The 113,474-nt window shown below is 39.8% G+C and overlaps 2 protein-coding genes across 2 annotated transcripts; both read left to right on the forward strand.

Moving 5' to 3' along the window:
• Window positions 1-33,155: 33,155 nt before the first annotated feature.
• Window positions 33,156-85,806, forward strand: PROM1 (prominin 1; the record flags this gene model as incomplete). Its single annotated transcript, XM_082281762.1, has 26 exons — window positions 33,156-33,375; window positions 49,771-49,829; window positions 52,720-52,746; window positions 54,277-54,488; window positions 60,865-60,985; window positions 63,815-63,878; window positions 66,243-66,332; window positions 66,994-67,017; window positions 67,660-67,877; window positions 68,984-69,058; window positions 70,293-70,356; window positions 72,137-72,296; window positions 74,279-74,431; window positions 75,273-75,396; window positions 75,801-75,904; window positions 76,341-76,425; window positions 77,647-77,793; window positions 78,064-78,135; window positions 80,492-80,584; window positions 81,292-81,309; window positions 81,643-81,696; window positions 83,175-83,255; window positions 83,343-83,411; window positions 83,947-84,039; window positions 85,231-85,346; window positions 85,770-85,806. The coding sequence occupies 26 exons, from the start codon at window positions 33,156-33,158 to the stop codon at window positions 85,804-85,806; spliced, it is 2,580 nt and encodes an 859-aa protein (XP_082137888.1).
• Window positions 85,807-92,722: 6,916 nt separating this feature from the next.
• On the forward strand, window positions 92,723-93,313 carry FGFBP2 (fibroblast growth factor binding protein 2; the record flags this gene model as incomplete). The annotated part of the gene is made up of 1 exon (XM_082282708.1): window positions 92,723-93,313. The coding sequence occupies one exon, from the start codon at window positions 92,723-92,725 to the stop codon at window positions 93,311-93,313; it is 591 nt and encodes a 196-aa protein (XP_082138834.1).
• Window positions 93,314-113,474: the final 20,161 nt, after the last annotated feature.

Raw genomic sequence — 113,474 nt, forward strand, 5'->3', positions numbered from 1 at the left:
CCTGGTATGGAATTTACCTCTTAAAAACAGGATGCCACTTCTGACCCAGGAGAGTTTGAATGTGCTGCAGGAACTATATGCTTTCAATGGAACTACCTGATTACTCCCAAGCCTGCACTTGTGCTGTAGTATACTGCTGCTAAAATAGAAAATCCTGTATTAGAGCTGCTTCGGTTCAATTTTTTGCCATCTGTTTCTGTGCTTAGTCAAGTTCGTTTTAAACTCCTGTTGTGTAGTGTGTCCACAGCCTGCACTTCACCTTTCTCTGGCACCTGACCAATATTACTGATTGAAAACACTGAGTGGCAATGGAGCATGAAGAGACCCCTGCCGAATCTTACTGCTGTGTGATGATTAAATAGTGATTCCCCAAGCAGGATTTCCCAAGAAGCTTTGTCAACTGCTCCAAGCAATTTTAATCTCTACTGTTTCCTTAGTTTGAGAATATCACATAGAAGAGTATCAAAGGCCTCATATAAGTGAACATATGTGATTATCTGCTGCTTCTCCCCTTACAGTGTACTGCACTGTTGAAGGGAAATGCACTGGTTTGAAATGATCTTACAAATTTATGCTGGCTTTCATTCATCATCACATTACTCTTCAAATGCTGAAAGGAACAAAACCCAAATCTGATTATGTGCCCAGAAAAACTGTGGAAGACTGCAGTTGGTTTGCTCTGTCATTTCCTTTTTCCCTTTTCCAAAGATTGCTCTTTTAAATCACAAGAAATCTGCTAACAACTTTGTTAACCACTTTTCAGAGTTTTCTGTTTTGGTGCCAAGGAGAAGACCTAAGATAAGTGAAAAATCTCACAAACCTCTGTACTTATGTGCCAAGATCCTCATGAGATCCCATGAAATTGCTGGTGGTATATTTGGTAGGGAGAATGGTGGGATTGTGCTGCTGTGTTTTGTCTTAGTGTGGTGTTTCCACAAAGAAGGGTGATATGAATAAAGTAAGAAACTCTCATGATGAGCAAAGTCCTATCAATGTGCTTTCGATTACCTCTGGGGTAAAAGGAGAAAAGTGCTAAGCTGTCACCAGAAGTGATGTTTCGAAAGGCCCTCAAGCAGAAATAGAGAAGATATGAGATAAATCTCTGAAGCATTTTATGATGTCCTAAATGTCCAGTGATGAGAAACAAGAAAGAGAAGTCTTTTCAAAGTCAGCCACCATGACCCTCCAACACAGGGTAAAGGCTGTGGCTCTCCCTCTGTCCCTGTCCTTTGCTGTCCCAGGGAGATGGAGTGGTGTGCAGCTCAGGCAGTATCCACAAGCATCTGAAATGTTCTGTGCAGGCATATTCCCACCTGTCCTTCCCTTCAATTTACAGTCACTACCTGATTTTTTCTGGTCCTTCGCTTTTAGTTGAGATTTAACTGTTACTGCTTACAAATGGACTCCTGTTATTCTTTTCCTCCCACATCTGACTTAAAGCCTCCCCATCCTGGAAATCTGACAGGCAAAGAAGCTTCTCTTGTCAAGAAGATTCCCATCTTCCTCAACAGCTCATGCAATATCATCCCATGGCTGAGGCTGACAAAGCCATCTTGGAAACATCACCTGTGTGCTTCCCTCCAGGAAGCTTTTGGCTTCACCTGATCCTGGAGCAGAAGGCTTAGGATTTTCAAGTCTAGAGTAGCATCACTACTATTTTCTCTCCTGCTCTTTGTAAGTACCGTAGTTGATCAGCCAGGGTCCCTCCCTGTGTGACTCTTGGCTATCTTAGTGCTCCTTGGGTGCAGAGAACACATCTCCTGGGCAGGAGCCCTTCTATCTCACCCATCTGAAAGTTTCACCAGTCCCTGCTGCTTTTTCATTGCAGTGATGACTGTAATTTGGATTTTTGGTGAGACACTTTTTTCTTTTCTACAACACAGAGTGAATCCTTACTTGCTGGCAGGATACTGGAGCAGCATAATAAACCATCTTTATTCTGGTGCTACCTACTAAAAGCAGAAGAAGAGGAAGCCTGTGATACTTTCATTTCCTGTCTCCTTACCCTAGCAGGTAGAGTGAGCAACAAATCACTTCCTTCCTAACTATATTTTTAATGGAAGACTGTTACCATATGTCTTCTTGATCACCTCTTTTCCTAGACTAAAGTAGCTTAAGGTTCTTTCCTCTAGGCTCTCCATATTTTGTCAGATTGATCCCAAGACTGGAGGCCATCCTCCTGTCAAGGCTTCACAAAAACCTTCTGTTGGAACAAAACCAAGAGTGATTCTTCCTTTCCATGTTATGCTCCTAATGAAGTACCTTATAGTCAATAAAGCAAATCTATCATTAGGTTGTCTCTGTCAGCATAAAGTTTGGATGTTTCTCATGTAGCAGCATGGCCAAATTGCATCAAGTCTGGGCTAGACTTCAAAAAGATTTAGATGTTAATTAATTTTATTTAAGCACATGAATACTTTTATGAAACTGATCTCTTGCATACTCTGTTGAGATTGGCACTTCTCATTATTAAGGTGTAATAGCCATAAATATGGATCAATGGTTTGGCTTCTGACCCTGACACCTTGATTACAGATAATCAAATACCACTTTCTTTCAAGACCTGAAGGAGGCAATTAAGATGCAGTATCAGCTCCACTTACGATGTCACTATCTTGACATGAAATCCTCGATGTAGTGTTGTGAAGAGGAGATGAAAGCTGCAAGATTTGCCTGATTTCCTTTGCACTTCAATAATCTTTACATTTACACTTCCAGCAAAGTGTCAAAGATTTGGATGTTGTATTTTTGGATAAGAATTGAAAAAAAAAAACTTCAGGCATGAAGTTAAGTCCTTGAGCCTGTATTCTTAGTGCAATACCAGCACACCACAAAGAATCATAGACATACTTCACCCTGACAGGTTTTCTGTGCAATGAATGCATTTTTATACAATGCTAGTTTAGTGTAAAGACCCCAATCTTCTCTATAACATCTAATGAAAAAAACCTGAAGTCAAATACTTGTTAAAATAGAAACAACAACCAACAAAAAAATTCCACAAAAACAAACAAACAAGGCAATGAAAACAAACAAGCAAACAAAACCCCACAAACAGCAAAAGCCCAAAACAAACCCAAAACCCCACAAAACCCACCCCACACTATTGCTATCAGGGAAATGGTAGCAATTTCCAGGGCATTGCAATTTACAAAAATCTTCAAAATTATGCTCCTCAATTTTAGCTGACTTTCCCTAATTAAAACAAATTCAATTAGTAATTTTTGGGTTGTAAGTTAAAAGCACAACTATAGCTTGCCCTTCAATGCAGTAACAGTTAAAGATACCTTTAATCTGAAGCAATTAATTAGTAAATATACTATAGATCCTTCTGGGCCACTCCCCTAGCAAACAACTGGCACTACTTAAAAAGCCTGTGTCTGCTTGAAAGTGATACACTTATGAAAATGTATACCCCAAATTCTGTAACAGCTTTCATCTAAACCACAGTCCTTTCTGCTTTTTGAAACATGCAGTAAATCCCTGTGCAAATGTAATATCATGCTTTCACATTTCAGCCAATAATCTCAAAAACAACAAATCTCAATTAAGCCTCACAGCAGCACATTCTCTCACAGTGGGACATAGAAGACTATTTCTGCTTAAGAAATCCATGAAATGAAGAACAGGGAATCTAGTTCACTGACCCAAAATCTGAGAGTAAGGAACAAGGCCAGAAGGACCTATAGCGCTGGTCCATCCTAAAGAACAGCACTTGCCTGAAGCAAAGAAACTCTTTGATTGGCTTTTGATTTACTCATTATGTTGGGCTTCATCAAAGAAATGTGCAAGGCAATTTTCAGAGCAGGTTTCAGGATTATCTATTCTCTGCGGATAAAATGCAGGGCAGGTTCACCCCTGTCTGAAGCACCATGACTGATACACACCATGAGATTCAAAAAACAAAAAGCTTCTAATGCCACTTTCTTTTGACCTCCAGGACATCTTTTTTATTAGTGGTAGTTACTTGGAGGCTTTTTCTGTAACCCTAAGAACTGGAGTTTTTCTCTAAAATAAATACATAAATTGCAGATTGTTGTACAATCAGATGGCCCCAGGAGTCCCAGCCTTAGGAAATACAGCAAGCACAAGTGTTGTGAGAGTGGCAGGACTGCAGTGCAAAAATGAGGCTTGCCACCTTAGCATTAACTAAGCATTTTCTCCCCGGGTGAAATGCTCTTTTAGTGCAGAGAACCCATAGAAGAAATTGTGCATCATATTATCATATAATTATATGGGCTTATTAAGAGCAATCATGGTAAGAACTGAACAACCCCTAATTCCCATGTCTGTAATGAGCATGTTACCGAGTTGCCTCGGCTGTGCACAGCTTCTTTTCAAGGCAGCAATTAGAGCAGACCCAATTGTCAGCAGGGTTAGCTGACATACCGTGTGGAGGGCTGTGAGCCCTTGGCACAAGAGCCCTCTGCACTCCCTTGGAGAACAGAGGCCTGAAGGCAAAAAGACTTTTCCCAAAGATAAGCAACCTTCCTCTGGGTCATGGTGACAAAGTGAAGCACCCCCAGCATGTGTTGTTTCTATATGGTAATAGCCTGTACCCAGTTAGCTAGTTGGTTTCTACCCCACTCCCTGCCTTTCCCATAAAAAGCCCCTGTTTCTGCCCCTAACTCAGGGAGCCTTTGTCCCTGGCCTTTCCTTCACAGGGGCTGCTGGACAATAAAAGCCACCTCTGTGGGACAGCCAAACGAGGTTCCTGTCTCTCTGCCCCCGAGCTCGCCTTGGGTGATTTCACAAAGAGCTGAATCAGGAGAGCTGGTATCACTTGTAGCAGAGAAGTTGCTACACTTGCTGAATACCCCTGCTGCCCAGGGAGGCCGGCCACCACCCTTGGAAGAGTTGCTCCTTGCAGGATGCTCTCCCTAGGAAGGTCGTGGCACACCGGTGCTGACCAGCATCGGACCCCCTGCAAATATACAGCTTACAAAACGATTTACTTTGGCTGAACTGCTGTAACAAGTCGTTGAGTTTACACTCACATACAGTCCTCTAGAGTGAATAATAATCTGATAACACAGAGAACACTTTTTCTCTTTCCTTCCTTAATCCATATCTGAGAATTCAGAAATCTAAGTTTAAAGAATATGTCCTCCTCTGTCCTGACCTTATGATTTATCTGTGTCTTTGAACGGTACAATTAGAAGTGAGAAGGCAGGTCTCTCCAGACCTGATGTACCATTGGACCAAATTAGTGTGGCAATATTAAAATGATTGTACCACTTTGGTGAGGTAAAGTATGCATTAATCATATTTACCAGTTAAGTTCTGACTGGCAGCCATGCTCTACTGCAGCTCCTCTGTTTGTCTGAAAGGTGCTGTTGGCTGTAGTAGAAAGCAAACAGTAGAATTCAGGTTGGGTAACTACTGAAAAAGCATATTTTTCTCTATTTTCATTTCATTTGAGCAACATTCTCCAAAACACATCAATGTGTATGTCTATGCCCAGCCCCAACCTAGAAATGGTTCTTTAAAATGAATGAAATTCAGCACAGGTCACATGCTGGGGGATGTGCTCTGAAGGCACTTCCCTCTCTAGCAGGAGCATTTGTTATCTGGTGACTACAATTGTACTGAGTGGAGGCCAGCCCCTATGCTACAGTTTCAGGGGAGCTGCTGTTGGGAACGACCACAGCTGTGTGAACACCTGAGGGCAGTAACTGATGATCTGAAAACTTGACCATTTCCTTCTAGTAGTATTCATCTGCAGAAGTTGAATGGGAGCATGAAAATATAATAGCACAGGAATTCTCTTGAGCTGAAGAAGGCAGTTTTTGTCTGTTCAGGCATTTTGATAGACCAATTCTCTTCAACAAACACTTTGAGTAAGCTGTAGTTCAAATTTATTTGTTTTCAAGAAAATTAAAAAATGCAAATCAAACACTTCTGTCTCAAAATCCAAATATAATACACCTCTAGCTTATAGTGATGCCTTTTTCTGGTCTTAAAATCAAGAGTCAAACACGGTTAGAAGGGTAAAAGGGATTTTACCTTGGTATTTATTTTAAGGATCCCTAGGTGCACACGTCCAGGTCAAATGCACCGAAATGCACACCGCCTCTCCCCCAGAAGATCTGGTATCACATTATAGGTCTTACTAATTAGCAGATCTATCAAAAATTCCCCAATGAGAGGGTCGAATGAGCCCCCCTCCCCAAGGAGCCTTCCCCTGGATGGTTCTATCTTAGTTTACAGAATGTGTTCTGGAGAGGACCTTGGGGTCTGAGGCACACTGATCCCTAGCTATGAAGCTTCTGGAATGTTTAGTCTCTCAGCATGACAAACAAGACAAGAATGTAGGCAAAAAGCACTGAGAATACAGAAGTTGTAAAAAGGTATAACAGGGGTATAAAAGAAAAGGCAAAAAATGTTCATGGCATCAATAGAACTGATCAAAGATGTACTAACACCGTTGGAAACAAATGCTCTTTTTCACACAGTCCTTAATGCAAACACTAAATATTCCCTTAATTTCAGACAGCTTTATTGGAAGTCTTTTTTACAAGAGTCTGAAAAAAATACAACACTCATCTTCATTTTCTTGTTCATGGTAACACAAGGACAACCTCTAAAGCAGATCGTAGTGCAGATTTAATTTGTAACTCAAGGAATTTCTTAACATCTTCATAGGTTTCACTTTGAATTGCTGCACAACTGAACCAAGACAGTGAAAGATAAGAAAGGTCTTTCAGACTGTTTTAACTGCAGGAAGAAACTGAACATGGATGCATCTTTAACAGGATGCTGCTTGTTGGCAAAGACTCTGGCATTGTTTAGCAGAGCCTGAAAAAGACCAAACAGGATTTCTAACATCTCATCAGCCTTACAGCCAGTACCCAGAGTCCTGTCTTTACAGGCTTTCTTTTAGGGTCCTGCTACGTGTGCATTTGCAACTGTACCCACGGCAGTCCCCACTGGCTCCCTCCTTCTTCTTTCTTCCCTTGTGCTCATACCTGCACCTACTTAAGCAACGCCCAAGTGAGCTTTGTGGCTTAGCCTTGTACTTACCAAGATTCATAGCCTTCCTCTTGAAATCAGTACCACTCCTGGAAACACAATGTCGTGAGTGAGGAACGGCGCTCCCTAAGTTAGTGACCTCCCCCTCCACTGAGAGTCTCCCAAGCCAGATGGTGTTCCCCTTCCCCCCTCATCTGGTGGGAGAGAGAAGGCAGAGATTACAGAGCGAGATAAGAACAATTTACTGGAAAGGACAATGAGATAAGAAAACGAAAGTAACAGCAACAATATTAATAATAAAAGGTATAAGACAAAGAAACTATTTACACAGAAAAAACACAACAAAGTATCAGCCAGCTCTTCCCCACCACACCATTGTTCCCTGCCCTGGAAAAGTGAGCGAGTCCCTCACTCCTGTACCTTTCAGCGATGTGAGATGGTACCGAATTGGCTACTGTAAAAAATTAACCCTGCCCTGGCTGAAACTGGCACACACATCCACTTTACTACAGCAGTCCTCTTCCTTTGCTGGGCACGGTTTCAATGCGGTAAATCCTGGAAACTGCGGGAATTAGACTGCCAACACTTGCTGTGGGGCCTCACACACATTCTCCTCCCTAAACTGTGACCCTCTTTTTAACATCCAGCCCCTCCTCTCAGTTTGTTTATTTCCTGCTACAAGGCCCGTCTAACAACTGAATAACCTCATTTAACCTAATGGTATCTTATTTAACCTGGTGGCTTCCACTGTGGGTTAACAGGAGAACCCACGTGGAAGAGGGAGGTCATCAGAGACAAGGACAGTGCCCTGGCACACCAAAGAGCAGCTGCTTTTCCAAAGAAGACCCTGTTTCACTGGCAGAAGTGAAGAGATGGAGATAAATGCAACTGTGAATTAGTGTACACACTGGGTTGTCAACAATTTCTGATTTCCAGTCAGGACCACTTTTTCCAGAACATCTGGCATTGATACTAATCAGCTCTCCATCTTTGATCTTCCAAATTTTTTGCTGCTTATTTATCTCTTGTGCAATTAATGCAAGTTGTTTGTGCCCTTTTATGGCCACCATATGTTGGAAACCTGAGCTCTGAAGGGAGACTCAGTCAGTGCTGCACAAGCTGTTGCAGTGTTTGAGTGGAGCTGCTGGAGTTCTGCCAGAAGAAGTTCCTCTGGACCCATCCTGCTGGACTTGCCTCTGTCTGTTTCCCAGACTCAGTAATATTCCTCATAGCTCTAATGATCAGGGAAGATACTTGCACAACACACAAGGAAGAGTAGTTCGTATAATCCCCACGGATTATCAACAATTGAGAAACTGAGCTAGAATTTGATATCTGTAAAGGACTCCAGTGAGAAATTTTCCAGGTTTATGTGCTGCTCTGTCCAGTAGTTGTCCGATGTCCAACTCAGAAATAAAAACCACCATTGTCACCAGAAATTCTTTTGATGAATATCTGAAAAATACTTCTAGTAGGATCACTATTTCCTCTGAGGTCTCTACTAAAAAAAAAAAAACAACAAACCAAACCAACCAAATAAAATAAGGCAAGTTACTCAGAAAACAAATTAAACTTCTTGTATGTTATTTTGACAGGAAGCCCAGTCAATTCCCAGTGTTTATGTAAGTATTCTGTCCTGAAAAAATTGAGTCTTTGCATCTGGGATATATCATTTTCTGGCAGGTAACTTGTCTGTTTTCAAGCTACAGTTCCTGTACAGGTGATTTCAGTGTAACTCTGCACAGCCACAAGTGTCTGAATTAGAGTCTTGGATTCCTTCATGTAACAGAGACTGTAATCCTGCACAAGTGAAGGCAGCACTAGCTCTGGCTGTCTCTTAGATGCTTGACAAAGGTACAGGTGGAGCACTGGGCTTGCAGTTTTTGGATATCAGTCAACCCTTCTTCCTGTGGATCTTCTTTATGATGCATGCTGGCAAATAAAGGATAGACCCAGATTCATTCTTGCTTAGAGGTGTCCACACTTTTGCTTTAGCTATTAGCATCAGTAGGCTTGGAGTTCTTGTCCCATTGTATGAAAAAAACCATTATCTAGAACATAATGGTGTAAATAGAAATAGTTTATTTGATTTTGACAGCATGGAGATCTCCCAGATCAATGAATGCCATACTGGAGGCAATATTCCCCCCATAGGGGTAATAGAGGGATGCTGAGTGAGGAGGGCCAGGTATGATACGGACTATGACATCGAGTGGAAATATCACATGAGTGCAAATAAAACTCAAATTTCCCCAGTCAACCAAACTGCACGTAGTGAGAAAGAAGTGGCCATACAGCATGAAACACCAAATTGCTAAAAACCTGTTTTTCATGGCATAACTGGGTGCATCCAGAAAATACTGAGAGAAGGCTCCAGGTTGAACAAAAATATCTTTGTTTCTTTTCAACTGGAAATTAAAACAATTGTTTGGTCGGGTGGGGGGGAGGGAGGGGCGTTTTATGACTTCAGAGTGCTTGTTACTCCAAAACAGACGAGGGAGGGTCTTCTGCCTTTAACCTGGCTGCCTCAATGGCGAACATCATGAACACTGAAAAGCATGACTGTTGCAGCATGAACCAGTTCTCAGCTTGAGGATGGACTTTTCCTTTTTTTAATCTTCTTGCAAACGGGTAATGGCAGAGGTTTCAGCACTGTCATTTCCTTGGGGAAGAAACAGTGTTTCCTGCTCAGGAAGAAATCTTGAGAAATTGCATGAGTGACACTTATTATCTCTCTCTCTCTTTTTTTTTTTTCTTTTAAGCATTGTTATTTCTGTGTCTTTAAGCAGCTTTGCACTGTGGATCACATCTATTTTGAAACCTAGAGACTAAGTTTTGTATGAATACCAGTTAGGAAATCTGAATCCTTATCAGAAAGACTCAAATCCCATTAGTCTTTCATTTTGCATAAAATATTCAGAATTAATTACTTATATTTGTAGGGCAAAGGAGGCGTAAATTAGTAAACAGGAAAAAAAAAAGGTAGAAAAGCATGGCCTGAAGTGTGTATCTGAGACTTGGGAAGTTATGCATAATGAATAGGCAAGTGTGCTGTTGAATTTGGATGGTTCTGTAGGTGGGTGATGGAAATTGCACAGCACTGATGTGTAAATAATGCACAATCACTTAGTAACTCTGACCTGCTACTTATGAAACAGAGAACGTGCCAGGAAGAGCCTGACAATAATGCTCAAAGTAAGTTTCTACATGAACATGTACAGCTCCCAGCAGCCATTACAAAGGCAGTATGACAATTTGGGAATGGTTTTTTGATGATTCCTTCACCTCTCCTGTCCTCACTTATCACAAGGGGTTTTTTGCAAAAAAAAAAAATTGGATGAGAGCTTCCATTGCAGGATGTTCAAATACTGAACTTTTCAGTTGCTGGAGGGAAAATTCACATAAAATGTGAGTCCTCTTTGCATGCAACTGAAAACAAGTACATACACAGTCTAATTTATTTATAAAATCTCAGAAATGGGCATGTGCTGCTGTAGATGAATCTAAAAGAACAGCTGGCTCAAGCTACATGTTGTGGATTGAAATACTAATTAATGTTTTTCTAAAGGCTATATCTCATACTGAAATTCACCCCAGGACTAGGGAAAAAAGATATTCACAGCAAGAGGTTGAGCATTGCCAGTGTTTATATGCTACTGAAACTTCACTCAAAAGCAGCACAAATTTACCCCAAGCTCTTCCTCTGCTTCCACACCCCTAAATGGCTCTTTGCAATAGACTACAGTGTTCGTATTTGGGGCAAAACAATTGTAAATACAGAAGCCAGTAGGCAAATAGTGTTTTCTATATCCTGATATTTTATCTATTGCCTCTCTGCTCTGGTAATTGCCATGGTGTTGGCAGTGGAAGGACCCCCAGGTAATTCTGCCTAGCAGGAGCATGAAAAATTGTGTTGTCTCCAAGAGGGGCCACATACTGGGGAGTTCTTCTTCAGACCCTCTTGCTTTGGTAAGCAAAATTAACCAGATCTTGTGAAATCTGGATAAAATAAATCCTCTACATATTTTTCCAATTACAGAGGACATGAAAATTCCTTTACTTTCTCTTTGATTTCCACGGGTTAACTGGGGGGGACTTAGTTGAAGGCCTAGGTCTTTCTCCAGCTGAGAGCAGTGTTTTGGTCTCTATTTCAGCCCCTGGCCTCTGAGGCACCAGGACTCCTGCCGTCCTGGCAAGTTGCTCCAAAATAAAATAATGCTGTGGCTTTGGTAGCCTCCCATTTAGCATTTTATTGCCTCACTGGTGAAGTGTCCCTTCCTTGCCATTTGTGGAGGGAGCTTTGACAGCCTCTCTCTCACAGTGTGTTAATAAGACCAAAGGAAGATCTTTCCACAGTACAGAACCCAGAGTTTTGTCCCTGTCTGACATTCTCTCTAAAGAAATTGATGAAGGAATTAAATCTTTCAGGAAGCATCTGAAATATATGTGATATTTGTGTTTGAAGGTGATGTATGTTCATCTCTGAATAGGGAAAACTAGTTCCCGTCCAGTGCATTCAGAATGGATAAACAAGTTGTCATGCATAATTTTAATGGTGAAAATAACTTTCTATGGGTGACAGAATGAAGATAAATGCATTTAATATGAAATCCTGGTTTATATATATGGACGTATAGGCTATATTTCTCATACATGATAGTGTAATTTCTAAAGCATTTTTAAGGTTTTTATAGCTCCAAAAAAGAATTCACCAGACCATGTGGAAACTCTCCCCTTCCTTTAAGTGAAGCCTTAAGGCTTAGTACATGGGCAAAAGAGGCAGCTGCTGAAGGCAGGAACCTGACAGGGACAGCTAAAACCCCACAAGAGGCAGCCACTGCCACCTTTGCCTTCAAGAAGAGGAATTGGTAAGGGTTTGGGCTGTGTGGGGCAAGGCTGCTCTGGTGGGGGGCAGAGGCAGCTCTGCCCCATTCTTCAGTGGGAGCTGTATCAGGAAATGTTTGCTGCAAGGAAACAGAAGTTCAGCTCTTTCTGGTCTGTCAAGAAGACTTGGTCCAGTCTTGTCCTGTCCTGACTCGTGTGAAGTTGAACCTCTGTGGAGGATGTGAGTCTGTGTTTCTAACATGACACTCAGCTCTCAGCTGTGCTCCTCTGGTGTGGTGGGGGCAGCAAATAAAAGCACAAAAAAGGGGCTAAAATATATTTGGAATCTGCTGCCTGATTTCAGTGGCCATGATAGCTGCACGGTGCCATGCTGGAGGCAGCCTTTTTCTCAATCAAAACACAACAAAAGGGACCAACTCTCAATATTAGCACTGTAATTTCATTTCTTATGGGTATTCTACTATCTGAAGCAAAAGCCCAGCTCTGCCAGGGGGCTCTTGCATGGTTTTGACTAATATAAACAAGAATTCAGATGTGATTCTTTGCAAGCTGATCCCAAAGTGTATTTACCTAAGCCATTCTCTTCTGGGGGTAGCTTGATGACACACTTCAAGCACAAGAATCACTAAACTAGATTTAGTCATGCATACTTGAGTCACAGTCTTGTGTTACTTAATTTAGTACAGGCCATTAAATATTTTTACCTCTGTACTAGGGTCAGGGTAGGAAAACTAATCAAGAGAGATTCATGGAGGCTTTATGTGTCATATGAAGTACTCAAGCTAATCTTCCACACTCAAACTTACTCCTCAGCACATGTGACTGAGAGAAAAATGCACAGAGGTCATGCATTTAATGTATGTACACATGTATTTACATGTGAGTTTGCTGAGACAAGTGTGCATGTGTACAAGGGAAATATTAAACATTAAAACCATCTTCATTTCAAAGCAAAGCCTTTCAAGGTGAGAACAAAGATGTTCAAGGTGACAGCCAGAGCAGAGGCACAGAATCCCCAGCCTGGTCTGACCTGAAGATGTTTTGTTGATACACCATAGAAGTATTGCAGTGGCACAAAATACTGCTTAGTTCAGCATGGCTACCTTGGAGCAGGATATGCTTGTTGGGGTTTCAAAGCACATGGTTTTTTAATATATTAAGAGATAGTTACACTGGTGGAAACATCCTTGCTACACAGAGGGTTGAAGTAAAAAGACACATTTGGCACAATCATTTTGGAAATCTTAATCTATTTATCCTCTTTAGTATTCATCTTGTTAAACATGTACAGCACTAGATAAATTGGTGCTACTTAAATATTTATCAAATGTCTCCCTGTATGTTTAAATAGCAAGCAGGCAGCCAGTTATAAACATCAAGGTTTTTTTATCATTCCTCCAGGATCATCTACATTTCTTCTTTGCCCCTCGAAGGCTCAGCATCACAGTCAGCCCAGTGCCACAGAGCAGGGAGAAGCCAGGCAGGGTCTGACAGGCTGTGCTGAAGAGGTGTGGGAGCAGAGCCCGGAACCCCTCGGGGCTGAGCCCCAGGTCCCTGGCACAGCAGTGCATCCCCTGCGTGAGGCTGCAGGGCTGCTGCTGTGCTCGGCCTCCTCGCATGGTTACCCGGTGCTGTGTGGGGCACCATGCAAGCATTTCAGCACATTTTTATTCGGAACAAGTTTTGTTTACCCCCATGATTCCAAATCTCACGGCGGCTTCAAGCTGTTGTATTATCACAACCTTTTTCTGCAAATAAGCTTTAAAAGCCTGGTTTGCATCACTCTCAGGAAGTTTAAAAGCAGAATGAAAAGAAGACAACTATTTTAATACGAATTACAAAATCATAGCAACAACCGTGAACACAATCTTGTCCCACCCCCCTTTTTTACTAGTGACTGCTACATGTTAGCAGTGCTGAAATTTGTGCCAGGTGCACACAAGGAATTGCAATTAGAATTTGCTTCCAGCCACGTTTCACACAGCGCCAGTGCCAGCCAAGCACAAACATGCATTCCACTGCCAGGCACTAGAAGGGGAAATCGAAGCAAAAGAGTCCTGAGCAGACCAGGGCACAGTACAGACCTGGCTTCTGACACCAACACTGGATGTCCTACAGGTTCACTGGGCCCAGCACTGTTTGTTTCAACCGCGTGAGTGATTCCAGGGCCAGAGGCCAACCACTGACATCCTGCGCTGCAATAGCGTCTTCCCCTGAGGAGGCACGCACTTCACAAGCATCTTTGATTCGCTTTTACGGACAAGGAAATCAGTGAAAAGAGAGGTTATAAGAACTGTCTGACATATGTATTAAAAGTTGGGGACAAACGAACCAACAAAATCAAACCTCTCTTACTCCTAGTTTTGGGCTATTCCCAAAAAACAATGTTTAACCCTGCTCCATGTGCAACCAAGAATATTGATGGTGTGTGATTCTTTTCATTGTACTCAACAGGACGTTTAGAATCAATGGTTCAGTGACAATATTTGAAGTTGTTTCAAGTAGAGTTTTTGGGGGCCCAATTCTGTGCCTTCCAAAACTTTCCTCAATCCTACAGATAAAGAAGTGGAGGTTGTCCTTATAAAATATGCAACTGATGCCAATTTCAGAGACAACAGCAAGCATTTTAGAGAGAGAATTATTCAAAATAGTCTTTAGAAACTGGGAAAGTTCTAAATCAAATATATGAAATCAAATAAAGCAAAGTGAAAAGGAGGGGAAAAAAAATCAAACGCGTACCCAAAAAAACCCCAACCCTGAAAATACAGGCCTTACCAGCAGTATTGCATAAGAGATTCTGGATATTGCAGGGACCAATACACACACTGAGTAAGTGCCTACCAAGAGGCAGATTCATCCGTGCATGAAGAAGAGGCTCTTTATGATGTGGGATGTTGTTAGGTTGCTTTCGTCAGGAAAGGAGCTCTCAACTGGAGTAGCATGTTTACACAGGGAAACTATGTTTTAAAGGACACATGCAAATTGGAGAGAGGCCACAAGACAGAAATGACAACATGACTCTTAGGATAGCTTTGAAGAACTGGGCTTTGATCCAGAAACCAGAAGACCAGGCAAAGGACATGATAACATGTTTCAGTGCATGTTCCAGTATTTCAAACACTGTAACAAAAATGACAATCAATTATTCCCCATGTCCACTGAGGGAAGAATGAACAGAAATTAACCTAATTTTCAGCAAAGAATATTTAGGTTAAATATTACAAAAATTTTCTTATTATGAGCATAATTAAGTGTTGGACCAGACTGCCTGAGGGATGCAGTCTGAGGCACTGGCTTCAAGGGAGGTGCTGGAATGCAGTTTGGACAAGTGTCTTAGGATGTTCTGGGAAGACTTTGCAGCTGGGAGAGGGAACTGGGGCCTTCCCACTCTGTTTCTCTACACCTGTGGTATTTCTCCTGTTGTGAGATCCACTGTTCCAATGAAATGTAATATTCTTGACACTACTATCTGTCTTATTAGCCATCTGGTCTTCATAGCAGCTTCTGGAGTGAAAGAGAGAGGCTACAAGTTTGCTCCAGCTGATTAAACAATTCAATTGATAAGACTGAATAAAAGTGCTGTAGAGAAATTATTTTGGTCACAAATAAGTTCAAAATTACTTCATACTATGATCAAAGCACTGCTAAATCTGTGCTAAACCTCTTCCTGCCCACCAAGAAGAGCTGACATTCTGCAGATTTGAAATACAGCAACTGAGGCAGCCTGGATACAAAGGTTAACCTAGACAGATTAATATGAGCTTGTATAAAGCTCTTAATGCTATTGCAAATGCTAATAGTGACTGACATTATAGGGTTTCCTGGAACTGATTAAGAAAGACAGAACTATTTGCAATAAAAGTCAGTTTATCTAACAAGAAGAGCAGGAATTCCTTAACTATCCAGCAGTTTAACCAGTTGTGATCTCATTTAACAGGAAAATCGTTTCTAAACATGGCATTTATCTGTGTGATTTCCCAAGACACTGTACTGTACCATACAGTGCTCTTCAAAAAAGGGCTGCAGAAGCACTGCTGAAATATATGTTAGCAGAAAGCTGTGAAAAAAGACAAGTTTTATTTTAACCATTTTGTCAGCCAGTAAAGTGAACTGCAGCAAGTACAGTGTTCTCCTCAAGGTGAGAAAGAGTGGGACAGACAGACTCATAGTGAGGGGCTTTAGATTCTCAATGTCCATCCCCATGTCTGTTGTTCCAAGCCCTGGGATGGACAGCTCCTGGTTAAGCAGTAAATGATCCTCAGCAGTCTTCAGCACACAGGTGCTCTATGGAAATGCTTTTGAAGCTTTTCAGCCATGCACATTTCTCCTTTTTATTTTGGCCAAACACATAATTTTCCCTTTTCTGTTTTTTTTTTTTTTTTCTTTTTAGTGAAGTAACAAATGCGAGACTATTGTGAATCTGGCAAAGGCATAACAGGAATTCTGAGAACCTCAGGGAGCTGAGCCATTTCACTGAGAGATATCTTAGCTCACAAATAGAACAGCAGCCCCTGATAGTATTGCAAATCCTTGCTTCAGCAGCAAAAATATCTTGGGGTTTTTTTCCCCTCTTAAAGAAAGGGAGAAAATAATATACTTTAAATCTTTAAGTGCCTCTGCCAAGAATTTTAGATGAGATGATCCTTGAGGTTCCTTCCAACCTGGTATTCTATGATTCTGTGATTTAAGCTTCCAATTATAGAATACTATCTCCCCTCCTCCATCACAGAAGAACCTCAATGTTAAAAAAAAACATTAAGCATCTCAGTAAAAAACAAAATACAAGATACTTACAGAAAAGAAATATCAAAATGACTATAATATAAACAAAATTAGACTGGAAATTCAACTGGAAGAATTTTTCAAGTTTATGTGGTATTCTGTGTCATTAAGTATAAACTAATAACATTTGATATATACCAGAATTAAAATTTGGCCGACAGCTAAACACACATATATCTCCTCTTGTTGAGTTCAGTGTAAACTGTATTCATTCCCATCCCAGGGAATGCTTCCTAGTATTTCTGGGAATTTTTGTAGATTCATATAAGCAGGAAATATTTTTGATGTGATCTGTCTGCTCTTTCTTTGGCAACTCTTGGTCAGAATTACTATGCACAAGTTTTTATAACATTTTGCTGGGTTTTGCTCTGTGTATTGAGATATTCTGCAAACTACTTAAATCCAATTACAAAACCACTGCACTGTGCATGTTTCATAATATGAAACAGCTGCTGAGGAAAGCTCAAAATACATCTCATGTGCACTTTTTCATTACATGCTTTTATTGTACCAACTCTCAGCTCATACAGAATGTATAAACTAATACATTTTACTGCAGTGAATTGTGGATTACTTTTTATAGGATGATTGCTTCTACAACTACAGCACAAATTGGGAATTTATTTATTTCCTTTCTACAAATAGCAGAGGGTAACAACTACAAATCTGCAAAAGCAAATATTCAAGCCTGTACAGAGGCAAATGCTCGGGTGAGCAAGGTGCAACAGAAACAGAGAAAGCTTAACCAAAACATGGTGAAAATTAGTATCACTTGGACTATGCCCCTAATTCCCTTTTAAGGCCTTTCTGTGACTGCGTCATCAAATGGGCAGAATGAAATGCAGAGGAATTTAATGAAGTATCCATTTAGTGAGAGAAATGGCAACAGGAGTTTGCAATCCAAGCTCTAAGCTATTAGACCTCAGACCTTCAAATATCTGTAACTCAATGTCCAGGGAATTAAAGAGCAGAAAGACTGCCACAATATGAGTGAGGCTCAGATTTATAGATAAAGCATTAGAATAAGAAATAATGGCTTCCAGATTTGTCAAAAGGCCTTTTCTACCTTAGCAGCTGTGGAGGATTTGCAGGCTTCATATGTTGAAGAGAATACTGCTGATTTCTAGTTGGAATTGGCACCAAAATCCGTATCTTTTATCTGTCATGTCCACTTTGGACCACTGCCTGTCCCAAGTACAGACCCTCTTTTTTAAAACTTCTTTTATTATTTAACATGTTTTTTTCTAATACATAATTCAGAAAAAAGAGAAAAACATAGAAGTCCTACCTGGCAAGATTCAAGAATGGTGCTACACTATCATAATATCTTCAGTTTGTCAAAGGAAAAAGACTAAATAATCTCATAAAGGTCAAATGGCACCAAACAGTGTTGGGCCAAGATATAGAGGTTAGACTTGAAGACTTAATATCACCACTGAGTTGTACCACACCTTATTCTTTGGTATTGCCTGGTACTGTGGAGCCACTACACTGGTCATCACTATTGTGAGGCTGTTTGAAAGAGTGAAAAATAAACTGGAAAATTAAACTAGACTACCGAGGTCAAGGCTAAAATTTTAGTCTTTAATAATGAGAGAAGATGTTCAGACATTTCAGAGTACACCAAAGTCTACTCTAATCTGAAACCCAGGTACATCTTCCCAGGAGTCTGCCATACCTGCTAGCTTAGTACTGAAACTAGAATGAGTCTTCAGGGATTTGTGTATGTTGTGAATATGAATCACATGCAAGGGAATCAGAACAGTCCTCTCAGTCTTAAAAGAAAAAAACCTATAAATCAAGGAGCTTATTAAACAACACCTGACCACAGAATGCAGTGCAGACCGAAGAGTGCAGGATTTGACGCAGTCCCTTTTATGAAAGCAGGTGATGAGCAAACTTGATGAAAGTTAGTCTTTGTTTTGCTCAGATTATGTGTGCAATGTCTGTTTTCTGTGTATATGCAGGCCTCTAATCCCAGGCCAAAGGGTGCAGACTGCAGGATGTACTCAGGTGAACAAACTGCACCCCCAGACTTCACTATTCCTCAAACTGTACCAGTCTGGAGACTCATGTGGACTCATACTTATGGAACCAGAGACTGGGCACTTGAGTAAAGAGCAAACAAGCATAACAACATGGATGCACCCCTGCTGTACTCATCAGCTCAACTGTGAACTCAAGCAGAGAAGGATGGAAGCTGTAGCCTGCAGCAGGGCAGAACCAAGAGGCACTCTCTGGCTCTTGGAGCATGAGGCTGATTCTTGCTCTGCTGCCTGCACAAATGCAGCTGTGTTACCTCTTAACTCAGGCTCATTTTAAGATTACAGATTAACTTTAAAGCGACAAACCTCAGGTGTCCTCCAACATATATGTTCATATATTCAATACTTATGATATGAAAATCATTTGATATTCTAACATGCAGAAAGATGAAGGAACAGGGTTAAAGCTTTTCTTTTTTATATCTTACATGCTTCAACAGTAGAAATACTTCACAATTTCTTGGTCTCTTATAGCTTATCAACAGGAAGGTAAAATACAGGAAATAATAAATTAATGAGAACATCAGGAAAAGAAAGACCCAAGCTTCACAAAATTCTGAAAATACCTTCCTTGAAAAAAAATTAATTACATTATAGGGAAAAAATGTCAATTTGCTTGGATCATGTTATCATCAGGCCTGTAGTCTTTTGCTCAGCCATAATGAACGGTTTTATATCAAACTGGAGAAGACCAAGGAGGGAGCTGGAGCTGTGAGGCAGCAAATGGGAGAAGCTGCACTTCTGTGTTGTGTGGTAACAGCTTGTGGGTAGCAGGCTGCTATCCCAACTGTTCAGTGGAAATTGGAAGCTTGGCATGGGGAAGGACAGAAATGTTGGGGGGATTTTTAAGTGTGGAGGTGAACCTGAGGAGAAGGAGGGAAAAGTTCATCACCTAAACCATAAAACCTCAACAATGATAAAAATTGCTCTCTACTCACACTGTAAGAACCTTAGGGATGAGGTACTCAGCACATGTCTGTGAAGGGCTTATAAAACCCAGGCCTGTGCTACCCTGCTAATAAATTTACAGCTAAGGTATATTCTGTATTAGATAAACTGTTACACCTCATATAGTTCATTTGAGGAGACTTGCACTAGGTGTAAAGTTAATAATAGAAACTAGAGCAAAGGGGTCCTGTCAGGTTAATCCTGCGATGTATGTTGTTTATGAGCTCAATACAAGATGTTGTAGGTGGTGGTGTCATTCTCCCTGAAAACATAATGAACGGATGCCTCCCTTTCTAGTGTTTTGTTGTGTTACAGATTATTTTATACTGATATTAAAAATAACCTTCTACCAATCTTCTTTACTAACGTCAGACAGAATTTACTACAGAGCAAGCAGACAAAAGAAGGTCACTGCAGCAGTTAAGCTCCTGAGGTAGGATTATGTTTTGTGGAAAGCATGGGATAGTCACCCTGTGCTGAGGGGGCTTCTGCTTGTCAGAGGGTCACAGAGATGAAAACTGATCTCTTTTTTTCCTGACAAGTGACTATCCAGATCAATGACTTTGCTTCTGTGATAGCTTTCATGTGTGTACTTGGTTTGGCTGATTAAATATTTCTGTAGTGTTCTTTTCTTACTGACATACAAATACTTTTATTGGATTCAAAGTTTGTGGAAACCATGTATTACAGCACCTCTCACCTCTTCCCAAGCAGTCCATCTCACGTCCTGGCTTTCAGAAGAAATTTACAAATGCATTCATTAAAAAAAAAACAAAATAAGCAAGCCACAAGATTGGAGAAGAATCTATCAGTTCTCATCTCTGGCTGTCCATGACAGTAGCCTGAGGTGAGGCCACTGTCTAGGCTTGTGCTGTCCCACATACAGCTGCTGGCCGCTAGCACCATCTGCTCTGATGACTTCATTAGCCAGGACTCAACTTTGTGACTGTGCCTGTGCCTGTGGGACCCAGCCCATCTGAAGCCTGTATGTCCCCCACAAGATACCAGTATATCAGAAGAAACAGCTGTACTGGTAGACAGTGCTTAACTGGTCACAAGCAAGGGATTACCCGTATTGAGAACAGATGTCTCCCATGGCAGTACCCTCCTTTCTGAAGGGGAAGGCACCAAACCATGTGTTCAAGTTTGGTAAACAGGAGCATCCTGATTTAAAGCCTCTTTTTCTATCAGGTGCAATTACACATGTACAGGAGATTTTCAGGACTTCATCTGAAAGTGTTTATTTAAAGCCATAAGTTGCATTCTAACAAACTGAAATGCCCTTGGTGATACGGCCATGACAGCTATCAGACAACTCAGTACATACAGTTCCCACAGAAAGAACCTTGGAGATGCTGACCAGGACCTTTCGTCACCTGAGCAGTGTGAGGTGCTGAAGCTGGAACCAAAATCTGGAGTGATAGTTGGCCATTGCTCCCCAACCTATTACCAAACTCAGAAGCAAGCCAGGCACTTGAAAAGAATGTGGAAATGTGGGGAACAGCATGGAATGAAGTTGCAGAAAATCTTGACTTGCTGGAGCCAAAGACATTTTGATTTTCTTTTGGGTTACTAATTTTGTTCTAGTGTCAAAAAGACATGTACCTTTCCCATTTTTGTTTCAAGCATTCCTGACTTTGTAGTTTATCACGATGCCAAAAGTCAAAGCTTGCAAGTAGAAATAAAACACAGAAATGATGGAAAAACAGAGTGAGTCTGGGGGGCGGGGGGACGGGGGGGGGGGTGGGAGCAGAGCTCATAGAAGAAGCTACAAGCTCCAAGTACATGCATCATATAATCCCTGTCATTTTGTATCTTTGCTTAGCTGTGAAATCTGTTATAGCAACTACTACTGGTTTGTTTCCTCAGATGAAAAACAGCGACTATAATTTTTAAGTTCCCTGACGAGTTGACATGCAGATCTATCACAGTCACAAGAAAGGGGCACAACAGAGTGTAATGGCAAGACACGTGTAGCTGACGAAACATCAACTCTCTGAAGGCATCCTAAAGTGATATAAATCTTCCATTTAAATGAAGGCAATCCTTACTGAAATCATATCCTAAACTGACATGAATCAAAGGTCTACAATGAAAAGTCACATTGTTTTCTAAGCTTGAGAATTAATGTGAGTAACATTGTCCATTTCATTATTTTATTTTTCCTTGGGAGTAAGAAATTAAGCAAATACATGTCAAGAGTATAGCACACAGCAGTCGTACTGTTTCCCACCATTTTTATGGATTCCAATAATTCTTTCAAATTTTACATGTTTTGTGTCTAATACAGCAACATGTTCTTCCTGCTTGCTCTAACCCCAGTTCTCTACTCTCACAGAGCCTGCAGAGCCTGGGTGAGCCTGTCTCCAGCCTCAAGGAGTTCACAGCTTGGAGTTCAGGTTGTGAACTCACACAGCCTGTAATCCTTTAAGCCTCGCATCCCACAGAAGAATTAAGGATGAGGAAGGCTGCAGCTGTGGATGCCAGAGAGGGGAGAAACAGTGACGATGGGGAGCTGAGCAGGAGGTCATGGGCTATGCGGTAGCTGGTGAGTGCTGCTGGGCAGTATTCACTAATTGGGAGGGCTGGCAGAATTCAAAGGGCTAAGCCAGCCCAGAAGGGAAGGGTGGTATTGAGTGGCAGGAGGGAGGGCAGAGCTAGGCAGGGTGCACCATGGCAGAGGAGAAGGAAGGACTCAGGGGTTGTAACCCACAGAAAGCAGAGCAAAGTGGGCAGGCATCAGGCTAATGGGTAGAGATGGTAAGAGGGATAGATACATAGAGACTGGTTCAATTTTGGGATGCTGGCAGAATGCTGGATGCTGGCACTCTGAGATGTTCTTGGCTAAGGGTATGTAAATCACTTTCCTCCATAGGCCTAGTGCATGGAAGGCATGCTGCTCCTCTCCCACACTTCCGTGCACCCTTCTCTCCCTAAACAAACATCCAGAAGAAGACTAAACACAATGTAAGAGGTTTAAGAGGTTTTATACCCTGTGCTTTTTCTTTTTGGGAGGTGGAAAGTTTGGAGTTATGATTTAAAACCTCTTCAGGCGATACTACACGTAGCTTGTCTCCAACTAACAAAAAAGGCTATTTATCTAATAGACCTTTAATCACAAGCTCTACTTAAAAATCAATAACATGATACAACCATTATAGTTAAGCTCTAAATCTCATGTATCTTTCTGTTATCTGAGGATTTTCCTCTGAGATAACAGAGACAATTGATAAGCAGCCAGATTTTCAAATTCTCACCACAGAGTATGGGCCACATTTTTTCATTCAGCTGTTCCTGTTTTGGATGTTTATAGCAGGTTTTTGGAGGCCTTATCACCTACTGTCCTGTGATTTGAAAGACTGCTTCCTCATTTATGTGAGAAATTCAGCTGCCTTGGGAACCTGACCACAGCTCTGAGTGCTGCAATCATTTAAAAGTTTTGGCCATAAAGAACAGAACTAGAAGACATCCTGATTAAATTTAGCCCGATCGCCCTAGTAAGGCACAAAGGACCACAGAGAGAAGATGATGCATTCCCTCAAGGACAAGTTTTCTTGGTGCTCTCTGAGCTTGCTAAGACTCCACACTGTTTTTGCACATTGTGCCTCTCTAATGTGACTGTTCCACATGCAGGCAAACCACAGACCAGCACATCCTTCGCCATGCCCACAGGAGTGGGCAGCTAAGTAAGCCCAGGCACAGCTGTGATTTGGACGCAGGGACACAAGGAGAGAGGGAAAGGGCAGCAAACTGGTGCAGTATTTCCCACTTTACAGTTGTCTGCCTCTACCTGATGTGCAGATAGCAGAGAATAAACATCAAGGAAAGGTCACCAGGTGCTTGGAGTGGTTTCAGGTCAGACACATGCTTGGGGTTGCTAGCAATGTATCTGGAGGCAGCTGAAGAGGTCATGCTTCCATTTACCATCTCACAGCGACAAGCTCTTAACTAGGTGCTACTCAGACGACACATTTTCAGTACCTAATACAACATAAATTATCTTAATTCAGTCACTTCCAGACACCTTAGGCACCTTTATTTCAGGCTAGATCCAACAGTAGAGAGAAACTCAGATATGACTGGAAAGCTTTCTTATACTGATAGCAACATCCATGAAAATAAACAGGAGATCTGTCATCCATGGATAATACTAATCATAAAATAGGTATTAGCTTAGTCTGCTGAAGAAATACCTCCATTAGCAGTGTTGGTCTTAACTCAGGTTCAATTTTTCTCTGAAAGCTAGTATCTTTTTCCTGTAATTCTAGTTTCATGTCCTTGTTTATGCAAATTACAGGCATTTCTCATCCAGAAGTACTGTGGTAGCCTACCATAAATGGTAGAAAACCTATAACTTGCATAAATTAGTAACTCAAGAGAATAATCTAAACGTCTTTGGCTCCAGCAAGTCAAGATTTTCTGCAGCTTCGTTCCACGCTCTTCTCCTCTGCATTCCCACATTTTCTTCAAGTCCCTACAGACTATTCCACCCTTGCAGATATCTATCACTGTAGCCATATGCCTTCTCTCTGCATTTTAAAGTCAGTCAGTTAGTCACTGAGGTCAGAAGGACTTGGCCTTTCTGGTTTAACCCTGAATGGAAGCAAGGGAATCAAATCACCATATTGTCTCATTAACAATTAACTCATTAGTGTTGCACACTCATGACCCATTATTTGGAAGGAATATTCGCATGTATTTAGAACAAGTTTCATCTGAACCTTAAGACAGGAACTGTAATTCTCTTTTTCAGACTATCTGACTAACTTAACACATTGGTCCATCTGTCAAGGTGCTCTGTTTTCCCCAAGGCTACTGTGTTGTCCCTCTCTGACATATGGCTTAGGGTGCCTATGACAACTATAACAAGAACTTGGACAAGAGCCTTTCTCTGAGCTCTGTACCACTCCATTTTGGGTTGTGCCTTTACATATCCTCCTGCTGAACAAGCCAAGATTAGCTCTGGTCAGGATAACTGTTCTATGTGCAGCCAGAGTGGCAGCTTGTTCTTTGATGTACATTGCTGGCAAATGCCCTGAGCTGAAATACGGGTAGACTTCAGCAACACCAAATACCACCTTGTGGGAAAACTGTTCGATGTTTGGCCAGGCTTAAATTAGCAGTGCAGAGTGCTGCCATAGCTCTAGTCTTGATATGTTTCTGCCTGCAAAAAGGAGACTAACTGCTTTCTCCATCAGTTTTTTTACAGATTTCCAAGGAACCAGCATAACCTTGGATATTCAGCAAAAATTCTTGCTTTATCTTGCAATGCATTTGTGATGCTGAATAACAGAGGGTGTAGTAACAGAGGCAAGAATTATGTTTGTATTTTAATATTGCAATAGAGGAACTACATTAATACCCCAAAGTTGCAAATAAAAATCAAAAGCACAAAAAATCTGCACAACGCAGAAGGAAAGCACAGCAGCCTTTGAAAGTGTATGTTACTGTACTGCAACCTGCAAGAAAAACACTTCTCATTTTACTAATAAATCCCTGGCCTTCGGGAACAGGGAACACTTAGGAATGTAGATAACAGCCCTAAAGAACATGCCAAACCCATCAGGAAATAAGGACACCCCTCGAGACGAGTAAAACAGGATTTTTTCTTTCAAAAGCTAATGGGGTAAGTCATCCTGATGGGAAAAGCAAACCCGCCTGACCTCGAACCAACCCCCAGAGGAAGTGACCAAGGGAAGATGGCACGGCCACGTCTGGGACGGCGAGGAGGGATGTGCCTCGGCGGAGCCCAGCCACGGGTCCCGGCGTGGCGGAGGCCCCTCCCGGCCGGAAACAGGGCAGGAGCCAGCCCGGGATGCAACAAGTCGCCGATCGCCGCTCACTCGCAGGGGTGCGGGTTCAGCCCGAGCCGCTCGGCCGTGTTGGACCAGCCACGGCACAGAGCATCTCCCCATCTCCAGCTCCTCTCGCCCAGCACATCCCGCCGGGGTTAAATCCCCTCACGCTCCTCCTCTTCCTCCCCCCTCCATCCCGGCCTGTCGGGGTGGTCCTGCAGCCCCGGCCCGGGGCAGAGCCCGCCCTCCGTAATCCATGCGCGGGCGGCACCGCCACCACAGCAGCCGCGGCGCTCTGAGGCGGAGCGGGCGGTGCTGTGCTGGCCTCCTGCTCGCTGTCCCCGCTCGACCGGTGAGTGCTGCGGGCGGGGGGGTACGTGAGGAGGGGTCCCGGGGCAGCTTCGCCGGGGCCGTGGGGGGCAGCAGGCGGGGATAAGGCTCCTCCGCCTTCTCCTGCTGCGGGGGGAAGAAGGTCCTGGCCGGGAGAGCGCGGCCCCTTCCCTCGCGGGAGGAGAGGGTCGGCGGAGCTCCGTGGGAAGCTGGGTGAGGGGGGCGGGTGGCCGTCGAGGGACGCGGGTGCCCGGGGGAATGGGGCTGCCCGCGGAAGAGATCCCGGTGTGCTCAGTAGGCGCTGGGGAGAGCGACCTGTGGGAGCGGCGGGATGGAGGCGCCCTGAGAGCGCGGGATGAGGCGGGGGCAGAGGGGCGGCCGGAGGGCAGATCAGTGCTGAGGAAAGCCGGGGAGCGGGATGGCGGGAGGGGCGGGTTTGGCCGCGGAAAGGGGGCTGCGGCACGGGGGGAGGATGCGGCTGGTCCGCGGGGAGCCAGGGCGGGCCCGCCCGCCGAGCAGAGCGGGGCGGCGGGCACGGGGTGCGCGTTCTCTCCCCGGGGGCCGTGTGTGGCAGCGGCGGCTGGGGAGAGGTCGGGGACGGACAGCTGTGAGCCACCGGCAGATGAACAGAGAGCAGCGGTGGGAGCTGCGCGGGGGGAGCCCCGGAGATCTCCGGGGAGAGGGGAAGCCGCTCCACGGGGAGGAGGAGAAGGAGGAGGGCGGGCGCTGAGGGCACCTGCCCGGGGCGAGGATGGGGGAGGCGGGCGGTGGGGCCTGAGCAGTCTCGGGTAGGCGGACGGGGACGGGGCTGGGGCTGTGCTGTCCTCGAAATCGGCTCGTCAGGGGCGGTGGGGGTAGGGAGGCAAACCCCAGCCCGGGCTCTGCGGTGGATGTGAGCGGGGAGAGGGCCCGTGCGCTCCTGCCGGCTCCCCGCTCGGCACGGCAGCGCTGCGGCGGATGCCGCCCGCCTCGGAGGAGTTCCCTGAGGCGGTGCTGCCCGTGGCTGCTCGCTGTGCACCTGGGCAGACCGCGCCGGCCCACAGGGGCTGACCAAAGGTTTTGCTCAGCAGAGGGGAGCTGTGGAGTGAGCTGCGGACCTCATCCGAGAGCTGGGGAGAAGGGGCAGTTGTGGTAGTAAACATGGGCTGTGTCTTCCGCACACACATGAAGAGGAGCCGCTGAAGAAACTACCACATCGGTCGGTATTCCCGCAGAGGCAGAGCTGCGGTACCCGCGCTCCTCTGCAGTTTGCAGATAAGGACTAGGCAGCGTGTTAGAGGAAGAGGTCTCTACAGTTCAAGTAATTGGAAAGAAGGTGAAGGAAAGGCTTGGTCTCAGCTGCTAGTGGGAAACGTGCGTCGTGTTGCAGTACCTAGGTGTTGGGATATGTACAGACTGCTTAGCGGTATACATTTGCCAAAAGCTGCCTGTTTATGGGCTGGACTTACTGTGTCTTAAAATGTTCTGTGTGATGCTGAAAAGTAATTTAACAAGGAATGCTCTATGAATACTGGGGTAAATGCACCACTTAAAATCAAGTTAAATAAATTATTTTGTTTGGTTAGTGAAAATGTACTTTAAATATTTAGGCAGTCAGCTGAAAATCAGACCTGCTTATGCTTGGGGGAAGGTGTCTCACCTGGAATTTTTACAGGTGTGTTTTTGCTTGCAAATGGCTGTGACTTGTAAAACAGAAGGATTTTTTGATGTTGCTTTTTAAGTTTATTAATTTTGAAATTAGTAAGAAGCTGCTCAAAGCAAACTGGATTCTGAATATCCAGTTTTTCCTGACCTGAGCACATACTTGTTTTGAATATATAGCAGGCAAGTCAGATGGGTACCAGGGCTGCCTTATGTGGAAGATGCTATTTGTTTAGTTTTTCTCAGTGCTGCCAAGCTCTATTCTGCAGCCCCTAGTGCTTATTAGGTTTATTTGCTTCTTAATCCTCCTGTGGCAACAGGTTGTAATTGTTGGTACGCTTAGGGCAGATTTTGTAACAGAAAACAGTTCCTTTTTAACCTACCGGTATCTAACTTGGCTTGCTGTATGGGGTCTCTGGAATGGGAAGGTGGTGGTGTGAGTTTGGTTTTTTATGCATGCTTAGGAGTTTCAGTCTGCCTGTAAATGTGTTTTTGTGGCTGTTCTAATTTCTCTTCTGGTGATTGCTGGCACTGGTGCAAGGGGATTATGGACTTGGATTTTCAAATGTGTAATTGAAAAAATGTAACAAATGTACTCAGAACCTTTGTGTGGGCTTCCTATGGACAACTGCGTCTACCACCATCCCAGCCCATCCTGGTTCACTGCCAGCAGGCTCCCCCATTGAGCTGTAGCAGTCTAGCCTCTGGTTGATTGAATTTCAGTTCACGGGGTTAATCATCGTTGCATCGCTGCACTGCAGTGTTGTATTTGCATGGGTTGCAGTGTTTAAACAGAAGGAGGCCAGTCCCATTGGAACAAAGAGCTGGACATCATGCTGCCTCTGAGTTCTGTTATTCAGAGCTGATGTATCATGGAAGCTGCTGAACTAAAGCATCTATCTCTCGTTTCCTCTTCCCTTGTTAAACTTAAAGCAGAGGTTGGTTTTGGAAAGTATTTTTAATAACAGATAGGATAAGGTATATCTGAGATGATAGTGCTGCTGCAGGTTTGGGTGATGGTGTTCTCCACAGGTAGTGTTTAAAAGGAGTTATGCTTAGTGACTTGTATGTATAGAATATTAGTGTCAACCACAGAATAAAATGCAAAGCTTGAGTCTTAAAAATGGACATTTGCAAACCACACACATAGAATAATGAAAATCTTTAATTCATTTTAACTTGTTAAGTACTTCACAGGGTGTGTAGTAATGAAATTGGTAGCTTATTTGATAATTACTGTAAGCATTTCAAAGTTTCACACAGCTTCTTTTCATTCACTGTTTACTTGAACTTGGGGAGAGTTGTACTGGCAGTTCCTGTAACTCATTGACTGCAGTGATGCCACACTGTGTCTGAGGAAATGAGATGGCCACATGCTGCAATAAAGATTAGCATAAACTGCTATTCAGTTCTCTTTATTTGTGTCACTCCTGTGTATGTCATTCTTGCAGTTCTCAGAATTACAGATTTCATGGATAGATTTTTCCTCTTTAATGCTGTTTGTCTAGCATATTTAACTACAAATATGCTCCCAGCTAAGTTTCTTTTAGATATTAAGAAAAGGAGAACTGCTTGGAGCTTTTTACATCTGAGTTATTTTTAGGTAGGTTGAATACATATTAGACGCTAAGAGGCATGTTAAGTTATAGGTTTAATAGTGTTTCTGCAAGTTCCTGATTATTATTATTAATGTAACCCTGAAAATATTAGTGTTTTATGTAGTATAGAGAAGAACTGGTGTCAGTCTGGAGGAATTGTCCAGTAAGATTGTATATACCATGTTTACTATGATATATTTGCCAGCAAAGAGAGAGGAAGAATGTGTGGTCATAATTCTGCAGATCCTTTGATTTGCAGGAAACTCACCTGAATTTTATAAAAGCTTGACTGGAAACTATGTCGAGTTGGAGACTTACATTTCTCCACTTAGCAGAATATTGGGTTTTTTTGCAGTACACGGAGTGTCCTTGCAATTTCAGTAGTGTCCTTGTCTTAAAACTGCCCACTTTGTCTTGGTTAATACACGACTACTTATTTATGGCAGGTGTAGTGATTGTTTTCCTATATTGGGAGAACATTTTAACAGTGTTTTATTTGCCTGTTTGTGCAATAAGATAGACTTTAAATTGTCTTAAACTTTACCAAAAAAAGTTGCGTGTACTTTTGTACTAGTTTGAAAACAAACCAGTGGGAGGCACCAAGTCAGAATAACAATTTAATGGGGAAATTAAAGAAAAGGAAAAAAAAAAAAAAAAGAGAACACTGGTTCAGACTGACAAAGTCAAGATACATCCTGACTCCCTGTTGTAGCAGTCTGGTAGAATGGTGGCTGCAGTCCTCTGAAGCAGTGATCCTGTAGAAAAGGGTCTGCTCTTCCTCAGGAGTTCCAGTGGTGGCTATGTAGCTCCTGTCCTCTGGAAATCCAGTGGAAGGGTTGTTTCTGGTGTTCAGCATCTCAGATTATATCCCCGATGGGATGCTTGGTTCCTCCCTCTGGGTGGAGCATCTCACAATGGGGTAATGAGTCATGAGGCCAAGTGTTGATGAGGCTCATTAACAGATGATAGTCCGGAGGGAGTTATCTATGAGTCATGTGGCAGGACAATGATGGGCCATTAACAGAAGATAGTCTGGGGGGAGAAGGCAAGGGAACACTGCCCCACCTGATCTCAACAGCTCATGAGGATGGTAATAGAATACACTGCAACCCAGGACAACTTTATACTAGACTAGAGAGAGGGCAGAAATAGATAACGGAGCACACTACAGAGAGCTTTGCCTTAAGACACCAGTTAGAGAAGTCATCATCTTCTCAGTTTCATCTTTCACAACCACACCTAACATTTCCCTGAAATGGATGCTTTTGTATCAGTTTCCTTAACTTTTGGAATCAAGGCTCAGTTAGCATGTGTGAGCTTTTTCTCCTGACTCACTGAAATGTTGCAACTGTACTTCAGAAATCTCTAGAAAGCTAAACCTGACTTAGAAAATTGTTCAAATCTCTTTTTAAGGAGAACAAATTGAACTGTTGCCTTTGAGCCCCTAAAATCAAGAGCCAAACAAGGTTAAGGTGATAAAAAGTGGTTACTGTTTAATCAACATCCCTCCAGGTGCACAACACACCAACATGCACGCTGAAAATGTGTCAAAAATGCACACGTGATAGAGGGCTTTTACACTTTTATAAGTTTAGCAAATTAGCATAGTTGACAAGAATCTCCAATTAGAAGAACAGTTAATGAAGTCATTTCCCCTCTTGGTTTGACCCCCTCTGGAGCCCCCCTTCCTTGCTACTAGCTCTACCTTTTTTTTGTCTAAAACATGAGAAAATGTCTTGGGAAGGTGGCTCAGTCTTGCTTCCCAGAAGAAGCAAGATTAGAACAGGCCTTCAGGAATTTGTCTAATAGGAAAAGTACTGGATTTAGCTAGGAAACTATATAACTATACAATAAAAGTCCACAGAGTTATGAATATATATGAAGAATATACATAAAAGCAAAAAGTATTTTGGTATCAGAGCAGTAGTGTATCAAACTTGCACAATTTTCACTGTTGTGTCAAAAAGGCAAAATAATTTTTTTTTCACCTAGTTGTGGTCTTGTCATATTTTATGCTGTAGAGTTTCTGGAGATTTGATAATAAAATGCAGCCTGAGCAGTTTTCACTCTCTGACCATTTCTGTTCAGCCTCAGAGCAAGATGTGCATATGATAAAATTTCACTTAAAAGTATGTTTTAGGCTGAAGAAAACTAGTCTTAGTAAAAAATTAAAGGAGGAAAATTAATATTTTGGATCTGAACTTTGTTTTTCTTTCATTAATCTTTAACAGAACATTCTTTTCCAGATAGGGAAATAATCACGGTATTATGTGTTCTAAATTACTGTGTGCTTGTGTTAAGCATATTTCAGAGTGGTTGCTAACATCACCTTTTTGAATAAGGGTTGGATAATTGTGCTAATCACAGCATTATTACTGTTCCTTCTTCTTGGTTTTCACAAGCCATGAGGAGGAAAGACAGGTTCGAGTGTTCCCTCTTAACTCATTTGAACAGTGGAGAAACAAAACTGTCTCTAGGTCTTTGATCTGATCTGGTATTCCTTTGTTCCATATTTTTCTTGATCTTGATCTATCTTTTGAGTGCAGCACAGACTACTAAACAAGCTTGCAATGTGATTTTGACTTCTTGCAAAGTACTGGTTTTCAGAAGGGTAGCTAGTGTTTTACCAGAGACTGTAAAGCATGGGAGAGATTTAAGTCTCACTATAGGTTTTAAGTCTTCTGTCTTCAGCATCTCTTTGACCTGGAAATACCTTGGAAGTCAAGGTATTGGTGTAGCATTGGACTGACTGAAGCCATGAGGTGTTTGTGTTATTTTGCTGTCGTTCCTTGCCAGTGAATGGTCTGAGCACCAAGGTGGAGACGGAAAGTATTTCTCTTGAGTAGTGCTGCTGAAAAGGGCAGCAGAGGCCCAGCTGTGCTTGGGAAAGGCAGTTGGTGCTTGGTGCTCCCCAGCTGGAAGTGGTGTCTTGTCATGAGCAGTGAGTTCCCGCATGGCCCAGTCAGTGGCTCTCTGGGGGATCACCAAAGGCATCCCAAAGAGAAGCTGGCCTGGTGGCTGGGAAAGTCAGTGTGGTGTTCACTGGCACGCTCATCAAATGTGTGCAGCTTCCAAAATCAGAGAAGGGCAGCAGCTTTTCTGTTGCCTTCTATTTGGTTGGTGTCAGTCTGTTTCCTCAGAGGCTGCTGCTGCACGCTGAAGTGGAGGAGTCTTACCTGGGTTCTTGTAGATCAAGATGTGGTCGCTTGATTTGTTGGAAACCCAGGGATGTCTCTGTTGACATTTCTTAAGTAGTGGTAGATCAGGCTCCTGTGATTTTGTAGATTCAGAATGTTCTTAAACATGTATAACCATCCAAAGTTATCTTAATGACAGTCAGCTTTAGCAAGCTGTAAATAAAAATTGTTGACTTCTCCAATTCCTAAGGAGAGCCTTGAGATAGCTTGAATTAATAGAAAGTAATTGCTGACACCCATTGTCATCTGTCAAGAGGGTGATGTTTTGTTGGTTTGGGTTTTTTTGGTGTTTTTTTGTTTTGTTTTGGTAACTTCAACGATACATTATTTTTTCCTCAATCTTGGAAGACAGTTAAGAGTATCTAGGATTGCAGGTTTTGCTAAAAGGTGTAGATTAAAGAATACAGAGTATGACTTGTAATAATTGTCATCAACTACAGAACCATCAGGTGGTAATTAAAAGCATTGTGTAATTGTTGTGACATGACATATTGTACTTAGTCAGAAGTGCAGTTCATACACTGCTTCTTTAGTTTTGTTTCCCTTGGAGCTGTACCAAAGTTCTGCTTTGTTTTTGAAAACTCACTGACCTGGAACTGTGCATAATTGTTTTTTCCACCTCTTTCAAGTACAGTGTATGCAGTATAACATATTCTTCGCAAACCTCAGCAATTTTTTCTTTCCTGTCCTATCTGGCTCACTTTTGCAACTGTTGATATGTTCAATTTCCAGAGAAGATTGCAGGTTATCTTGCACTTTGCTATTTGCTTGCACGCACCTTAATGAGCTGTTTCTTTTTTTTTGCCAGAGATGGTGCGCTGAGTCATTTCCACAAGAGGCTGCTGTACCACTTGGAAGTAAAAATACATTTAAGAATTGAAGGTGTGAGAGTGTACCAGCATTCTCCTGGTTAGAAAGCTACCCCCCAAGTGAATGTTTGGAAGATTTCTAGACTTGGTCAGACAAATATCTCTACCTCCAGTTTTATGAATACTGCTCGCTATGGCTGTGGAACTCTGTTTGCTGCTGCTGCTGTTTTGTGGAAGTACTATTTCAGAGGTACAGCCTATATACAAACCACCTCCTGGAACTTTGGATTTTGGATTTGTACCAGCCAAGACGTATGATACAGGTGCATACCATGAACCTGGGGCAATAGGAATTTTGTTTAAAATAGTACATGCATTCCTGTACTTAGTGCAGCCAAATTCTTTTCCTCAAGGTAAGCAGATAAACTACTTTTGTTTAAAATACAGATTTGCTATTGATGTGTTCACCCTATTGTAGATACCAAGGCCATAATTAGGAAGTAAATTATATGAAGGACTTTGTAAGTAGCATGTGTTACGGCTAGGAAATGTGTACCGTTCTGTGTAAAAGAATATTTTTCTGCTAAGCATAATGGGGAGGAGGTTGTTAATGAAAATGAAATGTTGGTGAAATTTCACAGAACTTTGCTTACATATCTCAAAGTTGTCACTGATGCATTTGAGGCTTGTCTTCTTAACTGAAACAGCATGAGATAGAAGTAGGGGATAAGCTGCTTTGTATTTAACATTAAATCCATAAGGGACAGCTCTCTGAGTTTTGCATATTGTGATAAACAGGTGGTTACAATATTATAAGATTTAGCACAGGAAATTTGAAATAAATTTCATTTGTTTCCACATATGTGCATCCATGGTCAAGTTTTATGTAAGGGCAGTTCCATTACCTAGCCTTGTGTAGCTTCTTGTTCCTCTAAAAGCTGTCAGGTTAAGACTTGAAACTGCACTTGTTTTAATGAGACTTTTTTTTTTTTTCCATTCATTTCCTACTAAGCTGTTCCTTCTAAAAGAAAACTTAAGATGTTGGAGAAGTGTGTGCAACCTTATTGAGGTTTCATTGATTAAAAGGTGCTTTCAGAAATCGTGTTTTTGTGGATGTGGTAGTTTTATCAACTTAACTTTTCAACATGCTTTTTGTTTCATTTAGCTCTTAAAAGTGCTAATGTGTTGATATAATACTGGCATTTAAGTTATATCAAGGTGAACCTTTAATTAAATCTAAGAAGGACTTTGGTTTTTCACTGATTCCTTTTGGAATATAACAACATATAAACACCTGTATAAAAGGTGTTTATATTATTTTGTAATACAGCTTTCAATTTATTCGCTTAAACTTTTAGGAATACAAAGCCTTAAATTCTTTAGTCTGGTTGGTCACATGCATGTATATCTGTGAACTGCTGTTTGCTTGGATTTTTGAAATTTCTTTGTGCATCTCTGACATAACTGTAGAAGAATGAGCTCAACTGAACTTGAATGAATGAATTCTATTTAGACAAGTGCTCAGTGTCCCAGGGGTTAACCAGCAGAATATCCTGGCCTGTTTTCCTGCAGGATCTGTCTTCTGAGCAAGTCTTACACAAGGTGTAATGAGGGCAGCTGCATGAAGGTGACAGTAATCTCACCTTTGGGAAGCACTGTTTCCGGATACCTCTGCTTCTTTTGCCTCTTTCCTTCTGTTAAACATGCGGGTGAACTATTTGCATCTCTGTGAGACCTGATGGTGAGGATTGCCATCTGCATGCAGCTCCTAAAAGCAGGCCTCCACTCTGCCTGAAGCCCTGCTTGAATATTTTGTTCTCTTATGATTGTGGAAAGTTGATTTCACTGAGATGGTTACTGTGTTTGTATATTACCAAGAATTTGGTCTGTAATCTAGTATGTCAGAATTAATGTCCTGTGTCCTAAGCATGTGAATAATTAGTGAGTATAGACTTTATGATCAAGGTTATTGTCCTGTGGGACTGCTCTTAATAAATTCTACGTCAAGTAGGTATTGTGAACTCCAGCATTAAAGAAGACATCCAAAAGTAAATATCTGTTCTTAGCTTGTAAGCTTTGAACATCTCATACTTCTTACTTCCTTGAAGATACTTTTTGCCAAATCGGTTATTTTCAGAACTTTGGCTTTGTTATTTGCATTAGGTGAAGTCGTGTTCCCATGGCCCCTCATACTTCACTGTGAAATACAGATTTGATGGATCATGTCGGTTTGAGTCATACTGTTTAATTGGCTAATCCCCATAATCTCTTTTGCCATATGCTGTTCTATTTTCACATTCAGCGTATTAATGGTGTATTTACATATTTAAAATGGTTGTTTTGTTTGGTTTGGTTTTTTAAATTCCGGCTTGAAATAGAGTTAATTCTGATTCAGAGATGAAAATAAGCATAATGACAAATGGGCACAGAAAGCAAGCCTTTTGATGTTTCTATTTCAAACTTCATCATTCTAATGGGACTGGTGCTCCAGAAGAGTTAGCTCCAGGTTGATGCCCCAGTGTATTGCATATAACCACAACATAGAAAAGTATCATTTGTGTGCAAGCCTTGGCAGCAATCACTTAGACCTTTGATCTTAGTAGTCTTGTATTTTTTCTAATACTTGGAAGTACTCAATGTTCAGTTTTCTAATCTATTAGTACTCTTAGCTGGGAGGAAAAGAAGTCATAGGATTGTCTAATTGCATATAGATATTCCTGCCTTTGCAAGTCATCTTGCAATAGTGCTCTGATGGTGCTGAATATGTTACAAGATAACATTCATACTCCTTCAGTCTAAAGTATGCCTTTTAGGAAGAAAGCCAGTGTGAGCTTTATACTGCTACAATAAAACAAAATAGGAAGTACATGAGAGTCTTTGGGAAACGTTATTCTTAATTTCATGCTGCTAAGTCTCAACAGTTGAAAGGGATCACTTCATTTAATGAAAAAAATCAGTCAAGAAACATTTTGTAAGATGGTTTGCTTTTAGTTACATCTAGATAAGTAATTATTTATTCCCTTCTAAATTTTTTCATGCCATCAAGTTTGTGGAAGTACAACTTTAAGTTTCGATTTAATATGTAAGTTATTAATTGGATTAAATACAGTTCTTACGTAAAGTACTGTAACAGAACCAGGGCAAGGAACTGTAACACCTGAAGTTTTTTTAAATTGCTGAATCTTTAAGACCAGCACTGTGCTCCTTGGATATGGCAAGAACCTAGCTCAGAAGAAATGAATTAGGATATCTGATTGCAGTGCTTCAGTGAGTGTAAATAGATTCTGCTTTCAATGCCACCAGTCAAATATGTACTGCTGGAAATGGGAGTGAGTTTACTTAAGTGTAAACTTATTCAGGGAAGCAGCCTCCACTTCGAGTTAATGATAACACTGGAGAGGAAAAGACTGGTCACTGGTCTGCTACCTGAGGCTCAGCAGGTCACTTCAATCTCAGTGTGCCTTTGTTCCTCCATGGTAATGATTGCGCTGCTACTCCTTTTGTTGAGGACTGTTTAAGACAGAGGCATTGTTTTCTTTCTTGTTAATAATACCACTTAAAATAAAGAGATGATAATAGGAAAATTATAGTTGCTTCTATTACTTATCTAAGAAAGAGGACATCTAACAAAATAAATAATCAGTTTTTCTTATGCAGAAATTGTCATAAGCTGCAGCATTGATTTATTTATAAAGTTGTCACTTCATGGTTGTGAGGTGGTGCTTGTCATCTTTTGTGTTGGAAACCTTCAGATGTGAACTTGGTATGGACAGGACACGGTCAGTATGATGCTGTGGCTGCTATGAATTATCATAGTTTTGTCTTTGTTCCCATGGGAACAGTTGTTAGTTGCAGTAAGAGGATGTTAATCTGAGATTCCAGTTGCCAGCAGGATGTGCCCAACAAGTCTTCGGCTTCACAGCTAGTGTCTTGTAACAGAAATATGAAGAGTTCACAAAGGAAAGAAGCTGGGAATAATAAAGCTCCTGCTCCTATTTTTAGGTGAAATGAGACAAAAACTTACAAGCCTGTTTACCTTACCCTACTGTACCTGAACATACTGCAGAACAACTTAACTAGTAAAGTTACAACTGGTTTTCTCCAGCTTCTGACTTACATTGTAGGTAAGCGTTTCTGCTGAAGTGGGAGTACAACTTTTACATAAAAATCAACTGTTGAATGCAGGTACTTTCTGGGCAAAAGATAGTATGAAGAGTTTAATGTACTGTTTGCTATGGGGAACACAAATGAGCTGATTTTTAGACCTGAACTACATCTTTCAAATCTTTCTGACTGTGGAATCTTGCTTGCTGAACAGTTTAATCAGACTGAAGGTCAGAACTTGAATATTTTAATATCACATCCTGTGTCTGACCCGTTTTGGTCTTTCTTTCTCCTTATCTAGTCAGCCTTTAAAGCAGCTGCAGATTGTGAAGTTCAGCAAGTTAGTCTTGTGTTATCTCAGTAATAAAGCACGTGAGTGTATTCAGCAATTAAATTATTTCCAGATATTTCAAAGAAGAAACTTGTAACTTGATCTGAAAATAAACTGTATCTGTAGTTAGTATAGCTGTAATAGAAAATGCACAGCAAAACCCTGTTGTTTTGGGTAGGTTTGATGAGCTCCTAGGATACTGACTTTTGAAATTTACTGGCTGTGTTGAGTGTGAGGTTCTAAAGCAAGTAATCAAAACACTTTATCACCCCCTCACTTAAACTCAGTAAGGCAGAATTACTTTTTGTGTGTGTGTGTGAAGCTAGATTCTCTGCCTATTAGTCTTCCACAGCTCCCCTACAAAAACAAATGCATGTGTCTGGATCTTAGAAATAAGCTCAGTTATATATAGTTAGTAGTGCCCTTTTATTTTTAAACTTAAGATTTTCCCAGGAAGGTTAGGCATGTCTGCATGAGGTTAAAGGACGGTGCTGTGGCTCTGACTCTGCAGGTGCTGCAGTCCAGCACCATAAAATTTTGCACAGGTACCTGTAGCCATTATGATGTTTCATAAAAACATAAATTAGGATATCCTTTTTTCCAGTTGTGTGAAGTTTCAGTTTTTGTTTGGATGTGTTATACTGCTTTTTTGAGCTAGTGTTTGATAGCTACCCCTCATGCATGTGGGTTAGTTTTCTTGAAGCTTACATCCTGGAGCTGGGTTGGGAGCCCAAATAGAACTGTGCAGGAACTGAGAAGAGGGAAAGAGCAGTATCAGCCCATTAGTAAGTTAGCTGTTAGATTGGCTAATTTCTGTTGTCAAGTGACAGTCAGTGCCTTCACCACATCCCTCTGGTGTTTTTCCACAGCTGTGAGTAGAGCTGTAGTGTGAATTTAGAATAGTGGCTGAAGTGTGTATATCAAAAATGCAGGTGTGACAGGTACACTGCAAAATGCAGTGACAGGTGTTATACACAGTGGTGGTGGGGAACTGGGATAGCAGTGCTCCTTTGCTTGGTAATACGGTGTATACACTGAAAGAAATTTCTTCTGTGTAATGTTGGAAATACAGGGGAAGATGGAGCAGCAGGAAGATATGAGATAATTTAGCCTCTTCTTTTCTCTGCCCACTCATATACATTTAAGGAAATAGTGTTTAAAAAAATCACTGCTCATTTCATGTTGGGAACTTAAGAGCTGCTCTGCTTGGTGACATGCCCGTGTAAATGAGGAACAGCCTGAGAACATTTCTGAAGCAGATTTAAGTCTGGCTTTTTAATTTTCTTAGGCACCAGAAAAGTAATTCTTTTTCCCCTGATTTATTCAAAATGGCAGGCTAACAGATTGCTTGTCAAAAGGACTTTCTGCTCGCAGGGAGGAGATAGGTTTTAGGGAGGGGAGGCTTACATAGATTATCTGCTAGAGGCTATCACAGAAAACTACAGTTGCAAATGTTAAGGCTTCTCTGATGTCTTCCTGCCCACTTCTTTGGGATTACATCAACAAAGAATCTCTTTTGCAGACAGGTATTATATGGAAAATACAGAAGTAATTTTTAAATCAGTGTTGCTTAGCTGATCATCTGCAATTCTTGGTCTTTATGCCCATCTGGAATCCTTTCTCTAGAGTATCCTCAGTGCTTGCCCTGATCTGGTATAATACTGCCTGCCAGCTGTGCCTAGGTGAAAAAACATACTTTGACAGCAATTGGAAAACATCAGTTCAACTTTACAATTTTAACACTGTTAGGACAGAAGGGAGAAACTGACAAAAACAAACCTCAGGTAGAATTTGAGGGCATTGGGTTACTTTCCATGGAAAGGGCACTTCAAAGTGGCGTTAGCACAGATGGCTGTGGTAATTCCTGCAGGGTACTTCAGACAGCCATGCCTCTTGGAGTTTCATAATAATCATAAATTAAATAGGCTTACATTTGTGCGGTATTAAGACAGCTCATATCTGCCAACTCTAAACTGCCTTCTCCCCCTTCCAAATGAGATGACTACATGCTGTCTGTGGGAACATCTCTGGCAAGTGAGTTGAGCATATTTGGTATGGAGTACTGAGGAACTCAGGAAACCTGCTGATAGTTACAGCATGGACAGTCCTTACAACTGTCCTGACCAGTTCTGTTTGTCTGGGGATGTTAGAGGGAGTCAAAAGGTATAACCAGAGAGCTGATCAGCAGCATTCCCTGCTTCAGGGCACAGGGGATAAGTTCTGGATGCAACTAAATCCAGAGGTGCTGACTACGAGGAAGGGAAGGGTGTGAGTACCGTATGGTATTGTGAGTGAACATGGCCTTGTTTGTCATTCTAAGTAAAGAGTCTTCATTGGTGGGGTTTGCATCCTTTTAAAGAAAAAAAGCAAAAGTACCGTGTTCTAGAAATGTATATATTTAGATAATTACCATTATTGTACTTCTAGTACCACTAAAAGCATGATAGCTTGTTTGAGACTTGCAGAGCATACCTGCACCATCTTCTATAGTGAGAGGTGGGACAAAACAGCTTTTGGATCAGCCATATTGTCTGGTAATGTGCACCTTGGGTGAACCTCTTCAAAAATTACCAGCAACTGCAAACATCTTATGGGTTTTCAGGCAACTCTGCTGAGGCACCATCCTTTTCTCAGCTTAGCAGTAGTTACTACTTTGCTGTCCATCCTGCCTCTTCATTTAATTTTTACAGGCTATCCACATAGTGCTGAACCTCATTCTCATTTCTAACTTGTAGCTCTGGAACTGATGGGGAGAGAGACAGGGGGAGATGTCACTGAACTTACTGGAATTATGTTTTCACAACCTTCTAAGGGACTTCTCAGGTCTTTCATCATCTTGGCTGTTATGGAGCATTTTGAGTTAATTATGTGAAATACTGTACAGAGACTGCTTTTCCAATAGCAGGCAGTCATTTGAGCCTCTCTTTTCTTTGTTACAGACCATCATAATAAGATAGCACAGCCTAACCCTCTTATGTTTGTCTGATAATTTGCTTAGGTGTTGTTCACAGAAAAACAAACTCCTAAGTCTTGTTCAGTGATGGCTTTTTCTTGAATGATGTCAGCTGAAGTAAGGACAGCTTGATAGATCTTTGCAACAGATCTTTCCACAGTCCTTGTAGTCAATGCTTCATTACATTGAAAATGATGAAGTCAGTATTTTTTCCTCTCCTTTTTCTCACTATTGTTTTTGCCTCTCAAGATGGTCTGTGTAACTTTCAGATTTTAACCGAAGTGGTGTCTTTTCCAAGTGAATACGCAATATTAAAAAATTGCTGGAACAAAATAAATGTGTAAGTATTAATTTCAGTGGATTTTGTAATCCTTTTAACAATATTAAATTTTTCCATACATGTATTAAAGCTTTTGAGTATACTTCTTCCTTTTTCCAAATTGAGTTACCTACATGTTAGAAGAGAAACCAGGTACCACAAATGTCAGCCAGTGTACTGCACCCACCAGACTGCGTTAAGTGGCCTCCCAAACTTGGACTTTGGCTACAAAGTTCCTGACAATATCCCTGGCAAAGGGATCGTTCCGGTGGGTGCAGTATAGCACTGCAGCAAGCTTACTCCTTTCACCCGCGCAGCTGTAAGGCACGGATTCACACACACACATTCAAGCTGGATAGCTCACGCAAAGAGTCAGGAGGGCTCTCCCGTATGGTATTTCACGGATGATGGTTTATTGCATCCTGCTGCCAAGGGAGACCAGAGGCGAAAGAGACCGGCCCTTGCAGGGTCCAGGGTTTTTGTACTGGAGCGGGCGAGCATCAGGAACCAGTGATCTGAGGGCACAGGGGCGGTACAAAGGCGGGACTAGGGAGAGTGCGCCAATGGGGAAGCTCTGGAGGCGTGGAGGGTAACAAGCCATTCAAACAGACCAAGTATATACATTTTAGTGTAAGCCTGCTGGTTATAAAAAAAAGCCCCACAAACCTACTTTGATACCATTTTTCAATAATCACATAGATTTCTTACCTAAGAACACTTGTGTGATTAAATTATGAGTTGTATTGCATCATAACGTAGTTAGGATCTTTCTTTTGACTGAAAATATACCAAATTATTTTATTTAGGTGAACTTTAAAATGTGATTACAGTTGTGAATGTGAATATTGTTACTACTATTAAGTATTGCTTTGGCTGTTTAACTCAGCTGAAAGATGCCTGGCTGTACCTGTACTGAATAAATCCAAGCATCAGGCGTAATTAGCTGTCTTCAGGGTAGCAACCATTACTTTTGCTTTGATTTTTGAGTGAGCCAGTGGTCCCTGTAGTACTTTGAACCAATGTGTATGCCCCAGTTATCAAACATACATGGAAAGTTGTGGCCCTTATAAAAATGGGGAAGCAGAGGAAGGGAATTCTGAGGAGTCTCAGGGAAGCTGCCAGAATCACAGTCACTGAGGTAATCTGGTCAGCAGGGCTCCAGCATGTCATTCCCAATTAGTTATCTGTGTTCATATTTCCAATAATCCAAGTTATGCAAGAGAGGATTTTCTGTGCTTTCCTCAGTTTATAGCAACTCCTGAGGAGATAAAGGAAGAGGAAAAATGGTGCTCATACGGTCTATTTACTGCTTTGATCAAAGTTACAAGTCCAGTATGTCTACACAACCCAATCTATCAAGAAGCTGCTCAGCCTGTGCAGTGTGCTAAACCAGACAAACGTACAGCGCAGCAAGTTAAATCTTTGCTTGTAATCTGTTGTAAATCCTTACCAGATGGTGGCCTAGGGAGAACTTGAGGTAGCTACTGCCAACAAAGCAAGTGGCAAAAAATAGCTGTCGTGGCACAAACAGTGTGCTACAGAAGTTCTGTTGCCTTCAGAAAAAGACAGAATGCAGTTTTCTGTGTGGAATACCTCTTCAAAGCTTTCAACTTCATTTTGTGTCTGCATGATGCATGCAAATTCATTGCAGCCTCCTAAGGAAGGATTTTTCTAAAGGCTTCTCTGTCTTTTTTCTTCTTCCAAAACTTCAGCAAGAACAGAACTTTCTTTGTACTAAGGAACAACTAGAAAGCCCCTGCAAAGCTTATTTTCAAAGAAGTTTTTCTTTCCATGCATCCTGTAACGGTCGATATTGTGGCTATTTCTTTTTTTCTTCAAACATTTTCCTTGGCCAGGCTCTTTAATGTTGTCTGTGCATGTCAGTGGAAAGCAGAATGTGCCTAAAGAGAAAATGTGACTGCACTAAAGAGTAACCTCAAGGTAAAAACCTCAAGTTTGGGGCAGCTCTAAGGTGTGAAGATTTCCTGTGGAAGACTTCAATTACCTGTTTGGTCTTCCTGACTAATAGCTTCCATTTTTGGAAAGTGGGGAACATTTTTGTGTTCAGAACGAAGTTCATTGACTGTTAGTCTTATCTGATCCACTGCTGTATAATTTATTTCTTCAGTGGGCCAATGTTATTTTCTGTGAGGAAGAGTGGGACTCTCCTTAATTTCACATTCTAGTTACCTTGGAAGCTGTTGCTGCTGTGCAATTCCTTGTCTTCAGCAGTTCCCACCATGCTTAGTCCTACCTGTGCTCTGGCTAAAGCTCTCCCTGTTAGGCCACTCCTGCAGTTTCAACGCTGCTTATGGCTGTTCATCTCTTCATTATCTGCTTCATATTGCATCTCTGCTGCCTGCTCTCTCTCACGTTGTCCCGCACTGCATGCAGTATAATCTAAGGTGCATTTCTAGGTGGTCTGGTAGCTTGTCCTTTCAATTATAAATAAAGCAGCATATGCTTTACCAGACTGCTGAGACCTTAAAAATGTATTTACTGTGTTTTTGCTTGTGTCATATTGTGTGTTGTTGGATTTTGTGACAGCCAGAGTGTTGTAGGATAACAACATGTAATTAAAGAATGCAGTCAAAGAATGGGAATGGGCAGTGATCCTGCTGATGAGAGGACACTGTATACAGAAGGCAGAAGAGGGTGACAAGACAGATTGCCAAAGCAGATGAGAAGTTAAAATACTTAAGCAGTTTAGTATGTATTTGTTGGGTTTTGACCTCCATTCAATCAAGTTGTTCTGGGTATTGTGGAATAATACTTTCTACGGCTTTGTTTTGCAGGTCAGTGGTGAGGTACAGCAGCAAAATTCCTTTCTTATTTGCCTTTTTTTCTTGTCCAGAAGGCATGGTGATTTTTTGCTCATCATTTCTTTAATGCACGTGAATAGACAGGTGGTTGAACAGAGAATTTCCTTCCACCACATCTGTAATGGAAATAGGTGATCTTGTGTGTGGGCTACAGAAGCAAGGGAAGATCAGTGTGTTGTTCAGGAGCTGTGCTCAAAGGCAAGAGGGTCAGAATGGCCTCTTGCAAGGAACAGGAGGGTGGAAGCTGAATCAACCTGATGTTCCCAGTAACTCAATGGGGAAAAAAAAAAAGTTAATTGTATAGAGAGAGACCTTGCCTAAAAAGAGGGGGGAGAAATTATCTAAGGAGGCTGGGTGTTTCTTAGTTAAGGACAAGGGCTGTGTCCCAGGTCTGTCTGAGGAAAATATTGTGAAGAGGAGAGTGAAGCTTTGCAATCTGAAGTTGGAAAGGAATAGTCTAGACTATATGAGTGAATGCCTGGATAAGATTCCTTTTCTGTGGACCAAAGTGATCTCTTATTGTGTGGGAATTGGGAAGATCTCCTTGTCTATGAGACTTCCCACTTGTCCTGCAGAGTGAGTTTTCTTCCTGCTCTGCACAGAGAGGACAGAGCGCATGGGGTGAGCAGTGTGTCAGGGCCCTCCCTCTCTGCAGTCACCAACTGTGCATGATGGATTCTTCAGCCATCAGCATTCCTGAGCTCTCACCTTGCTCTGCAGTGGAGCCAGAGAGAAGCGATGCTGTGGGATTTAGAACAGCAAGAGTGAGCAGAGCCATAATGGAGGTAGGGACAGTAAAGGGGACCAAAGGTATCCTTGGGTTACCTTATGAAGGAGACCTCTTCAGTGGGAGCCAAATCTGACCCTGGTAGAGGCTATTGGCTTGAGGCTTTGGGGAAACAACCAAAGCTCCACTCAAGTCAAAGCAAGTATTCTAAAATGTCAATAAACTGAACTTGCCATAAAACTTGCTTTAAGATACCTGGAAGGTTTTTGTCTCTGTTGAGTCTGAAAGGCTTTCCTGATTTTCTTGGCTTTGTGGGATATACTCATTAGTGTGACTCATAATTAGGAAAACAAACAAGTTTGAAGTCATTTTAATTCATTAATTTCAGACTAATTGACCTATATTCAGAGAAGTTCTGAACTGTTCAGTGTGGATGTAGTCCATTGACTCTATTTATTATAGATGAACAGGAATGGACCGAAATACTGTTTTATACATGAGAATGAGATAGCAATAAGGTAGTTACTAATTGATCATTGGTATTATCTATGTAATTCTCCCCTGTTGTTCAGAAAAAATCTCCTTTTAGTGCAGTATGAGTGCTTCAGTCATGGTTCTTATTGACTTGTTTGAAGACCTTTCAGAATAGAAGCCTAATATATTATATTATGCATAAAAAGACATTAATTTCTGGCATAATTTGATTAATGCTGGAGTTGCACTACAGCTGAACTGGCTCAATAGAATTTTTTGAGTGAAGTGGAAGCATAGCATTCCCAAAGGTTTTACTCCAACTATTTTCCTGTCAGCTAGATTTGAAAAGCTTCCTTGGCAGAAGAATTTGTAATTAATTTATGTTGGTACTTAATAGCCAGACAGCTTATTTTCAAATCTCTATTATTTTTGCTACCCCTTTCTGTAGACCACTTCTAAGAAGCACACTTAGTGATAACCTCATTTTCTTGCCAGAGTAATGAGATATTGAGCATATATACACAGTACTCTTGCAATTCAGGAGTTAGTGATTATGTTTTCTTAACTGGAGATCCTCAGAGGTACTTAATATTTCTTCACAAATTGCATTGGTAAATTAACAGTTCATCTGGCTAGTTAGATTTACTAGGGCAGATGGCACTTCGCATGTGTGATGAGAGCAGGAAGGAGTCAGCAAAGCAGTGGTGTGATTAGCCGTGTGAATGAGCCTCACAAGGTAAATCTCTTTAACCCCAATGATAAAATGTGTTCTGTGCTAAAGCCGAGGATTACTGGTTCTGTGAAACAACGTGTACTGGTCAAGCCAAGATTTCAGAAGTAATCCAGTTAATTTGAAAATAAAGGACACCACTTTTTATGACACTTTCCTAACACCTTTATATTTGAAACAGAAAACAGCCTCAAGATGGTACTTTGCCAATAATGCAAGAGAGAGTTGTGTGGTGTTACCTGAATTCAGTTGTAAAAAAAAGCTTATTTGAATGCTAGAGATGAGATGTTCTAGCTAGGGAGGAAAGATGCTTCATAGAAGCAGACCAGAATCCCAGGCTGAATAAAATGTGAGCTGAGCTGTCTTTTCATTGTGCTACAGTGAGCAGTGTTGCCACATGTAGCTCCTGTTTACACAGCACCAGGCACAAGATGTTCCCCCATTTAACCCTTAAGCTCTGCAGTAGTAACTGTGGTTACCATCAACGTGCAGTAAAACCTGTAGAATCGCAATGGTTTGGGTTGGAAGTGACCTTCAAAGATCATCTAGTCCAACCCTCCTGCAATGAGCAGGGAGGTTTTTGGTGCTGTGAATTCACCAAGGCCTGTTTGTACCTACAGATATGTGAGTAACTGCAGGTACTCTCACTTCAGTTCTAACCAAATTCGGTTTTTTTAAATGGGAATATATACAACTTCCACATTTCATTTGAAATTAATCAACTGGGGATGCATCTAATCATGTTGGTATTGAAAGCTATTGAAATAATAAATTTGTGGTAAAGACTGGTCAATCACTGTGTGCTTCTTGGTTAATAAAACACCCTGAAGCATCATGTTACTTCTGAAAAATCATTGCAAAGTAATTTTAGTGAATCTTTATTCAGCAGGGCAGTCTCACATTCTGGAAAATTAAGGGAAAAAAATGGATCATGTAGCAGCCATTGTGTTGTGCGTGAAACCTGTATTGTTCTTACTATTAAACTTAATCAGTCCATGTGGGAACCTTTTGTACCTATTTTCAGGCTTTCTTGTTTATTGTTAAACCTAAAGGTGTTTTACCTTTTGATAAACCAGCTTTAAAGTCTAAATTTCAAAAAAAGTTATGAAGTGCTATTTTCTGCATAAGTGTGTCATAGTATATTTAGATTGACTTCTGTAATATTTTTTTTGCTCACAGGCTATAAAATATGGAAACAGTATAAATAAAACTGTGAATCAGCAACACTGAGCAATTTAAGCCTATCACAAGCAATCAGAGCAAGTTTTGGGTTGTTTTGGTTTGATTGTTTTAGTATTGTCTCTTCTACTTGGAGATACTCAAAATCTGACTGGCTGTGGCCCTGGGTAGCCTGTGGGGGGTCGGTCACTCTGGCCTGAGCTGGAAGGTTGGACTGGATGATCTCAAGGGGAACCTTCTGATCTCAACCATTCTGTTTCTCTTGAGTAGTTACTTTTATATGCATAATTTATGCCTACAGAGGGCCATAAATATTTGTGTGTGTGTGTTTATTCAGGTATGTAAAACTTAATGTAACATGTTAGCAAATTTTTTTTTTTTAATGTTTAACTTATTATGGGACCAGATGCTCAACTAGGAGAATGGGTAAAAGCATTCAATTTTTATTTAACAGGAAAAGCTAATGCTTTTAAGATTTTTCTTGTACCAATTCCCAACAGTAGGAAATGTATCAAAGGACATTTTTGTCAATAATAAAATCTTGCTTTCTTAAATGCTTCCTGGCAGTGTTTTCACTACTGCACTAAATAATTTACAACAGAAAGTCATTATGATTGTAGGATAACTTTAGAATAATTCACATTGGAGGCGACCTTCAGACATCATCAAGTCCAACTGTTTTCTAAAGCAAAATGAACCTCGAAGTTAGGAGCAGCCTGGAAATGAGAGGGGGTTGCTGGGGGCTCTTCTGGTTCCCTTCAGAGCAGCATCAAGGAGAGTGATGCCACAGCATCCTGGGTGGTTGGCTCCTGCATCTGATCACCTGCACACAGTCTGTGCTGCTTCATGCATTGAGGATCACAAAAGCTTTTCTTTATTATTCCATCGTATCACATTCTGATTGAAGCTGGTCAAAGTTTCTCATCAGTGGCTGCTACACAATGCTAAATAGCTGAATCAATATGTAAACAAGAGAGTTGTTTTCGCTCTTTTCCTATATGCTGAAAGCCATCTAGCTGTAAAAAAAAATATTGCATTTATTATTTCATGCAGCCATATTTCTTAAATTTACTTATGTAGTATAGATGTCAACAGGAAGAAGAAAATGTCACCTCTGCTGAAGAAGAAAAAATTGTCCAACAACCAGTGTGAATTACACTGCTGGGGTTTGTGCAGTTTTGCCTCACCTGGCTTTGTATCTCCTTGTTGCTGAAACTTCGGAGAAACACAGGTGCTGCCTGGGATGGTCAATGCAGGGAGGACTTGGCTGGTGCCAGCGTGCGAGATGTTTTAGAGTTGCAGCAGTGGATCAGTTGTGTGTTGCTCGTACAGTGGTGTGTGCCCTTTCTTTCAGCAGTCTCATGACTCCCAAGATGCAGAGCGTGAAAGGAATTGCAGGGATCATAGCTCTTTTGAGCTTCCCAGGTGCTTATTCTGCATATGTTTTGGTTTTATTTCTCTTATTGTGGGATTCAGCCTTATCTTGTACTTTATATATGGTCTTTCCAAATTGAGGTTGCCTCAGCATAGAGTCCTTGCTCACTTACTATCAGCACTCTGTGAGTGTTTTGGAATGTACTCCCCAACCAAGGCATGATTTGTGGCTTGGCACTTCAGTGATGCGTTAACAGATTTTGATTTTTTAATTGGCAGTCTTGCTAGCTGCAGCTCCCTTGCAGGGACTACCTGCCTTAAAGCAGCAGTTGGTGCTTTGCTGTTGTGTGTTTTCTTTCCATGGATACAGTTCTGTGAGGAGCTCCTCAGGATCTCTTCAATCAGTCAAGTCCATGTTCCCACTGTGGGATGTTGAGGAGGGAGAACTAACGGACACTGCTTGCTTAGGAATTTGTTTTCCTGAGCCATGTGTGGGGTGAGAGAGGAGTGAGATCACAGCCCCTGTGAACTCCCTGAATATACTTCACAAGTGCTACGATAAATTCTGAGAGGCCTTAAATTTTTGGGAGGAGAGCAGTCAGTTTTCACACCTTCAGGTCCTTTATGGATCCCCAGGTTGGATAACTTACTGGAGGTTTTTATCAACTTTGTTCATTTGCACATGGGAGACTAAAAACAAGGCAATAGTAGGATGAACTTCAGCTCTGTGGGAGTATGGGGGGTAGAGTTCCTCCTTGAGCTCTTTGAGGTGTAGAGTGCTCCTTCCTAATGTGCTTTCTCTTCATCAGAGGAGACCAGAAGCTCAGTCAGTTACTTCTCCCAAACGTCCAAACGCTGTTGCTTTTACACAGCCTAGCATGGAGCATGCCCTGGGCCACTGGTGCTTCTCTGAGGCAGAGGGTCTGCAGAGCTGGTGGTGCCTTGCTCCTTCAGGTGCAGGGTGCCACAGCAGTGACCAGGAGCCACAGTTGCCGGCTTAGTTCCCATAGGGTTGCCAAAGCCTTAGTTATGGTAGGCTGGTGATGTCCCAAGAAGGGGATCCATTTGTTGCAGCTGCCAGGGTTTACTGAAGGTGGCACTAGTTGTGTTAAATTCCTACTCTTTTTTTAGAGATTGCTGTATTTTTTTTTATATTGTGAGTAAGTTAGTTTGAGTGTTGGATTGATGCACAGTAAATAGTAACGTTAGGCTTTCTGATTTGTTTTGGTGGTGTTACATACTCACTGTTGATCCAGAGATCAAAAAAGAAAATATAAAAATAAAAAGGGGAAAAAAGATTGGGATAATGTTGGCAAGATAATGTCTTCTTTGTACCCTTCAATCAAGAAGTCATCATTGGCATGCTTGTTTTGTGCATTATGTATCTGATGCTCTGCTTATGTCTATATATTTATGCGATTATGTACTTGGCATAAATGGGAAGCAAAGCTGATAGCCAAAACATTGTCCAAGTAATAGATACATTTGTGATGAACTTTTAATAATGATTTTATGGTGCAGAGGATGACCTCAGCAAAACCTTCACTGTATTTCAGTGGCAACTGATTAATTGATGGACAACCTGGCTATATTCCTGTGAACTCATAAAACGCAGTTGAGGAGAGATGTTGTTAGTAGACAGATTTATGGGGACACTTACATACTTGCCTATGCTGTTGATTTCTGTTCTTAATTTCATCTTGTCTACCTAATGGTAGAATTCATACTGTTCTCTTTCCTCCGCTTTTGTAAATTATGTTGTTTAAAACTGTGGAATATTCTTGCTTATTTCCAGATCTCATCAGAAAACTAGCACAGCAGCAGTTTGGAAATTCACAGGGCGATTATCAAAAGGTAAATTGTCTATGTGTATCTGCATAAAATAATGAAAACTATGACTTTGAAATTCATGTTTTTTTCTAAACCAGGAATTAGTATTTTAAAACTATATGAACAGGATACAAACAGGAAATTTTTGAATAACAAATATGACATTTTCATGAAAAATGTGGGACCAATTACAAAGAAAATTCCACAAACCACTGTTCAGAAACTATTCATAGTTAAGGATGACTTAAAAATTCCAGCTGTAATGTGATTGTTGCACAAAGATTGAAGACACTTTGTATTGAAAAATACTGCTTTTATTTTAAAAACTTAGGGAGAACTATTACTGCTTAGCTCTCATGTAAGCTTCAGCTATTGTTCTCAAAAAGGTGAATTTATATTATAAATATGCTATTTATATATTAGTAAGAAGATGGAATGGAATGTGCATCTGAGTTTTGGGCTGTTCTGGAGCACAGTGTTCCACTTTCAAATCAGGAGTTGAGTTTCTGCAGTAGGAATTTAACTGTGCCCAGGCAATGGACAAGTTGCTTCAAATGAGCTACTTGCTTTTGGTCCCTGCAGTATGGTGTACCTGTCAGGAGGATGAGTGTGGTACTTGCACACAGACACTGAGCTATTGCTGTCAATCAGAATAGCCTTACTGGTGCTTCCATGTCTTCCCAGCAACAAGCCTGTTTCTCCAGTAGCTTGATAAGTTCTGCATGACATCCTGGTGTGGGGGTTATGTGTGTGTTGTTATGCTGCATCAAGTGACTCTTGCTGATCCCACCTGCTTGGTGGGGCTCTAGAGAGTGGTGCATCACAGATTGTTCCTGCATACCCAGGGAAGAATGTAAGATAGGGCTTGGATGGGAGAGTCTCAGAACAAAAGTGTTAGACTGTAGGGGGTATCCCTGACCACAAGCAGAGTATTTAGTAACTAGTACATGAGTCATGAGAAATCTGAGACTAGTCCTGTGTAGGGGATGTGATTATAGGGTAGAGGTTAAAATATTAGGAGTTCTTAAGAAGCAGGACAGATACAGGCCAGTATCAGTCCAAATTCTGACCTGAATACAGTACAAAACTCTGAAACAAATTTGGAAAACGAAAATATATCAGGACAAGTAGAGGGTACTTCAGAAGACAGAAACATCAGCCAGAGTCAGCTGTGAAACAGCCAGCATGACTATAGATGTGCCCCTGGAAGAATTTCCAGTGGAGATAGGGAAGTGTGAATACCGCTGAAGGGTGTGGATAAGTAGTTAGAAATGTTTGCCTGTGGTTTTGATCACTCAAATTCAGGGAGAATGAATTCAGACTAGGATGAGTTCAGAAAGTGTCCATTAGGGTGATCTGGGAAACCTGCGGGTCTTCAGAGGAAAATGGAAGAGTTTATTTAGCTTGGGAAAAGAGTTGATAAGGGGTGTGATTAGTCTTTTAAAATATATACGGAGAGGAAGCACCTGGAAGAAGGTTCTGCTTCTTGGGCAAAAGATAGTTCTGGCACAGAAGCAAGGGGGCTGGAAATGGACATGTGCGAAGAAGACTTGCTCACACCAAGCACTGAGAACGGCCCTTCAGTAGCAGGAGCAGGAAATCTGCTACTCCTATTTATCCTGTTAAATTTCTACTGTCATTCCTCTGTATCATTTTTTAAACCTATTTGTAGAATGTGTTAGTGACCCAGGAGGCCCTTCCCACTTCTGTGCTGTGTGTCCTAGTGTTCCCAGTTGGACTCTAACCATGACCATCTCCCTGTGCCCTGCCAGGGGCAGCAGTCTGCCAGAGCAGTCCAGCAGCTGAGCCGTGCCTGCTCAGGGGAGCCAGCTCACTGCTGCTGCCATTGCTTTGCTTCTGCTGGGTGGCTGCGTGCTTGAAACATCATGATTCAAAATCATATTTGATACCAGATTCTTAAGGGAGGGGAAGCATTATCTTTCCATTAATACAGAAGAAAATATGATTTTGAACATTTTAAGTAGTATTGTACAGTAGAGGTTTCAAAAGGATGTGTGTGATGCTGGTAAAAAAAATCGATAAAACTTGAAAATTTCTGATTCTCACACGTCAGACTTTGGGCTGAGGGGTCTTGCCAGCTTTAGCTCATCTGCTTCTCTTCCAGTTAGGAGAAAGGGGAAAGCACTATCAGCTGTGAACTTGGCATGCAGACATGAAGGGGAAAATACAAGAAATTAATTTTCTACTGTGGAAACAAAGGGGAAATTGAGTTCTTCTGGAATTCTGTCATTGAATATTTAGTTTTCAGTGTTTTTCTGGTTTTACAGATAAGAAGATAGGTAAGAACTGTTAAATAGATTTATTCCATCTTTCTTGAATGCCTTTTCTATTTTTCTTTTGAATAAGTTAAATGGAACCTCTACGTGGTTAATTAAATGTTGAGGGTGAATATTTTGTGTAATGTGTTAAGATCCCAAAAGTGCTACTGGACCTACTAAAATAAAATAAGCACTGAGAAGAAAAAGTTAGTCAAGAATATCATATCAGTTATGACAGGGGGAATTCATGAAGAAATCACCAAACCACAAAGTAATGCAATCTCTGGCCTTCTGTGAGATATACTGGGAATTATATGAAATAGATGCTCAGTGTGGAGGTAACTGATCTGTCATTGTTTTAAGATGGAAGGATTTGTTGGACAAATCCTGGATTCCTTTCACTCACCAAGGAAACCAGAAAATAGCTGCTATGTGTTTTATTGTAAATATTTTTCCATAATTATTTAATGGTGCTTCTGTGCATTATTTTACTTTCTTGGCTTGTTTGTTATTGTTTCTGTGTTGTTAATTGTTATGGTCTAGTCATGGTTAATTATTCATTATTCATGGGATTTGTTTTTTGTGCATGCTGCCTGTGTATTATACACATTCTCCATTTGTTTTGACTTCCGCAGCCAGAAAATGTTGTCCTGACTCTTCAGGTAACGTCTTATGGTAGATGTACAGCTTTGAAAAGAAACTAACCATGTCTGCACTGCTTCTGTTAAAACATCCATAACCATTTTTAATGTTACTTTAAATATTGTTTTTCCATCTAACCTATCTTAAAATAATGTATGCTGTCATATAATTTTTGAAGTGTTCAGCTAGCTAGAAAAAACCCCAGTAACTCTTCCGCAAAATCCAGCCAAATTCTTCTTTCAAGCATGTAGTTCATATTCTTCAGAAGGAAGCACAGGTTTTAACCAGCAGTTAAAAATAATAATTAAAAGAATAGTTTTCATCCTAGAATTGGTAATTAGGGCAGAAATTTGCAGCTCTGCCAATGGTGATAGTTGCTGTATTTGGCTCAGTTGGTAATTAGGGATTGTGAAGAAGGGCATCAGCAAAGCTGGAACTAGAGCATGACTGATATCTTGTGAGAAATTGTAACTTATTTTGCAGGACAGTTACACAGCCTCAATTTCATCCTTTTGTTGCCAAGCTGCCCTTGTGCTGGTGGATCTGTAAAACAGAAGAAGACTCAAAGTACTAGTGTGAGAATTAGTTCTCCTAAGATTGGGAAAGGAAAAGAGAAGAGAGATTTTTCAGGGAAGAAAGACCCCTGGGACATGCCCACACTGTGCTATCTCTGTGTGCAGGCACCTCCCTGGTCCGGTTTCAGCTGGGTTTTGTTTTCAGCAGAGGGAAACAGCGTGGCCAACTCACACCTCGTCCCCTGGGAGCCACACTGCCTCATGTAGGGCTGTGCCAGGGCTGCCTGGCCCAGCTTCTTGGTCCTGGGGCTCTTGCAGTGTGAAAACAAGTCAGGGTATTGCATTGCATCCTTCCCTTTCACTCCTGCCAGCTTTTGAAAGTATCCTTTTAGTTGCTGCTGCTTTGCTGTTTGGCAGCAGAATAAATGTCTTTACCTGAGAGATCTTAAAATCTGTCTGCTTCTTCATGTTTTCCAGTCCCTAAGCAGTTTTAAATTCAGCAGTTTGGAGAAACCTCTGCCATTGTAATTGGTCATCCAGTGAAATGCTTCCCTTTGGGGTTCATATGAATTTTTCTACTCTTAACTGAATAAAAAGGAGAAAAAGCTAAGCGTCCTTTTCCCCTGATGAGGTGTTGCTCTAGTTAGCCTTGCTGACATTTGTGGAGCCTTTTTGGAAACAGATGTGAGAAACAGTAAATTTGTGGTCTGAGAGTTCAGATGTGTTCATTTTTAACCTGTCTCCATTGCATTGATTCACATTTACTTCTTGTGAGCCTACTGCTCTCTTAGCACTCACTCTTGTAGTTTGCCTAGCTAATACTCTAGCCAAATAATTATTAGCTATCAGTATCTACAATGTTATGTATCATTTTGTTAGAAAAGTTGTCAATTATTGACAAAATATACCAAGTCCTTAACCTCAGTAACTTAGTAGATGGTTTAGTCTGTAGTTTGATTTTTAATTATTTACTCTATATTGATTGCAGTTACTGTGTGATACCTGCTATTACCACTATTTTTGTCTGAATTACAGGCCATCTACTATGAAATCGGTTTTATAGTCTCCGCAGCCTTGGGATTGCTATTTATTTTGTTACTGCCTCTTGTGGGACTTTGCTTCTGTATGTGTCGTTGCTGTGACAACTGTGGTGGGGAAATGCATCAAAGACAGAAGAAAAATGCTGACTGTCAGAGGAGCTGTTTTGCAACATTTCTTTTTGTTGCTTCTTTAATAATAAGGCAAGTGTGATAAAGAGAATGATATAAACCTTGGTATAGCACTTATTTTGCAGTGTCATATGACAAATAATATTGTATTAGCCTACAGGTGCAGAAATTATTTTCTTAGACTAAGTAATATTATTGCTTATTAAAGAAAATGTAACTGTATTATAAAAATGCTGCTACTGTTGCTATCCACAGGTCATTACATACATACTTAGGCAGAATGTAGGTGTGAAACAAACAAAAAACTTATGTTTGTATTTGGCAATTGACATTTTTGCCAGTATCAAAACAGCAGTTGCAGAATGTTACATTAGAGTTGTGAACACGAGAGACTGTGTCCTGTGTTCAGTTCCCATCCCATAGAGAACCTCAGATACCACACACTGCTTTGTTCTTGGTAGTGTTGTAGTGGTGAGAAAAGCAAGTAAGTGATTTCCTTCAGTATTTGTAGTACTCCAGATAATATTACTAGTTCAAAACAATGGGTTTTCTTCTGGGTACTGAGTTGCTTAAACCGTGCATGCACTCCCTGTAAATCCTGGAGTTTGGAGACATTTTTGCACTGTTGGTGTTAAGAGCATATTCCTGTGCTGGGTGTGTAACGGGTGATGAGGAACTACAGTCAAGACTTTTTCCTGCTTTCAAGATATGTTGTTTGCTTTCAGGCTTTCTGTTTTCCTTTAGCTGCTTCTTGCTTTCACCTGCCAACTATCCCTATTTTGTGATGATATTAAAAGAAGAAACAAGTCTTTTGATCTATACAGTGACTGTTCAGTCAGATAGGACGTATTTCGTCACTTCACTGTAATCTAAATTATTTTTTTTCTATTACTGTGTGTCATGACAAACAGTGACCTTGCTTATGCTCAAATAGAGGTCAGGCTGGTATCAGATATGGGAACATGCTCTTTTCTCCCAGACATCACTAACAAACATGGCTCTCAAGAATTTGAAGACCTGAAAACTGAATGGTGTATGGTGATAGGTGCATCCCTGCCATGATGACAGGACAAATCTTCATAGTTCAAGGGTACCTTCAAGACAGTAAGTTAGTAAATTACCTCTCAGCATGTTGAAACTGGAGGTAGGTCTCAGAGCCTGCCAGCTGTCTCTCCACCACGTTGCAGGATGCTGCTTTCTGGCTATAATGGCTGAGGAATGTTGCCTGTTAGTAGAGAAATTAAGAGATTGTCCCCCTTGTTGGTCTCTTTAACTTGTGCATTTGCTGCCAGCTATCCTTGTGGGATTTAGAATACCCAGCACAGGCAAATGCTTCTTCCCAGGTCATGATTAGCAGATCAGTGATCCCTAGTGATATGCTTTCCAGAACAAAGGAAATTGCCTCTTTAATTTCTTTTTGCTTTTTTTTTTTTTTTTCTTTTCTGTGAGACATGAGGAGTATCAGATGCTTACCCTAAGGCAGAGGTTGGCCTGAGATCAGTCTGCAGGTTGAGTGGAGATGATGTCATACGACTCTCTGGTTAAGTCTCTAATGCTGTGAGTGATGTGCATGGCAAGATAGAACTTTACAGGGCTAATATTATTGATACCAGACTGACTGAGGGCTCAAATCTCCAGTATGCCACTGTACAAAGGGAGATTTTCCTGCCCTTCCTGGATCTTCTTTCACAAGGGAGGAGAAGATGCCATGCCTGGATCTATTTAAGCCCATGTCAGGTTGCTCACTGCTGTGCTGTAACACAAAAGGACAGTCTTACTGGTAGCTATTTCCCCAACAAAAAATACTGGAGGAAGCCTGAGGTTTGCTTAAAACTGTTTCTACATGTCTTGTACTGTACTCAAAAAACCTCCTTGTGGATTTACCTGCTTTCCCCCAAAGTTCCTATGCAGTTTCAGCTTAGGTGGAAGGTTTACCTGCAGTTCTTCCCAAAATCACACTTCTCAAGGACTGTGCCAGAGCTGAATACATAAGCTGTGACAATAACCAAAAGAGTTTAGTCCTGTGCGAGTAAAATATTTATGGCCACTTGCAGACAGAGCCAAAAGAACAAAAACTTGAATGATGTCCACCAATACAGGGTTACATTGAGATGTGCAATGAAATTGCTAAGGCGGGTCCTGTCATTGTTTGGGTATAATTTCAAGTTCATGCAGCACAGGAGGCCACCTTTGGGAGCAGGTCTCCCAAACCCCTGCCAAGTGACTGGAATGTCACAGAGTCCTTCACCCAGAGCTGTGCTGCTTCAGAAGATGCATTTAGCAAGGCTGGCATCCCTCAAAGTACTGTGAACCCACGCCTCTGCCAGCAGAGCTTTGCTTTACAGGCACTCCTGTGGAATGTACATGTAGACAGCTGCTGGAGGGACTGGTAAGGATTTCTAGGGGGATGGACTTCTTCAGGATTACCATCTAAGTGTATGTTCTCCATCTTTTCTCTCTCTATTGCAGTGCCAGACATTCTGGGATTCTCTCATTGAGCCTTTTTTTTTTCCTTTTTCTTTATTTTTCTAATTTTTTTTTTCAGTCCTTGATACAGAGAAATGGTTCCAAACTGTCTTTCCTTGGCTGGGAAAGACAGATTAAATGCACAGTGGAGAGTATTAGTAGGGGAAAGACTCTGATTGTAGAGCTTGCAATAGACTGTGTATCTAGGCAACAGCTCTAGAAAACTCTAGTAACATGGGGATGGTTTTTCTTGTGTGTCAGGATGCAGGTTCACACCGATGTATATATGCTGTTAATGTAGATTTTGGAATATTTCAGCTAGTAGATTTTAATTACGATGAACATTTCTTCTCACTTTACCACTGATGTAGTGCTCTGGTAATTAGAATGAGGTTTTAGACTCAGCTTACTGGAGTGATGTGTAAAGGAAATGTAAGTTTGGGGTTTTTGCTTTCAATTTAAAAAAAAACTCATCCAGATCTGCTTTCTGCAGGTGGGGCTTAAGGTGAGAAGTATGCTTTCCTCACGGAGGGGTATAAGAAGGAAGTCAGAAAACCTGTGATTACATATGCAGTTGTTTATCTTAATAGGCCTTTAGGGTGTCATTTTCTGTTTGAAATACTTCTTTATAGATTGAGTCAAAAATGCAGTGGTTTTGGTAGTTCACAGCTTTTATACAAAGCTTTTCTTACAAAGTAAGGTTCTATTGCTAAATAGCAGGGGATGTAGAAATAGCCTATCAAATACATAGCTAAGCAGAGTTGATATTCCAGACTTATCATGGAAACAATTATATGCTTTTCTTCAAATGTTAACTGAAAGTTTAGGGACAGAGGCTTGCTATGACATCTTATTTGCTAGTCATCTGCAAGCTTAGGCAAACATGTTTTCTCTGGGAAAGAAATGTAATTTCATTGGTTCTGTACATTATAAAGGCAAGGGAGGAACGTTTGATTTTTAAGAAAGCATATATTGCAATACCAAATTTTCTGGTAATAGAAAATGTCCTGGCTATTGAATAGAAAAACACGTAGTCAGTTTTCTGTGCCTCCAAGAGAGCTTGTGTTATAACCTCTTTCTTGAAGTGATGGATGTTAGGGAAAGCCAACTCTGGAGGAACAGAATGGTGTTTGGCATCTTGGCAAGTGCCATCAGGCTTCACATTTGTCCTCTTGGCTTTGTAGGATTGGTAATACATGTTGTTCAGAACCTGGAAATCAACATTATCTGAAAGAGTTGGTGGAAAAGTTGAAACAGAAATCTCTATCCCATTATCTTCTTAAATTCATTATCTGGTAGCGAGGAAGGGGGTATTCTTTTAATATGCAAATCAGCTCAGGGTTTCTATTCTGTGACTTGAAATTTTTTGCGAGCTCAGCTAAAGGAAAAGCTTGGGTTCCCCACATAACTGGTTTAGTAACATTTATATCCATCTGTGAAACCTGACAGGAATCTTGAGTGTGGAATATTGGGCTCCTGAAGAATTGTTTTAACAATTTGCTTAACCTGTTAAAGAAAAGGCATGTCCTTTTTATTCTGCTGTACGACTTTCTCCTCATAGCAGCTTATTGAATGTTGGCTCAAGGCTCAGTTACATAATAAATAGGTTTTTCCTCTCATGTTGTGTATTTGTTTAGTTACATCCTGAGTATAGTCACAATTGTTCTGAGTACCTTGGCTGCTTGAAGTATCTCCGCTATCTTGTTTCCTCCCACTCCTTCCATTTAGGATGCTGAAGAGAAAGATGGTTGTGCTGAGCTCTTACAAAGTACTGTTTTGTTAGCTTCCAGTTGACCTTTCTGATCTCTGAGCATAACATTGAAAGGACATAAAAACACTCTCTGTCTAAAGAAGGAGGATGTGGTTATTAGCTCTGAGCCTCAGCAATATACAAATGTTTGCTTTTCCTGATAGCTTGAGATAGTTTGTCTTCTAATTAACAAAGAAAAGCTAGAAGAGTTTTGGTAGTAATTGCCATCACAGTAGCGTGAAAAGAAATAATATATTGCCTATGTCCAAAATTAAACTACTTGCTATGCTTGTCATAGAATTATAGAATGGTTTGAACTGAAGGTTACTCAGTTCCTTGGTATTTAGGCATTCTCAGTTCTCGTTCCTTGGGAGGTAGCTGATAATGGGGCTGCTTGAGTGTTGGTCATAGTAGAAATAAAACTATGCCATTTGCTGTAGGTTAAGTAGGAGGATATATCTGTGTGTCCCTTTGTTCCATAGTGACTTCAAGGGAGGTTAATTAGTAGTCAGTTTTGAAGATATAGCTGTGAAATTTTGGGTGGAGAAGCAACCTCTTTATGTCAAACTCTGTCATCCTGATATGCATATTTTTTTATATTGAGAAAAATGTTAGTAAAGGAATCCTAATAGACCTGACCTGTAGCATGTAGTCTTGCCATCTCTCCCTGTAACCTGCTTTAAAATTAGACTTTTCCTTCAGAGACTATTTTTTAGAGCAACAAATTCTTGTACTTGAGACCAGTTTTACCAGGAGAACAAGCCTTTACATTGTTTGGAAAAGCTAAAGTAGGAAAAGCAAAATAAAGATGAAGGTTTAGTTTTGAGAGGAGCATCATAAATCAGGGTGTTTGCTTCTGTCTTGCCAGGATACACAAGTAATGTTATTTTAGGTTGGCTCTCCATCATTTCATTTATGTGGCTGTATTATGGCTTCCTTTGAATGAATATTCTTTGGAGCAAGAGTTATACTTATCATGTATCTTTTTTCCCATAGACAGCCTGGTTTAGGTTTTCCTTAAGTCTTATTTAAAAATACTAGTATCTAAGTCTTCTTGACACCCCAACTTAGGAAATCTGATAGTCAGGCAGGAGTACGGTACCATTTGTGTTAGTGATTCCCTTCTCCTGTGTTTGGATGTCCATAATGGACTTTCAGGGTACTGCCTCTCTAGTATTGAGCTGGTGAATTGCAATACAAAGTAAGAGACTGAACAAATGTGCCAACCAGAAATTGCCTGTAAAGCACCTGACTGCGGCCTCAGTGTCCGCCCTTGAGGGATAAATCCTGCCTGTGGTGACTGGATCTCAGATTTCTACTAGTTAAATCTCAGAGTTAGGGCTTAGCCCATCAGATGGGTTTGTAGTCAGCCTGATTTTCAGGCTATTACCACTCTGGTGGTTACTGTTGTCTTTTCTGGTACTTGTCTGCAAGGTTAGCTGTTGTGAATGTGAGATGTTTAAGAACAAAATTCATCCTTCTCTTTAAGTCTGTTTTACACCAAATCTAAACAAAAAGCTAAGGTTCATGTATGATAAGAGAGCTTTGAAGTCTCTTATGGGACCTTTAATTGTCTTTTTACTTACTGTTTGTGCAGATCTGCCGTGCCATAATGAGAACTTTATGGTAAGGGGTGATCAAATACAAAATAATCATCATCAGTGCTGACAGGAAGTCTAGCTCACTTTCCACCTTTTGTTTCAGTAGGAGGAAATGCTTATTACTTTAGCATTAATAGGGACTACTTGTGTGCTTTTGAAAGATCCATGAAGTTACGTAAATAAATTGTGCTACTATGAATAAATCTTGCTGAAGTTATCAAATGAAAAATACTGCTTTTCACAGTTAACTTAGAAGCATTTGTCAAGTTTAATGATACTTGTAAAAGAGCCTAATGTTTCTAAGTCTCATACAATTTACCTAGGCTATACACATTTTCTGACAGTACCCACGCAAATGGATTAGTAGCTGTACATTAATAACTTCAGAAGACTTTGGGTAATCATCACTTTTCCTTTGTTTTTTTTGAATTAGTAGTACAATATTGGCCCTTCTGGCTTAGTCCGCCTCATGGTGTATGTGAGAGCCTGTACTAAGAAAAAGAGAATGTGTAAATTTCTGGAGACCTTTCTTTCTTCTGATAATGTTGAAGTTTTTCTGGCTATAATTTTTTGATTCTGTTTTATGTTAGAATGTGCACTTACATTAACAAATATCTGTTATGTATGTTTTTTGTAGTGTTGGAGTTCTCTGTGCATATGCTGCCAACCAGCATCTAACTAACCAAGTCCGAGGAGCAAAGAAACTGGTTAACAGTAATTTTAAAGATCTGAAAATTTTCCTTAACGACACTCCAGCGGTAAAGAATTTTTCTTTATGGGGAATGAGGGTGGGAGGGAAGAGGTGTAAATAAGAAATATTGCAGAAAATTATTCGTTCTTTCTGTTTAATATAAATCACACCTGGAGCATTTTGTTTATTCTTTGTGTGTCGGTCTCACTAAGTAAAATAAATGGTGCAAGGTAAGATGTTTTCACACAGCAGTAAGTGCTTGGGAGTTACCCTGATGGATCAGCATTCCTTGAACAACTTCAGAGCTATAATTTGGTACTGTGCTGCTGTGATGCTTGTAGGCCCTTTTCCTCCTGCTGAACTAGTGTAGATCACAAGCAGAAGATAAATAATTTGGAAAAATAAGGTTTTGAAAGGGGAACATAAAAAAAAAATGAATTACATGAAAACTTGGATTCCTTGTTGCTCTTTCCTGTTTCCTTTTATTTTGGGCATACTTCTATGTGCTCTGGGACAGAGCCACAATAACTTATTTGCCAGGAATATTTTTGACTGTTTTCTGTAAACCTGAGTCACACTGTACTGAACAGGAAAGATTCTTTTCTTTCAAATTTTCCTTAAGAGTCCCATAAACAGTCCTCTGCATATCTTGTTTTGTGTTTGGGGAAAAAAAAAAAAAAAAAAAGAAATGCTAGTTAGGAAGATTTGTAGACAATGTGTGTAGACAATGTGCAATTTCAATTCTTAGTGAATTTGTAGGGGGACAAAAAGTTCTGACAGTTCTATTACCTTGACTTTCATTAGTTTTAATTATTTGAATTTAATTTTATTAATCTGTTTTAGTTTCACATGACTGATAAATTAACAATAGATGGAATTCTATTACCTTGACTTTCATTAGTTTTAATTATTTGAATTTAATTTTATTAATCTGTTTTAGTTTCACATGACTGATAAATTAACAATAGATGGAATTCATGCAGTTATGTGGAATCCACAAGTGTGGTAGCATCTCAGTCACAGTAACTCTGGCTGCTTTTCTGCTAACCAGGGCTGTGTGAGAACAGGAAACATCTGGGGGATACCATAAAATGTTTTCCTATCTGGAGTTGTTCCCCAAACTTGTTTGCACGTGGTGTTGTGACAGATGGGTGATGGAGGTGTATGGCAAGAAGTGGAGGTCATGCCAATAATCCCTCTTGAAGCAGAGGGCTTTTGGTCAGTCTGGAGCTGATGCTGGGGTCAATTCAGTCACATCAGAGAACATCAGAGTCCCCTTGACAGTGTGCTGGGTGCTGACAATCAGGAACATCAGAGGAGAAAATCTGTTATGCAGAAGTAACCACCTTAATAGAGAAAAAAGCGGACAATAGCTAAAATGTTAATAAAACCACTGAATGACTAAATTTAAAAGTGTCAGGACTTGAATACTTTTGCCAGAGGTTAGTCAAAGTCTCATTAAGTAGTTTTTTAGTTTCAGTGTGGAATTAGTACTTTTTGTTTTTTAGACTTGGTGCTGATGCAGTCATCAGCTGTATCTCCTGAGACATTTTGCCAGACAAGGTGCATGAGTATCATATATACACACACATTTGTAAGAATTTCTTGAAAGGAGAAGAATTTCAATTTTTTGAAGGAAGTTCTAGTATCTAACTAATAGGCTATAAAGCTCTGAAATTCAAACTGATGTCCTTGACTCATTGGTATGAGGTGTGTACAGCATGTAAGAGGATTTGAAAAAGAAGTCCTGTGTTAAGAGTTCATGTTACAGGAGATTTAGAGACCCTGAGTATTGAGCTATAACACTATTAGTTATACAGAATCGCCTTTTGTCTGTGACATTGTTGGAGACAACGCTAAACCTGTAGCCCTGCAGAATTTTAGTCCTTTGGTTAACCTAGGTAGACCAAAAAAATAAATAAGCAAAAATATACCTACAGCCTTCTTAGAAAGAAACTCACTTTTTTTTCCTCCTGTTTTAGAAAAAGGGGGTCCACTTCATACTTTGTAATTTAATCAGATTCACTGGTGTATGATCAATAGGTTGTTTTGAGGGTGGATTTTTTGCCTTCTTTTCTTTATTTCACAGAAAGTTTGAGACTGCAAGCCAGCTACACTTTGGTACACATTTGAATCATGCTTAAAATTGGAAATCCATATGTCCAAGCATGTTAACCTTTACATCACTTTAACTCAGCTGGGGTAAAATTCATAGTGCATTATTTTAACCAAGCAGAAATCAATAAGGTTATTTAATGTCTTTTCAAAATTAGTATAGATTTCCACTTGGAATTGTTCTTTATTAGCCTTTTCTCCAAACCCAGGATTTGGTGGTAACTGAGTTGCTGGTTTATATTGTTATGGTGTCTCGGTAGAGCTCAAGGCCAAATCCACTTGGGAGTAAGGAAAACCATTTGTATTAAGACAGAGCAGCTGACTCCTTTCCACAAGAGAAGCTCTGAGAGGCTGCCCAAACACAAATCAGTCTGGTTGGTGAATTGTTTCAAAATTGCCACCACATCAATGCCGTGTCTTTCCATGAAGGAGGAACTAATGCCACAAGAAAATCAAGTAACAGAGTTGAAGACATGGAAAACCTTCTTGGCCTGACTGACTTGAAGCATTCATAAGGCCGCAGTTCCTGCTACTTAATATTTTTGAGCTGAATCATTTGCCACAGAGATATTCCAATTAAGTAGATGTCCCATTTAGACACCTTTTTTTTTATGTGCAGTTCTACTAAGCAAATAAAATACTTAGTTGAAAACAGAAGGCCAGTGTTTGGAGAGGTTGCACAAATATTTTGATTGTTTCAAAGTGACAATTTGACACATTGAAAAGCATTACTTCTTTTTTCAATTCTTTTAATAGTTTTTTTAAATCATCTTTTTCTCAGCAAATTGACTACTTGGTGAGCCAGTACAACACTACTAAGGATAAAGCACTCTCTGACCTAAATAGTAAGTACTTTTATTTAAAGGGGGTTAGCAATGTGTATTTAAAAGCTTCAGTAAGATGATGTAATTAGCTCATAGTGCAAAGCAAAACTTTATTTATGAGAATATGGTTTTCAAATGGAAGTGCTATTCTCAGTGATAAGTGAGACGAAAATCCTTTTCACATACAGTGTCTCAGAGATGGTATAATGTGTAGTATTTCCCAAAATAAATGTATTTAATTGAATTATTGTGCAATAATCCAGGCTAATATTTTATTTTCCTTTTTATTGGTCAGTAATCACTAATACTTAAAGCATTGGTTGAAATATTTTTCCTCAGTTTTTAAATTGGAGCCAAATATCAAGAACAGAGCTACTAGCAGTTGTGATAGTTCCAGTGAGAGAGATCTCTGTGTATTTTTCTTGTTCTACCTTTGTCCTCTATTTAGCTAGGAGTTGAGGTATAAGCTTATCTTCTTTCTAAAGCTGCTTAATGTATTTGCCATTTCAGAATGAGCAGCTGAAGAGCAGGAGATAAAACTTGTAGTAGAACTGCTGCACTTTCCCCTTCAGCACAGTTACAGTATGAGGCATCACTTTTAAAGCTCTCAGTAAACAAAAACAACCAGAAAACGCATTTCTTTTTTTTTTTAAATTTAAGATTCACTTTCCAAAATTCCCAATAGAATGGGCTGGCCATAGTCAGTACACATTATGATTCAAGGTGCATTGTTAGCAGTTGGTAATAAATGTGTACAGGTTTGCATTGATGAAATGAGGGATTGTTTCTGGGCTCAAACTGTGCAACTGTGGCATTGTGCCACTTACAATAAATTGAATTCTATGCCCAGAATCTCTGCTTCTGTGTAGGTTTAAAATGTATTTTAAAGGTAGTTTTCAGTGCAGCCAACTTGGCATACCTGAAGGTTAATGTGTCTTATCTGTGTGAGGCTTTATTGCACACTGAATATGCTTGTGAAAGTAGTAGTAGCAGTAGTTAAGTAGTCTTCCTACTTAGTTCTCAGGAGGAACACTCTGGTCTAAAAAAATAGATGTAATCTTTAAGTCTGTGATAACAATAACAATAATAATAAAAAATTGATATTTGCATTTCAAGTATAAGCTTGAACCTTCTTAGCCACTCCAAACGGAAATTTCAAATTAAATGTTTATTTGTTCTCAAGGCAAATTTATGATGTTAGTTAACAGAACCTAGGGGGATCTGTTATGAGAGTAATCAACAAATAAAGATAGCTTTTATTTTCTTGAAATACCAGAATTAAGTGTGTGACACCTGGGGTACTTTTTCTAAGGGATTTCCTAAGGATTTTTTTTCTAAGGGAATCAACAGTAGCAGAAACCTCTAGAGAACTGTAGATGAGTTCAGTTTTCCCACCCTAAGGAAATGCTGAAAAGTGTTTTCTGCTTGGTAAAAATTCTCATCCCAAGCCAGACATGATAGTGCTGACAGTAAGGGATGCTTTTGTACCATGCAATATTCCCATCTCATCAAAAGGAAAACAACTGAAAAATCAGTTTACTGTGATCTGAAAATGGAGAGGACCCAGTGATCACCTAAAGGATGTGTCACATAAAAATGTTTCAGCCAAATCTGCTCAGTGTTTCTCTGTTGCTGTGCTGAACTAAGGTTTATTTCTGTTTGTGGGCAGTGAGACTGGAGGGTTTGGAGGCAGGGGTAGCTGTGTCTGTGAGTATCTGTGCTGGATGTACTGCATGAGGGTGCAGGGGCTGGGGATGTGGGCTTAACATGCTTAAGGGATTTCAGCAGAGCTAACTGGCAGGTCTGGCTTGTGGGTGACCTTGATGTTGCTGGATACACGAGGAACAGGAGAAGGGAAAAGAACCCATCCTTTAGTTTCTCTTGCACTATGAAAACACAGTGTATAGTGAAAGAGTATGACACAAAATTCCTGTCCAGATGCTGGACCTCTTTAAGATAAATTGTGGAAAAATCCTATTCCCAAAAAAGTAGTAAATGTAGTGAAATATATATTGTGGAGTTTGTTGAAACTCTTGTGTGTCTTTACCTGCGTGGTCAAGAGTTGCTGAATATTTTCCACCATATTTTGATTTACTTCTTTCATTTATAGGCCTATAGCTAGCTAAAGCAGAACTGCATCCCTGCATTACCTTCTGTCACTTAAGTTCTGGCTGTCAGGCCTTAGAAAAATTTCAATAATATATGTGTATTTATATATGTATATTTCTTCATATGTATATATATATGAAATTGTATGTATAAACATACATATATGTATGTATACAGTATATGTATTTGTTAAGTAAGAGTCTGACAGCATGTAGTTTGAGACAGTTTAAATTGAACCGTGTATAATGTGGGGGTTTTTTTAACTCCATACTACAGATGTTGGACCTGTGCTTGGAACCAGAGTTCAAGAACAGCTGGGAAAAGAAGTACGTCCTGCACTCGATGCAGCTCTGACAATGGCAGGAGGTAAAGATGTACATGTTGTTGTATAACGTTCTGTTGCCATGGTAAAACAGGCACAGCATGGAATAGCTTTATGCATGAGTCAGCTTACCATTTTTTTACATGCCTTGATGTTTCTTTGAAACTGAGGATTTCAGACATCTTAAGATTTATAATACCTTTAAAAACTAAATCAAAATTTACATGCTATTGTTGATACTTACTTTTGGCAGTCATTGAAAAGAGATGAAATTTGAATTTCCTGCTCCAGGTTGCTGTCCCTTTCTGTTGAATAATAAGGGATGCTAGGAAAACTGTCCTTTCAGAGCTACATAATTACTGTAGCCATAACTATTTACAGATTAGTGTTCGACAGGTCAGGGATTTTCTCCTGTACACTGCCAAGATTATTACGAGGCTGCTAACCAGCATTTCTTCATTGTATCTTCGAGTTTGGCATTACTCATTCTTAGTTCTCTCTCCCTTTGAAGAAAATATTCCTTTACTATTTTTCCATTTAAGGCTTCTTTTTTCAGGAATCAGGTACAGCTTACAGGGCAAAGGGAACACACCCATGAACTTGAGTCACTTTGGTTTTGGTTTTTTTTTTCACCCATGAATTCCTTCTCATTCACTTGTCATCGTTCTCCTTTTTTTTGCTTTATTTCTCTTATTTGTCTTGAAGTCAAAGTGGAAAGGGCTATCAAAGGTAAAAACCATGATAAAACCTTGTGTGGTGTGAAGTGCACTTTATTTTAGTAACTTTGTGTATTTTTAGTAGTGTCTGTGTGGTTCTTCGTCTACTAAACACCTGTTCAGTGTTTGGGGTACTTTTCATTTCCTTTTGTTTGTTTGGTGTGATTGGGACAGAATCTAAAGCCAGATGCTCATTAATGCTTGCCTGATGCAACATGATCTCCTTACCTTTCATCCTGCAGCTATATGATTTAGGAGTTGAATTATAAGCAAAATACTGAAAATCCAATTTGATGGATATGGGCTTTTAGTTTCTAATGACCAAATGTTAAAGTTCTTTACTGAAACTGCTGAGGAAGGAGAGATGGGGAAAGGGTAGAAAAGTAGGAAGTGGATGAAATCTCAATAAAATTAACAACCTGAGCACATTAATTCTTTGTAGGAAAGCACAAGTGATGTGTTCTTATGTGCAATAAAACACATGTAATAAAGTACATATTCTGTGCTAGAGGGTTTTTCTGGGAGGGAGGCAGTAATTAAATCAGTATTGTTAAGAAGATTGTATCATTTATGCATATACCCTTTCTCTTCATATGTGTATCTCTAGGTTGCTTTCTAACAAAAGCATTTTTTAAAAAATTTCATATCCTTGCAGCCATCAGAGAAACGAAGGAAGCTCTGGAAAATGTGAGTGTCTCTGTAGAGGTTTTGCAGGAGGGAACAGAGAGACTTCATGCCAACTTGACAGATGTTAAAATGCACCTAAGCAACACCCTCAGTGACTCTGCATGCAATGCAGCTCAGGCTGCTTCAACTTGCAATATCATCAGGAATTCATTAAGTCAACTGAACATCAATGCCAATTTTAGTGGGGTAAGATCTTTTAATAATATTTTTCGGAATCTTAGAATGTGATTGCCTTGAATAAGCCCATTAGTATTTCTGCAACTCAGTGGCTTGGTGTGTGCTGTCACTTCTGAAATAAGTGACCTTCCCTTTTTCTGTGTTTCTGGGTAATTCCAGTCATTGTTTTCATCTTCTGTGTAGAAAAGTATAAAATGTGTGTGTCTTGGGTGACTAAATTTGTTCCAGTTTGGCCAAATTTAGAAATACATCCTCTGAGAGGAGGCAGGTTACAACCACCCCTCCCCCACGAGGTTCAGGAAAAAATAAATTTTCCTTGAAGGAATGTGAAAGAGGTAAAAACTATTTATTTAACAAACACACAGGAAAACGATAATGATGCTAAATAATAAAACCTCTTGCTCTGCTGAGAGAAACCTGGGAAAATTTCAGAGTCCTTCCATAGATGTCTCTCTCCCCCTCCTTGGAGCTGGGACGGTGTGGTGGACCCACCTCGAGGGCCAAGGCCTTGGTGGAAAATCCTCCCAATATATTCTGATGTTGAAACTGTCCAGCAGAGAAAAAAAAAAAGGAAAAAACGAAGTCCCAGGAAAACAAAAATTCAGCTCTCTGTCTCTCTCCAGAGAAAGAAAAAGGAGCTGAAAAAACTGACGAAAAGCAAACGGGGTACTTTCCCCACTCTCGCTCTGCTGCCGCAGCTGAACACAGAGCCCTCGCTATCTCTGTGTCCTTGAAAACATGAAAACAAACTGCTTAGAAAGTTCCCTCGGTTTTGTCTCTCCCTGCTCTCAGGCTCAGTTTAAAGGCACAGAAAGGCACAAAATTAATTTCTGGACATGGGGCAGCGATAGGGGATATACATCACAAAGTCACCCCAAGACAGTGCGTCAAGCAGCTATGTTAAAGTGCTGCTCTGCGCAGTGAAATAACCTGCCCTCCCAAAAACGCTGAGGGTTGAGCTTTGCTTTTGTACAGCAAAGGTTTCATGAATGTTTTAGGAAGATTCTACTACAGATCACTCTAGTTTCTTTACCCTTTCTCCTAACTTTGAAATATTTACTGAATTAGCAAAACTGCTACTTCAATGTGATTTAGGCATGCTTTTTCCTTCCTAGTTGCCGGGCGTGAACTCCCAGCTTGCAAAGGTCAATGATGTCCTTAAAATAGACCTTTCTAGTCTAGTTCAAAAGGTACGTTTCTTGACAGATTTTTAAACTGTTAATTAATAAACTGGGCTATGTGTATCACTTGTTTCCCCTTAGTTTCTCAGGCAGAATTCTTTTGTTGCCATCTCAGCCTGCTTCATGGTGGATATCTCTCATTGTTTGGCCAAGATTTAGCACTTGAAAGTATGAATGTAGTGCATTGTAGCTCCAGGATACTACAGATCTAAAATGTATTGTCAGTTGTCTGCTTTAAAGAGCAGTCCTTAAAAAATGAAAAGGCAGACACGTGGATCCAGTAGTATGCTCTGTACTTTTTGGTTCAAGCTAAAGAAATAAAAAAATCCATGATCTCCTGTATTTTTATTGTATTGATTATTGTATTTTATTGATAAAATTATACTTCTGTATAGTTTTATTGTATTCCAGCTATTTGAAATATTTATTTCAAATTCTTTATGCACATATTTAACATTGAATCTGGTGTAATGGACCAAGTGTAATTGCTATTAATATTTTTGCAAGACTTTCCAAATAACACTGTGATTTTCACCTAGAAAAAGAATGGCTTAGTTTGAGCAGTTGAAAAATCTAGGAATCTGAAAACGTGTGCTAGGAATAAAAAGCACTTTCTGAAACCAAAGGCTGTGTGTCGGGGTTGAGATGCCTTCCTGCTTCTGAAGTGATCAGGCTTGCAGGGAGTGAGGCTTAAAGCATCCACTGCAATGGCTTCTCCTTTCTGTCCAAATGAGCTACTGAGCTTGGCCCCCATGGTGTGGACCCCTTCTTTCCCCTTCTCACTGAAGAAGGCATTGAAATATCTTTAGAGGCAGTTGGATTTCATTGTTTGTAATATGCATTTCATGTTTGTAAGGCACAGACTTGCAAACAGGAGGTGTTGGGCTGGTACAAAGTAACTCCTTTCACTTAGTGAATTTTCATATGTATGTTCTGGCTTTTAGATGAGATAGATCTGGCAGGCAACAAAATCTGAGATGATTGTGACTCATTCATATGTATTTAAATATAGATTTTTTTTTCCCAAGGAATATTCTGGAGACAAAACTGAATCTGAAATATACTTAGAGTTCCTATTTTACTTTCACCTTTTCTAATATGCAGTAATAAAACCATATTTTTCTTAGTATTACCATATACATTTTAGTGTGTGTACTTTTGATCCTTGAATAAAGAGAAAAAAGACCTGCAAACAATTTGTCACTGAGAAACATGCCATATTTTTTTTACCTTTTATTCCCAGGGTTATGCAGCATTTAATGATACTCCAGACTTGGTGGTGAATCAAACCAGGAACATTTTATCAGGTGAGGACAAACTATCTTTTCACTTTATTTAATGTTTTTGTTTTCTTTTATTGGTAATATTTCCTTGGCTAAATATCATTAAAAATGGAAATGTAGAACTTAATTTTCTTTTAAAATTTGGCGCTAGAGGAAAACAAAAATGTAGAAAGCAGCTGTGTCTTGGTGAGGACCCTGAATTAAATCTAAAAATAGACTATATGGTATTTTATGGAGGAGTTTTATCTGTTAGGTTTTTTACTGCTGAAGTAATGAGAAATCCTGTGATCCTCACTTTACACTGATGCTTTATTTGGTTGAAAAACTAATTTTCCTTGACCGATGCGTTTGTGACATATTTAGGAGTGTGATGTTAGAAAAGATGAACCCCCCTGCTGCTGTATTAAAATGCAGTGGATGGTGAAGTGGAAGTCAAAATATGCCTTAAGGATAACTTCAATGGCTGTCTCAGTTGTTTTGTTACTCTGGCTTTACAGTTTTTGCTCTATGACTGTACCTGTGTGGTAGTACAGCGTATGTATACTAACCTGTTTTAATTTTTGTTCTTGCACTGTGGACCTGTTCTGCATTATATAAGCAGCTGTTCCTTGTAAGTTTTTCTGGCTTGTTTTTTTTTCTTCCTCTCCTGGGCAAAGTAAAGCACAGTATAGATATCAGCATAGTGTACTGTGTGAAGTTGCCTGTAATGAGCTGGTTTTCTAGAACTGAATCAGGAAATTACACTTTGAATTAGGAAATCTAGAGCAGATTTACTCATTTTCCATATCTGAGATGTGTAAACACAGACAAAACATCTTAATTTATCTTTTTGTAAATTATTGGGGCATTGCTTATATAAAAACTGAGTTTGAGTTACAAAACCGAGTAAAATAAATAGGTTTACTAGAAAAAAATTGCATTTATCTGTTAAACTAATTGCATTTAACTTCTAAAACAACTGTGATTTGTTACCTCGTTGGATTTGAGGGGTAATCATCAAAACAGACAAAAACTTGTCCAGTTGTTTTTTGAGAAAGAAGGAAGTGTTGCCTACTACAAAATTACAACCTGCAGTTACGCATCCTGCTCTTTCAAGTATGTTTCCAGTTAAAAGAAGGGAAGAGTATAGAAAAACTCCATTTTACACATTGACAATATGTATAATAAGTGAATTAATCGTATCTTTGTATATCTAAATAGTGTCTGTCTAAACTGTAAGTAGAGGGTAGCATGATTGGTCATAATCTGCGGGCAAAATGGCTTAATGGATTGTTACCTCAGGAGTGTTGCTAACTAATTGGAATGAGTTCATTAAGTAATCTCTTTTAATAGAATTGAAAATAACTAGTATAGATTCTCAATATAGACAGTCCAATTTCTTTCAGAGTGTTGTATTCCCAAGGCATGGAATTTGAATAGATTTTGTTCTTCCCCTTTATAAACTTAGTGGCTAATTGTCTTGTTCAGTGTTGCCATTTGCAATATTGCATGAAAAGCAAGATTTAAGTTGGGTAGATAAAAAGTGACACATTCATTACAATGAGAGGAAAGAGGAAGAACTCTGGCTCAACATCTACATCTTTCATCGTTAAGCTGAATGCTAAAAACAAAGTGTGCATTTTGAAATGCCATTGTGCTACTTCAAAGCTTGATGCTTTTGTTGCCTGCTTGTGTCTTTCTTACATTTGTCTTCATGGCTTGTTCGTTACATGTGGCAAATGGCTTAATAGCATTTTATAATGCATACACGGAATGTAAATTTCCTCTATGGATCTGTAACAGTGAAATATGTTTGTTCTTTTAGATATCAAAAGTGTGCTGGAATCCATTGGTTCAAATATTACTACCTTCACAAAAATGCTCCCTGTTCAGAAGATTATAGCAGATTTGATGGTGTATCTTACACAGAGTGAGGCATATGTTCAAGATTATTTTCCAGTCATGGAGCAGTACGATTTCTACAGGTATGTACAAGAAATAACGCAGGACTGATGCGCTACCCACTGTTAATACTTTATAATATTTTACTGTTCTGAAAAGGCAAGTAAACTATTAATGATGAACACAGTGAAGAAAAGTTGCTATAAAGCAGTTGTTTGGTACTGGCATTTTGGTAAAAGCCAAAAATGCATCTAATCAATGTCTGGGTTCTGTTTCACCACAGAGCAGGAGGTAGTTTCTACTCTGTAGACCTTCGGGTCTTTTTCAGGAACGATAGATACAGGTAGATGTCAAAGATGTAACACCCAAAGGAACTGATTGTTTCATAATGCCAGGGTGACCTTTTATCTAGGTCTTGTTTTCATTGAGTTGCTGGCAAATCGTGAGGGTGTAGGACCAGAGAGGCCTTAAAGCCCATCTGTTGTTACTGCACCTTTTGTACTGCAGAGGAGGAGTAGCAGGGATTCCGCTTCACACCTTGTAAATCTTTGTGCACCTGTGCTTGCCCCTACTGGTGTAGTACTTGTCTTTGTGGTTGATTGCGCCTTGAGAAAAACATACTCTTTGAGACCTTTGTGTCTCTTATAGTTGAGTAACCTCATATTTTGAAGTGTAAAGCTTTTCATTTCATACCATCTATCTTTGTCCAGTTTAGTCATTTCAGTCCTCAAGTTCATCAAATTCTCCCTACATTTTGTTGGATACTTGAGTTGACTTTATAATCAATACTTGCTTCTGTGTTTGTGTCATAATCAGTTCCACTGCTGCAGAATGTGTGTTGCTGGCTTTAATGCTGTGATAAATGAAAGTGAACAGAAGACTGAACCTTTAGAAACTTGCTTAGAATCTTACCTGTAGCCCATTTCTTATCCGACAGTTTTTGTGGTGAGCCTTAATTTGACAAATTTATTGATATTTTCTTTGAAACTCATACTGCATTTAATCAAATAAACATGTTGTTTTATTCTGCTACAGAGAACATTATCTCATTTACATGGCATGTAAATGCCGGTTTTGTCAAACCTAACCTAACAGTACTTCAAGTACAAATGAAACCAATAAGCCTGTAGTTGTTCAAATTACTTTCTATCTATTCCTTTCTTAATTACAAGTGCATTATATGTAGTTCTTAATAAGTCTCCTTTTATAAATATGCCTGTCAGCATTCATGTTTTCCTTCTTATTGGCTGTGCTTGTTCATTACAATATTTCTTTTACAGATTTTTCTCTACAAAAGTACAGGGAAGAGAAAAGGGAACTTAAAAAATAAAAGCTGGAAGAAGTGACAACAGAAGGGAAAAAGAAGTGCAGAGGGAATTGGGAGAGGATGAAAGGATAGATATGTAATGTGTGAATAGATGGATGTTCTCCAGCTACCTGGACAGATTGAACTGTTATGTGATGTGATTAATAAAAATGAAAGTTCATTTCCTGTCCAAGATTTTTCTCCTGATCAAGTTCCATTAACTGTTTCATACACTGATAGCAGTCCAGCACAAACACATAAAGCCTAGGTTTATACAACCTTAAATATAGTTATTTACAATTACAAGTCTAACACGGTGTGCAAAATGTTAGTAAGCCTCACAGTAAGAGCAACTGTGTACTTCATGACCAATGGCCAGTCCACATGCATAAATTTTTCCATTGATTGTTGAATTACCGTTTGAACATCTGCTTCCTCTGAATAATTGTGTGCTCCACTTGGAGCACTTTGACACTTCAGCACAGTCCACCTGCAGTAACTGGGGTTGGGAACACCTTGTTCCTGTGGCGTTTGTTCCCCAGTCCTTCAGTAGCAGCTGACTGCAATCCAGCAGTGACTGTGGGCTGGCCCAGAATACACGCTAGTGTAGCAAATTATTCTTCTCTTTGCTGACACTGGTTGCTCAAACAGAACCACAAGTGGGACATTTGGGAATAGAGTATTGCATGATGTCTCCTGAAGGTCTCCAGCATGTTCTTTGTGTGAAAATAACCAAGACCTTTATGTTTTATTCCTTAGGTGGCTGGGTTGTCTCATTCTGTGCTGCATGGTGGTCCTGATTCTGGTCTTTTACTATCTTGGATTGCTATGTGGCACCTGTGGTTATGATAAACATGCTTCTCCAACAACCAGAGGCTGTATCTCCAACACTGGAGGAAACTTTCTTATGGCGTAAGTTTCACTTACCGGTGAAAAAGGGAATAAAGGCACCTGTAGGAGGTTGGTTTGGTTGAGTTTTTGAAGGACACAGATATGAAAAGAATTTGGTTTGTTACATAGGATTATCTGCAGAGAAAAAATAGAAATAAATATTGATTTCACATGCTTACACTGAGGGACTTGGGGATTTGGGGTTGTTCTTTAATTGAGGATCACGGCTGAAGGATAAAACCTTTGAATCTACCATTGTAAGGTGAGTGCTGTGGCGAATGAATTTCTGTGCAAGCCTCTTTGGAATCTGTAAAAACGGGGACAGACAATAGAATATATTAGGGGAAATCCAAAACTTTTTAGTAGACTTGAACATTTGGTCAAAATTTTAAGAAAAGCCATGCAAGGAGACAAAAGCGTTTGACCTTCTGAGAGCGTTTCTGGATGTTTGGGGTTGAAAAGTGCCTTGTAGTGGTTTAATGTAGTTTCTGCTGAGTGCAGGGGAAGATAACATATGAAAGTCTAAAATTTTTTTGAGAGCACAAGGCTAGATAGTTGAGTTTAAAAAAGAAAATTGTAGGGTTTTGTGGCCCTTAAATGTAAATCATCAAACAGTTTGCATGCCCAATGCTAATGTGAGGTTTCAAATGCATTTTAGCTGAAGACTTTACAGGGCTGAAACATTTAAGATGTTTCACAGGGCAAGAACGTATTTGAAACAGAGCGATTTCAGCCATCAATCAGTTTTCATATCTGTAATAGCTGCTAACTGTTGGCTTCACTATTGCCCCAAGTATGTATATATATGTGTATGTATATGTATACACACTGTGTTCTTATAAAGCAAAAACTTCTTTTTCAGTGGTGTTGGATTCAGTTTTCTTTTCTCCTGGGTGCTGATGGTTGTAGTGGTGCTCACTTTTGTCACAGGTGGAAATGTAGAAAAATTGGTCTGTGAGCCCTTTGAAGATAAAAATTTATTCAAGGTGAGATTATTCATGTTATTAAACAATTAATAGAATCCCCATGAGTCCCAGTGGTCTTGTCAGTTCTTTATGGCATGTCATTTTTATAGGACGCTTAGAGTAAGTTTGGATCTGATTTTACTTCCTCCTTACAAACCTAATAGAGACATTCATCCTTTCTTGGTTTAATTTGCTTTGCATGCCCGTCTTCTTCTGGAGACAGATTTTTCTGATTCAGTTGTTCCTTGGTAATGGAAAGGTTTAATATTTGTTTTCTGCACCAGAGAGTTTGCATTCACTGTTTTGCTTGTATTTTCCTTAGTGGGTGATAAGCTTATATGTGGTTATGTGTCAGAAGACTACATATGAATAAATACTTAAGGAAACTTGGAATTATAGTAACGTTATTGAATTTTGTCTTCTAGGTTTTGGATACACCTTACTTACTAAATCAGCACTGGAAAAACTATCTTGCTGGCATCATCTTTAAAAATCCGAATGTTAACTTGACTTTTGAAAAAGTGTACAGGTATTAGAGTTATGATTAAGATGTAATTCAGTTCATATTTAACTCTTTTTTATTCCATTCAATTTACACATACTGGTTTTATGGTATCTTTTATGCTTCATATTTCAGGCACATCCAAAATTCACACATGTTCCAAAAGACATTCTGATTTTCTAGTGATTCACAAGCAAAAGCAATTTGTTCCTGTATATGAGTTATTAGAGACAGTCAGCATAGTACTGTATGACAATACAGTCAAGCTATTTGATAAAATACTTTGCATCTTTCAGAAACTGTTAATCACTTCTCTTATTGACTGAGCTTCAAAAAATATAATCAGTATTTTTTTTTCTAAAGGACTGATTTTCTTAGAATAAGAAAACATTGTTAATCATTCTGTTAATACTTGATCCTCAAGGTGGTTTTTAGGCTGATCTGTGTATTTGTATTTTTTCAGTGATTGCAAGGAAAACAAAGGAATTTATACTTCCCTTCACCTAGAGCATTTGTTTAATATCAATGAGCTTTTAAATATTAGTATGGTAAGTAAAGAAACTATGAGTGAGTGCATGATTCTGAAGGATATTGGCTCTTAAAACACCATATAGCACGTCGTGGTTTTACAGGATTTTGATTTTTATTCACAAAACATCCTGCAGGGAGGCAAGAGCTGTTCAAGCTAATCTGAAAGAAGGAATTCTACTTACAAATGAAGTATTTTTTACTAGTCTCAGTGGGCCATGGAAGATTTTCTGATGTGCTTTTTTTATGTGCTGATAATAATGGGTTTTTTTAACTTTGAAACTTGCATGGAGGGTTGAAGTCTGTTTTCCAAAGGCTGCTTATGGTGTTCAGTGACGGTCTTCTTTTTATATAAATGCCTGTATTGGTGTCTTCTCCTCTGATTCCAGTCAGATTTATGTTGATCCAGGATATGATATACCTTGGTTCTAGAAATTCTGGTGTTGGTTGGAAGTAGTTGGGATAAAAGTCTTTTCAGTTAAGCTGTAATGGTATATGACTACACTGTCATTACAGAACTGTACTAATTTTGGGGTTGCCTGTAATACCTGTCTTCATTACAGCAACCCCCTGGGGATACGTGTTCCATTCTGCCAGGCATTATACCCACCTAATAGATATAGTGCCTGCCCCAGATAATATATGATGAAAATGAACAAGGAAGATTCACTAAGAGGGAAAATTATTTTGAGTTTTCATGATGGACTAATGGAGGAGGCTGCAAAGGAAGTCAGATTTTCAGACTCCTCAGCTATAGCTCCGCAGCCTCTGTGGGTAACATAGTTTGGGTGCAGTGCAGGAGGAGTTCAGGTAACATTAACCAATCACGTTTAGTCATCACTAAAGGTATTTAGAGGAGTGTCTGTCCTGGCCACAACTGAGATACTGACTTCTCTAGATTTCCTTACTTAGGGCCAGGGGTAGAACTTCATATTCTTAAAGGATAACCTTTCCTGGAGAGATGTTAGTTAAAACAGAATGGAAGGCAAGTAATCCATTGGTATGAAAGACGCAAAGGCTGGTTAGAACAAGTACTGTGGATACTGCAGGGAAGGGAAGAACATTACCACCAACATTACCTAGTGGATTCTGTTGAACTTAATCACACTGATGTGAGCAAAAATCAGTGTGTGCTTCTTCATGGAAATGAGGAGTCAGCAAAAGCAGGATGCTTTGGGCAGGGGCTATAGCAGAATCTGTGCTGGTTGCAAGCTACTTTTGTACTTTTGTTTCTCTCTCAGTATACAGAAGATGTAGCACTTAGAATTGAACACATTCAGATAAACCTCAGCAAAATCATTCTGCTGGATGAAATTGGGAAGGAGAATCTTCTGAATTTCAGCTCTTCAGGAATAGATGGGATAGACTTCTCAGCATATTTGACAGAGGTGAGACTGTAGTCAACTAGAGACATGACTGGGACAAAATATAAAGTAAAATGTTTGTTTACCAGCAGGCAAAACAGCAAAATCTGCTTTAGTGTGAAACATCATGTTTTGGAGGATCATAAAAATTGGGAAAAAAGCACTTGAGAAATTAAGGTCAATATATATAAAAAAAATAAAGAGTAGACAGAGTAGGTGGTGTAGTTAAGTGCAAACTGTCTGTAAATGCAGTAACAACATACTCCTTTCCTTACTGCTCACATCTTGTTTCAGATCAATAAAAGTGTTACCAAGGTTGATCTTCTCTCATTTGCTAATGATTTAGAAGCAAGAGCAGACCAGCTGGTAAGTTCAATTCAGCAATATAATACATAAAATATATCACTTTTATACCATATAAGTATAATAACATGGCAAGGTAGACTTTATATGAGAGAGTTTCGTACTTCAAACATTGAGATACATGGTGTAATGTCATGTAAGGAAAAACACCGAAGAACAGTGTAGCATATGAGCTGTATTTTAAATGTTGCTAATTATTGGTTTTTGTATCCTCTTGTACATTTTCTGCTTTGAAAGTGTATTTTCCTAAATTCCACTCTTTGCTTGAGAAATGAGGGGAATGCTTCATTTCAGTATTTCCTATTACAGTCTTTACATTTTAGAGTCCCATTTGGAAGAAAAATTGGCTAGCTCATGATGAAAAAGATTATTTGAATTTATTTTTTTCAGTTAGTGAGCAGAAGATTTTGCAATTAACACCAAAATTAACACTGTGGCAGCTTGTAAGGACTTTAATGAGAACTGGAGCCCTATTGTGGAGGGAGAATGCACAGAGGAAACTGTCTCCTCTGAAGGGCTTTTTGAATGCCAGGACAGTGGTCAGAGGGTTTTGCTACAACATTGCCCCCAAATGAATCTGCAAGTGGCCCAGATCCGTGTTAACAGATGGTGACTGTTCAGTTATCTGTTTGTTATGTGTGTCAGGATCAGGCCATGCTCACTTTTCAGAATGAGGGTCATGGTCTGGAGGCTGGCCCAAGACAGATTCCTCCACTGCGATGCAACAGGAAGAGTTACGTTGCACATGTGCTACAATTGCTTGGATCGCTGGGGGACACAGCAGAGTGAGACCACATTGTTTGGAATGTATGAGATATCCATTCCTCAAGTGGAGGAGGGCACCAGGCTCCTGGTGTGTTCGCTCCACCTCTTGCATAATTTGATCATACTTGTTGCTGGGTTTTTTTGTTTGGTTAGGGTTTTTTTCCTGTCACGCCTGCACTCATGTCAAGGTTAGACAGCTTGTGGGTTTAAGTGAGAGCTGGGGTTCTTCAAACATAGTTCCATAAAGGAAAGTGTATTGTGCTGGTAGGTTGCTTTCACTATTTTTTGTAGAAGAAACTTAAGGAAGCATCAGAATTGAGAATAGATCAGACAGAGTAATTTCTTCATATAAAAGACAAATAATTGTGTATGTAAGTAAATGTGTTCACTGTTACAGTGTATGTTTTTGTTTCTTCCTTGTGATGCTATTTAGTGTAATCATTGAAATGTCTAAAAAAAAAACCCAATAATATATGTAATACAAAAGTTAGATTGTTAAAAAAACGGTACTGGTTTCCAAGGATATTTTATAATTTCACTTTCTTACTAGTGATAGCTCTTAGAACCATCAATTAAAAAATAAACTAAAAACTTATGGAATTAATCAATTTTGGGTGTCTAGTTTGCATCTTTTGGCACCTTACAAAAAATTGAATGTAGCTTTTTAGACTGGAAGAAGCAAATGGAATAAAACTTGGATCAAACCAAGGGGTCAAGGTATGGAGGGGGGAGCAATACCACCAACGTGTGGTGTTAGGTAAATGAATTCACCTTGTCAGTAAAGGACATGAAGCTTCCCGAAACTGCACAAGTGATGCAGCTTAGTGCTTACATGAACACTTCACAGGAAGCAAATACATCTCTGAGCACTGAGGTCTGCCATTATTACATATCCAAAATGGAGTTAGCAGTGTGTATTCAGTGTGTATGCAGGGAGCCAAATGGTTTTGCCACCAAAAGGAAATGGAAAATAAACTTATATCTGAGAGTAAAACCAAGTTTTATAGGATTTGGCAATGGGCATGAGCTCCAGACAGGCATTTGGACTTGAAAATCAGAGCAGAAACTCGTATCTTCTGATTGAAAGGTGGGAGCCACAAAAATAGAAAATATCCTTCACAGGTGCCCTTCCAAGTGACTGCTGAAAAATACTTGAAATTCTGTATCCTTCAGAAAGCAGAGGGTGCCTCAGGGTGATGTCCACATTTCCAAAACTGGGAGATGCTTGTCCCAGCTGGGGTGCAGTGCTGCAGGGTTCTTGCAGTGAGGTTTGGCTTGTAGTGAGTGTGAGGGGGATGTGCTCATTCTTCTGTATTTAAAATGACTTAGTGCACCATGTGAAAATTCTCTTCAGTTAAATCTGTATTGATAATGTTAAAGTCAGAAAAGCAAGGTAATACATCTGGTTTGGTTGCTGAGGTTTGAATTATTAATACAGTGACTTGTTTCCCCTCCTTGTGTTGAGGAATTCCATTTGCCATATCCCATTTTTAGCATGAGCTGTTCTGGAGTAGATGTGTAACTTTCATTGTTTTTGCTATGTTGGAAAGCTTTGAGGTTACTGAACAATACTGCATAATTGCATTTTTTGCAGCCAAAAGGAGCACTGGAAAATGCCTTAAAAGGACACGCAAACAACATTCGAATGATTCATAACCAGCAAGTCGTTCCACTGGAGCAAGCTATGGTAAAACATAAAAGCAATGCTGAAACATACTTGTAGAAAATACAAACCTCTAAGGTTAGAAAGCTGAACTGCTATAAGCGCAGATTGTGTCAATGAAGAGTAATCTGGCTAAAGTATGTGTTTAATAAATAATTTTCCTATTTAAAATGCTGCTGTTTTATAATGCTGTCTAAAATACTGGCCTTTTTCTTTCTCTTTTTTTCTATAGCTGTTTGTGATTATATATGAATAGAAGAAAAAAGCAGGGGAGAACTTTACAAAACTCTAACCCTAAACCCCCCTAAATCACTAATTCTTTTTTTTTTTTGCTTGTTACTGGTCTTCAGTAATAAAAGCCATTATCACTTTGACACTTTATTTCTTGGAGCTAGCAGTTACCTAACAGTATTAAAATTGGAAACTCCTGAGAGTATATGAAGAGCCAAAGTCTTTTTTATTGAAGCTATGAAAGATGTGAAAGAGCTGCTTCTGCCTGATTTTGACACAGACTGCATAGTATCAAGCTGTGACTCTCCTACATGTTAGGTGTTGCTTTTTTCTCTACATAACATGAAGAATTTTCATTTATCCTAGCATCTGATAGTGTGTCTGCCCCACTTATAGAAAAATACTAGGTCTTCTGGTCCACTCTGATTCTGTGCTGTTCTTTCCTAATTAACTCCTAATTATTCTCATCTCTTTTTTCTTTTACAAAACTGACTGTCAAGAAATATGTTAAAGCTAGGGTAAGTGCTTTTTCCCTTCAGAAATTGCACAATATAGAATCCTCTGAACACTTGGGTCTGAGTTTAACTGTTCTGTCTTGCCTCCAACTAACTCTTCTTAGTTTGTTACATCTAACTTCAGTTAAATCAGTGCTGTTGGTGGAGTACTGATTCAATGATTAAACCCACAGTGCAATTTTAATGCAGCTGTTGCTACTGTTGTATATAATGTGATACGTAGTAGTAATAACAAAATAATCTATAGAAGATCAAAGCATGAATATAAGCTTGAAACAGGTGGGCTCTTACCTGTAGTAATGACTTGAAGCTTTTTTTCTCCCTCCTTTCCAATAGAGCACTTTAAATCAGAGCATTAGGTTACTGAAGAGGACATCATCTGAACTTATGGTAAGCTTTTCTTTCTGACAACAGGAACATTTTTGTGTTTTAAATCCTTCTACTGCATATGCAGGGCATATATTTTCAGTACCGTTTTCTTCTATTTCTCGCTGTTCTGTTATTGCAAGAGATTGTAAGGCCTTGAGGAACTAACAAGGATTTAGATCTTTCTTCCGCATAAAAAGAAAAATAAAAAGAACATTTGGGATGGTTTTGGGAATATAAATTGTAAACTGAATTGCCAGGTGATAAAATAGGCTTCAGTACCATTCTATATAGTGTGTTACTCATTTTCCTCAGAATGTAGGGGTTTTTTTCTAGAATCCTCAGAATGTAGGGGTTTTTTTCTAGAATCCTTGAAAGCAAAACTTGGGGGGAACAACCACAAAACACAGTGCAAAAGTACAGCTGATAAAAGAGAGCTTTGTGATTCACATCCGTAACCACCTTTTGTTCCGTGCCCAGCTCCCACTGTGGTCTGTTTCTTTAGGTTGTACTCTCTAAGTTCCTGCTTCTGCACCATCAGCCTTGCTCTGGGATCCTGGATCTGCATAGAGGCTTTTCCAGGGCTACCTATGTTTCCTCTCTAAGTAGTGCCTGCACCACAGTGAGACCAGCTGGCTTCGCTCTGCCAGAGAGTGAGCAACAGGATGGTTAATTCCCTGGAAGCAAAGCTTTCTTTTGCCACCAGCCTGCCTTGGCTCTGGTAGCAAGAATCCAGCCACACTAGTGGTATAGTCAGAGTCTTAACAGCTTTATGGGCCAACCTACTTCACGGCTTCCCATTATAGTTTTCACCCATCCACAGCAGCACAGCAGCTAGGTATGTGTTAGAATCTGTGATTTGAAACTGGATGAGGAGGGAAGAAGCCATGAAGTAAAGTGTTGTTAAGAAAGGGATGATGTTTGACTCCAAAGTATATTTAAGAAATATCTGTACATTTTCAGGCTCTGTGTACACTATCCTTTGTGTGTGTTCTGTGAGAGAATTTATGGGGTTGTACATATATTGAAAAAACATCTCAGTCCTTCAGGATATTGATTAGGGGTGTATTCTGGCTGTGCAGAGTCCTATTTCAGTCATCAAGAGTTGTTGTGATAGTATAAGGCCCACTGTTTTCCTCCTGTGCACTATGTGTGTCTGTAGTGTATATATAGACATTGATTTAAGTATTTCTACATTTAAGGGAAGGAAAGAGACTGGAAGGTAAAACTGAGCCTCATATATAAATTCGTTTTGTAGGATCTGGGAAACCATACCAGTACGTAACCACTGATACGTCTTTTTTCAGTAATGACAGAATATTCAGATGATCAGGAATCCTTAGGCAGGCTCCTGTTCTGTCTGGAATTGCATTTTTTGTCAAGTTTTGACAAGACAGTGGCACTGCTTTATCAAGAGAATAGGTTCCTGGCAGTGGCTGTAAAGCCATTGCAACAGCCTGAGGGGCATTTGTTTGTATTAAACACCATCTTTTCCTCTCCAGGTCAAGGTGAAAAATGTCATTAGTGCTGTTAATGCTGCCCAGAATCTCATAAATAACAACGCTTCTCAAGTTATTGTCCAGGTAAGCTCTACTTGATCAAAGTACGTTAATTTATGATGTCATGGAGATAGAGATTAACTTGCTTTTGTTCTCTTTTATCTGTCCTAGGAGACAAAAGAGTACATGGATACCATAATTGGCTACTTTGAGCAATACATTGAGTGGGTCAAGGAGTCGGTAAGGTGCATTTACTTCATTGAGAGAAGCTACGTTTAAAAAAATAAGAAAGCTAACCAGTAGTACTAATAAAAAGAATAATATTACTTTTATAGTGTGTTTTATAGTTTCAGGTTTTAATATGTTTGTACTTACTGTAAGTGGGAAAATCAGTCTCCTGTAGTTATTTTGCGTTTGCCAAATGGAAGTGATGAGTTGTGTTGGTTGGAATGCAGTGCAAATTTAACAGTATCATTTTCAGGGCTAGCCTGAAATCCCCCATTTGTGCTAATACTGCACTGAACCTGACCCCGCATAGTCCAAATTGAAGGCATTAGCATCTTGTTTTATTTTTCTCTCTTCAGCTGCAGCCTTTGAGAAAGTAAGCTGATGTGTAAAAGACTTTTAGTTGATAGCATATCCTACTGGTATTTATTTTGAATTTGGATAGGGTAAGACATAACAATTTAGTAAACTGTAATTGTAAGCAAGTTTAGAGATTCGTATTTTATTCTGTTAGGTACTTAAAACTGTAATTTTTTAATCTTTTTTTCAGATTGCCATGGAAGTAGCAGCATGCAAGCCTATTGCCAATGTGATAGATACAGCAGTAGATATTTTTTTATGCAGCTATATAGCTGATTCTGTGGTAAGAAACATTTTGTTACTCAGAATTGGGGCATCAAGGGGAAAATTCTTTCAACATACATCTGCATTTAATTATTCTGGCTAGACTATTCTGAAGTAAGATAATAAAGTATCACATACAAAGTTATGCAAGGAAAATGTTCTGATCCTGGATCAAGTCCAAAGACAAACCAGTGCTGCACTTTCTAGGTTTTTGCTAAACTTAAGGTTCTATTAGCAAGAATTCTGTAAAATTAACTGATTCTTAACCACTTTGAAATGGAAAATGGAAAAGCATAAAGATCTATCTGCAGCTTCATCTGTAACTGTTGCTAACTTACAGGGTTAAGGGGTGAGGTGTGGGCAGGAAGCGAGTAGGAAGTACCAACGAAAAACTTTTTCAGATATCTTTCCCGAAATCTAGAAAACCTGAATGAGGTTTTATCACTAGACTTGCAGCAAACAGATCTTGACTAATTTCTGTGTATTGGAGACATTGAGCATGACTTGTAGCAGGATAGAAGGGCAATATTGGCTTTTTCATCTTGCCAAAAGAGCTTGGAAAGAAGACAGCGTGTATTGAAGGTAAAGTAAGACAGTTTGTGCCTGGGGAGTAATAGGAGCCTCCTAGCTATTACTTAGCTTTATGGCACTTATAGCCAGATCCTAATCATACTACTAGTAATACATGTAAGCAGTCAAAGCCACAACACTTTAACCTTGATAATGCTTAACCATGAAATGTTTCATCTTGATAATGCTTAACCATGAAAACCTCCTAATCTATGTTGTACTCATTGATTAGCTCATAGATTACAGAGCTTCTGTTCCCCTTTGTGGAGCCATTAACGGTCTGGTAAGAGATGGACCATGATTTTCCTGATGATAAAACTTAGCTGAGTCACTTGCAAGTCAAAATGCCTCCAGGCAATACAAATCAAATTTGAAAAATCATCATTTTAACATCAGGTGATAGCTCAGTTCAACTGTGTAATAATGAAATTAGTTACACAAACAGGGCTGCAGTTAGCAAGTTATAAAGTGCCTTGAGAAAGTGCTGGAAACTCGTATTTTGACAAGAACTGCAAGAACTAATTTCTGCTGTGTTCTTTTGGTAACAATGGTTAGAATATCAAGCAAGGGTTCAGTACTTTACTGATTAGTTTTCTCCATGATCTCTTTTTCCTTGATTTTGCTTTTGCTTTTGTTTCAGAATACCTTCTGGTTTGGTTTGGGAGGCTCTTCGATGTTTCTAATTCCTGCCATAATTTTTGCTGTAAAACTCTCTAAATACTATCGCAGAATGGATACAGAGGATGTGTATGATGAGTAAGTATATATTCCAAAGTAAGCTAAATGGCAAATGGATTAAAATGATTTTTCTGGTGTTTAACGTGAAGGCTCTACGATCCTTAAACCTGTGCTGCCAGATTAGAACTGCATATTCATGTGTAATGCTGCAGGTTTGGGTCAGTGCCTGCAAAGTGGTTCATGCAGGTGACCTTTGGTAGCCTTGACTTGCCATGACTGCAGATAGTGCTGGCTCTGACTGTGGGAATGTTATGCCAGAATGAGGTTGTCAGAACTTTGTGAGCAGCATTTATATAAATAAGTTCCAAATGTGCAAGTTATTAGCTTTGCAAAGTAATCTGTTAAGGTGAATTGTGCCTGATTTGTAATCTCCATAAATTAATTATTTGCTTTCTTGCTGTCTTAGTTATTCCTAACCAGTCTTTCCTTTTTCAATTGCAGTTCCTCTGTCTCAGGGACTTGGCATTTTACTTTATGATAACTATTCTTACGTATTTTCCTATCAGTTTTTTTTTACTGTTTTCTTTTCTACTCCTTGTTTTGCTCATTGTTCAGTTAGCCTGTGCACTGCATTTCTCACATTTCACAGTGGTTGTTTTTCATTGCATGTTCACAAAATCAGTAGAGCAGAAACAGGCTTGTACAGCTGAAATTACTCACTTATTAGTGTCTAGTTAATTACTCCTGCTTTTCTGTGTTTTTTAGTTTCGAAAATATACCCATGAAAACGTAAGACATTTTTGCTAATATTTATTAAAATTATTTTATTAATGTGGGAGGGTTTATATTTTTTAATGTAACTTGTTACCTCAAAAGAGGTAACACGTTCTGTTTCATCAGATGTGATAGATTATATTAGAGTCTTCAACTCAACAAGAATAGAAAAATAATTAATTGATTTTTGGAGAATATAAAAATACTATAAAATGTAAAATTATAATTATACCATAACTCTTGAATGTTACAAAGGAAAAGTTATATTCTGTTGTACAGATACAGTTTATCTTTGCATAAAATACATCATCCATGTACATGTCAGAAGCCATATTGTGCATAGTACATCTTATAGTTAACATGGTCTTTCTTGGTGTATTTATTTTATTACAGTACGGAAAATGGTAATAATGGTTATCATAAAGAGCATTTATATGGTATACACAATCCTGTTTTTACAAGGTAAACGAAGTCTGAAACTGCATGCCTTCATGTGTCCTTACTTCAGCTTCTCTTTCAATCACATGTTCAATTTTCTTCATGCTTTAAAGTGAATCTCTTAATTCTCTGTTTGTTTTTTTGCATGATTATTCACTGTAGCAAATGCTGTATGATGTATATTTTTCAAATACTCTTTACCTAACAGCAGATATAGTAGTAATTTCCTGATACAGTGGGGAAACAATTTCCTGCAACTTAGCAAAGCAATTGCTTAAATTTGATCTCAAAATCCATGAATCAGGTATTTAGTCAGCACAATGGGTGGTCCTAAAGTGGCAAACCTATTAAAATGCTCTGATAGCAGATGAAAGTGATAGGATGGGAATGCATTTGTACTCCTGAATAGTTTTATTTTTTAAATGGTGAGAAGAGATCTCCTGTGCAAAAGGCAAGTGATCCAGGTATGCAGAAAGCATGAACATAGAAAATGGGTGTTTGTGCAAGGACTAGGATGTACCATCACAAAGGAAGAAGCTCAAGTTATGTTTAGAAAAAGGAGGACATTGTGGTTCTTTTCTGCCTCTACAGCTTCTGTGCTGTAAAACATTAGCTAGTTGTAAGACTCAGTTTCCAAGGGGCTAATATTCTATGTCACACAACCTCATTATTTGGGTTTGCAAAAAGTTGCTTAAGGAAGGATTAAATTTGTGATTGAAATTTTAGCTCACTGTGCCTTGCAACTTCATGACTGAATGTATAGGTTGAGTATGTGTAGAGAAGATACCACTATGCTTTAAATAACAGGTAAATACAGAGAGCTCAAAGTTTGGGTCTTGCCAGAGTTCATGGTTACATCTGATGATGATGATTATGATAATGATGATAGTTATTATGATTTAGAACTGTATTTTACAATAATTATTTACTGACCCAATCTTCATTCCATATCTCCTTCTGAAGGAAGTCTTTACATAACAATGTTTTTAGTGATATTTATGATCACAGTTGTTGTGGTCTGTTCTGCAACTTAAGGGTGCTTACTCCCCACATTAACTGACAAGGAGTTTAAGTCCAAAGTGCTCTCCACTGGCATATCTAAGGACTGTCAGTTTTAAGGACATTCATTATTTTACAAAAGAGAAAACTAATAATTTTCCAGGCCTTAGAAGTCATTTTCTGATCTTTGAATCTTTAATATGACTATTAATATTCTTGAAGTTCATAGCATGTTTTCTTGTGATATTTCAATCATTGATAAATAGTTTAATTCAGCATTGCTGAGCAACCTAAAAATTACTAGCATAAAATAATCTTTTACACAAAGATCCACTTGTTCAGTCCAGATTTATTTTTCCTAAATTTGAAGTTACTCAAAATGGGCTTCCATGATAAATTTAAAGATTCAGTGTGAAGCAATGCTGTCTTCTGATGTGCTGAGGTAATTTGAAAAACTGATAATTGTGGCATACATGCTTTGAATTTCTCAGTATGGCATTCCCATATGAATAAAATCTTAATTTTAATTTTCATTTCAGCATACTCTTTGCTTTTATGCTATCCTTTATTTTTCTCATTTCCTACAAATTATTTTTGGAGATACTTTGAGAGATACGACTTTGATTAGATCTCTGTACACCTATGCTTTTGCAGGTTTAAAGAATCCCACAGGGTTGGATTTGGGGTTTTTTTATCCTTCAAAATCCACTGGATAATTTTGCTGAAAAGAAATGCAAATATTTTTATAACACTAAGATATGTAAGTACAAGTGAGAGCTGTATGAGGTATATGTGTCTCACACAGGTGTTTTTGTACACATGTCAAAGACACAAATAATCTCAAATCCAATGAGAGCAAAATACAAGGCTGGATTAAATTCATAAAAGAGGGCAGTCCAGGTATTTATTTCTATCATGAAGCAAAGATAACCTGAAAGGTTGGTGGAGAAAACAATGAATCTCTTTCCTCTTGTTTGGAAAACTCTTGATTAAATGAGTAAAAAATTGAGACTATCTTGGGCCAACTGAGCTTGTCTCACCTAAGTTAGACACAGTATTTCTGTTCTGTTTGTGGGCAAAAGAATATGACAGATTTGTTTTGTTTGTTTTTTTTTCTTGTGTAGCTCTGTGGAACAGTGGTAACACATACTGGAAATGTTAAGGGGTAAGTAATAACCTTCAGTCAATTCTAGATCTATTACTACTTTACTGTTTTAGGAAGGCTTCTCTGATTTCTGCAACATGAGTGTGCTGTAAGGTCTGAAAATAAAAAGTTATTCAGTCATGTTGATGTTTGTATGAAAATTAAAATTCAGTCTTTGTTAATTTTTTCCTGATTCGTTTTTGTTATTATTTCCAGGCTATATAAATGAGGCTCAAGACTCATCTGTGGGAGTACATCATTATTCTTCCAAGCGTATTGGCATTTCCATTCATCTGACAAATCCTGAGCCACTTGTTTTATGTCAGCTGTACTGTAAATCCCAGATGTACTATTGAATGTTATGCCATAAACTACTGTACAGAATATTTTGTGATCAGGGCACTGCCTCTCGAATACCACTGTTCAAGGCTTGAATTAATTTTTTTTTTTGTTTTTTTACTTTTTTACACTGGGCTTTCTACCTTACATCACAGTATATAAATTAATTAGATTAACAGCCTTTGCCTAGAAATTCTCTGACAATTGTTCAAGTTCTTATCTTAAATTGTTGATTTGTGTTAAATACAGTACATACACGTTTACATAAAAATACATTTTGTATACAGAGACTTTTGTATATACATTTTTCTTAAAACTTCTAAGTGTTTAGTTAAGATTTTAATATTGTATAATACTCTTCACAAATGAATTTACCAGCATGATCAGTGTTGCTATTTGGTGCTCTTGAATGACTACATTGGGCTAAATTTGAATTGTAATGGGGTCCATGGTGTCTCTTTGTGTGTCTGAGAAGCTCAGTTGCAGTTTCGTTTTCTCCCTTGTCTTTTTTTTTTTCCCCCCTAATTATTTAATACTTAGTGGGTTTTGCTGTATAGATCTGAAAGGGACTTTTTGGAGAAGTTTGTTTTTAAACTTTGGGTGGGAGGGTCGGGAATGTGCGGGATGCTTAATATAGTGAAAAAGCTAAGCTTTCTAGAGTTCAGTAGTATCCATAAAGAGCATGAGGGATGTCCTGTGTTGGCGATTTTTAGAATGCTTTACATCCTCTGTCTTCCTTTTCTTCTTTCACACCCACTTCTGTAATGTCCTTAATAGTATCACTGTGGCTCTTTTGGAGGCTGTGATAGTATTTTTGCTAAATAATATTAAACTGTGATTTACAATATTGGAATTCAAATCTGTTTAGCAATTGGAGTTAACATTTGTACTATTAGAGTTATTTCCTTGAATTTATGCAGATGGCTGAATTAGTTCGTAACAGAATTTATCAACAAGGCCAAAACTATGTTACCAGTGTAAAACTTTCCAGCAAGTGAAGTAGTTAATATATTGATCTGAAATAGTATCTCTTCATCTATCAGCATTGTTAACTTTGTTTCAAACAAGGTTCATTGTCTTGAAGTAGGGATAATCCTGTAAGTCATTAATACAATTTTAAAGAAATGCTGAAAGGTGATACCAGTCTTTAATTCTGAATAACCTTAAATTTTTCATTTTTATGTCATAAATGGAAACATTTCTAATTGACAGTATGTAGCATATGTGTATATGTAATGTTCAGAACTGCAGATTTTTAAAAGTTTCTATTTTTAATTTGAGAAAATGTTCCCAGTTCATTTAAATAAAAAAGAACTTGCTTAACTACCTTATGTTTGGTTCTCCCTTGTTTTGTTGCACAGACATCTCTTAGAAGAGTTGCACTGAGTTAAAATCTTACGAGAGTGAATTTCTTTACCCTGATTAAAATTTTTTGCTATATTTGACTTTTACTTGTGGAGCAGGAAGGACTGAAAGAACTTCGACTCCGGGTGAGGGAGCTTCCAGCTTCCTCCAAGGATGTGAATTAAGCAAAGATGGTAGTATTCAAGCTAATGAGCTGTGCAGAATATCCTGTAACTTGTTTCTGTATAGCACTGACAGCAGAATTAGACATTTGCTGGTACTTCCCTCCCAGAGTTCACTGCTGGCATCCTAGCTTACCTTGTAAAAGGACAATTGTTTTCTACTGATATGAGAGATCACAAACTGTTTAATCTGAAGCACAGGCAGACAAGACTGAAATGTTAGATGGGAGTGAGACAAACACTTGGTGGTAACATAATAGCTGTAACACATAAATGTATTTGAGTCCAAGCTTTGATATTTCTCCTTATCCTTGTAGTTTGTTTTCATGATTGGTCTTGAAAAACTTTGAGAACAAGAGATCTGAAACTGGTATAAATTATTTTTTAAATTGTTTTGGACTCCAGCAATTATTACAACTAGAGAGACAGATGTCTTTAGTTTCTAAATTCTCAGTACTGTTGTGCATAACAAAGTGTAATACATTTGTCAAATATTAGGGGGTATTTGAGTGCTTGCAGTAGGGATTTGAAATCCTTGAAATTAAGTGTGAGGTGGGGATCAAGGTTATTCTGGCTGGCTGGCTGAAGGGTGAGAAGACTCCCCAGAAAACAACAGAAGAGTGAATTTTAAGTCTTAAGTAGGCTTATGCCACTGTTGTCCTAAGACTTGGCTGGAGTCACACCACTGTGCCTTGAAAGAGACAGGAGGAACTAATGGAAAGAAGCTAGACATAAGGTCTCTGCTAGAAATGTTATTAAAATAGCTGTAGAGAAGGAATGAAAACAAGGTTGTTCTCTCTGTCAAATGGTATTTAGTCATGGGAACTTGGTGGCACATTGACTGGAAGAACAAGGTTGAGGATACGTGGAATGGCTGTTCAGGTGGCTACATCTTCACGCAGGCAGCTTTCAGGTTATCTGGGCTGCCGCAGCAACAAGGGGCTCTTGTCCCTCTTCTATTAAAGAAGCTTTTGGTGGTGGTGGTGTTCTGCTTTGCCATCTGTGTTAAAGGAATGTTTTTGCCTTGGTATTTTGTTTAGCACTACCTAGTGAGTGACTAAATACACAAAATGCTGTTCTCTTCCATTATGTAGGCCAGTCTTAAACCCAGGGTTTCTAGCACCCCACAGTTACTGAAGCACAACTAAACAATCCAATAGCCCTTTCCAGGAACTAGTCAGGTCAGGCTGGCTGTAGCATACATGTCTTTGGAAGAAGTGCCTAGTGGGGGTCTTACTAGCCAGAAAAGTACTGTGGATTGCCACAGCAGGGATTTTTCCTCATGACCTTCCAAATCCCAAGGGAGTTATCGGGATTTTTCCTTAGCTCTGTTTTTAGTCACTGCAGCAGAAACTGCTAGGACAGGATTCTGCACTACAATATTTCTGTTCTCCTGCCTTTGTTTTATGGCAGTTTTACAGCTCACTTGTTATAAAGAGGAAAATATCTATTAAAAAAAAAAACCAAACCAATGAAGCACAAATAATCTGTCTGACATGCTCTGTGGTCTGTTCCTTGCTGCTGAGACCTGTGTAAGTTAGTTCTGATGTCTTGCTCTGTTGGCTGAGTGACCTGTGGTGTGAAAAATGATGATGAAATTTCCAAATGTTTGGTGAATGTTTAGGCTTGTAATACCTTATTTTGTTCAAGCTTTATTTCTTTTCTTGCTTACGTATTGCTTCCATGGCTCAAAGAATATGCAGTTGATCCTTCCATGCATCCCCACTGCATGTCATGTGTGGACAAAAAGAAGTGCTAAAGTTGCATCCTTACTGTGAAAATCCACAGAAATCTTTTTTTACTTTGATATGGTCTTTTTTTACTTTGATATGGTCTTACAAGCTCTAGCATGAAGATAGCTATAAAGCAGCTGGAGAATGGAAAATATCTGTTAAAAATCAAATATGACATGTTCATCCTGGATAGGAATGTGCTTCTCAGTTATACAACTGTCGTTCTGTATTTAACTGCATTTACAAGACTTGTCTTGTTATCTTCTTAGGACTTCACGCTCCCAAGGTTATTTGACACTCCCTCAGGCTATAAATTATGAGTACTTGCCTACTGAAGTGTGATTTATTATTTCTATAAAAAGGCCCAAGCCTTATATTCTGTATTTTGCTGGGAAGAGGCTTCTTTGTGCACCAAGAGTTTAAATTGTGAGCAGCCATTTACTTACTGCTTTTACTTCCTTGGTTTGTGTTGTTCAAGGATCTTGGTCTGCTCCTCTCAGCATGAAGAGTTTTGCTCTCCTTTTCCTGGTTGTGATCTGTGGTGTAGGAGGATTGGGACAGAAGCTGAAGCCAAAGAAAAGAAGCAATGGTGAAGAAATCAAATTTCGGGCTAAAAGCAAAGATGTTTGCACAATGACCATGAGTGGTGATGACGAGGAGATGAAACTTAGAATTGAATGCAAAAGCCAAGGCATGTCCTACTGGTGTGAGTTCACTGGCAAGCCATCAGTCTGTCGTGCTTTCAGAAATAATCCAAAGATCTACTGGAATCAGATTGCTGCGGAACTCAGAAAGATCCCACATGCTTGTGAATCCATGGAAACATTGAAGACCACCATGTGCCAAAAGGCTCCCCCAGAGGCTCTCATGAGGCAAATAGCTGCTGGTGTGGAGCTAGAAGATCTAGCAAACCAGGAAAAACCAGTCCAGAAAGCTTCCATTCCTATGAGAGAAGCGGGGCAAAACTCTGACCGAGCCCAACATGGTCAAGGGTCTGAAAATGAAACAGAAGCAATGAAACTGGCACGGGAGCATTGCTGGGAATCCCTGCATGGTGTCTGCTCCTACCTCATTGGCATCTTTAGGGGTTAAGGATTTGCTTCAGGTAAAACTAATCTGGAAGCACAGTAGAATATACCTAAGAGTAATTCTATTGTGCTTTGATTTTGGGCTCCTCTCAGGGATGTGGACGGGGAGGTGCTAACCTTACTTGCTAAAATCTAACATTACAAAGCCTGTTTTGTGGCTTTTGAGGGGCTAGGCAGCTTAAATTTCCAGTGATCTGTGTTGGTTCAGGACTCCCTTACAGCCTCTTGTGAGGTCTTCAGTATGTACTGAGATGTTTGCCTAATCTGTTGTTAATCTTACGGTATTTCAGTTCTAACTGTTGGAATTGGGCTGATTTTTTGCTTTCTGTCACTCCTTCCCTCTTGTGCTGACTTCTGGATTTACAACAGGGAAGTAAGATAAATAACAAATGCATCAGATCCAGCCAAATGTATCAGTTGGAACAAACTACATTCAGAAACTGAGAAAACAAAGCTTACCCATCAAAACTGCTGGTTAATAATTAAATATTTTAATTTTAAAAATTAGTTCATAAACCCCTTGCAGAAATGAGTAAACCCAAGTGGACTGTCTTGGTTTGTGAGTCTGTTACTGTAGGGGTGATAGGAGATCACATTCAGGCACTTGTCTGATAAGTCTCAGGTTTTCAGCCAGCATTTAAAAAAGCAAAGCCTTTTATTGCAGAAGTGATAAGTTTTATACCCCTTCCATTCCAACTCAGAGAGAAAGCCAGGAGCTGGTGAGTGAACCTGGCAAACTTGAAAGAAATTGGAATATATACTGTATGAGCTGGCAAACGTTTAGGCTGCTAAGGATAATTTATGCCTAGTACAGCAAAGTGACTGATTGTTTTCTCTTTTGTTTTGTTTTCATTTTTTTGTTTTTGTTTTGCAGAGCAAAGTTACTACTGCTGAAGAATGGTCCTTGCTGCATTTTAATAATTTAGAAATAAGAATTTTGGTTTAAAAATGAGTAATTTCTATAAATCTTTTTGCTGTTTCCTTTTTAAAGAAAAAATGAAACATTTTAACAGCACTGAAAAATGCTTGAAACTGGAGTGACTGTGCTTAAAGTGTTAGTATGAACTAACTGCCCCTAGGCTTGTTACACACCAAGGCATTTATGTAACCAAGGAGCTGCTTGACCTTGCATAGGTATTTGTGTGTACTGACTTGCTTCAGTTTGTTAGAGTTGAAAGCTGTTAATGATGATACAGTTAGTGCAAACAATAAAAATAAGGTTTTTGAAAAGGTACTTGGTGTGCTTTCTTGAAATTTTAGCTGGTGCTGTTTGTATAAAGTCACAGTATTTGTTGTCACTTGTTTCTTAAGAGAGTGTTGGTAGAATGTGTAAAAGAAGTTACAGGTCTGAGTCATTGCTTTCCCACTGTGAACAAGTTTTCATGAATATTAATATTTTCAATGTTACGAGGTTTATATTACAATAATGAGTTTCAGCCAGCAGGAAAAAAAAAAATGTAGAAATTAGAGAGTAATGTAGTAATACATTTCAGAACATAGCAAATCAAAAGTGTTCACCAGTGTTGCAACTGCAGATTTCAGTGTTACTGGACCTGTTAGTGGCACTATTAATATTTGGTTTCAGTAGATATTCGGAAAAGTAACTCCCTTGGCAACTTGGGCACTTGCCTAAATCTCCTCAAAACACAAAACAAGACCTAATGGCCTGTTGTCAGATTACAACACAATTGTGTTCAGATTATTATTTAACAATGATCCCTTTTGTTCCCAAGTGAGCTTTGCAGCAGGGATGTAACTGGAAAAACTTCATACTGTAGAATTTAATAGTGCTCTGTGTTTGCCTTGCAAAGTTTCTGCAAGATATTGTTCACTGAAGTACTTCTCCATCTTTACTCACAGATTTGTAATTCTCACTACACAATTCCAGATCATGACTGTCCAGTCATTAAACTTTGTGCCTTGTACCAAAAAACTTGAAATAATTTTCTTCAAACCTCTTGAAAGATATGGAAAAGAATAGTAAGATATGAAAAAGAATAGCAAGTCACGAATGCAGGATCAGTGCAGAAGATCATTATGTACAAGGCAGAAATGTAATTTGAATGCTAATAAAATGTGTAAGCTGTATTTTTCTCTGCCATGAATCCAATGTGGTTAGTTTTCATTTGTGATCTCAATTGCTATTACCAGGCTCTTGTGCTGTGAATAAAAAATGTAGTAGTACACCTACTCACCTAATACTGTCATAGAAATTAATATAATTGTCTGATTTGCAAACATGCACAATGCATCCAAGTGATATTAGGGAACTGTTTGCAATGTTCAGGGGAGGTTGTGGGTTTTCTTGAGGTGTGCTTTTAAATATTTTAAAACTCCTGTTACAAACGATGCAAAATCCACTCTGCAGAGTGAGTGTTTTGCAGTAGTATCCACTACAGCAGTAATGACCTCAAAAATGAGATAATGCCTTGCACTGGCAGAAGTCTGTGAGAATCGGTTGCCCACCATAATGCTAGCAGGAGAAAAAAGGAGGTTTCATCAGTTCACCAGAAGAACATTTTCCCCTTTATGCCTTTATGGCCTTTTCTATGTGTATGCAGTCAGCTCAGGAGGCAGCAGAGTTGTGTGATGCTTTGTAGAATTCTTGATACAGTCTAAAATTCGTGGCAATCACTAATTCTGCTCAGCGGAGGACAAATGTCACACATGCTAGCATGCTGTTTCCCAGGGAGCTTGTATCTCATTTCAGTAGAGTAGAGCTGTGCTGCAAAGGGCTCCCCGTACTGTGCTGCCTGGAAGGACCCCCTGAAGTTTCACTGTTGAAAGCAGAAATCAAAGTCTTGCACCAGTGGCCCCCCTTTAATGAAATGCTTTTTGTAACATACTCTGGATCATAGTTAAGCACCACATTTTAGAAAGAGGTGAAGATTTTGGGACCAAGGTGATGCATGCCATGGATTGCATTTCATTAGGCAATGCTATGCACCCTCAGCAAGTCAGTTAAATATAATGGTCACTTTCAAAATATTAAAAAATTGGATGTTAACTGAAATACCCCACTTCAGTGTAAGAGCACCATGACTGTATTGGCTACATTACCATTTAATTGTGTTTAGCACCAGAAATTTACAGTAGTGACAGTTCAGTTTCCTTCTGAGTATGAAAGTGCTATTCATTAATGAAAGGATGAATTGAGAAGTGTTTGTGGTGGGTTTAGTGAAATCTTCAGGTACCTCATGAATGAATGAGACCTGCTGTTAGTTCCTTTGAGGTAAACTAGTTAGTCCTGTATATGTAAGTACCTCAGGAAGTCCATCCAAGTGGAGGTGGAATTTGTCTTTATTTTCCTGACAGAGGAACAGCAGACAAAAAAGTTCGTCTGGATTCCTGCAGGTGAGACCATTGATACCCAGGCCTGCTACTTCTGCTGATAATTCAGTGCAGTGTGAGGTGTCTGCCTGCCTCAGAATCCTCATGTTTAGGTTACCATAGAAGCATCACAAGTATTTGCTATTTTGATAAGGGAAGCCTCCAAGAAAAGCAAAATGAAGCATTTGGAGAACCTGTGAATTTGACACACATAGTTAAGATCCAAAAAAGACTAGAGTGAGTCTAATGGAGAGCTATTGAGATGGTCAGGACTGGAGCACCCTCCTGTGAGAAAAGGCCAAGGGAATGGGTTTTGTTCAGCCTGGAGAAGACTTGGGGAGGGAACCTAATAGTAGACCCTCAATCCATATGAGAAAGCCATAGAGAATACAGAGCCAGGCTCTTCACTGATGTGTGTGATAGGAGAAGAGATCCTGGCCAAAAACTGATAGAGGTGAGGTTCTGACTAAGTGAAAGGGAGAACATTAAGGAGGATAAACACAGGAGTGGGTTCCTCAGAGCAGCTCTGGAATCTCCATCTGTGGAGCTTTTCAAGATCAACTGGACAAAGTTTAAAGCAACATAGTCTGAATTGACTACAGCTACACAGTAGTGCACTCTGGTGTTTTCCGAGAGAATTGTTTAGGTGTGTTCTCTGGTCATTACGTTGTTTGCAGCATTACATTTTTCATTCTTGATTTTTCAGCAGATGTCATGGTTAATATTTCATGGATTTTAGGGATAGAGGTCTCCCACAAAAATAAAAGGACAAAGGAAAAGCTAGAATTTCCCAAAGCTACCCATTGCCATTCCTGCTTCTGTATGGTTGTCAATTTCTTTTTTCTGTTTCTCTTGCTGTTGCTTTTCCCAGTCTCTGCTTTCTTCTCGGAAGAGGAGTCAGACATAGCACAGGAGGTTTTTTTTGGAGTTCTCTGCTTTTCCCCTTACAAATGAGAATTGTTCTAATAAGACTTCACAGACCATTTTACAGTGACAAAAAGTATGTGGTACACACGCAAGAACAGGTGTAACAACTTGAAGCGGAGGAGGTGCAGTCAGTAGACGACAAGACATTGGTGTTACCTCATGGACATGTTGTTCACTTTCCCATCATGAAAACAAATTAAACTGCTTGAACAGTGGGCAGGAGGCCAGGTCTGGATTTTCTGAGTAGCTGTGCTACTGTATGTCCAGAAAAAGAATAAAATTAAGGGGGTGTCTGATTTGGAGTGGAAGTTTGTGTTCCCCTCCCTGCCGTCCTCCTCAGCAGGTTATAAAACTGTTAGCATAACCCGCTGCTCGCCACAGGCATCCCTTCCATGGTGGCTCCTGCTGCCTCAGGGCTCACAATGATTGTAGTCAGGAAGGGGAACAGAGGTGTCCTTTTAGATTCTGCTGGCTGCAGACATAAAAAACTCTGCATTGCTCTGTCACTACTGCTGTGGCCTGTAAAAATTAATGTGGCAGTGGTGACATTGGTTGCCCCTTTATTTCTCTTACTGGTGCAACATGAGGGCCCTCCAACAAATGCAGCTGTAATAAAGTGAAGAATGTGGTTAGGAACTGAAGAGGGCTAGAAGCTTCCCGATGAAGGTTATGGTGAGCAAAATTCAGGCACTGACCTCTCCATTTCCTCTGCCAACCAGCACAGTAGGAGGGCAGGAGTGCTGCCCCCATCCTCCCCTCTCACCCTGCTCCAAGGCAGTGCAGACCACATGGGTGCTCTCATCGAGGTATTGAGATGATCCCCTGTCTTCTATACTCCAGAAATTTAGCATGGGAATCCACAAATGTGTTTGCAGCTGGGGAAGGTTATCTGGCACCCTCAGAATAATGTGGTCAGTGTGGGACATTGACAGGAGTAGGACCATGGAGTAGGGTTTCCCCATCTGTGTGCAGAAAACGTTACCTGAGCCTGTCATGGCTGTTTGGTGCCTCAGATGGCACAAATGAAGCTGAAGCCCAAGTGTTTGAGCAACACCTGTTTTTGCGTGGGGGGGAATTCACATGGCCTCCAGGCAGGCTCCTCCAGAGCGAGCTGCCTGGCCCAGGAGCGAGCAGCTGTGCCGGCCTGGGGGCTGCTCCTGGTGTGCTGTGGGGCCCTGCTGCAGTGCTGGGCCGTGGCTCTGGGGTGCTGAACGGTGCTGAGGACGGGGGTTTGCTGCGTGTTGGATTCTGGCTCTTCTTCAGGGACTGTCTGGGAGCAGCTCTGCTCAGGGGAGGGGTGGCTGGCAGGACCCTGCTGGAGCATGGGGGCCACAGCAGGAGAGACACCCAAGTCTTTCAAGTCACGTTGTTGAACCTGGGCCATGGGCAGGTGGGTTTGCCCCAAAGGTGGATGCCAGAGCAGGTGGAGATGAGGTTTTTCAGAACAAGGTGTCTGTCTTTCCCCAAGACCTTCCCCAAATACTGCTGTCCCCCGTGACCCATCCCATGCCGCTTCCTCTCACCAGAGAGATGCTCCAAGAGCTGTTGTTAAAGCCCGTCTGTACAAATCCACACAGTGTCTGCACGAAGGCAAGCTACTCCAGGATGACAGGAGGTATTTTTCACAATATACCAGACAAGGAGAGGTAAGAGCCATTAAACTACAGCAACACAGAATATCACCTGCAGTCGTGTGTCTCCCCTGCCTTCTTGGGCCTGAAATCTTTTGCATAGTTGGAATCAGTTCACTATCCTTTGGCTTTGCTTCATATTGATCACATGGCATCTGGACATCTTGGCTCAGGGTAAGTCAGCAGCTGAAAGAAATCAGAAACACCATTTCCCTTTGCCTTAGGGAACTATAAAACTTTTTATAGAACTCCACATATTTCACCTCAGCAGCAGCAGTGTTCTTTGGCAGGAACATACTTCATCTGAAGCACAATAGAAACAATCATAGTGATTTGAAGGAACCAGCGATTTTTTTTTTCTTCCTCACTATTAATCTCTTTTTTTTACTTTTTTCTTTTTTCTTTCTTTCTTTCTTTCTTTTTTTTTGGTGGATGATTGTGTTGTAAGTATTTCTGACTTTGAAAAAACACAGGATCCAAATTTAAAGATTACTTTTAATCTTTGCCACGGGACAAATTATTCTTCTGGGTATATCATGGCTCTTTTAAACATCTACATTTTAGTTTAACTCAAATAGCAAAGAGTAGTATATGACTACCTTGCAGCTACAGCGTAATTTGCTTGAGCAAAGAAAAGTCAAGGACTTGAGCAAGGAAAAGTCAACTGTCTTGGACTAGAGAGCAGTGTAGAAAACTGACTGACTTTAGCATCTGTGAGAAGAAAGGTACATTGTAAATATCTGAGAGACAGGAAGAAATCCACCTGAAAAGGACATCCTCAGATAATTAATTTTTAATGTCTGTGTTTCTTCTGCATTATATAAAATTTATTTTAAAAATTATTCTTGCCATATAAAGACACACAAAATATTTTAATTGCTAGTGTGCTTTCTACAGCAGCTTTTGTGAGTGCATCACTTGTCAGTCCATAGACCTAGAAAGGAAAACTTTATGCAAAGGAATACTGTTCTCAACCACCAATTTCTCAGCTGTAGATATTGTTTAAGATTGTAATGCATTTTATTTCCACATTCCCTTCTATTTAACATATAACATTCAGGATGTTTAAAGAGAAAAAGCATATAAATGTGGCTTCTTGCATCTGTGTGACGTAGACATGTATCGTTATCAGTCTTTAAAAGGTTAGGAAAAGAGGTACGTAAGGGAGCCTTTGACAGCAGATGTGTCGACAGAAACTGGCATGTTGAACAGTACTATGTGTGTATTTAAGCAGAAGCAAAAATTTAACACACAGTTTTGTAATTCTGCTCGATGAGTACACTCATGGGAACTAAGCCTGTCCCTCACATGGCGCAGCTTTAGGCCTCGAACATGCAGAGAGGGCTCCCAGGCGTTTGGCTCTGTCATCAGGGGCTGATACACGTGGATACAATACTGCCCTGCAAACCATCAGTTTCTCAGGTCTTGCTGCTTGCAACTGTATCTGCCTGCATATCTGTTCTTCCAAACATAAATGTGTCATGCTGCAAAGTGCAGATTAATGTATATAGTGTACCATTAATATATATGTTGTGCCCAGTGAATACAGACCTGCCTATGTGTGCCAGCACAGTTTTATATAAATCTCCCATCTGAATGTAGCAGTGTTTCTTTGGTTTAGTTACATTTATACTTAATTAAAACCATTACTCTTCACTTCTTTCTGTTCGTTACCTTAAATACAATGATTCAGAGAAGGGAGAAAAAGCTGATAAGGAGAGGAGCAAAAAGAATATTAAAACCTAGTCTGCGTTTTTATATTTTAAAAAAGCTTTGTGCAAATACTAAGCAGCTGGTCTGGAGTAGCTGTATCAACAGAGAACATATTGATGAATTAACAGGAAAGGGCCTTTGATGATGCCAAGGTTTCATTGATTATTCCAAACTAAAATTTACAAGTGTCTATATGGCAAGAAGACAGCAATGAATAAAGTGCCTTTTGCCATATGTGATTATTTTATGTAATGCTTAATTATGGTTTGAAATTATTTTCTGAGATAATTTCATGGATTTCGTTGACCTTCAAAAATCTTTTTGTTCTTTCAGAAGCTGTCCAAATGTTACAATTTTTATTCTTGATCCTGTCTGGTGCACCCTATCTCACCCCCTACCATGGCAGTGGGTCAGCCTTTGACCCCTCTTCTGGCGTAGACCATAGTTATACAGAACACTTCAGTCAGCAGCTTGTCCTAGTTTGGAGCAGTTTTAGGCTTTTAGCGGTGCTGAAATGAGGCGGGTCTAAGGGTGCTTTGCTGAGCTCAGCTATACTGCTGTCAAAAGGAATTGGGTAGCTCCATTTATTTGCAGATCTGAGGTCAAATCCTGACCTAGCACCACTGTGTTCACCACTAAACCATATCCCCAAGTGCCACATCCACATGCCTTTTGAACACTTCCAGGGATGGTGATTCCACCACTTCTCTGGGCAGTCTGTGACAATACCTGACCAACTTTTCAGTAAAGAAATTTTTCCTAATATCCAATCTAAACCTCTGGCAGAACTTGTGGCTGTGACCTCCTGCTCTGTCACTTGTTACCTGGAAGCAGAAGCCACCCCCCACCTGGCTACAGCCTCCTTTCAGGTAGTTCTGAAGAGTGATGAGGTCTCCCCTGAGCCTCCTTTTCTCCAGGCTAAACACGCCCTGGATCCCTCAGCTGCTCCTCATGGAACGTGTGCTCCTGACCCTTCCCCAGCTCCACTGCCCATCTCTGGAGACGCTTCACCACCTCAATGTCTTCCTTGCAGTGAGGGGCCCAAAACTGAACACAGGATTTGAGGTGTGGCCTCACCAGTGCCCAGTACAGGGGAACAGTCACCGCCCTGGTCCTGCTGGCCCCATTATTTCTGATACAGGCCAGGTGTCATTTGCCTTCTTGGCCACCTGGCCACAGCTGGCTCATGTTCAGTCACTGTCAAACAGCACCTGCAGATCCTTTTCTGCTGGGCAGCTTTCCAGACACTCTGCCCGCAGCCTGTAGCACTGCCTGGGGTTGTTGTGACTGTAGTGCAGAACCTGGCACTTGGCCTTATTGAACCTCACACAGCTGTCCTCTGGCCCCCTGATCCAGCCTTTCCAGATCCCTCTGCAGAACCGAAGTCATTTGGACTGTGCCATCAATAATACACAGATAATATTCACCATCTAGTAATTAAAGCTTATGTTAAATAGTCTAGGGCTCCGTTTCTGAAGGCTGTTGGAAGGCAATGTGGGAAGTGCTTATGGCAAGGCTGTTCTTTAATGGATACAGCTTTCAGTCCTGTTCCCAACCAGCAGGTCCATTAACAAGGACTTAGGTCCTCTTTACCCACATACAGGAGAAAAATCCCTGAATTCCCTGATGGCATGAAGTAGGACATAGATGTGAGATTCCTCTATAGGCACAGAGGAACAAATAGAATTAAAAATGAGTAAAAGGTAGCTTGGTGCAATTCATGTGATGTCAGAGGCGAAAGCGATAATTTAAACTAGAATTGGAATTGTAATGCTGCACCTTCAGCAGTGACATTCTGATGCACTGCTTTTCACCCATTTTCAGAAAAGTTTGGGCTGAACAGGACTGAAACTTCTAAAAAATATCCTAAATATTTAGAATATTGTTAATTCTCTGCAATCCCATCAAGAAAAAAAGTATAAATACCTAATGTTTAGGATAATTAATTTCTTGTATGTTGATGATCTCCACATGGAGGAGCTGTAGAGTTAGAAATGATCCAAGAAAAAGCACTTCAGAGACATCATATCTTCTCTAGGTTAACAGAGCAACCCCCAAATCTATCATAAATGCTGAGGTATGTGCATCCTTTCAGCTTTTGCTAACCATAACAAGTTGCACTAGAACTTGGAAAGATGGATCAGGAAATTTTTTACTTTGTTAGTGGCTTTGATTCATTACATACCTGAACCTGCTGAGATCACTAAAATGAAAATGGCAAAGAAGATTTGTCTATTTCCTTTTTCCTTTCTCTGTGCCTTCAGAGGGTTGTGTCAGATGTGAAAATGCTGAGCGCTGCCAGCCCACACAGCAGCTGTGAAATGCAGACCTTTACAGTCATCCTTCTGACTTGCTGAGCTTTCAGCAGGAGTTTTCAGAGCTCCTTCCAGATGTGAGCTCTGGAGCCTCACAGCTTATACTAACTTTCAAGGATAACCCAAGGATCATGGAGGATTAACCTTACAGCTAATCCTGTCAGTGGATAGGTCACACTTTGGGCCTGATGTGCCTTGTGGAGGCATGGCTTGTGTTAGCCCAAGACCACTTTTTTGGTGTGGCTGAAATAACTTCTTCAAAAGAAGAAGTAATAATCTAACTCGGCAAAATAGTTGTCACAACTGTGGCTGCACCTTCTTGTTGTCTTTCCTGGGATAACTGCTGTGCTTTAGGAGCCAAGGCAGTGTCAGTGTAGCTTGGACATCAGCATTTTCAGGGACAAAAAAGTCCTGGGAGTGAACTCCGTGTTGGTTCCTTTTCATCTGGAATCCACTGAAATAAAAATTCCTGTTAGTTATTTGTAGTATTGAAGTCTGTGTGGGGGGTGACCCCAGGCACCAGTGAAGCCTCCCAGCAGCCACTCACTCCCTCTCTCCAGAGGGATGGAGGAGAGAACTGGGAGAGAAATGGAGAGGAAGGAATGTGGGTAGAGATAAATACACCTTAATAAGTGTAGGGAAAAGGGGAGAAACAACAGCAAGTGATGCAAAGACATTTACTTTACACCTCCCCCAAGCAGGCTGGTGCCCAGAAAGTCCCCAAGCTGGGGTTACTCTAGAAGGACCACCCCCAGTTTTACTGCTGTGTGCAATGTCATACAGTATGGAATATCCCTGTGGTCAGCTGGGGTCAGCTGTCCTGGCTGTGTTCCTTCCCCGTCTCTGGCACACCCCCAGCCTCCTTGCTGGAGAGGGAGCACAGTGAGAAACAGAGAAGGCCTTCGTGGTGTTTAGTGACAGCTAAAACATGGGTATGTTATCAGCACTGTTCTAGTTACAAGTTTAAACACAGCACCATATGGGCTGCTATAAAAAGCCAGACCCAGCACAGTCTCCTACACCATGAAGTCCCTGGTTTTCCATTCCTCTTTCCTGGTTTCCTTTTCCTGGAACAATTTCTTGGTTCCTGTTTCCATTTTCCCACTGTACTTAAAAAGTGTGCATGAAACGAATGTTTATTCCTTGGCAAGGGCTAGAAACACCTTGCTGTGCTTGGAACCAGTGCTAAACTTTGCAGAACTATCAGGCACTGATAAACTCACGAGGGTTTATGCAGTATAGTTTCCTAGTTGAGGTGGAACCATCCATTCTTTTGTCTCCACATGGAATATGCACCACTCTTTTCAACAAATATACAAATAAAACCCCTAATATTAATGAATGTAACAGAAATAAAGGAATTATTCCATGCTTATTACAATATTTTTATATTGTAAATATACAATATTTCTAAATATAAAAAATATTTATAAATAAATATGCTTATTATCATATTATATAATATTATATTACATTATATTACATTACATTATATTACATTTTATTACATTATATTATATTATCAGCTGTGTATATATGCACATGTATATTTATTGATACAGCTTAATTTATTTACATACTTAAGCTTTACGGAAAGGCTCATAAGAGTAGATGAAGACCAGAGCTATCACTGATATAATTACCAGACTTTTGAAAGTCCATGTATTCTGACCAGGACAGCATTAGAGAAAAATTAGAAAGGAAATCCAAGCTGCTTTGATTTCTGAAAGTAAAAGGTTCAGATCATGTGTGGTTTACAGAAATCCAGAAACAACCTCAAAAAAGTGGTCAGCAGCTAGGAAAGGGTGTCCTTCTAATATACCACATCTTGGCCTGTACAGACTCTGTCTTCAACTCCATTCATGTTGGTCCTGTGACACTTTGCAACAACATCACAGTGTGGAAGAATTTCACCACTGCTCTAGTCAGTATTTTAAATGTTCCACACTAAAACCCTTTGCTGATCTTGGTTCCCTTCACCTAGGCAGCATCAATTAGTATTCCTGCTGTTTCTACATGAAGTAATTCAGTACTGACCAGTGTATACATCAGAAAAAAACCTAAACCAAATACCTAAGTCATTTAAAATTCCCACTAAGACAAATAAATCTTACCTTTATGAGAAGGTAGATTATAACTAGAAGAGGGCTGAATCTCATCTCTTACCTTCATCCTCCTGAAGTAACTCTACAACTATTGCCTTAATGCAAAAATGTTTTTCTGCTCTTCAACTGCAAAAGCATATGGGGGCTTTTTCACCGCAGTGCTTTAAAGGGAGCTCAGGCACTCATGACAGCTGAAAGGGTTTGAAGCATCAGGCTCAGTGCTTATGGCAAGCAGGACAAACCCTCGCATTCTAGCAATACTGTCTGGTGATTTCATGTGATGTGTCCATTTCTGCCTTCTCCTAGTTATGCATGACTTGCAATTACCCTGAGCAGACTCAAGGCAGTCAGTAATTTACAATGGCATCTTTTTGTTATTTTACCCACTTTATCTCTCTGTAAGAGATCCATCCTTTGTTTGACTGTATTTCTGAAGCTTTTCTGGTCAGACAGACAGGCTCTTGCATTTCTCTAAGCTGTGAAAGTCTTAGCAGACTAAGGAATTAGTCAATAGTTGTTTCTCCTGACTGCCAAACCAACTTGAGCATGTCCTGAATATCCTGAATCTGTGCTAATAAAACTGGCAGCCAGCCTGCTCAAATAAAACCACAGGACTTTGAAATGACTGTTCTTGGAGAATCTTTAGCGGTTCTTAAGGTAGAGAAGTGATTAACTTGTATTAGAGCCAAAAGTAAATGAAAATATATAAATTCAAGTTTTGAGGCTAAGTTCTTCCTGAGACTGGAAAAATCACCTTGAAACACATTTCAGTCTAGTATCCCTTTATTTCATGGGGGTCTTTTCTGAGATTTTTTTTCTTTTTATGTTAAATTCCATGTATTACATGAAAGATAAATCCTACAGAAGAAGAAAAACCAGTTTTTTACTCTCAAATACCATCTCTTATTTGGTGATCCTGTAGCATTATCAGAAGCAATCAAAATCTTAGGGCCTGCTTAGATTTGGATATGTTTACCACAAACTCTTGTGTTTCATATACTAACAATCATTTCTATCATGGCATCAGCATTTAACATTCTGTATAAAATAGGGTAATCATGTTTATCTAATGGGAAATATTTATACTTCTTTGAATTGTTTCAAAGTCAAGAAAAACCTTCTTTAAGGTTGGTCTGACACACTTTCACAATAAAATTAAGGGAGAGAAGACATCTCAAATTTCCCTTGTTTGAATTCAGAAGGCCTCCTCCTGCCAAGATGAAACATTCTCCATTTAGCATCAAAATGTAAACTCCATTTAGCATCAAAATTTTGGGTCTTCTGTATAATATGTGGTTTTTTGGTCTGTATTATCTCATTAACAAGAGGGATTTCCTCATTATTTCAGAAACATTCCTAATGGTCATGCTCCATCATGGGCTTGGATCTGCTTGAGTTAATTAAAAGCACTTATCTTTTTGTGAAAACACTGCTATCCTTGCCTACAGGGTTAAAGCAACGCTCTGCAGGTCTGAAAGCAAACTCTGCCTTTTCCAGCTGCATGTGACAGTGTTCAGTGAGCAGGTCAGTAACAGATTAACAACTGCTGACGGCCAGGCACGAGCTGGGAGCCAAGAGGGCTGAACTTCTGCTGAACAGAGCCTTGGCAGTAATGAATTTTATCATAATGTTGCCAACATAATGCATCAAGTAAACAAACAAACACTGCAAGTAAAAACTACTGACTTCATAGATGAAGAAGGTAAACAGTAATACCAGACATGGACATGATGGATAAAATAATTAAGCTGTTAGTATTACTTAGAGATAACCACTGTATCAAGCACTAGTGTTCAGTCAATTTGCTAATGTTTCAGGATTTTAGTTCTTAAATGCAAATGTGAACCTCTACATGAACTGGAGTTTGCTATAAAATACCCTTACTATTTAATCTTGTAAAGTGCTCTTTTTTTATTAGCTTAAAATATAAAGCAGTCATATGGTTTCTGTTGTTCTGTGATTAACTTACAGTTAACACTTGTTTGAATTAACTAGCGTTTGTTTCTTTTTATTTGGGTTTTGTGATACTAGCTTTCATTTGGATGCTGTTTTGCCAAATTCAGTTGTCAGTTTTGGCCAGCTTGTGAAATAATCGGACAGTGTTAAGGACTCAATGAAGAGAGAATCTGGTGCCTTTTTTTCATATTTATTTAACTGATACGAATTTCACCCCAGGTCAGAAGTAACTGAAAATTGTTAACTGATGAGCTTGCTTCTACTTCTTTCAAATAATTGTGCTTCCACGTAGAATAATTAATTAGCAGATCTCAGTGCACTGAAACCATCACCACATTTTAAATTAACCAGCCTCTTCCAGAGAAAGGCCAGTAGTCTATGGAATATTCTTCTGAAGTGTTGGGCACAGGCAGTGAGATGCAGAACACTGGCAATGGTGTCACTGCCTGAGTGACAAGTATTTTGTTGCTGTGTAAAAGGGCTGTTGGCTTACTGTCTTCTGTAAATCTTCGACTCACACAATCAAGAAGGAAATCAAGTTACGAGTTCCTTGCCTGAAGCTTGTTTACCTAGGGATAGGAATGCCGTGCCAGAGCTCAGCCCACAGTCACAATAAAAAGGTTATTGCCCTGGGAGGTAGAGGTGTGACTGCCACATCTGTTATTTAACAGGCTTAGTCTTTCAGCAGGTATTCCCACCAAAATGATGTACACCCACAGCCTGTGCCTGATTATATTTTGTTAGTGAACAGCACAGGAACAGGCTGCTTTGTTTTAATTACAGTAACAATTCCATAGTAGTGATGTGTGTACTTATACACCAAAAATTGCTTGAATGCTGCAGGGCAGTATTCATGGACTTTAATTTGAAATGTAAGTAGCTCTTCACATCCCTGATGCTGGATCCATTTTAATTCAGTTTGCCTGTGCATTTGCACAGGGAACAACATCCTGTTGTCCACACGTATGACTGACAAATAGCTGATATTCTATGGTGCCACATTTGTAGGTGGTCAAAGGAGTTCAGTCAACCATTTACTATTCATAAATCAAATTAAAAATTTACTGTTGTTATATAAAATTTGGTTTTTATTCCATGATGAAAAAACTATGAATGATCAGGAGCCTCACGATGTCACAGAGATGACACCACAAGAAACTGCAGTTTGCAAATAATGCACCAATGCAACTAGTAGTATAAAGGATAATAATTTCCTATATAAAAAATACGTATGTGTGGATAATATTTAAGCAGCAATAAGAACTGAGAAATACTATACTTCTTCCACACCAATGAATCATAGCTAGGAATAAGGATAAAACTTCTTCTCTTTGCTTAAACAGCAGAACGACACTGTCTACATTTAATTGTAACAGTTCTGATGAAAACTTAAAGATGCTAATTACGTGTCTGAAGTTTCAGTCAAAAGGCACAGGACAATCTCTGGACTGAGATTTTTCACACAAAATTTACATTGGGATTTGGGTATCCATGCTTGTAATTCTCAATGATTACCTCTATTTGCTAGTATTGCCAATTTTTTCCTATGCCTTTCTGTTTTAATAACTAAACAGTTCTTCATAAATTCTACCTTGCCAAATTAGCTGTTCAGGTTTGCCTTTTGTTACATGGATCAAATTGTCTTTTGATGAATTGTCTGCATTGTTTGTCCTGTGGCAAAACTGTGCCTGCAGTTTACAAGCAAACAGCATTTCATCTCAGCAAAGGGCACAACTAAGGTGTATTTTAAAATGTGCATGACAGAAAGAAAAAAATGCTTTCTTGGAAATCATATAATAAACAGATTTTTGCAGCAGCATTTTCTTGGCAATTAGGTTCTAATTAAGCACCTAAGAAATTGAGCTCATACTTTAATTTTGTGTACTTTCTTGTCAAGTTGATAGTTGAAGAAAGTGACTGTTCTTATCACCTGATAGGACAGCTCCCAGAAGGATTTCTGGGGTACAGGATCAATATGTACTATATGCCCAGGTCACTAGAAGACATCCACAAAACATCAGTTCATATCTAATGAAAAAACAAACAAAAAAGATATTCTGAAGGCATAGCAATGAAGCTGCCTGATGTCCAGACCAACCTCCATAGAATAAGGCTGTCTTTTATGCACCTAAATAAGTAAATCTTGGTTTACTGGGATTTTGAAATCATCTAGGCATGTCAGGCAAGAACTCCAGCTGGCTCAAGACAGATTATGTCGAAGATGATAGTGCCCGTGTCAACAAACACTTGACTGCAGAATTCTCTACAGAAGCTTCTGCATGCTAAAGACAGGAAGAGCTGACATGTCCAGCTTGCCACAGTCTTGGGGAGGGAGCAGCAAAGAAGCAGAAAGCAGATCTTTACTTGTGCAGCCTTTTCTCTGCCTGTCCTCTCCCATTTTTATGAAGTAGTAGGGCTAGGCTGCTATGTCCTATCAATGATGGGGCAGCTGAACTGAGATTGACATTGAAACATTTCGCTTGTCAAAGCCATCAAAACAGGCAATTTTGGAGGGGATGAATGGTGGAGTGCTTAAATATTTTCAATACCTTGTGGCTGGTTTCAACAATAAATGGCATTTTGTAAACACCAACAAAAAAAAATCATCACAACATCATCTGCAAGAAAATTCCCTTTCCAGATGAAGAACATCTGGCATCTCCTAGTGAATATCTCTGAGAAAGTCTGTGACAGAGCTGGGACAGGAACACACAGCTCCTTTCTGTAAGCCTTGTCTGATTTCCCATGGTTCCTTACATACTTGTAACCTTCCTCTCTTACCTATCTGGAGACATTGTTCAGCCACAGTAGGAAGAATGTCTTGATGGTTTGGTGAGGTTTTTGGCTTTGGCAGCTCCTTGACAAGGGAGCAGCTTGCTCAAAGCTCCTGCAGATGAACCTATACCCTCATCTGTCAAAAAAATCAATTTATAGTATGTTTACCCAAGCAATTGGGCATGTTAAAACTGTACCTAAATTAGTAGCAGAACATGAGGTTAGCATAGCCCATTGGCTTTATGCTGTCTCCAGAGTAATTAGCCCTGATGAGAGGCTCATTAGCTACAGCACATAGCCCCACTAATCCAGCTGCACAGTTTTGAGGATCCCTGCTAAATACTAAATACTTCAGATGGTACTGTGCCACTATGTGGTATTAGTTTAGGATTCCCAAGCATGACAGTGCCTCCCTTACTTACCTCTTACATTGTCCTACTCCTCTGATTCCCTTCCAACCTGACACGTTATCATATATTTTCTGATCCCTGAGTCATCCCTGCCCCTAATTCATTATCCCTTGCCAGTGTGAACTACAAATCTTTCACATTTAGTGGAGTGCTGCGAAGAGTTTCATACATCCTCATGCCAATCAAAAGTGCACAAGGCAGATCTGATGGCTGAACTCGATCAAAACGCATCAAAGGTAGCTGCACATACATAGATTAGGAGACAGTCCTGATACACGGATCAAACCCTTTGGATTTCAAGTAAATGCATCCCATTCTCTGCATTTCTGTCCCACACATATTGCAGAATTGCACTTTTTCTTCCTAGTTTTTGTTTGATTTTTTTACAGAGTTAACAGTCTCCTCATTGCATTTTGTAAACACCAACAAAAAAAATCATCACAACATCATCTGCAAGAAAATTCCCTTTCCAGATGAAGAACATCTGGCATCTCCTCATTGCCAAACCAGTCCAGGCAATGCCTTGCCTATAGCTCTGTCCCTTTGTATTATTCCAAATACAAATGGGAAAGAGTCAAAGAGGAATACCTGCCTGTATCTTAGACTAGTTTCTGCTTTTCTCTCTTGCATCCCTCTTTTATTCTGGTACTTCCCAAGCATATACAACTAATACCTCACATTTCTTCAGTAAAACCAAGAAGCTTCTTCAGAAGCAACCAAGCTACAAAGAGGGATGCCAATCCCCAGCTCTGAATGTGTTTTTATATTTATCTAATTCTTGTTCTTTCACTCTGGTCCCATAATGAGCACTCATGATGTAACACACACACAAAAGCTGGCAGAGAGGGAGGAGCATAGATCATTGCTGTGCAGCGGAAGCTTAGACCTCTCTGTCACTAATTCTGCAGGAGCTCGAATGTGTTTCTGAGTGTCATGACCATCTCACCATAATGAACACTGTCCTAAATGCAGCCATAGAATCAGAGAATCCTAGAATGATTTGGGTTGCAAGGGACCTTAAATACCATCTAGCTCCAACCCACTGCCATGGACAGGGAACCTTCCACTAGACCAGTTTCCTCAGAGCCCCGTTCAGCCTGACCTTGAACATTTCCAGGGATGGGAAGTCCACAACCTCTCAGGGTAACCTATCCAGTATCTCGCCACCCTCATCATAAAAAATTTCTTCCTCATATTTAATCTAATCCTAACCTCTTTCAGTTTAAAGCCATCGCCCCTTGTCCTATCATTACATGCCTTGTACAAAGTCCCACTCTGGCTCTCTTGTAGTCCCCCTTTTGGTACTGAAAGGCTGCTGTAAAATCCCACTGGAGCCTTTTTTTCTCCAGGCTGAATCTCCAGCCTCAGCCTGTATTCACAGAAGAGGTGCTCCTGCCTTCTGATCAACTTAGTGGCCCTCCTCTGGGTTGGTATTACTGGCTACTTAAATAGTTACTTATTCTGGGTTTTTAAAGTTCTTCAATACCTTTTTTGTGACACAGGGTAACAAAAGGTTCAAAAGGTAACTTTGAAATGCTTTGTGGAATTGTTGTCATTATCATTATCAATTTCTGCTGAACACGATGATAGTGCAACATGTTGAGGGCGTTGCAGGATACATCCCTCAATAGCTGGTAAAAAATGTTTTAGAGAAGCTCATGATCTGATAAAGTTCTTACTGTTGTTCATGAGGAGGGAAGGACTTGGCTAAAGAAACATCTAAATTATGCAAGCACACCTTGTCACCCCCATAGCCGCGCTTTTTTTTTTTGTTCTGAGAATGAGAACTGGCACTTTTCCAAGGAGGTGTGTCAGAGGTAAGTGAACATGGCACTGAAGTATCCTATTGTGTTGTAACAGTCTTACTGGAGACCTGAAGGTGTGTCCCTGCCTTTATAAATACCGCACTGCTCTTCCAACGAGCTCCGGCTCTTTTGAAAAAGGGGAATTGCATCAGGAGCTGTGTTTGGGTGTCTCCGAGCCCTGTGCAAGGTATGTATTTTAGTTATCTTACTTTTGCACTGTTCCACTTGCAGCAGAAGGTTACTGTCAAATCTTAATTCATTTTCATGTTATTATTTTCTGTGTTTGCAACAGAACTGTAAATACCATATGAGGTTCCCTAAAGAGGGGTTTATGGAGTGAGAATTTGTGTATAGGATAAGGCATGAAGCAAGTCAAGTAAGAACTAAGTAGGGCCTGCTCACACAAGCTGTTACCAGTGTATTCTACATTCTAAACTTATTTAACTAAAGATATTTGCAGGTAACTGAATGTTGAAATAGATTCCTTATTAGCGTGGCTGCACATGAATTGCTGCTTTCAAACACAAGAACTTGGTTACAGAAATTACTATGATGGAAACATCTAAAAATATATCTAGGGATTTAATCATCATAATGCCAGATTTAAACCCCTCTGATTCTCAAAGCTGCTTTATAAAGACAAACACCTACAGAAATAAGCAGGGATCAGCAGATAATAATTTGCAGATGCAGGGATCAGCTTGCTAATAATTTGCTAACTAGCTACATTTCAAAACGGAAGTTTCACATTTATCCCTGGATTTGGTGGCTTTAAACAGAGCCCAGTACACCTCAGGTTATCTTCAAAAGCAAAAGGGTAGTTCTGTTTGTTTAGCAGTCAAGGTGGAAAAGAATACATCAGTAGTTACTTTTTGATGTCTGGAACTTTTTTTCACAGCAAATTTGAAATACTGGCATAACCAGTGAATTACAATGATTTTCAGGATGCCTTCAAAACAGTTTTCCTCAACTTGAACCAAATGGTTTCTTTTCTGTCTGGCATATTTTCGAAGAATAACCAGAGGTTGGAGTCAAAAATGCTTATGAGTCATTTTGCAAAATGGGAGATTGTGGGAACAACTGCTTTATTGTTATAACTTAAGATATCCATCTGAAATTGACAAATCCCAGGTTCAAATTCCTTCTCTGACTCCAGAAGAGATTTTAATTAAGGTACCTCAGTCACTGGGCAGCAGCG

This window comes from Coloeus monedula, assembly GCF_965178545.1.
Source record: "Coloeus monedula genome assembly, chromosome: 5".
Taxonomy (NCBI): domain Eukaryota; kingdom Metazoa; phylum Chordata; class Aves; order Passeriformes; family Corvidae; genus Coloeus; species Coloeus monedula.